Below are 144179 nucleotides of genomic sequence, written 5' to 3'. Positions count from 1 at the left end.
TTAGGATTAGTAAATGCCAATAAACAATTCATAAACAATTCACCCAGCCGACAAGAGAAGGGTGGAGGCTTCGCTTTGTTTTGTTTTTTCAGGAGCAGGAGGATAAGAGAGACTGGAGGAGGAGACTCTAGCTTCACATAAGTATGAACTGCAGACTTAACACTGTGGTTGCTGATTTTGAGTTACTGATGTTTGCATCAAGAAAACTGTGCTATATTAGCTGTGTTTTGATTAAGGTATCATGTTGTATTATTGGGAATTTTATAGAGGAAAATCGCCAAAATTGAACAATACCTATGAATGACTGGCCACATTCAGAATAGAGATATGCAATAATAAACATTGGTCCACATGATTTAGGTTCTCACTTGAAATAGTAAGTATTAAATGTAGAATATAATCACCAGGGACATTTGATAGGATGTGGTACTGCAAAAGAACAAGAGCAAAGTAAATAAAGAAAATATTGTGTTTAGTTTGGATAAATTCAAATTAAAATGTACCATTACACTCAGAGGATCAATATGGAATAAAACATATGCAAAATTTGTAGAAAGTACATGACTGATAACTGTTCTGTCCTGAGCGTTTGTTTCTAGAGCACCCACTTGACCACACCAACAGTTTCTCGCCACCGAGGAGGGGTACTTGCAAAAAAGAATAAAATAAAAATCTGAGTTTAACAAAACATTTTAAATGTAAATATCAAGCTTACCTTTCTTTTTCCATGAAATATGCTTGTGGGCACGCCAGCCATTTTGAAAAGGTGGGCAAAACAATTGGCAAGGCCACACCCCCACACATGTGATATAATTTTAAAGGTACTGTTGCCCTCTCTAAGAAACATCAGGACTTAGAGGAGTGGCAAGTAGAGTATGCGAGCTACAAGCAAAAACTAAAATGTGTACTACAATGTGCAAAAATGAAATACTGGGTCATCAGGGGGTCATGGGGGACATTTATAAAACTAAAAGTCCCACTAACCTTAAAGTGCACTTGAAAAGCTCACACAAGAAGGTTAACCTAGCTTACCTAGAAGACCTCATCAGGGGGAGCACACTCCCCCTCCTTGAAGAGCTCATCCACTCAACCCGCATCCCCAGAAAACAGCTAACCCCAGATAAGGCAGCGTGATGTATCCCGAGATAACAGGACTGGGACATCTAAATAAAGGTGTGAAACAATCGCCTTCAAAAGGTTATCAATTCACTTCAACCAAAATTAGGACCACACGGTGCGGCAAGAGTTAATAGTTATTAGTCTCAACACCCAAGGATAACCAGAAGAGCATGACTGATATGATGGAACTGGGATTTTGTTACACTTAATTTTTGCAAAACACAAATAAAACTAAATTGAAACTAAGGATTTTCAGAAAATAAAAACTACACTAAACTAGCAAAGAATTGGTAAAAACTAATTACAACTGGTAAAAATTGAAAATCTGGAGTCGAAACTAAATAAAAATAACAACTAATGGAAATGGCGAAAAGTTTAAAACCCTGGTGCAGAGATTGGCAAATCTGACCAGGAAACGTTATAAAATGGATTGTCAGGATAGTCAGCGTTAAAGCCACTTTTGACAGTCCATACTAGGATGGCATTGGACATCTTCGGGGCAGAAAAGGGTTGGTGTGACCAAGGTGTGGTTTGGCTTGTTGTATGTACATTTCAAAATGTTACAGCTCTGGATGGACCAGTTACCAGATATGATGTCACTAACCTTCTCTTTTAAGTGTCTAGCTCCAATGAATTGACACATGGGAGTGTGTCAAGAAGGGGGAGTTGAGTCCGAACATTAAACAATGGTTTTATGAACATCTTATGACGTTATTTCTGTGTTTAATAATTTAGGAATGGTAAAGCTTAAGCTAATAGCGGTCCGAGAAGACGGACCTTTTAGAGAATCAGTGAAAGAGCATAAACTATCACTTTCATGTTTAATCATTACCCATTGAAATGAACTGAATAGCGTTTAGAAGATTTGTTAATTTTTTGTCTTTTGTTAAAAAGAGGGGTTTCAATAATTTTCAGACACACCTTGCAAATGTGCTTATAACGAGTTGGCACTCGGCCTTTTGAAGGTCAGAAGCTTCGTTCGGCGTGACTGTCCGGACTGATAAAGTGTAAGAAATGCCTTGAGTGCGGAGGGCTAAATGCAAACATGCTTACACACACATAAGATATGATTAGAATAAGTCCCTGGGACATTCTGAATGTTTTGGACCAATTCTGAATCACTAGAAGGTCAGTAGATAATAACATTAGATTATTAGGGTTAGGAAGAGAGGTGTTTTGGTTTTCTGTCTCTTACAGAGAAAGGAACAGACACCAGACGGGGACCCGGAGATGTGAGGACCCTTCACAGCAGGGACAGATGTAGGGACTGCCGAGACAGCAACTGGGGTCAAGTGTCATGACGTTTGGGCTCCTGGAGAAGATGGATCCCACGGACACAGCAATAACCATGAAGGGGTTGGCGGAAATCCGGGAACACCAGACCAACGAGGTTCGAGAGGCTCTTGGCAAAAAGGGGGACACGCCGGTGAACCCAAAACACACAGATCCTTGTTTGAAATCGGGGCAGAATAATCCCCAGAACTGTGCAATGACTAAAGGGTGGTCTAACCCCGGAGGTCGAAGAAAGAAGCTGAGAATCACCCAACTGGAAGACACTGGTAGCTGCAGCAATAATAATAAAGGTTAAAAGCTCCTTAGACAGAGGTTCTAGTCTAAGTACATTTGAAAGGTATAAGGGGGCATTAAAATGGGAGTGGAAAACTGGAGCACCAAAATAAAGCTGTGGGAAAATGGGGAGTGATGGGAGTGTCATCTGTAACTGCTGTTATGGTTGTAAAATCTAACTTTGCTTGCATCTGAACTGCGTGAACACAGAGGTCATCCCCCATATGGTCCACCCGTTAAAGGGGGACAGAGGGCCTCAGGATCAAGACAACCTGGACCTTGCAACGCTGACGTGCTTGTTATTAGTGATCTCTTTAATGAGAGATCAAAAGAGGGTATTGTGATATTATTCTGTTATTATATGTTACCTTATATATGTAATCAAAGTAGTTGAATTAGAATACTGCTGTAGATCATATTATACCCTTTAAAATAGAGTGTGTGATCTGTATGTAGTTTAGTTCTCATTATACTTTTGAGTTAACAGAACATATTCACATATTAGTTCATTAGATAAATGTGCATCACTCTGTATCCTTGATCTGCTGGGAATGTGTTACACTGTTTTCTTGACATGCTTAATTGTTGAATCATGAAGAGAAGGTTGTAAGCAGGAGACTCTGTGTCTAAAGACAGGGGAGATAGATAGACCACATTCCACACCCCCACCTTACAGAAAGCAGAGAAACAACTGCCGAGGTCATAACTTAGGCGCTGTAACAGAGAAAAAATGTGATGTTTTGGCTTTTACGACTAGCTGGGGGCCACTAGAGACTATAAAAAGCTGAGCAACCCGTCACCATTTTGAGACATGCTGTCGAACCTCTGCAGGCATCTCTCCCGTCCGGACGTTGTAATGCTCTTATTGTTGAATTGTATGGAAATAAATGATTGTTGATTGAGCATTGATACACCGAGTATTGTCCTTCCTTCAGCCCAAAGATTCAAAGAACTGCGTGTTTTCAACAAGGTGCAGAGAAGTACACACCCCCATCACCATCAACGGCGCTGCTGTGGAGAGAGTGAGCAGCTTCCGGTTCCTTGGCATACATCTGGCTGAGGATCTTACGTGGTCAGTACACACAAACAAAACAGTGAAGAAGGCGCAGCAGCGCCTCTTCTTTCTCAGGAGACTGAAAAGATTCGGCATGAGCCCCCGCATCCTCAGGACCTTCTATCACTGTGCCATTGAGAGCATCCTCACTGGATGCATCACCACCTGGTATGGCAACAGCACCGCCTACAACTGCAAAGCTCTCCAGCGAGTAGTGCGGTGCTCTGAACGGATAATTGGAGGTGAGCTTCCCTCCCTCCAAGACATCTACAGGAAGCGGTGCCTGAGGAAAGCGGGGAGGATCATCAAGGACTCCAGTCACCCCAGCCATAAACTGTTCAGACTACTTCCATCAGGAAGGAGGTTCTGCAGCATCCGGTCCCGTACCAGCAGACTGAGAGACAGCTTCTTCCACTAGGCCATCAGACTGCTGAACACGTCATAGACACCTCAGCTTCACTACTGGAACTTCAACATTATGCACTACATACCGTACAGTAATGCCGCTGTTTTGCACATATTCAACTCTGTATATTTTTATATTTTTATATATCTTATTTTATTATTGTTTACTATTTAATTTTTAAAAATGTGTATACACACACACACACACACACACACACGTAGAAAAACATTTAGTATACATATCCAGAAATGCATACACTATTATATATTGTACATATATTTATTAGTTTCAGGTTGGCCATTCTTGTATTTTGCTCGTTTGTGTTGTTGTGTTTTGCACATCTCTGTTGCTTGTGGGGCTCGCACACAAGAATTTCACTCGCATGTGCTGTGCCAGTGTGCCTGCACATGTGATGTGACAATAAAAGTGATTTGATTTGATTTGAGTTGCAAGTTCCTCCTGGGTTTCCACAGTTGGTGATGAAACAACAGGCATTGGGAAATCTGCTGGTTCTGTAGATCCGGCTGGTGGGACTGCACTTCCCTGCTGCACTTCCACTGATTCCATTTCGTGTCTTATTGGCTGAAACTCAGGAGCTACAGCTCTCAGTTCACTGTGTGGTCTCGGCTGAGGCCTTTTGGGGTTAATTCTCCTCCACTGATACACAGGTATAGTTCTCAGGCTGTATGTGTACCCTTCCTCTTCATCCGAATGATCAGACTCATGTTCAACTGTTTCATTGGGGTTTGTCTCTCCCAGTCTTTGCGTTTGTCTTTTCTGACGTCCCTGCTGATCTTGCTCTACCGGCAAATCAGTCACAAGCAGCAGGAGGTTTCGATGCAGGACACTAAAGGTTTTGTCTCCTGTTTCTGATTGTACCCTATATACAGGTCCATCTCCAATCTTCTCAACAACTCTGTGAATTTTCTTTTCCCAGTAGGCACAGAGTTTGCCTGGACCACCTCGCTCGGAGAGGTTTCTGACAAGCACTCGATCTCCTGGTTGCAGTGTGATGCCTTTGATGTGCTGATCATAATGCTTATTCCCCTTTGCAGAGGAGTTTACACTGTTTTCTGAAGCAATTTTATAGGCTTCCTGCATGCGTGCAGCCCACTTTTGTGCATACTCCTGTCTGGACTGTGACTCTTTTTCAGGTTTTAAGTCAAAAAGCAGATCAACAGGCAAGCGTGGGGCTCTTCCATAAAGGAGGAGGAAAGGTGAATAGCCCGTTGCCTCATATCTTGTGCAGTTATATGCATGGACTATATGGGGCAAATGATCCTTCCATTCTGCCTTTTTCTCCTCATGAAGAGTCCGTAGCATTTGTAGAAGTGTTCTATTTAGACGCTCAACAGGATTTCCCTGTGGGTGGTAGGGGGTTGTTCAAGAGTGGCCTATTCCTGCCAGCTGTTTGAGTCTTTGGAAAAGGTTGTTCTCAAACTCCCGGCCTTGGTCATGATGCAGCTTTTCAGGGTACCCGAAGCGCGGGATGAAGTCAAGAAAGATTTTCTCAGCTGCTGTTTTGCCAGATTTATTCTTAGTCGGGTAAGCTTGGGCAAAACGGGTAAAGTGATCTACCAAGACTAAAATGTGCTCAAAGCCACCTTTACTTGGTTCTAGATGTAAATAGTCAACCGAAATGAGTTCAAAGGGGGCACTGGTTGTTATCGAGCCCATCGGTGCTCTCTCTGGGACACTTGGCCGTTTCTGTTTGATACTGACGGGCACTGACGAATGACATAGTCCTCAATTTCACGCTGCATAAAAGGCCAGTAAAACCTCTCCCTTGCTAACTGAATGACTTTGTCAGCACCAACATGTCCCATATCATCATGCAGGTGTTTCAGTACAGTTTGCTTCAGCTTACTGGGTAGAATCAGCTGTTTTCTTTGTCCAGTCTGTCTGTACAGTATTCCTTCCTCAAGTACAAGTCTGTTCCATTCATGTACTAGCCTACGTGTCTCTTGTCCTAGCTGTCTCTTATCTTTACTATTAGGACTCCATCTAGTCTTTTTCAAGTTTATCACCTCACAGATAGGGAGGTCCTCCCTCTGCGCAGCCCTGATGTTTTCTGGGGTGATGACAGGCACCTTCAGGGGGTGTGTCATCAACACAGTGCAGTGCAGCCACCCATGGTACATCACCGTCTCTCATGGATTTGTCTCCTTGCCAGATTACAGAAACCACTTCTGGGGGCAGTGTCTCAGTATACTCCATGAGGTGTTCCTGGAGTAGCAATGGATAGTGGGAGAGCATGTCAGTGTCTGTGTTGGACTTGCCTGGTCTATACTTTACAGTGAAATGGAAGTCAGCTAATTCGCCCGCCCACCCACCGATGTCCCACAGCGTTTAACTTTGCTGTGCTCAAGATGTATGTGAGGGAATTATTATCTGTGTACACTGTGAAAGTGGGTGCACTGTAGAGGTAATCCCTAAATTTATCACAAATTGCCCACTTCAGGGCAAGGAATTCAAGCTTGCCAGAATGGAGATGGTAATTTTTCTCAGCAGGCGTGAGTGTCCTGGAACCATAAGCAATGACACAGAGCTTTCCCCCCTGTTGCTGATAAAGCACAGCCCCCAGGCCTTCATTTGATGCATCTGTGTGTAGCACAAAGGGCAAACTGAAATCTGGGTAAGCCAGGACAGGTGGACTGGTTAACATATCCACCAGACGTGCCACCACAGTACGATGTTCTGCTGTCCATTGCACTGGTGTTTTGGAAGGAAGCTGACCACCATTGGTGCGCTTTAACTTGATTTTGGCTCTAGTTGAGCTACATTGCAGGCTAGGATCACTGGGACTCTCAATAAGCTTAAACAGTGGTCTCGCTATTCTAGAAAAGTCCTGAATGAACGTCCTGTAATAACCTAGAAACCCTAGGAGTCCTCTGACCTCTCCCACGTTCTTTGGCTCTCTGTCTCTCAAATGTTCCACTGCTTCGAGATCTTTTGGGTCTATCTGGACACCTTCACTGGTCACCAAGCATCCAACATACCTGACCTGATGCTTAAACAATTCACATTTTTTGGGACGTAGCTTCACACCATGCTCTCGCAGGCGGCAAAGCACACACCTCAGATCATCAACATGGTCATGAAAAGTCTTGGAAAAGCAAAGCACATCATCTAAATATGGTGAGCAGCACTCATCCCTCAGACCATCAAGGACCCCCTCCATGCATCTCTGAAATGCTGCTGGGGCGCTGGTAAGGCCAAATGGGAGGCGGATCCACTCGTACAACCCCCAAGACATGCTGAATGCTGTCAGGTGTCTTGAGCTTTCATCAACAAAGCCCTGGTGGTAAGCACTACCCTGGTCGAGTATTGAAAACCATGAATAGCCCCCCAAATTATCCAGCAGGTCTTGGATGCGTGGTAGTGGGTGGCGGTCAGCACTGGTTTTACGGTTGAGGCCCCGAAAGTCAATGCACAAGCGTAAGCTTTTGTCTTTCTTTCGGACACACACCACCGGAGATGAGAAGGGTGATGTGGACTTTCTGATCCGGCCGTTGTCCAGCAAATTCTGAACATATTCTTTTACCTCTTTATACAAAGGTTTGGGAACCGAATTGTAGGATGTCTGGACAGGCGTATCGTCTTTCAGATTAATTTTCAACTGCAAGCTTGGGATGCAACCAATGTCAGAGTCACTTTGGGCAAAAACATCTGACTGTTCATACAACATATCTCTAACTATCTTTTGTTCATCCTCTGTCAGGTAGGACAAATCAATAGGTGGATGCCATCTCTGACCTTCATTGACTTCTGTCTGGTGCTTTTCGTTACCTAGCTGAACTGAACACACTTTTACATTTGTATGGGCTGATGACCCTGCGTCAGCAGAGAGATATTTGACAGGTTTTACTTCAGTCAGCTCTTCCAATGTACCTAAGACTGTTCTTTTGGAGAGAAAAATGTCATGTTTGGTAGGATTCTGAATGGGAATCTTAACAATTTTTGTCAACCCACTGGGGACATCTACCAAAGCTGGGAACAACTCCAAACCCTCAGGGCAGCTGTTCTCTAGATTTGGTTGGAAGAGTCGTGGGCCACCTCTTGGCCATTCTCTGACTCTACACTTTACTTCACAAATCTGTCCTGCAGGAATTATTACACCTTTTTTTCCTGTTCTCACACTACACTCAGGGTCTATTTCATCAGGGGTGGGCATCTGAAGTACTGAAACTAGAGCATCTACTGCACTGCTGCTGACACTTAAAGCTTCTTTGAGGAGCGCAGAAAGGTCAGCCCCACCTCTCTGTTCTTTATTGGTTTTTAGGATTTCAGCTATTACGTTGCTGCCTAAAATAGGACAGTTAAGGTTGTGCTGACTGATAAGCACTCGCACTTGTATGGTGACATGCCCATAGTTCACACTCTGAATTTGAAGTTCCGTGTCTGCCCAACCATCAAATGAAACGTCTGTACCATTAGCTGCCGCTATTTCCAGAGGCTGGTCTGAAAGGAGGGACTCAAGTGGCTTGATCTTAATGTGGGGGATGTTTTTCTCTATCCATGCTATTGATACCATAGTCACTTGGGCCCCTGAATCAAGCAGCATCTTAAGTGGTACTCTATTGATGGCACATGAGACCATACATCTGTTCCCAATAAGCTGTGTAGCGGGTTTCACTGGTGGTGCAGGACTGGGTGCATTTGATCTCACCACACTTGAAGTCTTAGCAAAACTGGTGTGTGCTGGGGACTCCTCGGCTTGTTCGGTCACTGGCAGCCCCTCTCCAGTGACCTCACCCCGTTTCCCGACACCTTACGCCACAGGCCGCCAATAGCCCGGTGTCCTGGCTGGCCACACGCAAAGCAGTGGGGGCAGCTCACTTTGCCTTGCTGTACACAATCACCACATCTGCCCCGGTTCTCAGCTGGAGGTGTTGGAGGGTGGTTCAGGGGTGAGCAGGAGTCTCCAGATGTCACACTATCAGTCTGGCTCACCACTTTAGTTAGCTGTCTGGTCAATGAAGACACTTGGGCAGTCAGTTCTCTAATAGCTGCACGGTTAGCCTGTAGCTCAGTGTCAACCTTCGCTTGCTCAGTCAAGTCAGTGGGGGTCCTATGGACTAGAAAAGCGCTATACAAATGCAGGCCATTTACCATTACCATTCAGTGTTAGCAAGCTGAGCGGCACTTACAGTCACAGGTCTGATTTTAGATGCTGTACCCAGTTGCCTCAGTCTCTCAGCTTCCTCACTGGTGGACTTTGTAATCTGTTCAAGCAAAAAGTCGTCACTAACCTGCAAGTCATTAAGAAAAGGTTTGAGGTCTTGTCTCAAATAGTTGTTTTTTTCATTGAACCCTTGATACAGTGTGTGAAGAAATGTGCCCTGCACAAGCTTTTTGTCATAGCTAAAGTCTGCACCAGGCTGCCGTGACTCAAATAGTACACGCTGTTTTAACCCTATAATTCTGTACAAAAACTGCTGTGCACTCTCTTTGTCTTGCTGCTTAGCATTACTTAGCTCTTGAAAGAGTTCAGCGCTATTCTTGTCTCGAATATGAGAGCGGAGAACTTTCTTCAACCCATCAACTGTCAAATCATCTTTGTTGGTTAACATTTCCTTGAGAGTACCAGGCTTCATTATCTTTAGCACGGTTCTGATTATTTCACACTCAGTAAACCCTTCTTGTAACCCCTCATCAATTTGTTTGCACAGACTACTGTAGGACATATCCGAGCCAAGATCTGAAATTTGTCCACCATGCAACTTGAATTCTCTGTGTGGAAACAAAGCTGCCACATCACTGAGACTCAAAACTTGGTCATATCCTCTGGACGGACGACTCACCCTGCCAGGGGAAACCCCAGCGACACTAGGCGCCGGTGACACTGAAGCTGGGATGTTGAAGTTCTTGGTGGGCGTATCAGTGTCTCTTAGCATGGATGAGGGAAAGGTGGGGATGTCTCTGTCCTGCGGTAGAATGGGCTGTGTGTGAGAGTCTGTGTTAGGGTGTGATGGTGGAGTGGGGATGTGGTCAGCTGGCATAGCCAGGTGTCTGTCAGGATGTGTGGGGTCAGTGTGGGGTGAAGTAGGGCACTCCTGCTGCTGGTTAGGAATATCTTCCATCTCAAGCGGCACGGCCAGATGATCTCCAGCCCCTCTGACGTCCGTTGACAGCAGGTCACTCACGATGTCGTCGAGGAGCAAGAGCTGGGCCATACCTTCATCCTCCAACGCTCTCAACTTTTCACCTCTGATGTACTCAACGATCAGGTCATACAGTTCTGGTTCACTTAAGCCATCAAGATTGCGAGTCATGCTGCCATCCTCCACTGAAGAAACAACAGTGCGCAGCTGGCTCACACTCAAATCACAAAGTCTTTTCTGGATCTTTACTATCAACAACCGCCGTGGGGTAACAGTGGCCATCTTGACGTTTTGACTGTGACCTGGGCTCCCTGGATGACGCACTCAATGCAGCCTTCCCTGAGACTTTGGACACCAGTTCTGGTCATTTGGCACACACGTCACCACTAGACGATCCCGGACGAGCCCCCAGTTGTTACCGGCACCAGACCTAGGGGAATCTGGACCGGCAGCAAGCGGCACACAGGCTAGAGAGCACTGCGTAGCCAAATATGAGCAACTGTGGATTAATAGAGAGGACACCGAAGTTAGCGTCTTGCTCAGGCCGGAGATCATTTATTTCTACATATACACAATACAAATCACACTAGACCATGCATTCTTCCCATAAAATAACAGAGTTCATAAACATAAATAAAGTTACAAAAAGCATTCTCTCAAAAGCAAAATAAATACAAACTAATTCAAAATGACTTTACATACTTACAACTTAAACAAAACACTCACGGTTAAAGCATAACAACATACCAAAATAACCCATCTCACATTCATACAACCTTTCCCCACATTCGCACCATATACGCTATTACTTTTGAACATGGCGTCCCCTGAACGCAACACAACATGGCGGCAGACGACTGCAAACATTGTTTCACCAACAAAAAGCTTTCCCCTTAATACATGTACTCAGTACTGCTTGGCTAACACTAAAACAAACACTACAACACATTTTCTGAAGCCGCAGGTTGCGACTGTCATAGCATATACTTATAGTGCTACGTAGCATTATAGCATTATGTCGATGATACACTAATACTCGTTACAACAAAATGCCACAAAACAACATCATCACTATCATCTCAAAATATAGCCGAACAGTTGTTAATCAACTTACATGACATTTAGAACCAGTTTGGTAACATAAGAGTTTGTTTGTCAGTACCTGTGGATTAATAGAGAGGACACCGAAGTTAGCATCTTGCTCAGGCCGGAGCTCATTTATTTCTGAGCTGCGCAGGTGCAGAGCCTATTGCTAGAGTCTCTCTGGTAGTTCCACAGCAGTGCAAGAGCACCATCTACTGGCATGATGAAATATGACTATGGTCTGGCAACACATAACAATGTCAAAATAATAAACAAAAAATAAGGGGGTAATTGGTTTTCTTACAAAAATAAACATGTAGTTTTTTCAACCTGCTACAGTTGCATGCAAATATCATGTGATCTAAAAGTCAAATATCTGCTGATGGAGCAAAACAAGGCCAGATGTTGAGCAGCTGTATTGCTGCATGTCATCAGTGTCATGGAACGGCTGTGTGCAGGCAGGAGAAGGACCCAAAGTGCAGACTCCGGAGACAGAAAGTAACTCAAAACAGCTTTAATGCTGAACTCTAGTGATGGCCCGCTTGAAGCTGACGCTCCGATGCCTGTGTCAAAAAAAATCAACACACTGCTTCAGAAGCACTGTGTCGAAGCTTGATTCGCTTGGCCAGAGTCACGTGATCAGTGACGTCCGAAGCTTCATTTAGAGCCTAACTGCTTCGGTGTCTGATTCAATGGTTTATAAGTAAGTGAATCATTCGCGGGATTTGTGGTGTTTTGATCAGCGAACCACTGATCATTCCACTGAGAGACTTGAAGCCAGCGAGGAATAGAGGAGGTTCTGTTGTGTGGGAGTATTTTGAGTTGATTTTGATCAGTTGGGTGGGTTTTCCAGTTTTGTGTTCTGGCCGTTTGCTTTTGTTTTGTGCGTGTTTATTTTAACTTATAATGGGAAAAAACTTAAAATGTCAAAAAATCTGCTTCCATAATATAAATATCGTTAAATAACTTTAGAAAAACTTCCACTTGACTCTTTACATGTAATGTTATAAAAATATATATTTTATTGTTTAATTAATCTGAAAATGTTAGTCTGCCAAATGTGCAGCAATTTAATCTATTTATTCTCTTTAGCTGATAGTTGGTGGGGCCCAGGTAGACTGTATAACTGCATCTCTACCAGTTTCTCTGCACTCCAGCCTCTTCTGTTCCATGTGAAGGGATTTTCCTTAATGCAGAAGAAATTATCTCCACGAAAAGGAACAGGTTCATCCATCGCACAGAGGAACAAATTCTCTTCTTAAATAAAAATGAAAAAAGGGTTACCTTAAATGCATCATGTTTTTAATTGGCAAGTTCATAAGCATTTGCCTTTTCCATTTCACAATCAATTCCACCCCCAGGTCAAAAATATGTCTAGGAAAATTTCCCTAATATAATATTATTTATTATATTAGGACCTCACAGCAGAAGCATACTCCATAATGTGTTGTACATTATTATATGTATATTATATGTAACGTGGTATTTTTCAATTATTGTATTTACCAACATCAAGAAGTCACAAGCAAAGAAAGACCACACCATGGTGCATGTTTGAACAAGGAGAGTTTACTGATCAAGATTATTTATTAAACAAATAAACCACATTTTTTTAACCCCCCAAAAATACACGTTCAAAGCAACACAACGGAGGCCCAATATCAGACAGAATTCCACTCTGTGGAGTGGGCAATCATAATGAAGCGGTTGGTTTTATTTTGTGGATTCAAGCTGCTCTTCATATTTTTGGCCACCAGATGTCACCAGAGAGGACTTTGTTGAAAAGCTTCGAGTAATGAACCGTTTTTCAATACAAGCTTCAGTGCTTCAGAAAGCTTCATTTGGCCATCACTACTGAACTCAAAAGGGTAACAAAAACTAAGAAGACACAGACACAGACACAGACACAGACACAGACACAGACACAGACACAGACACAGACACAGACACAGACACAGACACAGACACAGACACAGACACAGACACAGACACAGACACAGAGCACGCTAAAGGTAGATCCAGACACAGACACAAAGAAACAGGGCTTAAATACACAGAGGGAGCAATCAGGGAATGGGTAACAGGAGGGAAACACAGCTGGGGCAAATCAGAACTGATGAGACAAGGAAGCGTAATCTGAACACACTGAGATAAAACAGAGACCTTCAAAGTAAAACAGGAAACACATAACACAGACTGAACAAAAGACACAGACTCACATGCAGGCACTGCAACAGAGGGAACAGAGACGTGGGACCAGGGCAGACACACACACTGACTGCACACGGGGATATAGTGGACATGGGAGACAGCAACTAAGGATTACACAGAGACAAACCATAAGACATGACTCTAACAAAAACCCAAAGACTAGAAATTATAAATAATAATAATAATAAACTCAAAAACCCTGGGTCAACGACCCAGGCATCCTAACAATCAGCCCACAGCAGCAGAGACCATGGAGCCAACAGCAAACAAAGCAACACGCTGAACATCTGAACCACAGCAGGAAGTGCGACTCTTTGTAGACATGTGGACAGGAAACACACAGCAGGTCCTGATCAGTAACAGGGTCCAAATACAAACATTTGTTTATCAGCATCTGTATATATGAGCACACAGAGAGCTCAGCTGGACACACACTTCAGTCCTCCATCAAACACAACACACCTACACACTGTTTCCACCAGCTGCAGCACAGTCCAGTCTTTACAGTCAGGGAGGGCTTTTAATTTGAAAGGCACCACACAGGAAGTTTCAGAGGAACAAAAGAAGAACCAAAGGATGGTCTGTGATGTTAAGGTTAGGGTGATCAGCATCAGCTGGAAATATGAAACATATCAAACATGTGAGGAAGAAGCAGCAGCAGCTCACACGTTTACCACAACCACACACAGTCCTCTGAGAGCAGCGTGGCCTCCATCTTTGAAACACACAAACTCAAACGCACAAACTCACTGATTGATTATTGATTGATTGATTTTAAGGGATAAATAATTAAAGTTTATTTATTAAGCTCTTTTCACAGCGGTCACAAAGCGCTTCACACAAAAGGATCAAATAAACATGAACATTAGGTGAAATAAAAGATTCAGTAAGACTGTCACGGTTCTGGGTCCGTTGGACCCAGTATTTTGAGTTTATTATATTTTGGTTTTATTCTGCTTCATGTATTGTTTGAGTTCCATGTATGTATTCCATGTTATTTTGTCTCTCGGTGTCGAGTCTGCGTTCTTGTTTAGTAATTCATGTTTCCTGTTTTATTGTGAAAGTCTTTGTCTTATGTTAGTGTGTGCAGCTTGGTTCCCCCGTCTCATTAGCCCTGATCTCTCCCAGCTGTGTCTCCCTTCTGTTGCCCATTCCCTCATTACTACCCTGTGTATTTAAGCCCTGTGTTTTCCCATGCTCGGTGTTGCGTCGTACCTTCAGATTATGCCTGTGTGTTTTTGTGTCAGTGTTTCACAGTCATTGCCATTGCTCAGTTTATGTTTGTTTTCTGCCAGCAAATAAAGCTGAGGTTTTTGAGTTACAGTTCAGTGTCTGAGTCCTGCGCTTGGATCCTCCTCTCCGCCTGCTCGCACACAGAGCCCTGACAGAACGACGCAACCAGTATTGGATCCAGCGGACTCACTGAGGAAGCGCAGCTCCCGTTTTGACGGGACCCGGCTAGCGCTTGGAGGGCCCCCATGCTGCCGTTCCTCGCTAGCAGCCTACCCTTAGGCCCACGTACCTGCTTATTCCCCCCGGATGCCCTGGTCTCACAGAAAACGCTCCAGCCGGTCCCGGGAGGATTACTATGAGACCGCAAGCAATCAGCTTACACCTGCACAAGCTTTTTACAGGATTTTAGGGATTATTATCGTGCCACCTGACTCACCCAGCGTTTCCACATCACAGCAGGAGCAGCCACAGCCGAGTCCTCCCTCGTCACATTCCGCCAGCGCTGCTCCCTCTTCAACAGGGAGGCAGCGAACACGCCGCCAGCACTCACAGCCCCAGCAGGAGCCTGGGATTCTTTTCAAACAACCGCCTAGGGTGAGTGACAGAGTCTCCCTTCAAGTGTAAAGTAAAGTGTGCGTGTTAGTCCCCATAGGGAAATGGTTCCTCTGCATTTAACCCATTCACCCAGTGAAGCAGTGGGCAGCCACCAATGCAGCGCCCAGGGCGCAGTGTGTAGGGACGGCACCTTGCTCAGGGGTACCTCAGGGTAGCCGTTCAGTGGAGTTGAACCCCCGACCTTCCGATCATGGGGCCACCACTCTACCTACTGAGCTATCCCTGCCCTTCATTCACCTTTTGTGCCTAGGGATAAACAGACTGTTTCCCCCAAGGCTGTGAATGCCAGCTTCGTGAACCCTAGAGCTCGTGTTGCTCCTGTTTGGGGAAAATAACAGTATTAGTTTTGAGAACGATTATTTTCCCCCTGGCTCAAGAGACTGTGCTCCTGCTGTTCCTTCGGACCCAGGAGTTAGGACTGTTTCGTCTGGAACTCTTTATTCTGGGGCTATGTTTATTCAGTTAGCTAATCAGCAGCCACCTTCAGCTCACTCAGCTGACCAGCAACCACCTTCAGTTCAGCTAGCTGCTCAGCAGCCACCTGTAGCTCGCAGAGCCCGTCCAGCCTCAAGTGTCGTCAGCTGGAGGGCCCGAGTCGCCCGTCCAGCCTCAAGTGTCGTCAGCTGGAGGGCCCGAGTCACCCGTCCAGCCTCAAGTGTTGTCAGCTGGGGGTTCGGGTGAACCCAGCCATTGTCCTGCCTCGTCTGCTGGAGGGTCCGAGGAGCCCGTCCAGCCTCATGCCACGTCTGCTGGAGGGTCCGAGGAGCCCGTCCAGCCTCATGCCACGTCTGCTGGCAGGTTCAAGGAGCCCACACAGCACCACGCCTTGTTAGCTGAGGGTCCTAGAGGACCGAGCCAGCACATCCTCACATCTGCTGATGGTCCGGACAGGTCTGTTCAGCCGTCACCTGCTGAATCATCCCCCGTGACTTCTACATAACCGCCTGCAGCATCACCGCCTGCAGCATCACCACCGTCAGGTTCCGCAGCCGTCCCGTCCCGCTGCCGCCTGGTCCAGCCTCTGTCGGGGACGGCCTCCGGAAAGAGTTCATTGCCGCCGTTGGCATCGGTCTTGTTTTGTGTATCTGGACTCTTGCTCCTTGTTTTTTGTTTGGTTTCTGTCCCTCTGTCCTGGACCCACTCTGCCCACCCTGGCCTGGTACTTTGTTTTGTTGTGCTTTTTTTGTTTAGGGCTGAGCCAGCCCTTAGAGGGGGGTACTGTCATGGTTCTGGGTCCGTTGGACCCAGTATTTTGAGTTTATTATATTTTGGTTTTATTCTGCTTCATGTATTGTTTGAGTTCCATGTATGTATTCCATGTTATTTTGTCTCTCAGTGTTGAGTCTGCGTTCTTTTTTAGTAATTCATGTTTTATTGTGAAAGTCTTTGTCTTATTTTAGTGTGTGCAGCTTGGTTCCCCCCGTCTCGTTAGCCCTGATCTCTCCCAGCTGTGTCTTCCTTCTGTTGCCCATTCCCTCATTACTACCCTGTGTATTTAAGCCCTGTGTTTTCCCGTGCTCGGTGTCGCGTCGTACCTTCAGATTATGCCTGTGTGTTTTTGTGTCAGCATTCATCCAATCACACACAACATACAGCATAACCCTGTTATCTCATCACATAATAAGTTTCTTCTCATGTAACTAAATGTGTGCCATGGTAAAACTTCACACACCAGAAACTCACAATCAGCTCACTCATTTAAGACCTCTCATCAGCATTCTGTTTTCTACTCTATGATGCAACCATCTGTCCTCCTATAATATTCAGTCCACTAGTCTATGTATCACTTTCATCTTACTTGGATGAAAGTTGGACAAGATGACAAACAGAATCTCATGCTTAAGATGCTGTCTGGTCTTCATGAGTATCATGTTTTGTGTATGCATATAGGGTTAGTATAGGTAATGCATTTTCTGTATGTTTTTGTGTTCCTCTCTCATCACATTTTCATTATTCTCATCACTGCTTAAAACAACACACATCTCTCTCTCTCTGTTTTTTTTTAAAACTGTCCTTTTCTCCAAAACAGAAAGTAGCATTACAGCTGTTTCAGACTGAGAAACACCAAACACTCTTCATGCTATCATTCACCAACACAATTATTTTATTTCTTTTTATCCACTGGGCAGGTGATCTGCATAATCACGTCTGCCCCAGCTGGATACCTTTTCACACACACCGTGACGTCAGACACACTCACACTCGCTTCTGCTTAGAGCACAATTTCACTTCATTCGTCAACAATCCACACACCACATGCTGCCCAATAAAAACTTTGCAGTGTATTTCATCCTCTTTCAAGACAGACTTACAGTTAATTCTCCATTACAAGACAACAATCATCCACACTCACGCAGACCACGTCTGGCCCGCACACGCACAACATAGGCCTATCACTTGCGTCTACACGCACAGCTCTCATGGACCTGCGTCCTAAACGCACAGTCTCAGTGACGCATAAGGCCTTTTCTACTCACTGTTCGTGTTGTTTCCATTCATGGGAATCACCATCCATCCCCAGGGGAGTTTAGGCGCAAATTGTCCGGCCTGGTAGCAAAGCAAAGTACTAGGGCTTTGGTCAATCGTCCCAGACGATGGCTGCTAGCAGACTGCGGTGGCGTCCTCTCCCTCTCCTCGGTGGATGCGATGTGTTAGGATCCCGCTCCGAAGGACCAAATAATGTTGGGTCTAAACTCAGACCCCGCTGTATCCAGGACTCATTCCCGTGAAAGAAAAACAAGACAACAGCGATCGATCGTTTCACTTGCAAGGGAGGTCTTGTCGGTATCTCAGCTCATCACAAATGACCCCGACGACGACCTCCGCTTGCGGCCTTTTATTGACAACGTTCACATAATAAACAATAGTTTACAACACGTACCTTCCCCACGTAACCCCCCTTGGTTACAAAGACAAGGCAGTGTGTGTGTGTGTGTGTGTGTGTGTGTGTGTGTGTGTGTGTTACCTCCTGCTGACCAAAGGGTCATAAACGCAGGAGCAACATCACAAAAAACAGATCTTCCAGATAGGATGTATCTGCAATAAAATACTACAGCCCCCCACCCAGAATCTCGAGAATCTGGGGGTAAGGACAGTGGAATTTCTTTCATCAGAGTTGGCAAGCATAGAAATGACAACATTTAACAATTCACTCTAACAATAAGCTTGAGGTTGGTGTCTACTTGAATTGATAAATGTGCCTTTGGATCGATATGATTTCTGCTTATATGTCAAGGTTAGTGCTGTGGCAAGCAAGATGAGGACCCAAATGCAGGACTCACAAGACACAGGGGGATAGGGAGGCAGCTGTATTAGTGTAGCAAGCCATTCAAATATAAAAGCCCCAATAACCAAAACTCAGGAAACTAGGAACTAGAAACGTGGAACTAAAGCTAGGAAATTGGAAAACTAAGACAGACAACTTGGAATTACGTGGCGCTCTGCAGAAACACACAGCAACGAAGGATAATGATGTGACAATGGACAGAGGAAAACACAGGGTTTTAACACACCAGAGAGTGATGAGGCAATGGGACACAGGCGGGAAACACAGGTGGGACCAATCTGACAAAATGAGGCAGGGCGGAAGAAAAATTGAAAACTGAACCCAGGACACAAGACTGTCAAAGTAAAACAGGAAACATAAGAGAGGCACGGGAGAATGTGAGGAATGAGGAAGCTGTGAAATTTCAGTCAGAAGATCTAGAGTGATTTAGAAGATTTTGAGTGATAAATGCTGGTGTGTTTTATTTTTTTCCATTTTGGTGTGTGAGGTTTTAATTTTTATAATAGTTTTTTCTTTTAGTTTAAGGCTGAATAAGCAGTTACTGGGTGTTGTCTACTTTCTCTTTCTGATTCTAAAAAGCATGTTTCATAAAATCCTCTTAGGGAAGCGTATTTTAAGTGATTCTAAGTGGGTGAATGTTGTGAGTACTGGACTTGAGTGATTCTGTGATTTGTACAAAATAATAAATAAGTAATAATAACACTACGTAGGTTCATAGTGCGGGAAAAAGAGGAAGTCTGAGAGAAGAGAGTGTGTGTGTCAAACAGCAAGTCTGAATATACAGCGGGGAAAATAAGTATTTGACACATCAGCATTTTTATCAGTAAGGGGATTTCCAAGTGGACTATTGACACAACATTTCCACCAGATGTTGCCATCAAGCCAAATATTGACATCATACAAACAAATCAGAACATATAAGTATACAAGTTAAACCACAATAAATAAAGTGAAATGACACAGGGAATAAGTATTGAATACATGGAGATAACAAGGGGCAAAATGACATAGAAAGCCAGGAGATCACCTGAAATCTGTCAGTATTGATAGAGAAATCCTGTCCCCTATCAGTACTAATTGATATCAGCTGCTTTAGTCCTAATTGATGGCCTATAAAGGCTCCTCATTACCCAGAAGGCACACAGGAAAGACTTCATGATGGGTAAAAGCAAAGAACTCTCTCAAGATCTTCGTAATCTTATCGTTGAAAAGCATTTTGATGGGAATGGTTATAGGTGCATTTCCAGAATGCTGAATGTTCCTGTGAGCACTGTGGGGGCCATTATCCGGAAATGGAAAGTGCATCAGTTCACCATAAACCTGCCACGATCAGGTGCTCCACGCAAGATCCCTGTCCGAGGAGTCCAAAGAATAATCAGGAGGGTTCTCCAAGAGCCAAGAACCACTCGGACAGAACTTCAGGAAGACCTTGCATCAGCAGGTACTGTTGTTTCAAAGAAAACTATAAGCAATGCACTGAACCGCCATGGCATCCATGCACGCTCACCACGCAAGACTCCATTGCTGAACAAAAAGCATGTCAAGGCTCGGTTAAACTTTGCGCAACAGCATTTGGAGAAGCCTGTGGATTATTGGACGACTATAGTATGGTCAGATGAAAGCAAAATTGAACTTTTTGGCAGTCATTCTACACACCATGTTTGGAGAAGAAATGGCACTGCTCACCACCCCAAGAACACCATACCAACAGTCAAGTTTGGGGGTGGAAGCATCATGGTTTGGGGCTGCTTTTCAGCAAGGGGTACTGGCAGACTTCATATTATTGAAGGCAGGATGAATGGAGAGATGTACCGGGACATTCTGGATAAAAATCTGCTGCCATCTACCAGGAAGCTAAAAATGAAAAGAGGGTGGACATTTCAGCAAGACAATGATCCCAAACACAAGGCCAAGGAAACAATGAAGTGGTTTCAAAGAAAGAAAATCAAGTTGCTTGAATGGCCCAGTCAATCACCTGACCTAAATCCCATAGAAAATCTATGGAGAGAACTGAAGATTAAAGTTCATAAAAGAGGCCCAAGGAACCTTCAAGATTTAAAGACCGTTTGTGTGGAAGAATGGGCCAGAATCACTCCTGAGCAATGCAGACGACTGGTCTATCCATACAAGAGGCGTCTAGAAGCTGTAATCACCAACAAAGGCTTTTCTACAAAGTATTGAATAAAGTGTGTTCAATACTTATTCCCTGTGTCATTTCACTTTATTTATTATGGTTTAACTTGTATACTTATATGTTCTGATTTGATTGTATGACTTCAATATTTGGCTTGATGGCAACATCTGGTGGAAATGTTGTGTCAATAGTCCACTTGGAAATCCCCTTACTGATAAAAATGCTGATGTGTCAAATACTTATTTTCCCCGCTGTAGCTTGTGAGCTGGTGAGAGATGTTGCAACATGAAAACAGAGGAATTAGAGACTGAATGTCTTAAGAAAAAGTAATAAAATGATATTAATTACATGTTTTAGTGTGTCAATTGTAGGAATGTTTAGCTGATTTAGAGTTTAGAAACGTGTAAACATAGAATGTCGAACTATTGTAGAGATACTGATACTGCCCTTAATATAATAAAGGGCTCATTGTGTTGTGAACTTAGGAATAGATTGTAGGAGACCCCTCCCCCACTTGAACTGTGAAAGTAAAACAGAGAGGAGTTAATGCTGAGTGGAATTTCCCCAGAGGATGTTTGGGTGGGGGTCTCAACATTTGTAACTGGATAACTGTGGTCTGGAAGGGAGATGGGTTTTTATGACCTCTAGGGAGTCACCTACCCCCACAGTGTTTTAACTGTCACACACACACACACATCCACACACACACTCACTCATGTGCACTCACACATACACACAGGTATACGTACACAGTCACACACGAGCACTCATATAGACACGCGGGAACGCGCACATGTAGTAAACATAGTACGTAGTTTTATGGCACCTTGTAGAGGGTTTAGAAGGGGGGTCACTGATACAAAACTGCATGTAACAGACAAAGAAGTTGAGATCTGCAGAGGAGTTCCGGGGTCCTGTACATCTCCCTTCTAGAAGGTGTAATCAATAGGTATAATCAATAAGTGTGATCAATGAGTGTGGATTAATAAAAGTGTTGTGAATTGACTACTGAGTCCCCGGTGTTCTTTCTGGAGGCCTGAGGAATCTACGAACCGGGCGAAACTGTGGAAAGGTAACACAATACAGGTGGAGTCTTCTCAACCTCAAAACATGAGTGCAGCGGCAAAAGGAGAGATTAACAGAATTGGGATGAGAAACAGGCCAGCCTTTGGCTTAAAATTTTACAGCTTGACCTCTCAATTTGTCCCAATCCTACGAAGAAGTTTAAAGGACAGTCGATCTCCTGATGAAGACAGACAGAACACCATGGACTTGAAGAGTTAACAGCAGGCAAAAGTCAGTGCAACTGACCTATAACACTGAAGGGTCAAGCAACAGCATGTATGAATACCACTGATGGAACATGAGCTTTGAATGACAAGCTGGAAACTTGACAAGTGACATGACTGTTTGAAGGCACTGAACGGGATATTTGCCAAGCTGGGAGTTGACCTACAAGAAAAGACTGAAAAGATCAACGGAGAAGAAACAGAGAAGAAGAAACAGCTGAGTTGGGCCTGTTATTACCTGTTATTACCTGCTGGAGATTTGAAGATTTGAAGGCCACACAGGACACTGTGAGAAGAGGGACAGGGACCAGTGAGAGGTAAAGCTCGGACGAGCTCGAGTGTAGTGATGTTCGAACGAATCGTTCAATACTCGAGAATCACTTTACTGACTCGTGAGTCATGATTCACAAGCCCAACTGACTCACTGACTCATCCCTGTTGCTGTTAGCAAACTAATTCCACTAGTAGAAATATATCTAGCTTATAATTAAAATTGTGGGGAGGGGGGGGGGGGAAATAACAGCCAGTTTCGTAACAAAAGCATTTGTGCTCTGAACTGGAAGAAAAACCCCTGAGTAGAAGCTCACATCAAGAAAATAGCTCCTCGGTTCACAGTAGCATCGCGCTGCTAACATGCTAACAGCACATTTGAGCTACTCACCCCCTCCCTTCCTGTGCTGAATCGTAAGCATAAGCGAATCACTCAGGACTCGCTCACCCCCTCCCTCCTGTGCTGAATCAAAGAGCGAACGAATCACTCAGGACTCACTAACCCCCTCCCTCCTGTGCTGAATCAAAGAGCGAACGAATCACTCAGGACTCACTCACCCCCTCCCTCCTGTGCTGAATCAAAGAGCGAGCGAACGAATCACTCAGGACTCACTAACCCCCTCCCTCCTGTGCTGAATCAAAGAGCGAACGAATCACTCAGGACTCACTCACCCCCTCCCTCCTGTGCTGAATCAAAGAGCGAGCGAACGAATCACTCAGGACTCACTAACCCCCTCCCTCCTGTGCTGAATCATAGAGCGAGCGAACGAATCACTCACTCACCCCCTCCCTCCTGGCTCACAGCTTCTTCTTCTTCTTCTTGGTTGGCAACCAATTTTAAGGCGCATTACCGCCCCCTGGCTCACAGCGCAGTGGACATTTAGATGAGAAAATATATATTTGACACACTTAAGGAAAATACTAATAAAATACAAATAAACAAAATAAATGTTTATTAAGCAATTTTGATAAGAAATTGCTTAATTTTAGAAATGTTTTTGGGTTTTTTTTATCATTCATCTTAGCAGTGGGATTTACATGAAAAGAGAAACAAATTAAGTTTGAGTGAAAATGTAAAATTTTTGCGCTCTCTGGTCAACTGACTCAGTGAATCAAATGACTCAAAACACCCGATTCACTTTGGTGAATGACTCAATAACACTCGATTCAGTAAAAAGAATCAAATTTACCATCACTACTCGAGTGCGAAAATACAGGATATAATTGGATTGAAAATGGAAGCTGAATCATGGAGGTTTAGGATTGTCCACAACATCAAAAAAAAAGAGGCAAAGAGGCATGAATTAAACCTGATTATAAAATACACATGCAATGAAGAAGCAGCTTCAATTAATATTACCACATAACATAAATGCAATGAAGAACACGCTTACACTTATAGACATGACATGAATTGGTATTTCTGACCGGAGAGAGAGAAGCGGGTCGGTTAAGCACTCATGATCTGGATCGATTTTCCACATGCAGCGGTCGGAAGAAAGTTATAGGTTAATATCATTAGAAATGTTCAGGCCAAGTTTTTGGTTGAATTGTTTACAGCGCCATGTGTTACTAAACCTCACCAGCAAGCTCTCACCCCTGGCTGAAGACAAGGAATGCAGTTCCAAAGAGCAATAACATGGATGAGAAAAAGAAAGCTAAGCTCAAAAGCTCTTTGCCCGAAAATCAAACTTGCAGCGTAACATCTCACAGTCCATGTCCACACTGGGGACTCAACCTGAGAAGGATTCATCTCTGAGTGGCAGCCGCTCATCTTGCCTCCTCAGTATCAACTCTCCTGATGTTAAGAAGAAATGCAAATTGGGACTGTTGAGGTTCAAATATTGAGGAAGGAGAGTACAAACAACCAGGTCCAGAAGATCTTGGTCAAACAATTGATTTTAATGAATACACGCGTGGGAAGACCAGTCCGTACGCAGACAGGGATTGATCTTCAACTTAATCAAAGCATACACAGATTTTTATAGCATCAGGGTTTGAATTAATGACGCCCCTTCATACGTCACAGACAGAATATATACATACGTCAAATCAAAACCACAATGACTTTTAACACAGTTTAAAAGAACATTGTCTTCTATCTCGTCTGGAACACGAGCCCCACATCCTGCCAGACGCTGTTCCTCTTTCTTGCAGAGACAACAAGAAACTGTTCCTCTTTCACAGTTGCGAGTAAACATAACTAACCTCTCACCTATAAATTATTCCCTCTAACTCAGTGTGTGTGTGTGTGTGTGTGTGTGTGTGTGTGTGTGTGTGTGTATGTGTCGTCCTCAAATGCTCTCTTATCACACCCGTTGCACTTCTGACCTTTCACCAGAACAGAGGCTCATCCTTATGTGTAACAACCTAACTGAAACTATATGTACTATATTGAATAAATGTTTTAATCAAGAACCTCTACTAAAAGCTTAATAAAAGAATATAAAAGTATACCAGACAATTTGAATAACCTAGTAATTCAAATAGCCTCGTCTAACCAGCTCCTCAGAATAACTTAGACTCTGCTCTCGGTTTCATTTCTACAAAGCCTGCAACTTCCTGTCAGCCTGCAACTTAATCTTTCTGAAAGACACACACTGTTTAAACATCTGAATGCAATATCAATGCTGCCGATTATATTATTAATGCAATAGTAATGTTGATGATTATTAACAATAGCAGTAAAATAATTTCCCTGCTCTCCACAGGACACAAACGAACCGGCAGCTCTGACAGCAAGGTGTCTTTGGGTCCTTTCTCACTGATGGGCCACTCTAAGCAGAGCAACAGCGACCTGAACAACCTGTGCATTAACGGCAGCCATGTGTACACAGAGGAGACCAAACCCAAGAGTGGATTCTGTCTCGGAAGGAGAACTGCCTGGTACTGGACAGTTGAAGTGAGAGAGGACAACAGAGTGAGAGGAGGAGGTGGAGAACACAGAGGAATGCTGTTATTTAATGTGGGAAATCAAAATTTGGGAAAGAGAAAACTGACTGCTCAAGTTGGAAAATTGTGAAGGAGTCTGACACACTGCAAAAAGAAACATATACAAACTCACACACAAACAGAAAATGCATTGCACTTAGAAATACAAGAGAGCTCATGAAGACTAGACAGCATGTTGAGCATGTGAGTCTGTTTATCATCTTGTCCAAATCGCTTAGTGTGGAGCAGTTTTTAGAATAGCGGATTAGAAGTGCTCTTGTACAGATGGATCAAAAAAAAAGTGATCACTGTAGAAAGAAATAAAATAATTGAATAAGGTGGTAATGTTTAAACATGTCTCGGGACAGGAAAAGAAGAAGAGGAACTTGGGTTTCCTGTCTGACTGAAGGAGTGAAGCTTGCACTGGAGGAGACACTGTGACTGTGTGGCGTTTAACAAGATTTTCTGTGTATTGAGCAGGTGAAATTATGTCAGTTGACCTGAGAGTGTCAGGACCCTGAAGAACTTGTGGCAAAACTTTTGTGTGTTTAAGATTTTTGAGGTTGTTGTTGTAGTGATGGGTTGATTCGGTTAGTTTGCTTTGGGTGTTCTTCTTATTTTAATAGAGGGAGTTTCATTGAACACGGACATGTCTAAGAGGGGCCCATTATTTTTGTAAAAGTGCACTTACAGAAAACCTGGCAGGTGATTTTGTTTTGTGCTTTGATGAGCAAATAATCAGCTCTCTCTTTTTTCTCATTTTTAGTAAGTAAGTAAGTAAAACTTTATTTATATAGCACCTTTCAAGATAAAAATCACAAAGTGCTTCACAGAAGCTAAAACCTAAAAATAAAAATCAACCAAAAGCAAGTTTAAAAAGATGGGTTTTTAGCTGTTTTTTAAAAGCGACCACGGAGTCCACAGATCTCAGGCTCAAAGGGAGAGAGTTCCATAATCTGGGGGCCACAGTTCCAAAAGCTTTGTCGCCTTTTGTTTTCAGCCTCGTGTGTTGGACAGCAAGCAAGCCCTGGTCACATGACCTCAGGGACCTGCTGGGAATGTATGGATGTAAAAGTTCACTTGGTTGGTGCTTGTCCATGCAGAGCCCTGAAAGTCAAGGTCAAAACCTTAAACTGGATTCTGAATTTAACGGGGAGCCAGTGCAGCTGAATCAGCAGGGGTGTGACATGGGAAAACTTGGAGGACTTGGTCAGAAGCTTTGCAGCAGCGTTCTGAACAACTTGCAGACGCTCCAAAGAGGCTTTACATAAACAAGTAAACAAAGAATTACAATAGTCCAGACGAGATAAAACAAATGCATGAATGACAATTTCTAATTCGGAGCGCGATACAATGGGACTCAGCTTAGCAATGTTTCTCAAGTGATAAAAACAGGAGCGAACCAAAGATTTTACATGGGCATCCAAAGTCAGAGCTGAGTCAATACTAACACCAAGGCTCCTGATAGACGGTTTTGCAAATGTAGCAAGTGGACCCAAGTTTTCCATAACACTAGGTACAACATTTTTAGGAGCACAAACAAGAACTTCAGTCTTCTCCTCATTTAGTTGAAGAAAGTTTCCAGCCATCCAACATCTAATGGAGTCTATGCACTTGTGCAAAATCTGTAGCTTGGAAACATCATGGGGCTTAAAGGAGATATATACCTGAATATCATCTGCATAGCAGTGATACGAAATGTCCTTAAAAGTGCTCAATAAGTGTTGAAGAGGAAGTAAATACAGTAAGAACAATAAAGGCCCCAAAACTGAACCTTGTGGCACACCATAGGCAGGAAAAGTAAGGAAGCCCGAGACCGAACGGAACCAACCAGAGAAAGGAGAAGAACGGAGCATAAAGACACCTAGTTGTTTACATTGCAAAGAAGATCAAAAGCTTGTTAGACACAGGTTATAATGGGAGCATAAAAGTAATGAGAGGGACTTTAGGAATAGTTGCAGGATTTATATGTTATGTAAATTGCCCAAACACAGTGTTCAGGCCGGATATGCGCTACCCGTTAAAGGGGGCGAAGAAACCAGGCTTAAGTTTTAAAGATGAAACGGTTTAACTAGAGGATGTTTCCAAAGGTTGACAAAATAATCTAGGACCCTTTACCAGGAAAAGCTAATTCTATCTTTTGGGAGTTTACAGTGAGCTCTGAGGGAAGTAAGGAGTGGTTTTAAACTAGTTGAAAAGGGGGTGAAGGAAGTAGATTTAGGGCAGCTCACAGCCTGGCATAGATGCAAGGTGCTGTCTCACAGCTTGATTTAATTGTTTGATTTATTTTTATGACAAAATAATAAGGAAACATTGAAAACATACAACCCATTGAGGGGTAAGATAGGGTTGGGCAATTGAAAGGTTTTGTTTGTTTAACATAATCTCTTTGGTTATATTTTAGCTTTTAACATGGAACACGCCTGTCTGGACCTTCTCTCCTGATGCTACCCCGTCAAAAAATCCTTATCCATAGAGATTGTTTCAGCTCCCAAACAGACAAAAACAAACTAAAAGCCAGCAATAAACAACTTAAACAATCACAAAGAAAGAACAACACAGAATCCACATCTGAACCAAAGATTAAAACAGTGAAATGTGGATTATTAAATATTAGGTCTCTCTCGTAAAAGTCTCTGTTATCTCACCCCAACCGGTCGCAGCAGATGGCCCCGCCCCTCCCTGAGCCTGGTTCTGCCAGAGGTTTCTTCCTGTTAAAAGGGAGTTTTTCCTTCCCACTGTCGCCAAAGTGCTTGTTCACAGGGGGTCATATGATTGTTGGGTTTTTCTCTATACCTATTAAGCGCCTTGAGGCGACTTTTGTTGTGATTTGGCGCTATATAAATAAAATTGAATTGGATTGTATTTAAGTAAACTTAATGTGCTAAATTAGGAATTAGTTCATTCCTCAAGTGAGAAATGAAAAAGGGGGACTGTTAGGGATAAGAGAAATATTTTTTAATGTGTATCTGCTCATTATATTGTTTTATGTACTTTAATAAAGGCTTGTAGAGCAAGGCCACTTTTAACTCACAAACTAAGTGCTCAGCCAGACTGAAAAACAGGAAGTTTTAATGCACAGCCATATTAATAGATAAGACACTGAAATGAGGAACTTGCCATATAAGCAATGTTTGAGACTGTGTGATGTGTAAAGTACCAAAATAACACCTATATGAAGCACAGTTTATGATTCTAATGTTAGAGAGCTCTTGCAACTGGCGTTTGAGCTGTGCAGAGGTCTCTCTCTTCCGGAAGATGATTGAATAAAAGAAATATCAATATTTTAACACACTATGAGTCGGTTTTCTCTGTTCTGTCATGGGGACAAATGAATCGGGGTTTAATAGCCTTTACCCTCAAACTGCAACATCAGGTTTCAGTATTTACAGTTGGATGTTGGAGCTGTAGCATAAAAAAAACTAACAGGTCATTTCATTTTGTTTATGTTTGCTTACACAGCTGAAGGACATCAGGGTGATGAGGACAGTCACTCCTGATTATTCACAGTGTGCAATGTTGTTGGTGTGCAAAAGTGTGTTGGAATGGTGATGTAACCGAGTGAAAAGTAACTGCCTTTATAAACCTGAAAAGAAAAAAAACACACAAAGTTAAACAACAAGTCAGTTTGATAACCACAAATCATGTCTCTTAGTTCTCCTAATGATTATGTTTAACACGTCCATCTCCACTGAAATCAAAGCTCAGTGTAAATGGAGCTTTGGAAAGGATGAAAGAAAAAAGGGAAAGGGACCTGAAGGAAGCCTCACTTTTCACATCAGAGTCTGTTTGTCAGGAACTTCAAGTATGTTGATAAATGAACTCGGCTGCTGCTCCTGCTGAGCCCCTCCCACCTGTCTTGTTTCAGGTGGAGTCCCGCTTCCTTCCAGGAAGCAGGTTACCCGTGTGTCCGTGTTTAGTGTCCAGGTGTGGAGTGGAGCTTGTTGTTGGTGTGTGTGTGAAGAAACTGTAAGTTTGCTTTGTTTCCTCCTTTAACAGTTTGACTGTTTGTTTCTTTTGATGTTTGGACCTGATGTTCAGCTCTTATTTCAGGACAAACTTTGATCACTCTTGTGTTTGAAGACAAATCTACATGATAATAGATTATTGATTGACTGAATCCACACTGGTTAGCAGTCAGTAACTCTGCATAAAAACACCGGTTACTGTGATGAACAGTTTAAATTGATCAGTATGAAACTTTAGACACATCAGACGCTGATCCGTGATCTGATGGAACATTGTTCTGCCCTTTAACTGGAAACAATTAGATAAAATCAGTTTGTTCTTAAGAAGTTGACATTCAGGTTTTACTTAAGTGCCATTGGAAAAACAGGAAACAAAGCAGCTCCAGTTCAGTTCAGGGTTACTACAAGGAATGTCAGAAGAAAATATAGATTCTCACAAGCACCGTGAACATTTACAGCATGTTTTAAATCCTGTACCTGCTGATAGTATCTGTATGTGGAGGCTGTTACTTGAGTCATGCATAATGTGCAGAAAAGTAGCTTGGTCTAAGAAGCTTGGAAAGAAAATGTCTGAGAAGTTTCTTCAGTTCTAAGGTCAAATGGTGAAGAGTCCCAGATTTAAACCCCGTGGGAGTATCCCCCCCAAAGAGGGACAAAGCACCCCCTGATGATCCTCTACCTAATCACATGAGCCAAGGTGTGAAAGCGGGTGTGGGTCACAATCAGCCAGGGTTTCGGGTGTGAAACCTGGCCCCCACCCTATCATGTGATTTCCTGAGGTCAGATGGCCCAGGATGTGAGTGGGCGTTAAGGCGTCTGGGAAGGATCTCAAAACTGGATTATAGATGGCAGACAGTTGGTGTCGTAAACCACCGCCTCTGTTCAAAGATGGTCACTCACAGTGGACATACATGGCTTCTTTCACTCCTCTTTCAAACCATCTGTCCTCTCTGTCCAAAATGTGAACATTGGCATCCTCGAAAGAGTGTCCTTTGACCTTTAGATGCAGATGGACTGCTGAGTCTTGTCCCGTGGAGGTGGCTCTTCTATGTTGTACCATGCGCTTGTGAAGTGGCTGTTTGGTCTCTCCAATGTAGAGGTCTGGGACTCTCCACCATTTGACCTTAAAACTAAAGAAGCTTCTCGGATGAGAGGTGAAACATCTTCAAGCAACTTAAAGAAGTCCAGACGTTTTTCTTTCCAAGCTCCTTAGACTAGCATGACCTGAATGACTGAGAACCTTCACAGATGTGCAGAAAAGTATTTTACCTTGGCAGTTTTTTCATGTCTTCGTGTTGCTGTCATGTTCACTTTGTAATTTGTGTTTTTAATCAGTAGATTTTAGTTTTGTTCTTAAGTGTTTGAAGCTTTTAATCATTAATAGTGTTTCTCCCTATTTTGAGGTCCCAAGTCTTTGGATTTTCTTTGTTTAACACTTTGAATTTTGTTCTTTTCGAAATGTTTTCAGTCTCAATTAAAGCTTGATCTTATTTCAGTCAGTTTTCCTGGATTGGGTTACAAACCTCTGCCAGCTAATGCCAATAATTTTATGTTAAAGACATTTATATAGTTCCTAATTGGTACATTTAGAAGAACTGATACTTGTTAAACTTCTAAACGTCTGAATGCTGGACACTCGGTGTCTATGAGTGGGAGACCAGAGATCACATTAACATATGTATCCCTGTATTAACAAACATGCCATATTGGCTCAGTTTATTTTTCTTATCATTGTTGTGAGGAGACCATAAATAGCATTTGTATTTTCTGTTGTATAGTTCATTTGCTGTTATTGAGTTCTTGTTATGGATAAAAAGTGTCTTTTTTTTGTTTCAAAACAGCTGATACCTATTCGCTGATAGCTGCCAACATCTGTGAACAAATATAATTCTATAAAGTGGTTCTATATAGTGTGTAACTGTTAATATAGAGCGTTATTAAATTTATTGCTAATGCAATATGTGCAATATGGCACACTGACTTCTGAGGAAATTTTAGATGGCACTCGTCATCAGAAGGGTTGCCGACCCCTGGTCTAGACTATTAATTCTGATGGTATTATAGTTAATCTTGGTCTTTCTGTCTGCTTAATATTTAGCTTCCTCCACTCACAATGGGGATGTTACTAAAGGTTGTGTTTTAATCCAAAACATGATGATGAAAGAGAAATTACAACCAAACACTCTCTCCTCCTTTCTGGTGTGTTCAAAGATGTTGGTCTATTAGAGATGGTCTATCTCTAATCTCTTCTATGCCATTAAAAAAAAAAGCAAAACAAAAACAAACAAAAAAAAACCAACTGGATTTAAAAAAAGAGAAAATCTGTTTTTTTTCTTGGATTCAAATATATTTTATTCACTCTCCACTGCAGTGGGTGGAGGAGATGGAGCCTTCAAGCAGAAGAGAATTGAAAAGGCTTTTAGACAGAGGATGAGATAGAATGAATCTTAGTTAGTTTAAAGAGGGCATAGAAATTATTTTTTTTTAAACTTTGAATCACAGAGTTACTCCAATCACTAAATTCTCAATAAATATTGACTGAAATATAAACCTCATGTAGCACTGGTGGTGTAATACTGGTAGTGGGCATGTAAGACCTGTTAGCGCTACTTCTAGCCTTCTTTACCTGTAGTACAGGCAGTATAGTTACCTTTAACCGCAGTACGAGGACAGAAGGGAAATATGGGCCAGATCAGACAGGTTCTAGATTCGGGGGAGCCAAGGGTGTATGACAACAGAGGAATTAGCAGGTTATGCACAATTAACAAAAGTAGAGCGGGCTTCTTGAAAATAAAATAAAATAAACCCACAAATAGTCGACCCAAGGATATATTGTCTTTTGTGTCCTTTTTTAAAGTCAGTTTCAGTCTGTCAATGTTCAACAGCCATTGTGTGTCTGTAACCAGTCGGGTTACAATCTACCAGCTCTTTGAGCTGGGCTCGCCATCCAGTACTGGAAAAGGGATTCTCGATTCTTCTTGAGTCCTCAAAACCAATCCAAATAAGCAAAGAAAAAAACCATGTGAAGCAACAAAAGCAACAAATGCTACACGGGACTTCACAGTGCTCATGCTGGCTCACGGCCTCTGGAATACGCTATCACTGTTATTATTTTCACCGGAAAAGCTTTTAAATCCAGTTGGCTTCTTCACAACCCGAGTAATTGATCTCTCTCTGCCTGTATCTCTGTTGTAGCTGACTAGTACACAAAGGCATACACAGGTGTTAGAGCAGCGCACACAGATTGGGGGAGGGTCAGACCAGCCAATGATTGGTTGCTCAGTGGATCTAACAAAAACACTCTAACGGACAAAGTACGTTGTATTTTATCAAAATTTATTCCCATTATCAAATCATATTTTAATTAAAAGAGTATTAATATTTATGCTTTTAATCCCGTTTTTAACACTGGGTTACACTCAGTTACAAAAGAAATATCAAACGATAAAAGAAGTAAATCAGAGTCTATTTACAGAACAAAAACAAATCTGTCCTGCTCAACTAAAGCTGAGAGCCAGTGAGAATAAGTAGTTTTCAATTACTGACAGATTAGGCAGTACTTATGTGAAAGGGCGGGTCTAAATCATATAAGCCACTAACTTAAAGACTCACCTCGGGTTTGAGTCCAGATTTCAAAAATATCTTAAACCACTTGGTGCATAGATCTTGGGGTCATGTTAAGACTGACAGGCTGGGAAATTTCACTTCACAAGTAGGGTTATACCAAACCAGACCGCCTTCGCTAAGAGCCAAACAAGAAACGAGTTTATATCAGAACTGGTGCAATAATGGCACCGGATATCGGTACCCATCCCTAGTAGTAGACAGTCTTGTCAATGTGGACTTAAACTGTGGTGAGAAGTTTAATTCCTCTTTAAATCTCATGAGACAAAGTTAAACAGCCAGAAACTCTGACCCCTCCCTCCTCCCACCTGTGCTGAGCTTCAGGTGGAGTCCTGCCTCCCTCCAGGAAGCAGCTGTCCAGGTGTGGAGTGGACCTTGTTGTTGGTGTGTGTGAAGAAACTGTAAGTTTTCTTTGTTTCCTCCTTTAACAGTTTGTCTTTATGAACTTTGGGAGCAAAACAGAAAGTGAGACATTTTTATTTACGTAACATAAAATAAATCATATAATGTATAATCAAACAAACTCCTGACATGTGTTAGTGTTTTTACAGCTCTGTTAAATAACATACTGTTACTGTTAATGCTTCACAAAGATCAGGTGTGCTGTAAACTGAAACTATGCTGCATGCAGTTACTAGTTTTTCTAGTTTAAACTTCCATGAAGAATGTTTCCTTGGATGAAAACACCAAAAGGCTTTCAGACAGAGTATGAACACAGTTAAAATAAAGAGAATAAAGGATTATTTTTTAACTTTTAATCACATAGCTAAATACCAGTAAAAATGAACTGGTTTTAAAGTGTTATTAAATTATTGAAAGTTTGGGCAGCTCTTATATGAAAGTGTAGTTTAAAGATTAGGATCCATCACAAAAAAGACTTTATCACCTCTAAATGTGTATAAACAGTTGGTTCATGGACCCCCCAGGACTCTGATGTCTATGAATGTAATATGACAGGTAGTGCAATAATACTAATATAATAATAATGATAACAACAACAATAATACTTACTCCTGTGATAAATAATGTACTGCATTATTTTAAGAAAGTAATGAGCAATGTGTAATACAGTAATAATTACTTTTCTCCAGTAATAACCTCAACAGTGCACGTCAGCAAGGAAACTTTACTCTGGCTCAGTCTGACTAGTCAGACGACATATTTTTGGAGTGAACACATGAGTTGTGGCACCAACACACACACAGTTAAATCCAGTTTGAAGTGAGGCACAAAGATCAGTTTGCACACAGACAGTAAAAAGCTGCATTTAGATAAAGGAAAACTTCTTAGTGGAATTCTTAATTTGTGTGATCTCAGGATTCAGTAAATGTGGGCTGCATGACTGTAAACTCAGGTCTGATGTGTTCATCAGTTGAATCCAGAATGATTTTCCTGCCTCCCTCAGTCTGTGGAGGAGGTGTAGAGGAGCCGCTGTCTGACCATTACCAGTTATTGTGTCAACAGCTGTTGGAGGTTGGGGGTCTTTATAATTACAGTGTAGGTGGATGCATAGATGTGGTAAAGAACTGAATTAGCTGAATTGGCTTCTGTGTGAATAAAAATACTGCGTCACAAACTGTTGGATCTGCTTCAATAAGAGGTAATTATGACCACCATTCTTTATATAATAATAACAAAAAGGTTTATGCGTTTATTTATTCAAACTGACTTCATTAGAACAACCAAAAATATTATATTACATTTGCATATGTCGTTTAATTACTGTTAACTTCCCAGAAAATTAACATATGAGTTCAAATTGGTATGTCAAAAAACTATGCCAACCTTGACACATCATGTGTCAGATTTTGAAAACATTTTTTTTTCAAAATATGTTTTAATAAGATCATATTGATGAGATGGACGATATAAAAATACAGTTGCTTGTACTATAAAATGGTGTAATTCTATATGATAATATCAAATGACAGTTATTGATTTCATTTTGTACAAAGACATGATTTAAGTCAAAGTGCAGATGCCAGTCTTTCTCTCGCTCTCTCTCCAAAGTGTTTGCAGTTAGCTGTCCATCTGATATACTCATTTCTAATTGTGTCCCTGTTGGTCTCTTTCAATGATAATCTTACACCTCAAACTTTTAGGAGTTACAGCTTACTTTTCCCCTTTCCCCTAGTTTAAATTAGAGCTACACATACAGAAAAAATGCAAACTTAAGTGAAAATTCAAACTCTTCTTATTGTGAAAATCTGCCTTCATTTTGTTTGCTGCTAACATTAATCCTGACCTTACAGACACGGTTTCTGAGCTGTCTAAAAATCAGCCAATCTGCTTCAGATTTAGTTTTTCTGGCCTTAGCCCAGGCAGCATCCCTTTTTTTGAGTAGACTGGAGAGCTGAGGAGAAAACCAAGGGTTGTTTCTGCATTTTACTCTAAATTTGCGCATGGGGACATGTTTATTTATAATTTTGATAAAAGTGTCATAAAAATAATTCCATGGAGCTCAAGATCAGTTATCAGGTAGATTCTACTCCAGTTATAGTGCCATAAATCATGAAAGAAAGCTTGCTCACAGAAATGTTTAAAATCTTGTTTAAAAGTTATTTGTGGCCTTGATTTTGGGAGCTTCAATTATCTGACTACAGCTACCACACAGTGGTCACTGATATCATTTGCGAAAACCCCAGTGTGAGAATATTTATACGGCACGTTAGTTAAAATTAAATCAATAAGTGATGACTTTTCTGGACAGTTAAGATTTGGACGAGTTGTGCTGTAAATTAGTTGTGTGAGATTATATGAATCACACATGGATTTTAAACTGACTGAAAGTCGATAGTTTTTTACTAAGTGAAACTAAAGCCTCACTACTAGCCGAGGGGGGTCTATAGCAGCCCAAAATGGTAATAAAATAACCCTTGGAAAGTTGGAGCTTGAGGGCAAGAAGTTCAAACTGTTTACAAACAGATACAGATGAATCGACAGTAACATGGAATTTGCATTTTACCTAAATTGCAACACCGCCACCCTTTCTGGGGCGATCGCAATGGAAAAGATTATAGCCTGTTATTGCAATGTCTTTGTCAGTAATCGATTTTGTTAGCCAGGTTCCTGATAATATAAGAATATCAGTATCTAACTCTTTCATCCAAATTTTCACAAAATCAAGTTTGGGAAGAAGACTTCTGACATTTAAATGAGTGATACCAAGACCTGTTCGAGTTTTGAAATCACAAGGAGTACTTAAGCATTTGCAGTCTGGACCGGGATTAGGTTGCACATTTCCAGATAAAAGAAGCAGAAGAACAATGAAACATTTTCTTTTCACAGATTTTTTTTGTAGGATTACAGACTGATTTCTCTTAGTGCCCAATCTCTTTGGGGGGTAAGAGAATTGGGAAATAAACCAGTGATGTGGAATAAATAAATCAGTTGGATCGAGATCTCTGCTGATGATCACGTTTGAGAAGCTTCTAAAAGATGTAAGATCCCACCTTGTTCCCTTTGAGAGGAGTAAGAAGTATGGTTTCTCTTGCTCCGCAGACTGTTCCTGCACCTCATGTAGACAAAAAGCTTTCAATAAAAGCAATAAAGGAAAAAAAGGCTACTAAGTATAACATGCTGACTGAAAGAGGAAAAAAAAATAAGGTAGACCTGGTAGACCTGTGGTAGAGTCTGGTTGTGGCCTGCTGGTTGGACCAGCTAGCTGATGGTGGAGCCTGGCTGGACCTGCTAGCTCAGTGGTTCTCAAACTTTTTCGCTGGGCCCCCCTTTGTTTTAAAAGAAAAATGTTGCCCCCCCCCCCCCCCCCCCCCCCACACACACACACACCCCGCGCGCGCACACACACACACGTACGCACTAACACATCCTCCAACCACACACACCCATATTTTGCTCCATTGCAGTTTATTTCACACCTCAAACATTTAGTAAACAATTAAGCAAATACAAGTAATCTGCAGGTAGTAAGAAAATAAACTACTAAATCTTTTATGCTACGTCCGCACCTACTCGGGTGCTGTGCGCCACGTTATTGTTTACATGAGATGAATTGCAGAATGGCAGATAGAGATAGATAGAGACAAAATACTGTTAATCTGACTATCTGCAGGTTTACACGCTTACATACACACAGTTACTGTCCCTCCATTTACAAAGGCAGAGGCGTCACAGCGTGATTATTTTACATGTTGTTGTTTTTTTCATGTGTAATAATATTCAACATTGCTATCAATACATTTTTCAAAAAAAATGCCTCTCTGTGCAAAATGGGTTTAAAAACATAAACAACTGTGGGATCCTGTTTGTCCGTGATTTGAACCGAGGGAACAAATCGTGGCAGGATCAGCCTGATGTTATTTGTATCCTGCTGTAACTTTACTGTATAAAGAGCAAACATCTCCAAAATGTCAGGAGTAGTTAGTCATTACAACAAGTGTTAGTGAACTAAATATCAAGAATGTGGGATACTGATTGTCCATGATTTGAAGAGCCCAGCGCTGCTCCTGACGAAGGGAAAACCTATTCTGCAGGGAGACCTACCTCGGCACTTGTGCAGGTGAAACCAAAGGGAAGATTTGCTTCACCATATTTTTAGTCTTTGGCTTAGAATGAAGTTGGTTTGGAAACATATTCAGCGATGCTTCATCTCCTGCTTTGCGTTTGTAGGCGCCCCATGCTAGCAGTGTCCAAGCATTTTTGTTGTTGTTGTTTTTTTTTCCCTTTTCATGCCGCGACCCCCTGCAATGGCTCTGTGCCCCCCCTAGGGGCGGGCCCCACACTTTGGGACGGTCTGTGCTAGCTGATGGTGGAGGCTGACTGTGGCCTGGTGGCTGGTGCTGCAGCCGGGCTGTGGCCTGCTGGCTGATGGTAGAGCCTGGTTGTGCCCTGAATGCATCGTATGTGGTTCATGGCTCCATCTAGTGGACTGATAGTAAAAGGAGAGCAGCTGATGGCAGCTTCCTCTGCCTCACACTGCTGTCTGACTGCATTCAGCTGACACTGAGAGGAAGCAGGAAAGAAGCAGCTGATATTTGGACAGCACACATGATGGAAAGGAGGATTTCAGTTAATGTGCACATGAATGATTTGTGTTTCCCCTGCAGGTGAAGGTAGAAAGTGTGTGTGAGCTGATGTGAATTCAGCAGCATGGATCAGTGTGAGGACAGAGAGGAGGGAGTCCCTCCCTCTAAAACCACTCTGTGTGGGGAACATGAGAGCCAGACCAAAGCGCACAGGTGAGATGACCATCTCTAACTGTCCATGACTCTTATCCATGTCACAGCTCAGCACTCACATCACTGCTCCATCATTATTCACAGGAACCCACCTGGACCTCCACCCAGCTCTCTGTCCTTACAGAGTGACCAGTCTAAAGTTTATGGTATTGACTTTAAATCAGACGTGTGTCGTCCTGCAGAGAGGTAATGTGTGTGTAAATGTTGTTGTGTGTTTGTGAATAAATCCTCCATCATGTTTAATGTCAGCTCTGTTTCACACACATGTTCATATGTGCAGTGGTGTGTGTTGGAGTGTTTCCACAAACACAGCAGATACTCAGATTATTTTTAGGAAGGGGAGATTATTCTCAAACTCTCTGTCCTAAAACTCTTCACTCAGTCTGATGCCCACTTCCTGCTCCTCAGCAGTGCTGACATTTTCATGAACTGAAGTGTTTAATGAAAATTTCTGTGACTGCAGAAAAATTCCTTCAATCAATTCATTAATTATTAATGAAAAACAGCAAGCAGCAGCTGAACAGGAAGTAGTTTTTTGATTCCAGCAGTGTGATGTTCAGAGTTCAGCTGTGAGTTTAACAAACTGTTGTTGACCTCCTGATATATTTTAACTTTTTATTAACTTTGGAAAAAAACAAAAATGATTGTAGAGTGAAAAACCCAACAAAGAAGTGTCAGTGGTCAGGATAACAGTGGAAGGACTCTGGAGTGTAATTTGTATTATTGATCATTTTGATCTCTGACAGCAAAACTACAAATACAGATGCAACAAGGGAAGCAGCAAAAGTGACTGAACACAGCTTTTAGAGGCTAAATTCAAATTTCAATAATTAAAGTGTGTGTGTGTGTGTGTGTGTCCATGGTTCCTCCACAGTGTGGACAAGCAGAGCTCAGAGGTTCCCAGTGGTCAGTCTGCCCATCAAACACAGCTGGACTCCATATTTATGGTCTGTACATGTACAACAACTACTTTTACATCTATTCTGTTCTCAGTCATCTCCATGCTGCTCTTTGTAGATCAGTGGATTGTCAGTGTGTCCAACATGGATCTGATGTTTGGCTCCATGACTTCACTCTGATCGGATCATTCATAAAGTATTCTGTTCCAGCTGCTGGAGGACAACATCATCACTTTTGTGAAGAACGAGCTGAAGAAGATCCAGAAGGTTCTGAGTCCAGATTACCCAGAATGCTTAGAGAGTCAGAGGGAGGATGAGGATGAGGAGCAGAGGAGGAGCAGCACAGGGGCATTTGTGAAGATCACAGTGGACTTCCTAAGGAGAATGAAGCAGGAGGAGCTGGCTGACCGTCTGCAGAGCAGTAAGAGGATTTCTATGAAGATTTAAACATTTGGATGAATGAAAATTTTCTAATATCTTAAGAGACAGACCAACAGGTTTTAAAGATTCATTCTTTTTGGAATTAAGTCTTTGTTTCCACTTTCACGTGATAGTCTACATATTTCTTCTAATTTAGAACTTCAAGCTGCCGCTTGTCATCATAACCTTAAATCTGCCCTGAAGAAGAAGTTCCAGTGTGTGTTTGAGGGGATCGCTAAAGCAGGAAACCCAACCGTTCTGAATCAGATCTACACAGAGCTCTACATCACAGAGGGAGGGACTGCAGAGGTCAATGATGAACATGAGGTCAGACAGATTGAAGCAGCATCCAGGAAACGAGACAGAACAGAAACAACAATCAGACAAGAAGACATCTTTAAAGCCTCACCTGGAAGAAATGAACCAATCAGAACAGTGCTGACAAAGGGAGTGGCTGGCATTGGGAAAACAGTCTTAACACAGAAATACAGCCTGGACTGGGCTGAAGACAAAGCCAACCAGGACATCCGGTTTATATTTCCATTAACTTTCAGAGAGCTGAATGTGCTGAAAGAGGAAAAGTTCAGCTTGCTGGAACTTGTTCATCACTTCTTTACTGAAACCAAAGAAGCAGGAATCTACAGCTTTGAAGACTTCCAGGTTGTGTTCATCTTTGATGGTCTGGATGAGTGTCGACTTCCTCTGGACTTCCACAAAACTACAATCTTGACTGACCCTAGAAAGTCCACCTCAGTGGATGTGCTGCTGATAAACCTCATCAGGGGGAAACTGCTTCCTTCTGCTCACCTCTGGATAACCACACGACCTGCAGCAGCCAATCAGATCCCTCCTGACTGTGTTCACAGGGTGACAGAGGTCAGAGGGTTCACTGACCCACAGAAGGACGAGTACTTCAGGAAGAGATTCAGAGATGAGGAGCAGGCCAGCAGGATCATCTCCCACATCAAGACTTCACGAAGCCTCCACATCATGTGTCACATCCCAGTCTTCTGCTGGATCACTGCTACAGTTCTGGAGGATGTGCTGGAAACCAGAGAGGGAGGACAGCTGCCCAAGACCCTGACTGAGATGTACATCCACTTCCTGGTGGTTCAGGCCAAAGTGAAGAAGGTCAAGTATGATGGAGGAGCTGAGACAGATCCACACTGGAGTCCAGAGAGCAGGAAGATGATTGAGTCACTGGGGAAACTGGCTTTTGATCAGCTGCAGAAAGGAAACCTGATCTTCTATGAATCAGACCTGACAGAGTGTGGCATCGATATCAGAGCAGCCTCGGTGTACTCAGGAGTGTTCACACAGATCTTTAAAGAGGAGAGAGGACTGTACCAGGACAAGGTGTTCTGCTTCATTCATCTGAGTGTTCAGGAGTTTCTGGCTGCTCTTCATGCCCATCTGACCTTCATCAACTCTGAAGTCAATCTGCTGCAAGAACAACAAACCACCTCCCAGAAGCCTGAAACAACAGAATCTTCAGCGATTCACTTCTACCAGAGTGCTGTGGACAAGGCCTTACAGAGTCCAAATGGACACCTGGACTTGTTCCTCCGTTTCCTCCTGGGTCTTTCACTGCAGACCAATCAGACTCTCCTACAAGGTCTGCTGACACAGACAGGAAGTAGCTCACAGACCAATCAGGAAACAGTCCAGTATATCAAGAAGAAGCTCAGTGAGAATCTGTCTGCAGAGAAAACCATCAATCTGTTCCACTCTCTGAATGAACTAAATGATTGTTCTTTAGTGGAGGAGATTCAGCGGTACTTGAGTTCAGGAAGTCTCTCACTTCTTTCTCCTGCTCAGTGGTCAGCTCTGCTGTTCATCTTAATGTCATCAAGAAAAGACCTACATTTTTTTGACCAGAAGAAATTCTCTGCAGAGGAGACTCCTCTGAGGCTGCCGCCAGTGATTAGTGCCTCTAATAACTCTTTGTAAGTAAAGATGCTCTCATCCTTTTATTTTGTTAATATTTATTCTAATAAGCAAAAAGCTGGTGTGTACAATTTAAAAAAAAAAAAAAAAAAAAAAACTGTCATGGGTGCTAGTGTCTGGAAAATGGATCCAATTTTAAGTGTTCGTCAATACTCATTTCAGTAGTGAATGTTCATGTAGCAGGATAAATTTTCAGAATTTCTAAAATATTCCTTGGTGTAATTATTATTAAAGAGACACCCAGATCCAGCCTGTAGTGAAAACAACTCTTCAAAATGCAATACATGGAACAAACCATTGTTCTGTTACTGCACTGTCTATATTCAGTTGTCCCGCATTTTCCAAATGTTTTGTGACAATGCTAAGTTAAAAGACATTTTAATTCTTATGTGCTGTAATTGGCGTTACTTGTATGATCACTCAATTTCTGCAGTTTGTGGTGAACAGAATAATTTTCTTAATGTTGTCAGTGGGTTCCCTTTGCAAGTTCGAAAAAAAAGTCACTCTTTGTTCAGCTTTCCCTAAATCAGTTAGTTACAGTGGCTTGCAATTGTATTGGGCCCCCTTGAACTTTTCCACATTTTGTCACATTACAGCCACAAACATGAATCAATTTTATTGGAATTCCACGTGAAAGACCAACACAAAGTGGTGCACACGTGAGAAGTGGAATGAAAATCAGACATGATTCCAAACATTTTTTACAAATAAATAACTGCAAAGTGGGGTGTGCATAATTATTCAGCCCCCTGAGTCAATACTTTGTAGAACCAGCTTTTGCTGCAATTACCGCTGCCAGTCTTTTAGGGTCTGTCTCTACCAGCTTTGCACATCTACAGACTGAAATCTTTGCCCATTCTTCTTTGCAAAACAGCTCCAGCTCACTCAGATTAGATGGACAGCGTTTGTGAACAGCAGTTTTCAGATCTTGCCACCGATTCTCGATTGGATTTAGATCTGGACTTTGACTGGGCCATTCTAACACATGGATATGTTTTGTTTTAAACCATTCCATTGTTGCCCTGGCTTTATGTTTAGGGTTGTTGTCCTGCTGGAAGGTGAACCTCCGCCCCAGTCTCAAGTCTTTTGCAGACTCCAAGAGGTTTTCTTCCAAGATTGCCCTGTATTTGGCTCCATCCATCTTCCCATCAACTCTGACCAGCTTCTCTGTCCCTGCTGAAGAGAAGCACCCCCAGAGCATGATGCTGCCACCACCATATTTGACAGTGGGGATGGTGTGTTCAGAGTGAGGTGCAGTGTTAGTTTTCCGCCACACATAGCGTTTTGCATTTTGGTCTCATCTGACCAGAGCACCTTCTTCACATGTTTGCTGTGTCCCCCACATGGCTTGTAGCAAACTGCAAACGGGACTTCTTATGGTTTTCTGTAACAATGGCTTTCTTCTTGCCACTCTTCCATAAAGGCCAACTTTGTGCAGTGTACGACTAATAGTTGTCCTATGGACAGATTCCCCCACCTGAGCTGTGGATCTCTGCAGCTCGTCCAGAGTCACCATGGGCCTCTTGGCTGCATTTCTGATCAGCGCTCTCCTTGTTCGGCCTGTGAGTTTAGGTGGACGGCCTTGTCTTGGTAGGTTTACAGTTGTGCCATACTCCTTCCATTTCTGAATGATGGCTTGAGCAGTGCTCCGTGGGATGTTCAAGGGAAATCTTTTTGTAGCCTAAGCCTGCTTTAAATTTCTCAATAACTTTATCCCTGACCTAGTAATGGCTCGCTTGAAGCTGAAGCTCCGGTGCGTGTGTCAAATAAATCAACACACTGCTTCAGAAGCACTGTGTCGAAGCTTGATTTGTATTGCCAGAGTCACGTGATCAGTGACGTCCGAAGCTTCATTTAGAACCTAACTGCTTCGGTATCTGATTCACTGGATTATAAGCAGGTGAATCATTCGCGGGATTTGTGGAGTGTTTTGATGGTGACAGATAGCAAACCACTGATCATTCCACTGAGAGATTTGGAGCCAGCGAGGAATATGGTAAATGGCCTGTATTTATATAGCGCTTTACTAGTCCCTAAGGACCCCAAAGCGCTTTACATATCCAGTCACCCACCCATTCACACACACATTCGCACACTGGTGATGGCAAGCTACATTGTAACCACAGCCACCCTGGGGCGCACTGACAGAGGAGGTTCTGTTGTGTGGGAGTATTTTGAGTTGATTTTGGTTTTCCATCTTTGTGTTCTGGCTGTTTGCTTTTGTTTTGTGCGTGTTTATTTTATCTGAAAACAGGAAAAACTTAAAATGTCAAAAATCTGCTTCCATAATATAAATATCATTAAATAACTTTAGAAAGACTTCCATTTGACTCGTAACATTTAATGTTATAAAAACATATATTTTATTTTTAAAATAATCTTAAAATGTTAGTCTACAAAATGTGCAGCAATTTAATGTATTTATTCTCTTTAGCTGATAGTTTGTGGGGCCCAGGTAGACTGTATAACTGCATCTCTACCAGTTTCTCTGCACTCCAGCCTCTTCTGTTCCATGTGAACAGATTTTCTTTAAGGCAGGAGAAATTATCTCCACGAAAAGGAACAGGTTCGGCCATCGCACAGAGGAACAAATTCTCTTCTTAAATAAAAATGAAAAGGGGTTACCGTCAATGCATCATGTTTTTAATTTGCAAGTTCATAAGCATTTTCCCTTTCCATTTCACAATCAATTCTACCCCCAGGTCAAAAATATGTATAGGAAAATTTCCCTAATATAATATTATTTATAAATTAACCCGTCTAGCAATTAATTGCAAAAGTACATGGAGGCAGGACCTCACAGCAGAAGCATACTCCATAATGTGCATTATTATATGTAACGTGGTATTTTTCAAATATTGCATTTACCAACATCAAGAAATCACAAGCAAAGAAAGACCACACCATGGTGCATGTTTAAACAAGGAAATTTTACAGGTCAAAATTATTTATTAAACAAATAAACCACATTTTTTTAACCACCAAAGAATACACGTTCAAAGCAACACAACGGCGGCCCAATATCAGACAGAATTACACTCTGTAGAGTGGGCAATCATAATGAAGCGGTTGGTTTTATTTTGTGGATTCAAGCTGCTCTTCATATTTTTGGCCACCAGATGTCACCAGAGAGGACTATGTTGAAAAGCCTCTAGTAATGAACCGTTTTTCAATACAAGCTTCAGTGCTTCAGAAAGCTTCATTTGGCCATCACTACCCTGACCTGTCTGGTGTGTTCTTTGGACTTCATGGTGTTGTTGCTCCCAATATTCTCTTAGACAACCTCTGAGGCCGTCACAGAGCAGCTGTATTTGTACTGACATTAGATTACACACAGGTGCACTATTTAGTCATTAGCACTCATCAGGCAATGTCTATGGGCAACTGACTGTACTCAGACCAAAGGGGGCTGAATAATTACGCACACCCCACTTTGCAGTTATTTATTTGTAAAAAAATGTTTGGAATCATGTATGATTTCCGTTCCACTTCTCACGTGTGCACCACTTTGTGTTGGTCTTTCACGTGGAATTCCAATAAAATTGATTCATGTTTGTGGCTGTAATGTGACCAAGTATTTTCACTTGTTTCACTGGCAGATTTTTTTCACTTAATACAAGATATTTTAGCTTTAAGATTCACTGTCCTGAAATAAGTTCCTTTAGCCTACTGAAATGTTGCGCTTTAGCTGATTGTGTTCTATTTTATGAGTAATGAGATAATTTTGACTCAAAAATAAGACAAATATACTTGGTAAGATTTTGAGTTTCTGCAGTGTTCAAGAGGCTGGTGAAGGTTGTGAGTCTTTGCAAGGCAGTTTCCTCTGATATGCACAGCTTGCTGTACTTCTTAGGCACTTTTATTGCACCTTTTTGCAGCTTCGGTACTTGGCTAACCTCCCTCCGTACCATCTTGATTTTGGCCTTGTCGATCCAGACAATGTCCGAGCCGGTAGCCACTCGAAATCATCAGCAGTTCGATCCACGTATGGACTGAAGTGTATTTGTGAAAATGTTGGACTGTTTCTTTATCAGTGTCTATAGTGGAGATATCAAAGAGAGGCACGGCTGTGGCACTGATTCAGTCTTTGAGCACTACGGTCACCCTGGTGTGTCGGCCAGAACACCACTTAAGGCCAAATTGTCCCAGAGTATGACAGAAGAAGGGAGCTTGAGGTACTGTTTGAGACACTTTATTGTCACCACTCAATTTCTGGGGCTGTAAACACAGCACATATATGTGTGGTTTTCTACAAAGGAAATAAACAATACAAATAAAAGATAAATAAAGAGAATAGAGAAGTAAAATACTCAAATATAGATATAATACAATATAGTTAATATAATCTCATATATATATATATATATATATATATATATATATATATATATATATATATATATATATATATATATATATATATATATATATATATATATATATATATATATATCTATATCAGAACAATTTAGTACACTTCAAACTGCTCACAGTATGCAACTAGACTGCATTAGTGCGAGGTTAAGTCACCGTGGGGACATAGGAACTACTTCCGGCAGTGGTACAATATAAAAGCGTTAAATTAAAAAACAATGAATAAAAGCCCATTATAATCACCCGACCCGTAATGCTCTTATTGTGAACGCTAAGCGGGAACGCGATCCTTCCGGTCAAACTACGATCGCTATTTTATTAATCCTCGTACCTAATTGTACATAGAAGGTCTGATAACACAGGAATGACATTATGGACATACGAGCATCAACAAAGCTAAACCGGGATAGGCTAACAACATAAATTAGCATATGAAATGACAGTGAACTCCCGCGTTGCATGCGTGGCCTACCGCTCCAACTATGGACTATATTAGCTCCTAAATGGTAACATACTACAGTACTGACACAAACAAAGGCAAAATACAACACAGGTCACTACTTACTTGCCATTCACACACACATAACATCCCCCTGGAATCAGTGCACCTAGGGTTGCCAACTCCCTGAAAAATAAATAATGGACACCTCGTGGCCAGGTCCGGGCAACCCAGTTGTCTTCACCCTTCCCAGTGTGGTAGCTCTTTTTTTTTGTGTGAAATTATATTTTTAACCATTTGACTTGAATTTGATTTAAGCAGATGCATATTCTTTGTGATATGACCATATGGGAAACAAATGACAATTTAGCCATTTATTTTTAGCTCAAAATGACAACATTAACACAGTAAAACAGGTCTCTTTCTTAAACAGAAGCCTGTCATGCTTAACTTTTGAGAATATAAGTAAATCTTTCTTTAAAAGAACTCTGTCCTGCTTAACTTAAAATTATATAAATTAATAGAAAACAATAGAACGAAAAACATTCTTGTAACAGTGCACATATAGTGTTTTTAGTACAATTGGCTTCAGTTCAGGCATTATTTCAGCTTTTCTAATGCTAATCAGCTGCTCCCATTTGTAAACCTGCTTGTTCCCATGATTACGCATAATAACTCATCAAATAAATTATATTATCACACTTCTGGCCACATAGCGCTGATATTCACTGAACATGCCCATATTAACCTTAACCAGAGGGTTTAAAAAAAACAAACCAATGTTTACATACCATATCTGCTTCTGCCGTGGCCTGGTGGATGGAAAATTGGTTAAGGGTTCCCCGAGCTTTCACGCCAATCATGTTCTTCATGTGCCCACCATTAGAAGCATGCCTATGGAAAAAGTGCGCCGGCACACAGTGCAGTGCGCTTTAAAGGTGTTATCATGCACTTTTCCAGCCAGGTGTTTTCCTTTTCCCATTCCTTCCTGTACTTTTGCCTTTTTTTTTCTTTCTCTGAGGGGAACAAACATTGCTGCTCTAATGCTGGGCTTACACTGTGCGATTTTTGGCCCATTTTGAGCCGATTTTTGAGTCGTGCGACCGATTTCGTGATCGGCCCGATTTTGGCCTTCATCGTGCATCGTGTAGTATACGTGAGGTAACGAGAAGCGATTAACACCTCGAGCAGCTCCCGATCATCAATCGCTCGTGAGGGTGTCACCACAGCCACTCACACTGCTCATGCGCAAACATGTAAACGTCAGTGAAAAAGATGGAGCAGCACTGCTGTGCAGCCTGTGATCTGGACACAAGCGATGGAGGCACAACTTGTAGAACTTTGGAAAGCTCATCCGAGCCTTTTTGATGCGGCCTCACAAAATTATTATCATGACCACAACAACCGTGAAAATAGTTCGATTTACACTGCTGCTCAATCCCAGCTGCCCGATCAATGCTTTTCATTAGCAATTTAGCAAAGTTGATGGTGGTGGTGTGTCTGTGTGAGTCAAAGTGTGAGTTGGCACGGTCTCTGCTCAGAAAAAATCTGCGTTGCGCACAGAAAACAAATTCTAACCTGAATTGAAAATAAAGAAGGCTATGACAGTGCTCTTATCTGCCGACACCGGTGTTCTAGCTAGCAAAGCGGCGTGGCTGATGTGGGGTGAAGCCACGTTAATGACAACGTGTACAACCATTGGAGATGTGAGCAGGACAGACGGAACAATTGACGGAAACAGTGTGGACTTTATACCAGTTTTTAAATTGTGTTGATCGGCCATGTAAAACCAGAGTTATGATAAAAATATCTGCAATGTTTGGTTTTCTTCCTGAATAATCAGAATACTTTATTCATCGTTGTTTATATTTACTGCGGGAAGAAACAGTAAAAACGGCGTTTTATAAGGAAAATGCTTGAAAGCACTCTCCACCTGTGAGCAAAGACGAAACCAAAACATCCCACTCTTTCCCATTGGTCAAAAAATGTACCATGTCGACCAATCAAAACATGGCATTTAGTTGTTAAGAAACGGGAGGAAGTTTTAGGAGTGACGGCGGTGTTTGGGGATGTGAGAAATTTGCAACGTTTAGCGCAAAGCCTGAAGAAGAAGTTCCAGTGTGTGTTTGAGGGGATCGCTAAAGCAGGAAACCCAACCCTCCTGAATCAGATCTACACAGAGCTCTACATCACAGAGGGAGGGACTGCAGAGGTCAATGATGAACATGAGGTCAGACAGATTGAAGCAGCATCCAGGAAACGAGACAGACCAGAAACAACAATCAGACAAGAAGACATCTTTAAAGCCTCACCTGGAAGAGATGAACCAATCAGAACAGTGCTGACAAAGGGAGTGGCTGGCATTGGGAAAACAGTCTTAACACAGAAATACAGCCTGGACTGGGCTGAAGACAAAGCCAACCAGGACATCCAGTTCATATTTCCATTCACTTTCAGAGAGCTGAATGTGCTGAAAGAGGAAAAGTTCAGCTTGCTGGAACTTGTTCATCACTTCTTTACTGAAACCAAAGAAGCAGGAATCTGCAGCTTTGAAGACTTCCAGGTTGTGTTCATCTTTGATGGTCTGGATGAGTGTCGACTTCCTCTGGACTTCCACAAAACTACAATCCTAACTGACCCTAGAAAGTCCACTTCTGTTGATGTGCTGCTGATAAACCTCATCAGGGGGAAACTGCTTCCCTCTGCTCGCCTCTGGATAACCACACGACCTGCAGCAGCCAATCAGATCCCTCCTGACTGTGTTCACAGGGTGACAGAGATCAGAGGGTTCACTGACCCACAGAAGGAGGAGTACTTCAGGAAGAGATTCAGAGATGAGGAGCGGGCCAGCAGAATCATCTCCCACATCAAGACATCACGAAGCCTCCACATCATGTGCCACATCCCAGTCTTCTGCTGGATCACTGCTACAGTTCTGGAGGATGTGCTGGAAACCAGAGAGGGAGGACAGCTGCCCAACACCCTGACTGAGATGTACATCCACTTCCTGGTGGTTCAGGCCAAAGTGAAGAAGGTCAAGTATGATGGAGGAGCTGAGACAGATCCACACTGGAGTCCAGAGAGCAGGAAGATGATTGAGTCTCTGGGAAAACTGGCTTTTGATCAGCTGCAGAAAGGAAACCTGATCTTCTATGAATCAGACCTGACAGAGTGTGGCATCGACATCAGAGCAGCCTCAGTGTACTCAGGAGTGTTCACACAGATCTTTAAAGAAGAGAGAGGACTGTACCAGGACAAGGTGTTCTGCTTCATCCATCTGAGTGTTCAGGAGTTTCTGGCTGCTCTTCATGTCCATCTGACCTTCATCAACTCTGGACTCAATCTGCTGCAAGAACAACAAACCACCTCCCAGAAGCCTGAAACAACAGAATCTTCAGCGATTCACTTCTACCAGAGTGCTGTGGACAAGGCCTTACAGAGTCCAAATGGACACCTGGACTTGTTCCTCCGCTTCCTCCTGGGTCTTTCACTGCAGACCAATCAGACTCTCCTACAAGGTCTGCTGACACAGACAGGAAATAGCTCACAGATCAATCAGGAAACAGTCCAGTGTAGTTAGTGTGTAGTGTAGTCAATAGTTTTGTTGTGTGTGTCAGAACAATGAGGCGACTGCTGAATGTTACAGGTGCTACAGCAGTGATACATCTCCTATTGTCAGGCCTGCAGGTATCAGGCTGTTCTCCTTTATCTCACAGTGGACACAAATTATTTTTTGGAGTGGCACAAATAATTTGTGTGGCATCAGATTTGATGCAGAACAGCTGATTCAATTCAATTCAATTCAATTTCAATTCAATTCAATTTTATTTATATAGCGCCAAATCACAACAAAAGTCGCCTCAAGGCGCTTCATTGTTCTGTAAATAGTTTGAAATGTTTATTTAAAAAACGCCTTGGCTGCATTTTTAGTTAAACAGCTACAAAAAACTTTGTTGTTCATACCAAAACTCAGTAACTTTTTTGAAGTAGTAACTATATAATTAATTGCCCAACATTGGTCATTATATATGGTATTTTGCAGACAGAGTTATAGGACTCTCTCCCAGACCACAGACTCAGACTCATAATAAGTCAGAGCTTTATTTAAAAAATAAATAAATAAAAGAAAGTTGTTTTTTCAAAATTGGAGTTCAAGTTATTTTTACTTCCAATAGTGTTAACATACTACACAGGTCAATGACTAGATTTTTATTTTTTTAATTTTCATTGTAAGTGGGGCTAAAGGAGTTAATTAAAAGTAGTCTAACATAAATGTAAATGCTGTAATTTGATTATTTTAATAAACAAGTAACTTGGATGGATTCGATGCTGGCGTGACCACAGTGCACACGTCTGCTGTTGCTCACAGTGGTCCAAGGGACGCTCAGGGAGTTTGTGTGTTCGCTCAGACACATGAAAAATTAGAGGGAACATTGGTTATAACCTTCGTTTTATGGAGGCACAGTGTGAGCACTCAGGTTGCATCACAGCATCAGGCCGTATAGTGTGAGACCCTGCATCGTGACCTATGAACTTCTAACCCCTGCGAGTCAATCGTGCAGTTTGAAAAAAACAGTGTAAGCCCAGCTTTAGGTGTACTGTCGTCCGAGACTTGCACCGCCGTGTCGGCGTTTGTTTCCCTGTTGGCCATGCTTCTTGTTGTGGTCATCTGTTGTCTTCCGGTATTTTCTCCGTAAGCGACCTTTCCTCGACCAATGAGATGAGCGGTAATCTGAATTGTCATACTCGAATTGTCATAAGTGTGCTGTCAGCTCATTGGTCACAAAGCAGGAGAGGGGCTGGGAATTATGTTTTCAAACAAAGCGTTAATTCCATTAACATTTATAGACTACTTTTGATTCTCACTGTATTACGGGACAAAGTGCGTCCCTTATTAGCTCAATACGGGACGTGCACTTTTGTTTCTAAATATGGGACGATTCCGTTTTTTAAGGGACGGTTGGCAACCCTAAGTGCACCCTCTCCGGACCAACACTGCTCATCTGACATTAAACTGCCCACCTTACTAACCGGATGATGTCACTAGACGGTGGGCTGACCCAAACCGACAGAAGACTGAATATTAAATGAACTGCAAATAAACTTGTAAACACCAATAAAACTATTCTATGAACTTTGGGGCCTTTTATACAGTGTCTAACAGTATGTGTATGACAGCAATGTAATGTCCATGTGTGCATGCTGACTGTGCTGGTCTGACCCCCCTCCTCCTTTCAGGGTGGAGCCTGCTGGAGTCCAATGGTTGAGACCAGGTCTGAGGAAGTGTAAGTGTGTTTTTAATGTGATTCATGAAAACAAAGCAGCACTCATTCAACCATCATCATCATTCTGATGTCAGGAGTCATCATCAAAGTGTCAATCAATGAACAGATGATGGATCAATAACTGCAGCTGGATTGTGTTTGTTCTCTCCATCAGATTCCTGTCAACTCAAAATCGACACAAACACAGTACACACACACCTCAAACTGTCTGACAACAACAGGAAGGTGACACGTGTGGAGGAGGTTCAGTCATATCCTGATCATCCAGACAGATTTGATGTTTGTGAACAGCTGCTGTGTAGTACTGGTCTGGCTGGTCGCTGTTACTGGGAGGTCGAGTGGAAAGAAACAGTTGAGATATCAGTGAGTTACAGAAGAATCAGAAGGAAAGGAGGCAGTAAGGACTGCGCATTTGGATGGAACGATCATTCCTGGAGCCTGATCTGCTCTGAGGATGGTCCTCTTTATATCTGTCACAATAACAGCCACACATCCATATCCTCCTCCTCTTCCTCCTCCTCCTCCTCCTCTGTCTCTAACAGAGTAGCAGTGTATGTGGACTGTCCTGCTGGCACTCTGTCCTTCTACAGAGTCTCCTCTGATACTCTGATCCACCTCCACACCTTCAACACCACATTCACTGAAACTCTTTATCCTGGATTTTGGCTCTGGTCTCCTGGTGCCTCAGTGTCCCTGTGCTGAGTGGAGTGTAAAGAGTGTCTCCTGTTAGAGAAACACTCTGACTGTTGAACAGATAGTTCAGTCTGTACATGTCTGTCTCTTTCACTCACAAACACGTTTTCAGATTCATGGATTCAATCAGTTGATGTTTGAAACTGTTCTGAATGATTCCTTGTAAACTTCTTCCTCTTCAGTCCTTTAAAGATGGAAGCTCCCATTATTCCCGGATCCACATGTTGTTTTCTGTCTTTTTCCACTCAAAGCTTCACAGTGAATCTCAGTATGTTGTGTTTCTCTGAAGCTCAGTTCACAACCAGCTCCTCTGCATTTTCAACAAGTCTGAGCTCATTAAAATGAATCTAAATGTTTGATTTCTCTTTCTTAATCGGATGTTTTCAAACTCTCCACATGCTCTTACTGTTTCACTCATTGTTGGAAGCTCATCATTTGAAAATGAAAGCAAGTTTGTATGTTTCATGCTTACTGACTGAGATCTTTAGTGGGGGGTTGACATCAGTCTTCCCTCTAATTTTTCATGTGTCTGAGCGAACACACAAACTATTATTGATATATGATATTAAAAGAAAAGTCAGTTTAAGGTAGATGGTGGGTATATTATTTTAATTTCTTACATGTTAAATATGTAATCAGAACTGACTTCCACCACCTTAAAATCTAATCTGTAATAGGAAATTATGTCATAAGCAAACAAGAAGGTAGTCAGTAAATTGAGGAGAAAGATTTTACTCAGCTAGTTAAATCCAGCTTTGTCCGGATACATCCATTGCCTTTGGTGGCTTTGTGGGTATGTATGTATATACAGAGTTGTTTTATTTATTATGCTCATGTATGGATCATTCTTGTTGAAGAAGGTAATTTTCTCTAAGTATAATGATAAAAAAACAATCTCCTACAATTTATACTAGCGATCGATCACTGAGTTAGTTAAAGGGCAATCGGAAAAACAAAATAGAGGTGCAAGCAATTAATTACAGCAAGAGTTGTTTAAAATCATAATTTAATATTTATATGTGTGTTAGAAATGGAAGAAATTCACATAAATATTGTAGGAATATATGTTGACTTGTATTAAAAAAGTGGTTATTTTATTTTCATCATTTTATCTGTACATATGCCTTGAACTGTATGTTGCAGTTTCAGCTTTCCCTTTGTCAATAAACCTTTGAACCAGGAACTGTGTCATTAGAGTCTTGATGTGGGGAAGGAGTTTAGCTGACTGACAAATCATAGCACAGGATGTACAGAATCCAAATGTTATATTTCTCTTTTTTCTTTTCTTTTTTTTTAAATTTTTTAAACCAACCTCTCCAAATGTGCTCACTTGCTTTTGAAACGGGAAAAGAAGAAAGCTCTCAAAATGAGTATATTTTCACATTAAGAGAACATTTTCATGGTTTTTGCTTTTATTTTCTGTCTAACCCTCTTAGAACTGTGTGGATGCTCCATGGCTGAAAAAGATACTAACATCTCCTTGAATTCGTCACTGATAGTGATTTGTGGCCCTCTGCTAGTGACAAGATATACTGCATGATGTCATTTTCATGAACACAGATGACATGAAGTGTTTTTAAATCTGCTTTTTCAAATTTTTCAGGGTCCTGCTCCAGGAAACAGCTTGAAAAAACTCTGAGTTTTCAATAAAATCTGTTGTTCTGCAGTGGAGAAAAGAGTCACTTGAATCAGTTTAACCACTCTATCATCATCATACTCAGAATCAAGTTTGATATCAAATATATTATTTTGATCTTGAAGGCAAGCTGTTTGTCTTGGTGCTTTTCTAATAGTGAGGACAGGATAGTGAGGATACTTTGTTTCATGTGTAAATGATTCATTCAATTCATTCATTCAAATTCATGTGTAAATCAGCAGCTAAGTATTCAAATGAAGTCAAAGTAGCGAGGTCCATCATTTTACACACAGGTTGGTTTGAGTGAAGAACTCCAATGCCTGCACTATTCTGATGGTGTCTCACAGCTTGGAAAGAACCTATGTTTGGGGGTCAGGTTTAATTTCTAACTGGGACACCATCCTCTGTGAGCCAGGTTTACACAAGAAACATTCAATCTGATTCATTTTCACTCATTAGATCATTAATAATAAACAAAAGGTCTTATTTTCGTGGGAGTTGACATTTAATAGTCAAATGTGAGTTTGGACACAGTTTCTGAGCAGGAATACATTTACAGAGCTGTAAATCAGACTAGACACACGTCTGGAGAGCTGCTGAGCTCCGGGTCTCTATATTTACAGGCACAGCAGGAGACAGACAGCGCACTTTGTTCTTTTTTATTGATGTATCTTAGATATAGAACCATACCAAGAAGTATTAGGACCACATTAAGAAAACAAATATTATTGATCATTTTGAGAATAAAGTTGTTGTTTCAGGACAAATTGCCACGGTTGCTGTTCCCTCTGAGTTGGAGAAATCCTACTTCAGAATTGGTTTTAGTTGCAAGGAAATTATTTGTCTTTCAGCTCATAAACACAGTGTGGTTATCAGTATAAGGACGTTGAAAAGATGATGTAGAAAAAAACAAAAAACAAACATGGAAAAGTTGGGCGGATTTGTAGAAAATGAAATGGCTGGTCATGGACAGCTGGAAGGTTATTGATGGTTCTGTCCTCGTGCAATAAAGAGGATGGATGTTGTATCACTAGACAGCTGATCAGTTTGTTTCCCTAACTCATCTACATAAGGCATTTTGTAAAGGGTAGAGCAGCTATGGCATTTTGACTGTAATCTGCACATTTCCACTTTCATCTCCAAATTTCCCCAAGATTTACGATTGAACTTTTCAGATGGGAGGTCAAAACACCGAAATCAGCATCTGGAGAAACAATAGAGCAATGTGGGCCAAATAAAATTGCTTCTGTTTTATGATCATTAAATCATAAAATGGATAATTAAAAAAGTTATTTGCCATCCACCGTTTAACGTCACTGTCAAGCAAGCAAAGATTGACAGGCACAGGTATCCAGGTGTTTAAAGGGTATGACTTTATCCATGGCAGTGCCATATTTGAAATTTCCACCCAGTGGTGTTAGCGGGAAATCAGAAGATCGTGATCAACTGTGTCAAATGCAGCTGTCATGTCCAATAAGACAAGCACAGCAGATTTACCACGATCAGTTACAACAAGAATGTCATTCATAACTTTGACAAGAGCTGTCTCCGTACTGTGAAAGGGCTTAAAACCAGATTTAAAAAGACCTCACACAGTTGTGACTCAATCAGGTATTTCATCAGCTGAGTATGTACAATCCCCTCCAGGATCTTACTTGGGAAGGGAAGCTTAGAGATAGTTCTAAAATGTGAGACGGAACTTGAAAAAAATATCATGCCTTGGTAATGTGGACCCGTATGAAATACGGCAGTGGAGTAGAAACCCTGAAGACCTATCGCCATTGTCCTACCCTGATACCTTCTCGTACCTTGTCTGTGGAGTCAGCACATACACGGCGAATCATTTTCGGAATTATAAATCCCTGGAGGCGCACATCTAATTCACAAACGGTTGGGTACAAGATTTGGCCATTTTTAAGCCTCCACGTTGGGAGTACGTTGACCATATGACCAAGATACAGCCAAAGGTTGCACATAACATTGACTTCTCCTCAGCAGCTGCCCCAAAATTTGCTCCAGAGGAAAACATAAACACACCGTCTGCAGTGAAAAGGAGCAAAAGGAGCCGTCCGCAAAAAAGGCAAATGCTACTCTGCAGGAGTTGTCACCAATAAGCTACTCCTTAAACAGAACATAGTTCTGCTGCATCACACATTAGGCTTTTTGTTCTGATTTTCTATGACCTCAGCACATTGAAAATAAAACTAAAAGCCTATAAAGAGAAATAGGAATTTCTTTAGGACTTACCGGAATGAAAATGTCGGGAGCACACCAACAAAAAATGATGGCAGAGAACTCGATATCAGCTCGTCTTACCGCTGCTATCCAAGCCTGACGTCTTCGTTTGGTAATATTGATGTGTCATTCGCGAATGAAACGGCTCTTAGAGCCGACTCTTTAAGTTAAAAGTTGATTTTTGTTTTATATGATTTATTTATTAAATTTTATGTGGAGTGAATAAATAAAAGTATATTTATGGTGGCCCCTAGAGACAAAACACATAGGAACTTCAAAACACGTACAAACTCCAAAACACGTAAAACCTCAGAAGCACGTACAAACTCCAAAACATGTGCAAAAGACAAGAGAAGTGCTCCAGGATGGTAGGGGCAGTGTTGAGCTTTTGTTACCTAGTGGCTACACAAGCCAGCAAGTACCAACGACCGGATTTGGTGTGTGATAGTAACAGGTAAATTAACATTTTTTTTAAATTATTTGAATATATGTGAGTGCTTGTGTATAAATACACGAACAATACACATGCTTTCAATTGTGTAATTTAAGTGATCTAGGTAGCTCTGTTTTGGAAGTTCAGTTAACACTAGAAATGTGTTTTGTCTCTAGGGGCCGCCGAATATATTTATATATAAACATATATAAATGAAAACTTTTTTTTCATTAGTATTTCTTTTTGTGCATAATTGTATATTATTGTTAATAATTAATTAATTAAAGCAACAAAACAACCTGAAGAGCCGGTTGGGAGCCGAAAGAGCTGGATCTTTTTGGTGAGCCGAGCCGAAAGAGCCGGTTCTCCAAAAAGAGCCGGAAATCCCATCACCAATGTTCCCTCTATTTTTTCATGTGTCTGAGCGAACACACAAATTCCCTGAGCGATCTCGTGGAACGGACCACTGTGAGTGACATCAGACGTGTGCACTGTGGTCACGCCAGCGTCGAATCCATCCAAATTACATGGTTTATTAAAATAATCAGATTACAGCATTTACATTTATGTTAGACTACTTTTAATTAACATTGGAAGTAAAAATAACTTGAACTCCAATTTTTAAAACACAACATTCTTTTCTTTTTTAAAAAGAAATGAAAGTCTGACTTGTATAATGAGTCTGTGGTCTGGGAGAGAGTCCTGTAACTCTCTGTCTGCAAAATACAGTATATAATGACCAATACTGGGTAATTAATTATATAGTTACTTCTTCAAAAACAAAGTTTTTTGCAGCTGTTTACCAAAAAAAGCAGCCAAGGCATTTTTTCAAACAAACATTTCAAACTATTTACAGAACAATCAGCTGTTCTGCATCAAATCTGATGCCACACAAATTATTTGTGCCACTCCAAAAAATAATTTCTGTCCACTGTGAGATAAAGGAGAACAACAGCCTGATACCTGCAGGCCTGACAACAGCAGATGTATCACTGCTGTAACACCTGTAACATTCAGCAGTCGCCTCATTGTTCTGACACACACAACAAAACTATTGACTACACTACACACTAACTACACAAGATTTGCACTAAACGTTGCAAATCTCTCACATCTCCAAACACCGCCGTCACTCCTAAAACTTCCTCCCATTTCTTAACAACTAAATGCCATGTTTTGATTGGTCGACATGGTACATTTTTCGACCAATGGGAAAGGGTGGGGGGTGTTTTGGTTTCGTCTTTGCTCACAGGTGGAGAGTGCTTTCAAGCGTTTTCCTTATAAAACTCAGTTTTTACCGTTTCTTCCCGCAGTAAATATAAACAACAATAGTATTCAGGAAGAAAACCAAACATTGCAGATATTTTTATCATAACTCTGGTTTTACGTGGCCGATCAACACAATTTAAAAACTGGTATAAAGTCCACACTGTTTCCGTCAATTGTTCCGTCTGTCCTGCTCACATCTCCAATGGTTGTTCACGTTGTCATTAACGTGGCTTCACCCCACATCAGCCACGCCGCTTTGCTAGCTAAAACACCGGTGTTGGCAGATAAGAGCACTGTCATAGCCTGTCAGCGAAGTTGATTAGCTGCGCATATACGTGAATGTGAATCGCGTGATTGGATGGACTATGGGATAAGGTGGCATCGTTCTAATCCCATACTGGAGCAGCCAGTCACTCACTGACTAACACTGCAAAACAGAATTGTTAAAGTTTTAATTTTAATTTCAATTCAGGTTAGATTTTTTTTTGTGCGCAATGCAGATTTTCTGTGCTCAGAGACCGTGCCAGCAGTGCGCAATTGCGCAGCTTAGAGGGAACATTGCCTGTAACATTATTATGACGGACACATTTTATGAGTTTACTTGACTTTAAGTGACTTACAGGATTCTTTGAAAAATACTTTCTTATATCCAGGTTCTTCCTTTGCGCTGCCATTTTCTCATCCTTGCAGGTCCTGGCAGCGCAGGCTTGCCGCTGCTAAAACTAAACAGAGCTCCCTGAAAAGCACAGCCAATCACATTGGCCATATTTGTCACATGAGGTAGGACTCCAGTAGAAAACGTAATTTAACTCCTTCTGCACCGCTGGGTGAATGAGACGTTGACAGATCGTTTTTTTCTTTCTATCGGGTTTGATTTTCTTTACTCGACGAAATCAAATTATTGGTGGGGACAATTCAATAATCGCTGGATATTGGTGGGGACATGTCCCTTCCGTCCATGTAGGACAGGGATAGCTCAGTAGGTAGAGTGGTGGCCCCATGAGCGGAAGGTCGGGGGTTCGACTCCACTGAACGGCTACCCTGAGGTACCCCTGAGCAAGGTACTGTCCCTACACACTGCTCCCCGGGCGCTGCATTGGTGGCTGCCCACTGCTTCACTGGGTGAATGGGTTAAATGCAGAGGAACTATTTCCCTATGGGGACTAACACATACACATTATTATTATGTCAAATCTAAGCCCTTGGACCCACGCCCACTTTCACACCTTGGCTCATGTGATTAGGTAGAGGATTATCAGGGGGTCCTTTGTCCCTCTTTGGGGGGAAACTGCCACTGCGTTTAAATCTGGGACTCTCCACCATTGACCCTTAGAACTGAAGAAGCTTCTCGGATGAGAGGTGAAACGTCTTCAAGCAACTCAAAGAAGTCCAGACACTTTTCTTTCCAAGATCCTTAGACTACAGTATGAGGTAATTGAAAATTTGTTCAGATTTATGTTCTTCGCAGAAAATAAGCCAAAGCCAATGAATTTCAGGTTGAAAAAATAATTAATTGTTTAATTTTTCTTTTGAAAAAAACTGAAAACGGGTCTCACAGACCCGAACACCATACAAGGGTTAAAAGAGAGTTTTTCCTCCCACTGTTGCAAAAGTGGTTGGTGAAAGAGGGAATGTTTCTCCACGAAACACATTGAGGTAAATGTTGTTGGGGCTCCTCCTGTGCTGATGTTGCTCTGTGTAATGTAGGAGGTCGGGGAGCAGACCTGTGGAGCTGTGGGGATGACGGCTGTCTGAGATGGAGCGTCTGCCTCTGCTGTGAGTCTCCTTCATGTTTCTCCACATGTGTTATCTGTGTTTCCACCACTGGAGGGCGCTGTGGATTATTGATGTGTGGGAACAGTAACCAATCACTGCAGTCTGAATGCTTCTCTTTGGTCATGTGACCATTTGATCTCTGATCAGTGTGTTCTTCAGTGGCTGTGTCCAAATTAAGAGACCGCAAGCTTGAAGTACGCATTTTGAGTGCGATTACGTCACCGCCACGCGACAACGGCTGTCCCAATTTTAAGTGTACTTCAAATGCGTACTCCAAATGCGCCGTCGATTTTCCCCAAATATCAAGCGTGGTCCGGTGCGCACTTCATGGTCCCATATATCCCACAATTCCCACAATATCCCCATCCCGCGGCGGTGGGTGTGGATAATTTTGCTGCAAAATATGGCAGACGGCAAAAGCAGAGCGGCCGAAAAGTGAACTGTCAAAAGTAAGTACTGAATATCATGTCACTTATTTATGTGTGAATGTTTAATAATGAAGAACATTAAAACATTACTGTTGGCCACATGTCGGCAAAGTTATGTGACATTAGTGATGTTTGTACTTTCAGCGTCAGCTTGGTTTTAAAGCCTTTAACCCTTTAAAGCCGGTCGGAGCGGGCACGCTCCATTTTGCATAACTATTTTTAAATCCCGGTAGCACTGCAACCATATGAGCTAGCGCAATAATTTTTTTTGCATATGAAACCGGAATTGTACTTACATCTTATGCCATCAGCTTGCCCTAGGTCACGGTTTCCTTCCACATATAGCTTTGCAAAAACTGCATAAAAAGCACTTGCAGCAACAAAAACATAATATTCCAGAAACACGCTTTGCCGATCCGATCAGCTGTTCATAACACTTCCTACGTCCATCAGCGTGAACTATCGCATGTCCGCCATAACCTGCCCGAAACAGGAAGTGACGTCATTTTGCGGAAATGTAGTTTTTTTTTACCATCGTGGCCTTATGAGCCTCTACTGGTGTTTTTAAAAGTTATGTTTGACTTTATGACTTTCTGTGTCGTTTCTGGGATGCTTAGGACTCATATTGCACTGCTGGAAATAGTTTATTTTGATGCACATGCTGTTTTTTTTGCAAATTTGCACTATAATATTTATTTTCGTTTTTCCTGCAGTGTATAAAAATTGGTGTATTTCAAAAATAAAACTATGAAGACACTTAAAATAAATTTCCTGTGGTGGGAAACTATTTTGTGCAACTTTTTTGTATTTACAATTTTGAGGAATAAGCCTCTTAAATTTCTCTAACTAGAAATATATGTTAAAAACACAAAAACGATTTTAAATTTTTTTGTAGTTTATTGCACTTTTTTGCAATGTATGTAATTACTATGCACTTAATGCATACATACTATTAAAATTTGGGCTGTAATGGTTGTATTGATGTATATCAACTTGAAATGCTCCCAAAAATGGAACTACAGCATGTAAAAATATAAAGTAAGCTCTGGCAGACTTGGTTCTATGGTAGGTATTAAAGGGTTAAACCTTTTTGGCCGTTTTATATACCAAAATGGTGTTTCTCACCCTCCGACGTCTCACTGGTGGTTCGGATCATCAGACTGAATCCCAGCGCCGCGGACCAGACTAAAAACACCGGCCCAGACCCGAATTCACGTCCTGCTGCTCTCTCCTCATCTAAGAGGGTTGTCGACAGACTTCGGTGCTGGCTTCCCACGGAGTCAGGAATCAGTGCTGGATCTTGGAACAGAGTCACAGATAACAGTTCTGATGTTTTCTGATCCGGCTCGAAGGACCAAATAATGTTAAGAGATATATTCTAAAACACTTCTTCAGCAGAGAATCAGAGAGGAGAAACACAGATTTTCTTGCTAGCAAGGGCAGCCACCTGAGCTCACACACCAAGAGTGAGGCTCCAAGATTCGCAAATGAGAGACTGCCCCGGTCTTTATTTATAAACTCCAGTGAGTGCTTGTTCCTTACATTGGAATGTGTGTGTGTGTGTGTGTGTGTGTGTGTGTGTGTGTGTGTGTGTGTGTGCTTGTGTGTCAGAGTGTGACCCCATAAACAACTTCCCTTAACCTGCTGGTCTGGAAAATCCAACAGTTCATCTATATGTAAAAAAGCACTTAGACTAAAACTAACAGCTACGTTAATCCTACCGTAAAACAATAAGACAAGGTACGACCTCTCCCATACTCCTAGGATGTGGGGGTGAACGCCAGAACACCCTCGAATGTTACAGACCTCCTAGGATGAGACATTCTTTCAATATGCCACCAACTATATATGTCACGGACCCGGCTCTGGGGACTCGGGGTCCGTGGGCAGTGGGGACTATGACTGTTGTTATTATTATCATTATTATTATTATTATTTGGTGTGTTGTCTGCACTGCCCCTGTGCACATCTGTATGTAGGCAGGTGTGTGTGTGTGTGTGTGTATTGCCTTTCTTCTGTGGCCAAGTTACAGGCACCTTCAGCCCTGGGGCCGTGGCCTAACTTGAGGGCTGGCCACACCCGAAGTCCTTGCCGCACACCTGCTCCTCATCTGGGCTCGTCGGGGGAGCTATTTAGATGAGCGATGGAGCTTCCACCGATGCTGGATTATTGCGTTTGACTACACGTCAGTCTTCAAGCACAGACAAGTGTGAGTGTATGCCTGCTGGGATAAGTGTGTAACGGCTGCCTCTATTGTTTTCCCCTCAGGAGGAGTGTGGGACGAGAAGGAGCAGTGAGCACGGGGAGTGCAGGGACACTGGGGCAGAGAGCACTACACGGGGACTTTTGGGAAGAAGACACTACACGGGAGTCTGGGAAACTGGGGATTTATTGTTGTTTACTTCACCACCTTGTAAATAAACACTGTTGCACTGAAGAGTCCGGCGTTTGGGTCCTATTTCCCCAACTCCCCACGGTCTGCTAGCCAGACCATGACAATATACTTCTAAACACAAATGATTACATGCAGTATTCTACCATATGCAAACTTATATCATTAAAAGATTATACTGACTACTAAGTACAATTTTCCATTGACACATCCTCACACAGAACATCGCATCCTGGTATGGGAACAGCTATGTTAAGGACCAAAAAGCTCTTCAGAGAGTGATCTGTACAGCAGAACGCTGCTACAAGGCTGCTCTCCCCTCCCAACAGGACATCTACACCAGTAGGTGCTGGACAATAGCCCAGCTATTGAAGGACCTGTCACATCCCAGCAAAAAACTCTTTCCAATTACTGCAGTCAGGTTCTGCACCGTGTGCACAAAAACAGAGAAACTGTTCTCTTCAGTCATCTTCTGCTTTGTTGTTTGTGTTTCCACCGAGGTTACATCTGTGCTAAATTATGCTGCGTGTTTCATCAGTACTTTTTAAACACTTAAGGAAGTAATTTTCTTCAGTTTGACCTCTGAATGCAGTATTGCCTTTTGCCCTGTAATTACAGCAGGTGTTGGGTTTGTTGCTGACCTTTAACCTGCAGCTGGATGTCTCTGAGTCTCCGTTCTTTCCCTCCAGCACTGATGGAGCAGGTGTAGTTGCCGCTGTCAGTCTTTGTGGGTTTACTCAGAGTGAGGCTGAAGTCTTTAATGATGAAAGCGTAACGATTCATTGATGTGCGTCTGCTGTAACGCTGGTTTTGTCCTCCAACATCGTCTCCTCCTTCTCGTCGTTGATGTACAGATTTGGGATCGAGGTCACTGCAAGTCCACATCACTGTGGTGTCCTCAGGTGTAATACCTGAGAACAGACAGGGCAGCAGGACAGACCTTTCCCCCTCATTCACCTCCACCACCACAACCAGAGCATGCTGGGAAACTGAGGACACACAAAGAGAAACTCAAATCAAATGTTTTGGGTTTGACCCAGAGTTTAAATGACGAATGAAAAGTAACATTTTATGCAGGATGTACTTTTATAATATATATATATATTTATATATAATATATAAATATATATATATTATAATTTTATGTGTTCTCAGACTGTTTCCTATCTGTGTGTGGATTGAAGCATGGGCTTGTGAGTCCTCAAACATAGCACACACATCGCTGCACACATTTGTACATCTTAGTTTACGCTTGGGATCATATCATCTACATCTGAACGCTTTTGAGGCAAATTTCTGAGCTGCCGAGTCACCACACAGCAGAGCAGGGAGGAGAAGATGCAAAAACATGTCTTCTTTCTAATGAAGAACAGCAACACACTGAACCTACAATTAAAGTATCGATCAGATAGCAATACCAGCAATCGCATCGATATTATTGATACCTGTATCAGTCCACCTACATGCACTTTCAACCAGCAAACAAACCCTCATAAATGTCTGTCTTTAAATGTTATTCTGAAGGTAACAATACGTCACCTGCATTTTCTTGGACTAAATGCCGCAACGAATTTTTGAAGTGATCAACAAGCCACAATGAGCTACTCATTAAATGGCATTTTTTTAATTCCTAGTTATTTATAGTACTAAATTGTTTTCATTCTAAACTCAACACATGGTCTGCTCTGCTAATATGGAGGGACTACACTGGGAGCAAACAAGAGTGGGGCAACAGAAAGAGCCACTCATACAGGATGTTTCCATACGGTGGAATTCAATGCTGGATAAGTCAAGAGGCTGTTTTTGCTGCTTTAGACAAACAAAAGCACAAGCTAGACATTTTAACTCCATCAGAGCTGGTAAAACTCCAAAAGCTGGCACTTTATTTGGAAATTTGTATTATTATTATTTAAAGACAATATTTTTAAGTACATTTTCAAAATGGTAAACTGCTATTTTAAGTACTTTACGTCTGCCCAATTTTGAAAAAAAAAAACTTATTGTTATTGTTACTGGCCTGCAAAGATTAAAGGATATTAGGTTTCATCATTAATACGCTGAAAAAAATTGAACTTTATTGCTTTTTCCCCTAAAAAGTTAGTAATATGTAATTTAACTGGTATTTGAAGGGTATAAGTTCTGAATTTGATTTAAATTTTGGTTTTTCATCACCAGGACTTGTGCTAATTTAAATAAAATCAACTTGAATGTGGAAAAATAGTTTATTATATATTGATTTTATAGCATTTTGAAAACAAAAACAAGAGGTGGCCATTGGCCACGAACAAGCTGAGGTGGAGTTTTATCTACTTTTCTTTGTCTGCACAAAAAAACAACAAAAACAAAAAGCATAATAATCGATGTTGTTGTTAATCGATTACATGTCCCAGACTCTACTACTAACAATACAAGATCCAGTAGCACTGCAAATATAGGAAATGGGTATTTTTGAGGTCGTCTTCCAACAAGTGCATTGTACAAACAAACTGGTGTTTTAAGGGTTAAAAATGTAAAATGTAATTACTATTTTATACTTGTGAAAAGAACTGATGTTAGTTAAAAACTTGCAGTAAAACTGGCAAAAAAAAAAAAAAAAAAAAAGCAAGCAAGCAGCTGAAAACAAAGTGCTGTACACTTGACATGCCAAAAACGATACATTGAATAAAAAGAAAGAAAATATAAAATGATTGGAATTAAATTTTAATAAAATCAGCACATTAGATTGAACTAAAACAATAAAACCAGGGTCATACAGTGTCATAAGCCAAGGAGTAAAAATGGGTTTTAAGACACATTTTAAAAGTGGACAACGAAGGGGCCTCTCTAATGTGCTGGGGCAGATTGTTCCAGAGATTATGAGCAGCATTAGAGAAGCCCTGTCCCCTCTGAGCTTCGTCTTGGACCTGCTTGGTACCTACAGGAGCAGCTGGTCAGCTGACCTGAGAAACCTGGGGGGTGAGTAGGGATGAAGAAGCTCAGAGAGGTAAGGCGGAGCAAGACCTTTAAACATTTAAAAACAAACATGAACTCTAAGATATACAGGCCGCCAATGGACTGAAGCGAGGATGGGAGTTATGTGCTCTCTTTTACGAGTTCTGGTTAAGAGTCGTGCAACAGCATTTTGGACCAGCTGCAGACGAAAGAGAAGAGACTGACTAACTCCACAATACAGAGCATTACAGTAATCTAAATGAGACGAAATAAAAGCATGGAGTAACATAGGTCTTACCTTTGCCAACAGCCTTAAATGATAAAAACTGGACTTGACAGTAGTTCTAATTTGAGTTAATTTAAAATCACTGACCATCTTAAAACCCAAGTTAGTAACAACAGCTTTAAAATACTCTGCCAGGGGTCCCAAATCAATAGTGGAGGGATCACAAGGTCCACTAGGACCAAACACAATCACAACTGTTTTGCTTGAATTACGTCTTAGAAAGTTGAGGGATATCCAAGATTTAATGTCTTCTATACATAGAAGTGGTTTAATGGAGAAGCTATTTTTCTGCTCAGAGGCAGATAAATCTGACAGTCATCCGCATGACAGTGGAAGGATGTTGCATGCTTTCTAAGGATGGTTCCCAAGGGCTGTAAATAGAGATGACACGATAACACAAATTTGGATATCTGGCGATACCGATAGTGTGTTTTTTAATCAATAAAACTGATTTTTAATATCTTGCTGCATTTTGTATAAGTTCATACTCAAGTTTAAAAAAAAAAAAAGGGAACCCCCCACCTCATGATGCTTAATCAACGTAATCCACTTTAATTTGATGCAGTGTGAAATTTTTTTTAATTATTCAAGAATTAAATAGATTCAACATCTTTCTTCAGCAGAATTGCAGACTGCACAGATGGTACCGTTCCAAAGGAAAAAGTACTATAGCTTACTAGGATATATTAGACTTAACAGTTACTATATACAGTAATGGACCTCTATACATTTTACATCAGATTAAAACTTTGGTTTTAAGATTCAGATAATTTTTTATTAAAAGCTTGATATTTTAAATGAGAATAAGAAAGAAATGTCTTTGTGCCCCCTTTTCCCTGTTCATGCCCTATCGGCCCCCCTGGCTAAACTTTGCTAGATCCGCCCCTGCACAGTTACCAGCCGTCAGCTACGTAGAAAAAGGTCCTGGTGTAGAAAGTAATATTAAATAAATTCTAACCACAGATTATCACGCTTAAACGTGCTGCTGTTGTTCAGCTGCTGGTTTCCTCTTTGTGGCGCGAAGTGGGCGATAAACAAACATGAGAGATGAACTCGCGACGGAAAAGCCGATCAGCTGATCATTGATCAGTTTCATGATTGAAATAGCAACAGGAGAGGGAGGGAGAGAGAAGAGGCAGTCGCTCCATATATCTAACGCCAGAATGCTTTACAAACATTCAGAGATGAACTTACACACTTGCTTTACTTCTCTCGGGGATAACTTTGTCGGAGATGAAATGCCGGGTTGGTAGTGAGGCTCCAAATACTGAACCAGACCACCGACAGGTCTCGCACGCCACAGCCGCTCTATCACGTGAGCACACTGCTCCGACGTGCTACGGTTATGAGCCGAGTTACAGCGTGTCACAAGTTTTGTGTGTGCTTTTTTGATATTTAATGGATCGGATTAATTTTTTTATTTCTCTCCAATACCCGATCCAGTAATTTACGTCAGTATCAGTACCAATCAGTACCAATAATTTAGGTCAGTATCGGACCGATAGGTAATATTGGATCGGTCCATCTCTAGTAAATATAATGAAAAAAGCAGTGGCCCTAATATTGAGTCCTGCAGGTCCTAAACTGAAGGGCGTCAGAAAAGGACTCATGCCCTAAAAAGTTAACACTAAAAGTTCTAAGACCTAAACCAATTCAAAGCAGTACCACGAATGCCTGCAAGATGTTGTAAACGAGACAGTAAAATGTTGTGGTCTACAATGTCAAAAGCAGCTGTTAGGTCAAGGAGGACAAGAACAACATGATTACCAGAATCACAGGAAAGGAGGATATCATGAAAAACCCTTAAGAGTGTTGACTCAGTGCTATAGAGGTTTTTCAAACCTGATTGGAAGACCTCCAAGATACTGTTCTCATTTAAAAAAAAAAAAAAAAAAATCCATCAATTGGAAATAGACAGAGGGGTCAGACTCAGGGGAAGAAATGAGAGAGTAGCTGTAACCTCAATGAAAAAACACATAACATCATTAGACAGTTAATCAGAGGCCTCCAAACAGTCACTTTAAAATGAAGTTAATGGAGTTAAATAACACACGTGATTATTACTGTTGGAGGAAATGATCTTAGATAAGTATTTTCATTTTAGCCTCTTTGACCATATCCTGATACGTCAGCAGTCCTTTAAGATTTGAAGAGACACCTGCAGTTTGTCCCTCTTCCATCTGCGTTCAGCTCTACAACACTACCTCCTCACAGCCCGAGTGGTGTCATTAACCTCCTAAGACCCGAACTCTTCCATGGCATGCATTTTTAATTTCTCTTTGCTATTCGGGCTGATTGGGACTTGATGAATGTAAAACAAAGAATTATCTTTTTACCTGATTTTGCTCTACAGGGGCCTGATATCCACATATGAGGACATTCGTTTTAAATTTCAATAGAACAGTGGCAGTAAAATGTCCTCGTGAGTGGATATCAGGCCCTTTAGAGCAAAATTTATTATTTTGGTCTAGACAACCCAAAGTGTGATGTCCACATGTCAGGTCCTAGGAGGTTAAACCAAGGCTCGGTTTTAGCCTTGGGCTGCCTGGTGTTGAGATTAGCTAATTTGCAGTGCCTCAATAATGCTATGCTTTTTATTAATAAGTGTTATAAAGTTATATAGTGTAGTATTAAGTGGATACAGCCCTGAAAAATAAAGGCATGAGACCATGTGTCCTTGGGGAGTAGAAAGCTGCAGACTCTCGCTCATGTTTGCCTGGGAAAAAGTAGATAAGAGGGACCATCTCTAGTGGAAAGTTACTGAGACACTGTTGTTTAGACTAGAGTGGGACGCCCTGTAATAAAACTGTCAGGGGCACACCACTATTTTGAGATCTGCAGCAACGTGTCATGCAGGACGCACCTCCCTTCAGGAAGTCATGTGAAAGAGAAATAAAGAGTTAAATGGTCTACTGAGCCGTGTTTTGTCTTCCATCAGATGCCTCTGAGGAATCAAAAGAACTCGGTGAAGTGTTGGTACTTAACACTGGTTTTTAATGGTGCCTCAGAGTCCAGGATAGCTAGGCAAGAAGATTCAAACCAGGAGCTGAGGTCCTCTGTGTCCAAGGTGTCGTGTTATTCAATTATACGCGGGTCCTCTGTACGATTCATAACCACACTTTATTTTCTTGTTCTTGCTCTGCCCCCACATAACATAACATTCTATACAGAAACACACCGGTCTCGCCCTCTAGCTGCCATCAGCCTAACTACACTGACCGGCTGCATTAACATCTACTGTACAATGCAATTACACCACATCTCCCCTTTCTAGAATCAATGGGTAGACTACCATTGACTCACCAGACCTTAGAGGGTTATTCTGCCTCTGTGGCTGGAAGGTCTGGTCCTGCGCTTACCTGTAAGGAATACTATATAATGAAAATCTTAACTCTAATTAACCCGTTAAGTAACACAAATTCTTACATGCTAACTTGTCACACCCCCTGCATTTCCCAACTTCTGAACATGCATATTTGAAAATGACAACCTTTTAGCTTTTACACTTTTACCCATATTGTGCAAACAATACTACGAAAGAGGGGTATTCTTGTATAAAACAGTCCTTTCCATCTTATCCGTTATAAGTCCAATCTGGTTGGTCTCACAACCACTCTTCCGGATCTGGTTCTGGGTGTAGATGGAAGCTCTGGAGAAACTGTCTCTGGCATGTCCGTGGAGCACTGCTCCCCGGCTTCTGCAGATTCTGGCTCCCCATTATTGCTCTCAGTTTGGTCTGGAGAGTGTTTCATGGGAACAAGATGCCGACGATTCCGCCTAATTGTCCCACGAGGTCCCTCCACGAGATATGATCGTGGTGTGGAGTGGCTGCCAATAACTGTGCCGCTGGCTCTCTGGTCTGTTATCCACACTTCTTGGCCTGGAGTGAGCCTGTCGAGGCTGCGTGCGCGATGACGAAGGTTATATGACTGTGCCTCTTTAGTCCTCCTCACCTTTTCCCTCCGGGTGACAACCACACTATCAGGAAGTGCGGGGTCTAGCAGAGATGGCAGTATTGGCACTGTGGTGCGAAGCCGTCTCCCCATCAAGAGTTGGGCTGGACTATAGCCATTCTGCAGTGGGGTGGCTCTGTAAGCGAGCAGAGCCAAGTGTGGATCAACAGCTTTCCGCAATAGATTCTTGACAGTCTTAACTGCTCGTTCGGCTTCGCCATTGCTTTGGGGATATTTCGGGCTGCTTGTAATGTGACAGAAGCCATACACTTTTGCAAATGTCTCAAAAGCTGCCCCTGAAAACTGTGGCCCATTATCTGTTACCAGCTGCTCGGGGATCCCATGTCGTGCAAAAATCCCTTTGAGATGATGGATCGCGTCCTCTGACCTTGAAGGTGTGAGAGGGGCAATCTCAACAAATCTTGAGGCATAATCCACGACAAGAAGGTAGGTTTTCCCTCTCAGCATAAACAGATTGGCTCCTAGCTTTTGCCACGGCCGCCCCGGATACTGTGATGGCATCAGCGGTTCTGTGTGGTTTTCTCTCACTTGGCAACATGTCCGACAGTTAAGGACAAGCTCATTTATCTGCTGGCTTAGCCCTGGCCACCATACCGACTGTCGTGCTCGCTGTCTGCACTTAACCACTCCCTGGTGACCTTCGTGCAGTCTGGTGAGCACATCAATTCTCATAGTTGCAGGTATAACCAACCTGTCCCCTTTGATTAGCAGACCATCTTGTACGGTGAGGAACGCCCGTTCTGCCCAGTACAGTCTTAGCGCTGGTTCACTGTTGAAATGTGTGGGCCATCCTTCCTCACACAGCTGCATCACGCGAGCACATACGCTGTCCCTCTCCAGCTCTTCTCTCAGCTGCTCCAAGAAATTGTTGCTAGCTGGCAGATTGTCCATCAACATGTCCACGTAAATATTTGTGCTCTCCAACAACTCCTTGTCTTGAAGTGTTTCTTTTGCTTTCACTGGAGATCGTGAGAGCGTGTCAGCTGTCCACAGGTGTTTGCCTGGTACATGCGAAATCGAGTAGGAATATCGCATGAGGCGCATCCTAAAGCGTTGAATTCTGGGAGGGAGCGCATCCAGAGTTTGTGCCCCCAGCAGACTTAGCAGCGGCTTATGGTCTGTCTCCATTTGAAAGTGTTTGCCAATAAGAAAGTTGCGGAACCGCTCACAAGCCCAGCTCAGACCTAAAGCCTCCTTTTCAACCTGAGCGTATCTCTGTTCTGTTGCAGTGAGGGAGCGTGACGCGTAGGCAACGGGTCTCCACTCCTCGTCCCATCTTTGAAGCAGCACACCCCCTAAGCCATACGATGATGCGTCCGCTGACACCTTGCAGTCACGGCTTGGGTCATACATGGCCAACACTGGCGGTGATGTGAGCGCATCTTTCAGGTTCTGAAATGCTCTAGCCTGGTCAATGTCCCATCTCCAGCAGTTTTTCTTAGACAATAAGTCTCTTAGAGGTTTGTCCTTCTCTGCGAGCTGTGGGATAAACTTTCCAAGCTGGTTAACCATTCCCAGAAAGCTCCTTAACTCACTCACACTTTGTGGCTCCTTCATCTCCCTCACAGCCTGGGTCTTGCTTGGGTCAGGGCTGATACCGCTGGCTGAGAGAACATGCCCTAAAAACGTCACCTGCTGTTTCGCGATGTCGCACTTGTTAATGTTCAGGGTGATGCCAGCTTTTTGGATCCTGCCCAGCACAGCGTGTAGGCGAGAGTCATGCTCTTCCTGCGTTCTGCCCCAGACCAGCACGTCGTCCATGTGGCAAACCACCCCTTCCATACCATCTGTGACCTCTGTGACCATCCTGTTCTGGAAATGCTCCGGTGCTGAAGCAATCCCGAAGGGCAGTCTCTTGAAGTAATAACGCCCAAACGGTGTGATGAAAGTGGTGTATTTGGCTGAGTTTTCCGTCAGAGGTATCTGCCAAAACCCCATGTTAGCGTCCAGCTTGCTGAATATGCTGGCACCAGCCAATCTGCCCAATGTTTCCTCCACCGATGGCAGTATGTACTTCTCTCGACACACCGACTCATTGAGGTGTGTAAGGTCGACACATATGCGTACATCTTCTGTCTTCTTCGGTACCACCACCATGCCTGAGCACCAATCAGTTGGCTCCTCAATCCTGCTGATCACCCTTAGTTCTTCCATACGGGCCAGCTCCTGCTTAACTTTGTCCATCAGAGGCAACGGGATTCTCCGTGGCATCTTCAAGGAAAAAGGTTGAGCTCCAGGTTTCAGTTTGATGTCGTACGGCTGACGTACTTCACCGAGACCACTGCACAGCTTTGGGTAGCACTTTTTAAGCGTCTCTATAGTTATGCTCTCCAGACGAGCCACAAGCTCCAGCTTGCTAATAGCAGGTCTCCCCAGCAAAGCAGTGTGCAGGTGTCTGATGACAAAGACATCCTCAAGTATTTCTTTGTCTCCCTTCCTCAGTGCAAGCTCACTGACACCAACGACATCCAAACGACTCCTCCCGGGACCCAGCAGAGCCTTGGTTGATTTGTGGAGACTGGGGGGGTGGTTGTGTCTGTAGAGCTCCTTAAACACCTTAAGGGGTAGGACTGTCACATCGGCACCTGTATCAATTTTAAATGACACGTTTTTGTTGTTTATGCTTAAGTCGACAGTCCACGGCTCACCCTCACACTTAACACTGCCCAGGAACAAACCGTGTTCATCCTCTTCAAGCTCATGCACTGTTTTTGGTGCCCTGCATACACGCCTGTAATGTCCTTTTTTCCCACATGCATGGCATTTCACTTCATTCGCTGGACAATCCTGCTTTGAATGGGATGGAGCGCCACCACATTTCTGACAGGTTGGCCCTTTTTTGCCGTCTTCTCGGAATCTACATGTTTTAGCTTGACGACTATTAGTCTGGAGTAGTTTGGTTCTAACAGGCTTACGACTGGTTTTATGCACTCTATCTACCGACTTAGCATCGCTAGCCTCACCTCTAGAGTCACCTCGCAAGGAGGATTGTTGTCGCTTTACCTCTTCACTTTGCCTCGCCATGTTGATAGCCCTCTGCAAAGTCAAATCTGGGTCAAGCTGCATGCGTTCTGACAGCCGTTTGTCCGTGAGACCGACAACGAGCCTATCCCGTATCAGCTCATCATGTAGCACTCCATAGTTGCAATGTTCTGCTAGTGCATACAGTGCTGTCACAAAAGCATCCACTGTCTCATTGTCTCCCTGTCGGCGCATATTGAATTTGGCGCGCTCATAGATCACATTTTTCTTCACAATGAAAAAAGCCTGGAAACCATCACGTACCCCCTCGTACGTTGTCCTTTGCTCCGCTGTTAAACTCAGACCGCGAAGCACATCGTCCGCCTCATCTCCCATGCAGTAAATCAACGTGTTGACTTGGTTTTCCTCCGAGCTGACGTTCAAATTACTGGCGAGACGGAATCTCTCGAACCTCCGTATCCATTTGGACCACTCCTGCGGTTTTGAAAAGTCGAAGGATTCCGGTGGCTGGATGCTGAATGTCGCGCTCGGCCCCGCCGGTGCTCTCTGTGCAGTCTCATCCGCCATATTCTCCCCTCGTTATCCCGCGAGCTCCGCCAGACACAGGTTCGTTCAGTCGAGGTTATATGGATCAGTACAGGACTTCTGACACCATGTCGTGTTATTCAATTATACGCGGGTCCTCTGTACGATTCATAACCACACTTTATTTTCTTGTTCTTGCTCTGCCCCCACATAACATAACATTCTATACAGAAACACACCAGTCTCGCCCTCTAGCTGCCATCAGCCTAACTACACTGACCGGCTGCATTAACATCTACTGTACAATGCAATTACACCACACAAGGGAGTGAGATCAGCAGGGTCAGACAGGCTAAAAGTAGAGGAAAACTGGGCGGCAGTGGAAGAGTTAATGATCTGACAGCGGCGAACAGTAGTTTGAACTGTTAAAACACAGCATCAAATAATACAATCATATGGTCAGGAAAGGCAGTGTCAGACATTTCCACGTTACACACAGGCAGACTGTGTGACAAGACCAGGTTTAGTGTGTGTCTGTATTCGTGTGTGGGACCAGATACGGACTGGACCAGATTAAAAGTCCATAAGGCTTAAAAACTCCTTCACCAGAGGTTTGTCAGGACAGCAGACATGGATTTTAAAATCTCCCACAATGAGAACGTGATCGTTCTTATCGGCCCCATCTTGGATCACAGGGGTCACAGACCTAATCTGTTCGTGGCCAAAAACAAGCCGAACAGATATTGATTTTGAACAAATCCAGAGGGTTAAACTGTGGGCGGTAATAATCTGAGAATGACCTGATGTCATTTTCTCCAAAAGTTGTTAATATTCTGATGTGACTTAACGCTTATCAGCCCTGCACTCTGGCACATTGAGCTACTTCAGCACATAGTTAGCCTCCCCCATGGTAGAAACTCTCAAGCTTTCACCTGAAACCCCGCAGTCTGTTAGTCCTGACCCTCTCAGACGTCGTTCACACTCTCACAGGTAAAGTCAACATCATGAGGTCGCTGTTTTCCGACCACAGCAGCCACAAAGTCCGGTAAGCCTGGATGAAGCAGAGCTCCCACACACGCCTCACTGTGGCTCCTGTTCCTTGTGTTTTGTATATGCGGGGAAACACCGTTGCTGCGTTCAAAACACCTCGGATTTACGGACTACATTCTAGAAAACGGGACAAACAGGATTTGTTTTGCTTCTCAGCACGTAGAACCATTCAAACACCACAGCATAATGTGGTGTCGCGATGAGGAATAACCGGGGACGGTAACTAAGATGTTGACAACGCCACCTGGGGGAGGGAGTTACACCCCAGGAAAGATTTCTCTAGCCAAAGTATCACACTGGCTACCAAAGCCCACAGACTCGTTATTAACGGCAGAGGTGAGACAGATGAATTTTACAAAGTTTATTAAGAACTACTACTAAAAACATAGAATTATAAAATCAAAAAGGCACCTAGGTAGCAGGGTTGAGACGGCAAAATAGATAATTAAAACACTTTATTAACAAAATGACCAGACTCCCTACCACGATGCTACCCTAAAAACAATCACAACATGTTAAAAGAATAACTAAACAAATTGGTGGAGACCGGCCACTTGAGGAGGCAACCTACAGGGAGGAGTGCCCAAGGGTGCCACCAATTACTCACCTGTGCAACTTCACTGCAGACCTCACTGTCACTCACACTAAACTCTAAATGGTGCAATCTACACTCGCATGCATCGGGAAGGGGATTCCACCTCACGTGCCTAGCCCCTCAGCAAGCGGCCACACCTCCACTAAAACAATAAAATAGAGCATAAAACGTTACACACATAAATAAAAGATTTACATAAAACAATTACACCCCAAAGTACTGTTCGTTATAAAAGCATCACATAACAAACAAAACAGCATGTGACAAGACAGCAGCAGTATAGTGCAAACCTGCAACAAGAGAGGGAAACAGTTGTCAAGGTCCACCCTACTATATGCCACGTTATGATGAACACAAGGGTCCCACTTACCACTCTCTAAAGGGCAATTGATTCAGTTTTACAGCTTAACTGCTCCTTACATTCACTGCTGCCGTCTTGGATTGTTAAGTAGGTGTTGGTGGGGCTGCTCTTACTTTCCTAATAGGAAATCCGAGTTTATGAGGAAGTTTCAGATTCAAATTCTTACTGGGGACTCTGAAAACACAAAAAATATTTTATTTTATGTGCTGAATGTGCAGAAAATAGGTTTAAATGTTAAACTAATTTATTCAAGTCAGAGAATGTTGCATATAATTATATTTTTGCTTGATGCATAAAGTTAAAAGATTAAAACTGATAAAACAAGTTTTAAAAAGAGACTTTTCCATTTGATTACATTTTGTATGATGGATTATGTAGAAAAAGTAGAACTGGGCTGAAAGATCTATCGCTTTATCACCTCTTCAGGTTGTAAATCGTGTTTTTAAAAAGTAACTAAGTAACTAAGTAATTAATTACTTTTGAAAATAAGTAATCAGTAAAGTAACGGGATTACTTTTTTGGGGGAGTAATTAGTTACTGATTACTTTTTTCAAGTAACTTGACCAACACTGGTAACCAGTGTGTTAAGTGGATGCGTTGTACAGGGAGATGGCCACAGGCAGGAAAGATTTCCTGTGTTGTTCAGTGGTGCTTATATACACATGTATATACTGTGATGGACGCCCAGATCTGCACTCCAAATACAAACAGACTAAAGGTGTTTCCTCCAGAAACAAAGACAATATTTACAAAGGTCTCACAGGTAAATTGTGAGCGATCACAGCAGCATCTCATCCTGACTAACAGCTTTTAGATGCAGGGAGAGCGTCGTGGTTCAGAGGTGGTTCAGCAGATGATGAAGGCCTTTCTGTTGCATTGTGTAGTGCTGTGGAGGCCATGATGGTCGACTGGGTCTGCTTCTACTGAACTCACAAACACTTCTGAGGTATTTACACCTGAAGCCTCATTGAATGTGAGTCAGAAACAAACGGCTCAGCTGTGATTAATGGATGTTTCCCTGCATTTCTATTTTCACACAGTTTATTTCTTACAGCAGGAAAACTGAACAGAATGTATGTAAGAGGTCAGAGTGAGGATGACGTCACTTAATACAGGAAATACATGTTTGTCTGTTTTGATGATGAAGGACTTCTTCAGCTCTGTAAACAGCTACACTTGAGAGGACAGAGGTGATTTCATGGATCAATAACAATGTGTTTATCAGCTTTCATCATCGCAGTGCAGACATGACGTCAGATCTATCAGAGTGAAGGCCGTCTCTCTGATGACGTCACAGAGCAGAGTCCTTCTGTCCAATAAAGGATCTCAGATCAGCTGCTGCCATCTTGTGGCCACAGTTGGTTACTGTCTCTGAAAGTTGTCTCATGTTTCCTGTTGTCCTGCTAACAAAGGCTGGAGCTCATCATGCTGAGAGGGCAGCAGCATTTTGTGGCTCTTCACACATGTTCATTATATTCTGATGATCCTGGATGGAGACAAACTACAGATAAGTGTGTTCAGCCCAACTAGTTTATCTCATTACAGCAGTTTGATGTTTCCCTTTGAATCCCCCTGAAGATCCTGACAGTGAAGCACGTACATAATACTCCAGCCTTTCAACTCTGAGCTTATTTAGTTCTATTAATACACTGAAATCTCATTTGTGTCATGAAGAAAGTCTTTAATCAAACAGAATTCAAAGATCAGAAACATTTCATATATGGAGTTAAACATGAATCATTGTTTCAACAACATATTTATTGTTGTCATAAACAGACAAGAAGACAACAACAAACTGCTCCTCCCATTCAACACATGTCAGTCCATATCCCAGCAAACTAAATCATCTCCATTTACACATCAAATAGAAACATGAATCACTTGTAATGATTAGAAACTTGATAGAATTTCAAATCTAGTTTGGGGAGTCATTCAGTGAGAAACAGTGAAATGATTTTCCATGTGAAAAGGTGGACAGCAGAAACAGAAAGAAAGAGTGAAACTAAAAGAGAAACAAAGAGCTTTGGAACAACGAGGCAGCAGGAGGACAGCTGCAGTTTAACAGCTTCAACTCACTGACAGGAAACAACATTAGAAACATCATCATCCTCAACTCATCTGCTGCACTGACACTGACACCTTCAACGGACACACCTTCACTTTATCATCAGTGTTAATGTATGGAAACATCCTGTGAGTGAAAGTGTGTGTGAAGGTGTGTATGTGTGTGTTAGTATCAGGATCAGAGAACGACAGCTTTCCTCTGTTCCAGTCCAGATTCACTCTGATCCTCTGGAGCTTCTTCTCTACTGAGAGAGCAGTGGATGGAGCTGATGGTGAAAATGCTAAGTATTTACCTTGATAGAACCATATTGACCATAATCCAGGCTCTATGTCTCCCCTCCTCTGCACAGACTCTGCTAACACGCCCAGGTCCCAAAATAAATTGTCTCGAACTTCAACATCCCAGCTGTGAGTCCCTGAGTTAAAGCTCTCAGAGCCCAGGACAGAGATGTAATTATCAAACCTCTCTGGATTATCAGGAAGCTGCTGCTTCTCTCCTCCTCGTCTCACACTGGTCAGATCTTCAGACAGGATGAGTTGTGGATGAGCAGTGTTTGGGTCCAGAATGAGAGGAGTGTAGGAGACCATGTCCTTCATGTTGTTCCAGATGTTGAAGGTCAGGTTGCCCAGGTGTTTGGCCTGGTCTATCAGAGCTCCTGAGGGCAGCTGTGGATCATCCAGCAGGGGGCAGCGCTGGACTCTTTCCACTGCAGCCTTGTAGTTGTGCAGGAATGAGACGTCTTCAGCTCTCAGCTCCTCCTCTGTGGCTCTGACTGTGTCTGAAAGAGCTGCTATCTCTCTGCTCAGAGCCTCCATCTTCTCCTTCATCATCCCACTCTTCTGCTCCTCTTCCTCCCTCAGTGCAGCCAGCCTGGCCTCCTCTTCCTCTGCTAGAAACTGCTGAAGCTTCTTAAACTGCTCCTTAATCTGCCTCTCTGTGTGTCGGGCCTGGACCTTAATGTGTTCTGCTGTTTGATCAAACTTCACTTGAACTCGTTTGCAAACCTTTAACTTCTTCTTTAAGGGCTCCAGAGTTTCCTGAAGTTCCTTCTTGTGTTGTTGTGCAGCTTCATCGATGGGTCTGAATCTGTGATTGGTGTGTTTTTCTGAGTCTCTGCAGACGACACACACTGGCTGCTGATGGTCCAGACAGAAGAGTTTGAGTTTCTCAGAGTGCAGACTGCAGAGATCCTCTGAAGCTCTCTGATCTCTCTCCTGTAAGAACGACTCACACAGGTTCTTTAAAGCTCGGTTTAAAGGTGGATCATAAACTGATCTTTTCTTACAAACTGGACACTGGTGTTTTGGTCTCTCTCTCCACCATCTCTTCAGACAGGCTTTACAGAAGCTGTGGCTACATGACAGAAGAACAGGATCTCTGAAGACCTGCTGACAGACCGGACAGCAGAGATCCTCCTCTGATCTGGAAGCCATTGAGTCTGTGAGTGAAGCTGAAAACAGCAGACAGGAAGTACAGTCAGTCCTGGCTCCCCTCCCTCCTCTACCACCTTCACTGAAACTTCCTTTGAGTCGTGTTTTTGCTCAAACTCACATTCAGTGTGTGGAGCGTCAGCAGCTTGAAGCAGCAGTGTTGGAGTTTTCCACGTTTCTCTCCTGTAGCTGGACTCACTCAGAGGAAGCTGCTAGTTTGGTCTGAGCTCAGTCTGATCGTCTGTGCGTCTCTCTTTACTGAGGACGAAGAACTTCCTGTTTCCTGATTTGTCGCATTTGAGTGACGTGAGGGGAGGAGACAAATGTTGCTGTTTGACTTTTAACTAAGGTGTGTTTCAATCCTGCCTGCAGCTCAAAAGCTGTAAAACAGGTTTTGTATCTTTTCACCTCCACAGGTCACAACATGAAACCTGTTGTGAAGTTTATAAAATAAAGTGTCACTCGGTGGTGCAGCTGTTTGTCAGCTTCTATTTTAGACTTTGTTCTGGTTCTTGTTCAGGTTCCCAGCAGTGGGAGTGTAATGCAGTCACACACACACAGGTGGTGTTAAGGTGGACTCACTTAGTTACAGACAGTGGTGTTATTTCCTGTAACTAAGGGTGTGTTTCACTCCAAAGTTCAGACATTAACCTGCCAGAAGTTGTAAAAGTTACTAATAAAGAGCTTTTATCTCATTTCACATGCAGGTCAGAGCATGAAAGCTGTGATGCAGCAGTTTGAGAAAAATTGCTGCTGATAAAAAAAATTTTGTTGTCCATCCATCCATTCGCTTCCGCTTATCCTTTTCAGGGTCGCGGGGGGCGCTGGAGCCTATCCCAGCTGTCATAGGGCGAGAGGCGGGGTACACCCTGGACAGGTCACCAGTCTGTCGCAGGGCCAACACACAGGGACAGACAACCATTGGCACTCACGTTCACACCTAGTGGCAATTTGGATTATCCAATTAACCTATCCCCACAAGCTGCATGTCTTTGGACGGTGGGAGGAAGCCGGAGTACCTGGAGGGAACCCACGCAAACACAGGAAGAACATGCAAACTCCACACAGAAAGACCCCGGCCTGATGGTAGAATTGAACTCAGGACCTTCTTGCTGTGCGGCAACAGTGCTAACCACCGTGCTGCCAATTTTTTGTTGTTCTTTTACAAAATATATAAAAGAGCAGAAAGAAAAGAAATGAGTGTAAAGAGTGCAGCAAAATGCATGTTTTAGTGTGAGTTGGTTCATCTGATCTGGTTGTGTAAAAGTCACTGCATGACACTGAGTGTTACTTTTGTGTTACTGACACTCATCTCTGACTCAGAGAAACGATTTCTCCCCTGTGATGTTCACACAGTGGTGAGTTACATGTGTGTGGAATTTTTACTGTTTTATAGAATTAAATTTCTCTTACTTTCTTTTTTCTGTTATTTACTAAAAAAAATTTCAAAGAAATAATGAATTCTCCACACGTGTTTGAAGGTTGCATGCAAATATCATGTGATCTAAAAGCCAAATATCTGCTGATGAAAACAAGGCCAGATGTTGAGCAGCTGTATTGCTGCATGACATCAGCCCACAGCAGCAGAGACCATGGAGCCAACATGTGAGACACAAAGCAACACGCTGAACATCTGAACCACAGCAGGAAGTGTGACTCTTTGTAGACCTGTGGACAGGAAACACACAGCAGGTCCTGATCAGTAACAGGGTCCAAATACAAACATGTGTTTATCAGCATCTGTATATATGAGCACACAGAGAGCTCAGCTGGACACACACTTCAGTTCTCCATCAAACACAATGCACTGTTTTCATCAGCTGCAGCCAGTGTTGGGAAGTAATAGAATACATGTACAGCTGTTACGTATTTAAAATACAAAATATGAGTAACTGTACTTCTTTACAGTTACCATTTAAAAAGGTGGTATTTAGAATACAGTTACTATTTTTGGTAATTACACACCGTTGGAAACCCAAACAAAACACATTAAGAGGCTCTAATGTCTGTGTCTCAATCTCTCGTCTCATAATGACGTGAAGAAATATTTTTTTAAATGATTTAATATGAAGGCAACAGGCAGAGTGTTACAGGCATCGCCCTAAAGAATGTAGCCTCATGGGCAGTGTAGTCCGTGCTGCAGGGAGAATGGACTGCCGTACCCGTTATGTGTCTGTGAGCGAGGGAGGGAGAAAAAGGAAAAGTACCAGTTGTCATCGAGCAGAAACGAGCTGGAAGCATGTAAATATAATAATAACCACTGCAGCCAAGAAGAGAGCCTGACGAGCCCAGCTGTAAGTAATTGTTAAGACTCGACTGTACGCTGTGTTCGTGTTTTCCTCTGAAACAATAAGTTCCGTTGGAGCAGCCTTTCAATGCCTCTCTCTGTCTCTCATTAGCAAAGTCGACCCAGACAACAAAGTAAAGCTAGTTTTCGGCTACGAGCCCGACACAAACCCGACGTATTAGCCAGAGGTCCTTTACTACGGTTCTGAGCCGCGGACCTGTTTTATATACGCACGGAATAGTTTTCTATACGAGATCGCTGCAAAAAGTGCAGCCTTACCTAATGTCCACCTACTGTTACTCAGTGATCCAAAGTATTCAGAATATGTTACTTTCATTGAGTAACGTAACGAAATGCGCTACAAAATACATTTTGGGGCATTTATTCAGTAATCTGTAGTGGAATACATTTTAAAAGTAACCTTCCCAACACTGTCCATCAGGAACACCACAAAAGGAGATCCATAGTAGATTAAAATATAAAAGAACCCACCCACCACTTTAATCACACTCTACACAGCAAATCCAGCATGTCCAAATTAACACTGTCGGATTTGATTTCAACACTATTAAAGTGTCTATATGGGTCCACACCAGAGAGTGTTAATTTAACTCTTTTTGGAGAGTTGGTACATTAACTCTGATTTAGTGTTAAACACCAAATCTTTCTGGAGTTGAAAATTTAACACTTGGTGTTAAGAGTTTATATATTAACTCTCAAAGAGTATTTTAGTTTAACTACGTAAGAGTTATCTTCTAATTCATTCTAAAAAGCAGGAATTTTACTGTTCTGAACTTCTAGAAATTTCTTTTGGAAATAAACATTTACTAAAAAGACGCAATGGTTTTTGAAAAACATTTATTCAGAACTGTGCACCACAATTTCAAAACATTTTCTGAAAGATGTAACAGTATACATGTTCTCACTTTCATTAGAATTGTGTTTATCAAAAGGTCTGACATAGGTGAGCTGGTAAATGCAAATAACAGCATTCTCAACACTTATTTCTTCAATACAATATGCATGTCCTTCATTCATCCCTTTGTGGAACTTCAACGCACTTCTGCTCTCCCCCATATTCCATCTTCACAAGCATATCCTGTGTGGAGATTGAATAAAAATTAGTTGACACTAATTAATGGCACAAATAATCCAGTAAACAATTGGAGCACAGTAAAAAAAAAAAAAAAAAGGAATCCTCTTTGAGCCATTACTTGTGTAAAGTATTTTCCCAAAAGACAAGGACACAGGCAACAGGTAATACTGAACTAAATGTAAAACCTCAACCTTTTCCATTTTTACCTAAACCGTGTGCACAAAACTCTGGAGGGATCTAAATGCTAACGTAGAACCCAGTCAGGACGTCTGCTACTGCTGTTTGCTCGTTTTTTTTTTATGGGCGATCGTTTTCAGGCTTCAAGTAGCACCATTATACCAACATTTCACATTCTAGACATTGTTTTAGGTGTATTTGACCAAAAGTTTGACTGAAAATTCACATGCAAGCTTTTTTCAAGGCTGTGGTATTTGCCCGCAAACAATACCTTTCAGCTAGCTAAAACAGAATGTTATGCTATCACCGAGCAACATGGCTAATGCCTTTCACACAGCTTTGTCTCAACTCCAAAGAGCCACAGAAGTAAAAGCTAATAATAATAACTGAAACAATCTTTGAAAAAATGACTTACCAAGCATGGCAAACAACTCAAATATGTAGAGCAAAATGTTCTGAAACGGCTTCACTTCAGCTTCGATTGGAGCCGTGCTGGGGGCGGAGTCTGTGAATTTACTCTGTTGGTGTCATAGCCCCTCTAGGAGTTCAGAGTTAAGAGGTCAAGAGTTAATGTTTCCATTGTAACACCTCCAGATTTGACATAGAAACACTCATTTTTAACACTCGATTTTAACTACTATCATTTTACACCTCAGAGTTACATTAAAAGAATGTGACTCTACTTAGAGTAAAATTAACTCTACTTTTGCAAGAAGACTATTAACACCAAAACATTTAACACTTTTGAATTTGCTGTGTAGATCTTGTTTTAACATATGGCAAAGAAACTGAACATTTAACAGTGTTTCCTGTCTGATCATTTCCTGATAACATTTACAATAATTGATTACACAGCAGTGGAGAGTAGATTTTATCACAGTAGATGTCTTTCTGAAAGCGCTGTAACTAAGTTTAAGAATATAATCCCCACTGTTATCATCTTCAATGCCCTGTATCATCATCATATACAAACACAAAATCTGATTTTAAGAAAAGAAGACATTGCATGTAAGCTTTAAATGTAAATGTTTTCAGTTCCCACTAAGCAGTCCTTACCTCTAAATATCACCTCTGCTTTTTCCATCTCTGAGTGACGTTCCCTCTCATTCTGGGAAATATAGCAGGTTTACCTTCAGCTTGCAAAATGTGACAGACTGCACACAAACAGTTTGTGTTCTTGCTGATATACCTGCCACTTAAAATTTTACTCCCCTCCCCCCCTACAACTTTAAACAAATTTCTGTACTTTCTAATCCCTACAATTTCAAAAATGTAATACGTTGTGTTCATGGTACTTCAGTGTACAGGAACGAAGTATTTGTACTTTGCTACCATCTCTGAAGGTCTGACATGTCAGCTGTGTATGGAAAGCCAAATGGATTGTAATTCATTGGTTTGGGGTTTGAAACTTAGAATGGAAGAGGCAAATTTTAAATCGCTCTCTTATGTTCGCTGTGTTGCTGGTCCATTGCTCTATAATGCTATAATTGGCTGTTTCAGACAACCTTTGATTTTACCTTTATATTTCACCTTTAAAAACTATTTGCCTTGCCTTGTTTGGTATCTTTCTTTTCCATACAACATCAAATCTCTAAATTTACAGTTATTTGTTCATTGACATGCTGCATTAACACAAACAATCTAAAAAAAATACAATCTTACTCTTACTTGAATATTGTATATTGTATATTGCATAGCTTTTTTTTGTTATACGTAAAATTGTATTGCATTTATTTAAATTTATTTAAATTTTTACTTTTTAATTATTTTATTTGCATTTTTCTAATCACTAGGGTTTGAGAGTAACGCAATTTCTATTCTGTGTATGTCCTGTACATGTGGCAGAATTGACAAATAAAGTTGACTTGACTTGACTTGACTTGATCTGAGTAGAAAAAGTGTATTTTTTTTACTGTAAAAACCACATACATGTTTAAAAAAAATCATTTTTATAACTTGAAATGCAAATATAAACTGTAATCTTGAAAAAAAATATGTTAAAAACTGCAAACAGCAAAGTTATATCAAACTATTTACCTAAAAATGCACCCAGTGCATCAGGTGTTAAAACTAGAGAAAGATCAGGTGTTACACCACCTCATCGGCTCATCTTCCTTTCATATTTCTCAAAATATGTCTTCCATTTTAAAAAATGAGAATATCTTAAAAATGTGTTTGTTTACAGCAGGGCATATAAGATACTGGACTGTAGCCTGCTGAACTGTACCCTGTACTCTGCTGGACTGCAGCCAGCAGTCTGCTGGACTGGTATCAGTTGGAGAAAACTCTGCAGTCTGCTGGACTGACACTGCTGCTGAAATTTCATTATAATCTTGAAATTTTAAAATTTAGAAGTTCTTTTTCTATTACCGTCATATTGTAACTGAATTTATACTCTCACAATAGAATAATGAACCACCATAAATGAGTTTGGAATGGAGCCCCCGCACCCCCCAACCACCCGCCTTCACCCCCAGTTATTGTTATTACAGTTTACTGATTACAATTTTTTGAAAACTGTGGTTTTTATCAGCAGCTTCTTTCTTTTGAAAACAGATGTTTACATATTACTCAGAAGTTTATATATTTTCTCTATATATACACACTCTGGTCAAAAGCCCCAATTCTTCCAGAGTCTTACTGAAATCCAAGCAGTTTAATGTCTCTTTGTATTTTGAAATGAAAGCACAGAACAAATAAACAACTAAGGTTAAAAAACAAAATCACAGAATCCATTTGTAATCAAAATTTATTGTAGACTTTTGACTCAAAATAGTAACCTATTTGACACCTATGACAGCTGAACACACTAGTGTCATTCTTTCTACAGTGGAAACAAAATATTCTTTGAAAGGTCTTGATGCATGGTCAGTCATCTGGGTAGGTAAATCCCAAAAGGTTGATTTCTTCATCTGGAAAAAGCATTTTCAGTGGCAGAAACATTTCATTGTTCATTCAGCTAGCTTCAGTCATTGTGCAAATGTACTGTTTATAAGATTGGTCAAACCTGTAGACAGCTGAGACTGAAGAAGTCATTTGGATAAGTGACGAAACGTTTATCCCACTTTGGGGATGTTCTTCAAAAGGTTCTTCCCAATTCTGCTGCAAACGTTTCCATAAATGGGTAGCGCTTTTTGGGTGCTTTTTAACCTTCTGTCCAGTTCATCCCAAAACAACTTGATGGGCCCAATCTATGATTGTACCTCCATGTCTTTGAGCTCATCTTCTTCTTTTTTTTTTTCTAAATTAGAACTATCATAGCTTGAACTTTTAGGTCATTATCTTTCTGTAGAAGGACCAACTGGACACAAACCAGTGGTCCTGCACGACACTGCAGAATGCTGTGGTAGCCATTTTAGTTCAGGGCGCCTCGCACTCTGTATAAGTCACCGACCCTGGATTCAGCAACAGTCCCATCACGTGTTCTACATGTCTGACATTTGAAGCCACATATTGAAAAACCACTGTGTGATGTACAAAATATTTCAGATTTCGATTTATCAGTTCATAACACCTTCTTCCAGTCTTTACCAGTTCATCGCTTGTGCCTTGTGCCTATCACACAAGTTGTTGACTTGTCTTCTGATTTAGCTGTGGCTTTGTGTTTGCCAGAGTTCTTCCTCTCAGTTTGCACCAGTTCCTGAGTGCCTTTTCATGGTGAAGGAAACTGTACTCAGTGACACATTGACTTTCTTTAAGAATTATTATGATATCTCTTCTATTGTTAACTGCATTTTTTGCATCGTTTTTACAACAACACACTATTTTTGCAGTACAGTACAGTTTAAATAATACTCATGAAGGTATGATACACTATATACCATCAGTAGTTTTACAACCCTGCTCGCTCCCTGCAGACAGAGGGGAGTAGTTCAATCATTTCTTTTTAAGTGAACAAGACAGCATAAGGAACAAGTTAATAGCTGTAATATTTTACCTTTTTTTGCTTCTCAAAAACACAAAAGCACTGAATGTTAAACAACGGATCTGTTCATCTGAGTCACAGAAAACTGTCAATTCAATATATCATCTCAGAGGTTTAGAACAAAACATTTGCTCCACAAGTCTGATTGATTTCATCTGCTCAGTTTCAATACCACAGATGTCAAAGGTTACTTCCCAACAGCCTTTCTAACATGTATAGACTACTTGCACAATACATTTTTAACTCTAAAGGTCTACACTAAAGTCTGGACTTCAGTGTCTCGTCAGCTGCAACACCATCTGTCAGTTTATTCCCTGCCGTGAAGGTTTTCACAGAGCACTAAATTCAACCTTTTCCTGAAAGTGTTTTGCATTCTTTCCCCCAGTGTGGTCTGTTTCCAGCCTGAACTAACATGTGGCACACCAGAGTACCTTTCTGAGTAAAAGTTTTCTAGGATGACTGAGGTCATCTAAGGGAACATAAAAGCATCAAAGCAGTTCTATATTCATGACACATGTCGAGTTTCTCTCCAGTCAGCTCTTTATTTGCATTTCTACTCTAAAGGTTTTTGGCACAGTTAAACGTTTCCCACATTGGTTAGAGCTGTATGGTTCTTCTCCACTGTGAATACACATATGTATCTTTAGGCTACCTGACTGAGTAAACACAGACCCACACTGGTCACAGCTGGAAGACCTTTCCACCATATGGATTTGCTGATGGCGACTCAAGGAGCCTGAAAGAGTAAAAGCATTCCCATATTTTCTGTATGTGAACAGATTCTCTCCAGTATGAATTTTGATGTGTTTCTTCAGGTTACCTGATTGAGTAGATAGTGATCCACATTCATCGCAGCTGTACAGTTTCTCTCTGGTGCAAATCCTTTGAAGGCTAGCTGGCCTCTCCCTTACAGATACGGTGAACAGTTTAGTCATTTTATATACTAACTATTATAATATATGTGTGGGTTATTATTGTTTTATTGGTACTGTAAAAGTCAGGAATAACATGTTTTTATTGGTGTACGTGGTGTCTAAACATATTTTCTGGTTATTAACATGTTATAATTAATGTGTGGCTTTAATTCTTTCTGTGAATTATTAAACTTCGGCATTTAAAAACACAGAAAACTAAGGCACTACAACAGAAGAAATCCACCTTAACAGTCAGATTAACGAAGACGATAGAAACAAACAGAAGCACAAAGTGTACATGTAGCTATAATGCTCATGGCCATATGTGAACATCGGGTAACAGTAGTTTGGATGGTTATTTAACCTGTAGCACTGCACACCCCCACAAGTTTACAGTGTCTGGCTGTTAGTAACAATGGTTTATTAACATGAGCCTGAACCTCAGAGAAGCCTGACTGCAGCTCTGTCTGCAGGACAGACGACAGCTTTCTGGAGCACGGTACTCTCGTGGGTACTCTCGTGGACGGGTTGCCCCGTCTTATTAGTTTGTTTTTCAGAGGCGCCAAAAGCCCAACCGTCTTTATTTTCTTTTTCCGAAACCGAACTAAAACCAGAATAAACCGGATGATAAACGGTCCGTTGTAGAGTAAAAAACATCCGGGACACTGACCTGGAGCTCGTTGGGAGCTTCGGAGGGCTGCCCTCCGTCGCTGGTCTCTAGGTTTATGGTCTGCTGGTCCTGGTTCTTCTCCGCCATGATTCACGTTAATCCGGCTCCTCTTGTCGCCGCCATCTCCACAGCTGCCACATTGCCCCCATTGCGGTGCTGAGTAGTTGCATTACAAATGGCTCTGTTAAAAAACAATGTAATTTAACTTTTTTATTCATCTCAAAAGGAAATAAAACCTCAACGACTAGATTCTGTTTTTAAATAAGGGACGACATATTTATTATAAAAAAGGTAAAGAAAACATTTCGGCAACCCTACTCGCTGACTCGCCCACTGGTGTCTGGCTGCAGGACAGCCCATAATCCCCGCCTCCTCCATGTTAGCGGGTGGGACGACAACCTCCCCCTCAGATAAAGGCTTCCCCAAGATTTGTCTTTGGGGGTCTACTTTTTACTACCATAAAACTGGCCATTGCCACATTTTGATAATGCTATTATGTGAAACAGTGACGCAACACAATACCAAACAAATCTACCTGTTATATCAGACTGTCGATCACTGTGATCGTCACGTTTTGGAAGTAAATAAAAATAACAAGGAAATAAAAATAACGAGACTGTTAAAGACAGAAAGCTGTGACAGCGCTGATCGATGTGCTTCAGTGAAATTCTCCCTCTGTTAACATTCGTGTTACTCACAATAACTCCGTTTATAAAGCCACACTGTATTGAACCGCTGGTCTGTACCATAAATCATCCTTGCGGGGGTTGTCGGAACTGTATGCGCAGTCGCACTAAGGACAGATGTGCTCAGAGGCATGGGCTTTTTCATGGGCTAATTCTCACCCATCTTAAGTACGTCTTTAAATCCTCCTCCGCTGAGTCAGCCGTGAAGTAAACAGTATCCTGTTAGTGATAATGAACCTTTCCAAGACTGTTACACACTGACAGCCTGAGGTGTTATTCAATAAACTGAAAATAACCGACAGACGGACCCGAAACCCCTCCGCACTGTTTCGCTAAGTTAACTGTGTTTTTAGCTGGTTAACTAACCAGCTAGCGGTCAGGGAAGGCAGGTGTTGGTCAGCTAGTCCGTGTGCATGAATGAATCTTCTCTGACTAAAGAAATCTGTGTGAGTCAGTAATAACGTCACCGTTACTGTGCTTTTATTATGCGTGTAGAGCAGCAGGCAGGACTTTGTCTCTCTTTATATAAACAGTAAAAGTAGGGCTGGTTATTGTCACTGATTTCTACAACTGATTCTATTCTGATTCACAAGGTCATGATTGGATTCAATTCAATTTTGACTCAGTCAGAAATATTATAAATACGATCATTTATTTTGGATATGGGCTGTTAAAAGAACCCTGTAAACCTTGTAAATTAAAGATATTTCGTTCCAAATTATTTGACTGTTTCTCTGCAATTAAAAACTCAGTGTAAACTATCTATCTAAACTAAGCAGACGCTTGTGAGGTGTGAGCATCACTGCAGATGCTTTTGTGTCAAAGTAACTGAGGATAAAACAGAAAAACATGAAGGAGCTTTTCCTGGCCTGGTTTTGTTTTTACAGCAGAAAACCTTAAAGATATTCTGCAGTAGATCAAAAACTGAAGAAAACCATGAATCAACATATGAACGTTACCTGATAGAGACACAGATAAGAGTTTTGCAATTTGGCAATCTGTCACTCCTTCAGCCAGCTCAAACGTTTTTTCGTGTGTTTGTTTTTTGTTTTACAGTTTTGGACACTTTACATTTGCAAAACATATGATATGTGTTCCTCCTGTAGGCTCACCAGGGCAGCTGGATGCTGGACGAGGACGGAATCCCTTTCAGAGCGAGGGAGGGTGTTGAGGGCTGGCGACAATGGCGGTCCTAGCCTGTTTGGCGCCCTGGGCGAACACTCCCTGTGGTGCCCCCCCCCCCCCCCCCCCCCCCACACACACACACACATAAAACATATTAAGAATTGTACATTAACGTAAAACTGTTGTCGGAACCATACTGAATTTCACCAGAGAAACATTTATGACCTTTTCGGTCAGCAGGAGGTCACTCACACACATTCTCACATAACACACACACACACACAGACATACATACAGTGCCTTGTCTTTGTAACCAAGGGGGGTTATGAGGGGAGGTACTATTGTTTTGTGTGAACTGTGTTCCCAATAAAAGGCAGCAATCGGAAGCTGGATTTGGGGTCATTTTGTTGTAGACACCGATGAGGCCTCCCTTGCAAGTAAATCGATCGATCGCTGACTCTCTTGTTTTCTTCATGATGAATAAGTCTCTAAACCAGCGGGGCTTGTGGAAACACAGACCAACACACACATATGGAGAGAGAGAGAGTATGCGTTGTATGCAAACAGCTACCAAACAGCCATCATAATGTGTCACACAATGAGATCAGGACAAATCAACAACTGACAATGACTAATTAATATTAAAATCTGTAACATAATGTATTGTTTGGAGTTTAGTCTGTTGCTGTTACTATTTTTACCATTTCTTCTTGGAGCAACTGTAACGCACATAATTTCCTTAGCGATTAATAAAGTATTCTGATTCTGATTGGTTCAGGATGATCTGCCATGATCCAATCACACATCTGCTTACCTGCATCTGTTGATCGTTTCGCCTCCTCTTCTTTTCTCTTTTTTCTAAACTGAGCACCTGATGGCTTTGAACTTTTCTTGTCCATCTTGGTTTTAATTTTGCACTCCAGTATGAACACCCATCCTCCAACCCGAGGATCACCACAACATGACCTAACAGACCTACACCTTAGTTCACAGATTCACTTTGTCTAGCGTTTATTTCTGGGATTTCACACAACCCAGGATTCAAATCATGAATACATGATGGGCTTGGATTTACAACAATATGAATGAAATGTGCTCTATTTGGAAGCAGCCGGCCCTCCTGCCCTTTCGACGGGTTGTGTGTGAGACTTTAAATCAATGGCGATTTTAGCCATTGATTTAAAGAGCAACCCTCCCCCCCTCCCCCAAAATGGTTTGTTCCAGCTCACCTCTCCCCTGCTCTGGCTCCAGCTCCTGCTGCCAGAGCGATGGTGGCTGAGACGCAGCTGAGCGGAGGTGTAAGTGTCTGCCTTAAAACAGGACATATTAGCTGCATTTAACCTTCAGTTACTCTTTATATAGTTAGGTAGGAGTCAGACCATGTTTCTTTTAGCTGAAATACATTACACCAGGTAACCTGCAGTGTTGAAAACTTTTCCGTCGATGTTTGCTACCCTACAATCCGTCCTGCTCTGTAGTAAAATCAGCAACATTTGACCGTCCTGTTGCTCCCATTGAAATTTATATAACCTATTTAAAATCTAAAACTTAGAATTGTCCGCAGCCTGCTGTTGTTACCACTGTCCTGTTAGAAATGGATACTAACTGACTGAATGCCCATTAACCTTATAACTCCTGTTGTGTGTGTGTCTGTGTGTGTGTGTGTGTGTGTGTGTGTGTGTGTGTGTGTGTGTGTGTACAGAGAGACAGCCAGGTTCATAATGGATATGAGGAAGTTTTTTCAAAAAAAGGAGCCACATTCAGGTAAAAGTGTAAAATCAAATGATCCGTCAATCAGGAATAATGTTGGATCAGTGTTTCAATGTTTATCTTTTATTAGATGTTCGTGTGGTTTGGTTATTTGCCTTTTGATTGAAAGTACACTGAGAGAGGACTTTTTGTTAGTGATCTTAATAGAATTTTTTTCATATTAATGTAATTTTTCATCTAATTGAATCTATTTGTGTATGATTGTCAGTCCAAAGAGGGAGAGAGGAAAGAGGGAACGTGAGGAGAAAGTACAAGGTCAGGAAGAACCAGGTAAGCAAACAGACAGGGAGCAGTGACGGGCACAACAGAAACTGTTAAACTGACAGAGAGAACAAACCTGATTTTACTTTTACTGTCCTCCCTATATTAAAGCTGCTGTACAGAATCTGCAAAACAAACTGGGTTGAAACATTTTTGACCCTCTTTAACAACATTCCAACATAACATTATCATTGATTGGGGAGATTAAAATTAATCAAAGGAGCTTGCAAAGAAAAGCGTCTGGACTTCTTTAAGTTTCTTGAAGACACCTCTCTCCCACCACGATGCCGCCTGGGCAACCGCCCGTATCAAAAACCGCTACTGGCTGGCGACATGGCATAGATGAATGGTCATTCCTTTGGCACCGTTCTATCTCTCCAGAAGTGGCAGTGGTGGTCCTCTGGTTCAAGCCCCAGTTGTTCCAGTATTACCTGGAGGACATCTGAAAAGTTGGCCCTTGCTGTTGCAGGAAGGGTCACCACTGCCACTTTCAACTCTCTGGACAGCAAATGCAGCAGCTGCAGTGACCACTCCAGTGCGGGCCACTGGTACGCCTTTGCTGTTGCTTGGAAGACCTCCATGAAGGCTGGGGGTCATATCCCTTGTCCATCCGGTGGAGTGTCACTGCGGGGGCCAGGGGAAGCAGTGTTGGCAAGAGACACCGAACCTCCAGTGGTTTTGTCCGGTGTTTGGCCTGGTCCTGGAGTCAGTTGAGCTGTCTGTGGTGCTCCACCGCCTGCTCCTGATCCAGCGGTTAGCTCTGCCACCATTCTTGCCAGTCATCCTATGACTGGGTTTTGGCATCACTCATGAAAAATAACCCGGTGCACACCTAGTGTTACAAGGTAAATTAATGTTTATTTACAGTTCATTTTTAAACAGTTTCTTCTTAGCAGCTTTCCAGCTGCACCCTTCAGTTCTGTCCTGCTCTCCAGCTCCCTTCGTAACCTGGCATCCTGCTCATATACAATAGAACAGACCTTTGTCATTTTACATGTAAAACGTGATTGTGGGAAAATATATAGAAGCATGATTAGCTGATGTAAAACAGCTGTGTGGATCAGCTGCACATGATGCCACACCCTGAAGCCACCCCTGCTCCACCCCTGCTTTTCACAGATGATGTTGTTCTGATGGCTTCTTCAGGTGCTGGCCTCCAGCTCACACTGGAGTGGTTCGCAGCCATCAGCACCGTCAGGCCATGGTCCTCAGATGGAAAATGGCAAAGAGCCCACTTCAGGTCAGGGACAAGTTACTGTCCCAAGTGTAGGAGTGTAAGTATTTCGGCCTCTTGAGGAGAGAGGGGAGCAGTTTTATGTATCAGGCTGTAAACATGTTTATTTCTGCTGTGAAGTTGGACTGCGAAGTCTTAACACTGGAGTTTATAGGGATTGACTCCCCTTAGGAATGGTAAGTTAACAAAGGTTAAACTTTGTTTTAAAAGCTTTTAGGATCTAATTTAAACATTAATACAGAAATACACAAAAGGGTGAAGAAAATCACAAATATATTTGGGCTTTCCCCTCTTTGGTTCACTTATCAAAATAAGGAATCAAACAACAGAGACGAGTAGCAAACAGTTGATTTAATCATCCGAGTCATACAACAATGATTTCATCTTAAAGGTTTAAAATGCAGAACAAGTCAATACAAACTCATGCAAAGCTTCACTGCAATGGCTGAAGAAGAAAAACTGAGAGCAAACAACTCGTAATGAAAGCTCATGCTCGGGCGCTTCAGTGTCCGCCTAACAAAAGCACATCGTTAAAAAACACAGCAGGACTTGGAGAGTACTTTGTCCTCAATGTTGCCCTGAAATAAAATGCTGCACAGATTAAAATATGGAAGAGAAAGGGGCTCCATCTGACCTCTGACCTCATCAGAGGAAGAATAACGTGGGATTTGATCAAATGGAAGCGGCTGTGCTTAAAAGTTCAAAGTACCATTTATAATAATAACTTACAAAGAAAACACATCTTACTACCTGCATCTGTGTTGCTATCTTACTTAAAGGTTTATCGCTCAACTGGGAGGAGAATCCTGGGGGGAACTAGACTGTTGAGCATCTGGAAGGACATCCAGATTACCTGCTGAGCCTCCTGCCACCACAGCCTGAATTCAGATAGATGGAAGATAAAGGATGGAGGGCCCTTTAAGTCTTATCCAGGTGCCTGATGAGTGAAGCACTCATTGCATTGTTTTAATTGACAGGTGTCGCGCAGTAGAAGACATCGAAACAGGAAGCAGAGAAATTGTGGAGTTTTTTCATAAAGTGATCTGAATCCCTCCACTCCCTTGGTGGCAGTACTTATTGCAAGTTCTACTTCCCCACATCGGACTCTGTGTTCCACAAATCTACTACTTTTTATTCCCTAAACCTGGAGCAGACTTCTGTCTGAGATTTGGATCCTTAAAAACTGCCAAATAAATCTAACATGAATACTGATTAACATATATATTAACATGTTCTCTGTTTAGCATCTAATAAACCTGAAAATAAAATTTGATTTTGTTTCTACAATCTGCTTTACATTTTATCAATGTCCATCTTCTGCAAGTGGATACACTAAGAGCCTTTATTGTGAAAGGCAGGAACAGGAAGAAGCCCTTTTTGCACATGTGAAGAATAAATGAAGCTTCTGGTTTAGATCAGGCAGCAACAACCAGATCTCTAAGGTACTTAAGGTAAACAATAAACAAGCTGTTTAATTCTCTGATTTCTGATCAGATCTTCTCACTAAAACAGAAAAATCAGCATCGGACTGAGGTCAGAGGTCAGGGTAGGGGAAAGCTTCCGTCGCCTGGGGGGTGGGATTATTAAGACTCGACCTCACAGTCTGTGCAGAACTCACACTCGCACATTCACTCACAGGAACAGTTCATGCTGTAATAAATAAAAACATCCAGAGCATCTATAAAGTCCAACGCTAGAATATATATATGTATATATGTTTCTATATGTGGCTGTGTTTAAATATATTTATAAGTAGCTTTGATAGAATCATGTACATTTCAAAAGAAGCAGAGCTCCATTCAAAAGTGCCGCAGCTGAAATCAAACATTCACACGTCCCTTCGATCCCTCATATAAAAAAAACCCCCAAAATGACAAACAGCAGTGAATTATGGGACAAAAAACAAAAGAACAACACTTGGATGTGGGCTCACTGTGCCCTGAGCTGTGCCTCCCAGGAGGCAGCTTTCTCAGTGTGCTTCCTTGTGAAACCAAAGCGCTCTTCCTTAACTTCACGTCTCTGACTCATCTGCTGCTGATTGTTATGGAAAGGAAAAACCAAACTGCAGACCTGTTGGAAGCAGCGCCCGATAGAGGATGAATTTCAATCTGGCAGTGTGAGGAAGGCTTTTATTCACCGCACTGAAAATAATCAATAAATAAATATAAAGGTAAACAAATGCAGTGCGGTCAATATTAACAGGGATCCTCAGAAATTAATCTGAGGATTGTTTTTTTTCTGTTTTTACTAAAAAAAAGCTTGATTTGTTTTATTACAAAAACAGTTCATTTTTTTCTGTCAGTGAACTCACTGATCAGATCAATTCCTGATATCATCTTCAGTTTGTAAATATAGACTGAAAGCTCTGATTGTCCTGTCAGATGAGGAGTAAGAAAAGACCGCCAGAATCTCACTACAAGACACTGCTCAGGGCAAAGAAGCGAGCCCACGGAGGCTGAGCTGCTTACGAACGGAGCGCTTCAAGCTGCAGACAGACAGCTACATTCAACAGGAGAGAAGACATAGATCGATAGATAGATAGATCAGTAGATAGATAGAGTTGGCGTGGGGTAAGGCATCTCTCCGTCACTGTCCTTCTCTCCATCTGTCGTTTCCTCGTTTGGTTTTTCTCTTTGTATACATCAAACTAAACCTGCTGAACTTTCTCGTTCCCGCCGTCATCCCTCTCCCCGCTGGAGGAGAGGAAAAAAGGTTGAAATGGTTTAGGTGGTCAGTCCTCTCCTCTCCAGCTCCCTCGTCTGTTTCAGCTCTTTGATCCTGTAAAAATATATTTAAAACTCAATTCGAGCTGGCAGAAAAAATATCATTATAATTTTAAAATTCCTCCTGTTACCTGTGTCTGCAGCGCCGCAGAAACCTCATGATCTTGCGGGCTGCCTGGTCCTGTTTCTTTGTCAGAAACGACCCCCTTAATGACAACGAGAAAAGAAAAAATCTGTCATCAGTGTGTGTCTCTAAACCTCACAACTTAAGAGATCTATCTAACTCAAACGAAACCCTTATCTTAAAGTTTAAATTGGGCCCTCTGTGGTCACTTTGATCAATTATTCTCTGCTCTCCGGCTCTTTACCCAGGCGCTCTGAACAGCAGATATTCAACCTCTGCTAAGAACTACAGACCACAGACAAGCTACAGACCCATTTCGAAACTTCCCATCATTACAGAAATATTAAAACAAAAACAAACAAAAAGTAAGTAAGGCACTTGAGACACATAATATTCTTGATAACTTTCAGTCAGGTTTCAGGAAGTTACACTCCACAGGAACAGCTCTCCTTAAAGTCACAAATGACCTTCTGATGGCAGCGGATACGGGTTACTGCAAGGCTTTCAACTCACACTCAAAGTCTCACATATCACTCCACTGTTAGTTGCAATGGCTTGCTGCAAGGCTTGTGGTTAGCTACAGATATCAGTTTAAAATCCTCACTCTTACTTTTATGGCCTTAAAAATGCATCACACAAAAACAACATAACTTAAGTTCCCTGTAAAGCACTTTGTAGCACATTCTCTTCTTAAAAAGTGCTACATTAATAAATGGGACTTACTTAAAAATGAGGAACTAAATCTGTGTTTCGATGCAGAGGCTTATTTAAAGAGAACTTTTACATTAAGCTTCATTGTTGACATGAAGGCAGCACAGCAACTGATCTTTTCGAGAAAAACTTGAGGGAACAAGTGATTATATTTAGAGAAGATTTTGAAAGTTATTTTCTTGTGTGAAACAAGTTAACAACATATGTCCAGATGTTCAACACGTCGGTGAATATCCCAAAGGAGCAAGTTATTATCATGATGGGACAAATGATCTTGTTGTGGGAAAACAAATTATTTTTCTGCAGACGACAGAAAGAAGACAGCAACTTGTTCCCTCAAGTTTTTATCCTGAGGGAACAAATTACCTTTTTGGAGGAAAAAGTTATCTTGACTGAACAAGTTATTAACCTGTTTTAAAGAATGATTTATTTAAGGGCTAAGTTGTATTTCTTGAAGGAACAAATTCATATTCAGAAGGAACAAGGAGAAACTCGTTTATTGTGTTGAGAGAACAAATTTTTATCTTGTGGGAAAAGATAAAAATTTCCTTGTTTTCTTGAGGGAACAATTTGTAATCAGAATGAAACTTTTTTTCCTTTTAGGAAACTATTATACTTAAGAGTATGGAAGAAGACACCGTCTTAACCTGTCATTGCTACATTATTTTTGTGGGCAGAAATGAATCTTGTTTCCATGCGATCAGACCAGGTTTATTAGCTTGTTTCAGGAGTGATAAGGTCTTACTTGATCTTGGAGTTGTGGGAGGCGGTGCCTCTTGGTGCCTGTTTGAGCCTCTCATACTCCTTGTAGCTGCGGTAGTACTGCTGGATGAGGACGGCGGCCCGCCGGCTCTGCTGGAAACGCTTCTGCTCGTAGTACGACCTGAACTTGGACTGGATCAAGATGGCTGCCTGGGTCATCTTCTTATAGAGAGCGTACTGAGGGGGCAAACGGAGTGTTAGAGTTCGTACAGAAGAAACAGTGTTTAGAGAAACTGACGGAGAAATGATCCATCATCCGTTTTCTGTTTGATGTCGTCACTCCGGTGAACCTCAAATACCGTACCTCAGTTCAGGACTCTTTATAAATCTGACTTTCTTTTTGTTTTACTCAGTGCTGTCAGCATCAGCTCGCTAACGGAGATTTGCCGCATTAATGCGGTTATGGCGTTAACATCATTTTAACGTGATTAACGCTGACAGCACTCGTTTGGTTTTCCATTTCGCCCATTTAACCTCTGAGCAGAGTTTAACAATGTTTTTTAAGATGTTCATGTTGGGCATAAACTTAATCTCAGTTTTACTTTCACAGTAATAGTAAAAGTTTATCCCGCTATGAACTCAATATCTCGATGAACATAACTTGCTGGGACTATCTTACATTGCTTTTGCCACTAAAAGAGAAGGGAACATATTTGCTGTTTTACGCTGTCAAAGGTGATTTTTTTTTTTCTTTGTCACTTGACAATAAAGTTGTTATCTTTGAGTATTTTATTGCTGCACAGTGAAGCCCTAGTTTAACAATTTTATGTAATTTTTCAGGTTTGGGCCTCTCTGTTCCAGCTCGAATGAAAACTGGATCTAAAATAAAGTGACATCATGAGCTCGAGGTAGTACGGATACATTACTGCGGTCGTTAAACAGTGAACCACACACCAACACACACACAGGGCGATGTACTGACTACACATCACTACGTCTACTGTCAGCCATATTACCTTCAGAGCTATCCATGTTAGCTAGCCAGAGAAAGAGAGAGAGAGAGATGGTAAAGAGACATGGCAGGTTAGTTTAGTGTTAGTGAAGCTCGAGACAAACTCAAACAGCTCAGCACACACACACCTGTTTGTACTTCCGGTAGCATCTCTGGATGACGGCCGCAGCCATGTCCTGCTGCTCCTTTAACCTCCGACCCTGAAAATAAAGAAAAAACACTAAGATTCCTGGGAATAAACTGCCAAACCAAACCTAGATGACAGCAGATGGATGGTATGAAAGAGTGACCTCTGAAGTTTAAGGATGTATTTCCTCTGGTATGCTTATCTGACTGCAGACATCCTGCACATATGAGGTGGATGTTTGAGATACGGAGGGCATTTCTTTCTTTGTTAGCAGACACAAATTTGATAAAGAGCAGTGGAGAATACAGAAAGACATTTTTGGTGCTGAATGGGTCCAAATGCTTTGTTAACAGTTCAGCCCTTGTTAAAAAACCTTTGGAGAATTAGACTAGGATGACCAAATTCAGCTGGGGGAGAAGGAAGTGAATGATCGGACTAGATTACGGGACTGAACTGTGTTCTTGGACACACAGACTAAACTTAGAGGTGGATTACGGCTCGCCCTGCACTAGAAGGAAACCTTTATCCCTAATATTGCTCGCTCCCTCACTTCCCATAACGCCATGTGCACCTTGTATCTCCTGAAGGCGTTCTGGATGATTCTAGCGGCCTCGTAAAGCTCCCTCTGCTCGCCGTCTGTCAGCGTCAGCAGGGCGAAATCTCGCTCCATCTTTCCATTGGCTGAGGCGTTGAGGAATTCTGCCCATGCTGCAGAAGAGGGAGGGCGGAGCCTCTGGAGGGCTAAAGCGCTGAGTGGTGAGGGGGGGCACACGCGCCTGCAAGCACATGTGCACACTTCTCATGACAACGTTTGGTTCTAATGGTTACACTTTTCTGGCATCTTTTGGGGCGGAGCTTACCTGGGCGGGGAGTGTGCGTGGGTGTCGACCGTTTCCAGGTATGTAGCCAGCCAGGTGTCCTGTATGGCCGGGTTGTCCCACCTTTCTCGGAGCGGTGACTCCGCCCCCCTGGGGAAATCCTCCTGTTTGATTCGCTCTGGGGTTGCCTCGATGATTTGCTCTGCTAGCGTTGCCATGTCAACCTGTTGTGTGGGGATGGTAACCATAGCAACAGTGAATTTTTTTTCATTAAATACATTTAAAAAAATGAGTGTGGTCTAAACTAAGGACTATATTTTGGTACCTGCAGCACCTCCTCCTCCAGATACGCCTCTTCCTCGCCTTCGTTCTCGGCATTCTCACTGTAGCTCAGCAGCTGCTCTTCCAGTGTGGCGTGCGACCGCCGCCTGCTCGCCGTGTGCATGTAAGACTGAGCGTGACTGGCAGAGACGTTCTCATAGTCCATGAGGTGAAGGGGGGAGTCTCTGGAACCACCAGGGTTCAAACCTGCAAGATCGAAATTGACGATCAGTGACCTCATCAGGTACATCAGCGAATTACAAATAAATGAACGCTAATGCTACCTGTGCTGAAAGTGGTGTTTGTCTCCTCCCCCCACATGGACTCCAGAGGGAGGGAGGAGGGGGAGGGAGGGGAGACAGATAGTGAGGAAGAGGAGGAAGGAGACGAAGGGGAAGAGGGCGATGTCTCCATGGGGGCGGGGCCACTGGAGTAAGCAGAGCTGGGGGAGGGTGAGGAGGGGTCACTGGGGGAGGGGAGACTGCTGGAGGAGCTCAGACCTGTTGGGAAGAGTGCATACTGTTACAGCCAATCACAGAGATGGATTCAGGCCACATGATGGGCAACAGGTGTAAGCAGTACCTGTATCTGGGCTGGTGGAGAGAGGGGACAGTGGTGGCTGTGGTGTGTGCGTGTCTGCTGGAGGCGTGTGCACGTCTCTGGACACCACGTTAGCGAGCGTGCGCTGCATGTGCAGCTCCTCCAGCGCCGTGGCGAGGCGAGTGTGTCCTCGGGAGCGAGCAACGGCAAGAGGCAAGCGTCCCAGAGAATCAGGGATGCCCAGAGCCAGACTGTTCCAGCTGTAGAGGAGCTCTGCCGCCCTCTGATGGCCCAGCGCACATGCCCACATCTGGAATACATGTGACACGTGAGGGAAGCAGCAACCAGATGTTGGCATGACAACTCTGACACTTCCATTTATGAGGATGGAAGATGGTCTCTATCCAAAAAGTGAATAGATTTGCTTTAATTCATGTATTGATTAAGGATTGCTCTTCAACATTTGTTGAAAACTAAAGTCACTCTTTTAGTGTTGAAGTTGTCTTTTACATTCCTCATATGGCGCTCACTGCGTTACTGCTGGACAATGAAAGTTGACCTTTAGTTGCAACTCAGTTAGCAATACGACAGCAAGTAATACAACAGGATGCAAGCTGCTCTTTAGGGTTCAAACTTGGTGTTTTAAGGCAGAAGTTCCTCTTCTTGGTACAAATTTGAAATATTGAACAATGAACTTTGACCCCGTTGGCCACTGATGTTTGTGTGTGTATATTTACCAGCGGCGTGCAGGAGAAGTGGTCGACATTCAGAGGATCGACTTCCTGTTCCAGGTCCAGACTGTCGCTGTTTACATTCCTGTGAACAGCAACAACAATGTCAACAAAGCAAAAACAACAGCAGTAACAGGAAAATGTGTGTGTGTGTGTTTACCTCCAGTGTATGAGTGTGTGGATCAGGTGTGTGTATCCCTGTGCAGCAGCCAGGTGGAGCAGCGTCATGCCACGGTGACGAACGGAGTGATGAAGCCTCTCTCCTCCTCCCCCTGACCACCGACCGCCCCTCATCATCCGCTCGCACACTCCCACAATCCTCCTTTCGAACCACTGAGAGGACTGACACACACACACACACACACACACACACACACACACACACACACACAGATCAGACAGCTTAATGTCAGCTTTGCCCTTTTTAACCTGCTCTGACCTCACCTGCTACCTGACTTCACAGGGTCATGTGACACTTTAGACCAATCACAGGGGAGCTCCTTTAGCTTGATAACTGATAGTTTATAAATCACCTCCTTCTCCTCCAGCTGGTAGGAAACATTACATTCATACCCTCCTCCCTCCCCTCCAGTTTTCCCTGCGACTCACCCAGGCATGCACACCTCCCCCTCCCCTCTCTGTGAGGACAAGCGCGGCTAAAAATGACTGAAGGCAGAAAGGGAGAGAGAGAGAGTCTCTGTGATCCACCCAGCTGTCAGTCATCCATCAGGCTCTCGGACAGCTGCAGCACCAACACCATGCTAACACCGCGCTAACCACACGCTAACCCGCGCAGTAAATAAACTCTGCGGTCTCCAGTTTACGCGCAACATTTTTATTTTAATTCAAAGTGACGTTTCCAGGCTGATTGATTACGTTCGCTCAGGTCAGCAATCAAAGACTCTAGGTCTGCAAAAGTGCCGCGATCGAGCTAAAACACTGGGTCTCTTTCTGACGCTCCTGGAGGATAAGTTACTCTGACTCATTCTATGAAAGGTTTAAGGAAAAATAAATGCCTTTAAGTTGCTAGAGTTGCTTTTAAAGTTGTTCTTTTGGTATGGAAGCTGCCCTTGAATTTCATCTTTAAGGCATCGCTCTTTAACTTTATGCAGATATTATTTGCGTAATATATTTTGTTTTTGAAGGATTCAAGTTGCCGCTGAAGTTGAGTGTTGTTCTTCACAAGCCACCCTTAGTTTCTGTAGTCCGAGAAAGTACTGACGGTGCTCTTTAAGCAATAAAGGATTAGTGTTAAAGGATGACTTTAATCCAGTTCCAGTTTAATCCACTTTAAGCCTGTTAACTTTAATTTGCTCTTTAAGGACTGAAGTTAGTTTCAAAGCAGCTGTTTGAGCTGAGTTGTTGTTAAAGGTTTAAAGCTGCTCTTTCATTTGTTCCTCATGGAATAAAGTTGCTTTTTAAACAAAAAAAGTGACTGTTAGGAATAAAAGCTGATCATTAAGCGATAAAGTTGCTGTTAAAGCTTAAAGGATTAAGGGTTTTGTTAATGTTTCAAAGTTACCCTTTGGATGAAAGTTGCTCTTCAAGTTACTCTTTAGGCATTAAAGCTCCTGTTAAAGGCTTAAAGCTGCGCTTTATGTTGCTCGTTAGGAGTTCAGGTTGCTGGTGAATCTCCTTTAGCACAGTTCAGTGTAGATTAGTTGCTGTGTCCAGCTGCTCAGACAATGTGATTTTTAATTTTCTCGATCAGTGGAAAAAGCCAGCAGAGTTCAATCCAAGTGGCACCATGCTGACGCCTGAGGGTTGACACACACAAACATCTGTGTGTGCACAGCTGACTGACAGATGTGCACAGCTGCGTAACAGCCCGGGCACGAGAGAGTTAACGGGGCCTCCCTGAGCAGCTCTTCTTTCTCAAGACAACAGCAGATTGTTTCAGTTAAGGTCAAGTGTCTCTCTGTCACAGCGAGGCTATTTTAACTCGACCGCGGCGTCTGCCAAATTCCCATGACATCAGAGGGAGGGCGAGGGGGCGGAGGGAGGTTCAGCAGAGGTCACACCGTTTGTTCTTCACAGGATCCAGCTGTACGCGCTCGCCGCGAGGCCTCTGCTGCAGTTTGATGAGTTTAGAGGAGGATCCATCCAAGTTTCAGTCTTAGTGAATTTCAAATTAAAAGTTCAGCTGAACTGTTACTGCTCTCAGAATCGAGCTTCATTTGTCATCTTTTACTCTGTGAAGTAACTTTTCAGTTACTTCGTGGTGGTTTTGATTGTTGTTGTTTAGCTCCAGGCTCCAGGTTGCTACTTTGAATGACCTGAGTGTGGGCACCAAATGAAAGATGTGAAAATAACGACTTTTAATTTTATTTTTTTTGACGAACAGACGGCATCACAAGACTGAATTGTTACCTACAGTTCAGTTTTACAGCTTTCTTACAAAGACATCATCCATACCTTACACTATAGGGGTGGCTGTTGTTGTGATTTGGTGCTAGATAAACAAAAATTGTCGCTGTTAGTTATCCATTAACATGCACTCCATTTCCTCTGCTGTTAATTTTAATCATGGCTTCCTCAGGGCTCTGTCCTTGGCCCACTTATATGATTTCTCCCAGCCAGACCACTCTTAGCTGTGATACCGCCCACTGCAGCTCTATGTCCCCCTGTCAGCCTCGACAGTTTGCTCACCTGCGTCAGTGATAGCAGACGCTGGGTGCTAAACACTTTCTAAGAGCTCAGCGATGATAAACACGGCGTCCGCTCTGACCTACAGTCAGCTCAGTTCATGGAACAAACATAAGAAGCTGTGTTAAAGTGTTCATCTTGGTTCTCTTTGTTTAAAATGTGCTCAGAATTGGATCATTGTCATCTGCTAATGCTTTGCACAACGTCACAAGTGCATTTAATTTTTCCCGCCATGATTATCGTGCTCCTCTCTACGCCACCATCAGAGCTCCCTTCACCGATATTATTAATAACTGTAAAGCACTGGATGGCTTTGTTCTGAAGTTCATTAAGAACCTCTTAACTCTCGGTGAATGTGAGTAAACAAAGATCAGCAGGCGTTTACATTCAGAGCTCAGTCCACCCACTGAGATCAAAACCTCTTTACTGACATTTTAATCTCTTCTTAAAAGAGTATTTGTTGACATGCTTTGAGAGGAGTGAACACACGGAGACAGAAATCCAACACAATCGTGACTTATTGTAGGTAAGCAGCGCTTTCAGGAAAGTTTGGTATGAAGTGACTTCAAATGGTGTTCAGATGGAGAACAGCAGTCTCACCTGTTCGTGGTCCTCTGGTGGAGGAGGAGGGGGCGTGGCCAGCTGGCTGCCGTGCTGCTGTTGATTTTGCCGTTGTTGCTGCTGTTGGTTGTTGTCGCGGGCCATCTCCACCATCCTGCGCTCCATCTGCTCCAGCCGCTCGAGAATGGACATCCTGAACTGATTATCTGCAGGAAGAGAACACGGAGGGTGAAACCCTGTCATCCATCGTCTATAGTTACTGACGCAGCGCTGCGGGGTGATTTTTTGTAGGGCGTTAGCATGGCGAAACAAAACTTTACAATATTTATAGGTTTATTTCTGAAAGGTCGTCTCCACTAACAGACGTCACTTATTCCTGAAGCGTAAACTGCACAGGGTTGCTACTAACAGGGCTGCTGAGTGAGAAAACTCCCTGGGTCCTACACTTCCCATGATGCACCGGTATCGAGGGTTATCTCTGGTAAACTGCTGCAGATTCAACAGCAGAAGGACAAACCGTCAATCATCGGAGTCCTGAAGCTCAGAAAACTGTGTGTGTGTTGACAGCTCTAACCATGAGGCTGCTCCTAAATAACTTTTTAAAGAGCACCTCTTTATCACTCACACACACGCGCACACACACACACACACACACACAGACACACACACACACACACACACACACACAATGTCTCACATGGAAACTATCTGACTGACTTCAATCGCTCAGCCGCCTGGCACACCGAGTGTGTGTGAAGGAAATAAAAGCAGAGTCCCTAATATAGCCTGTGACCTGGACCCCCCCCCAAACACACACACTCTTACACACAGGGGACTCCCTGCTTTCTAACAGCTGCTGTGATTATTTTACCCGTTTCTCTGGATCGACCTTCGTCTGCTAACGAACAAAAACACCTACAAAGAGACACAAACTCAAAGAAAACGACGTCTGATTCGGACTCCTTCAGCCGGGGCGGCGGCCACGGGGACCTGAACAGTGCCGAGTTTAAAATCCAAACAGAAATGATGAGATGATCAATGCTTAAGGAAGAAGCAATGATTCAGATTCTCTCCTCAGAGAATGACAGACAGCACATTAAAGTTAACATTTTCTAGGTTTAAGGTCAAAAATAATTACACGTTACGCGTCGCACAACGTGAGAGATGTGGCTTCAGTTTTAAAACTTTTAACAGTTACTTCCACCTGCAGCTCTCATGTTTGTTCCTGTTATTAAACACCTAATCAATACAAGTTTACAGAAAGAAAATTACCTCTCTGATGACTGTGGGTGGTTGCCGTGGTTATGTGGCAACCATGTAACCATGACAACCATCACATTTAAAAAAAAAAAAAAAAAACCCACACACACTCTCTTAGGTTGGTCCTACCGGCACCATCCTGCTGCCGAGTGTCCATCGTCTGTCTGTGGGCGTCTGATTTCAGGTGAGGAGCATGCTGGGTACGCTGTGATGTCACAGGACAAGTCTACACGGGATCCTTATGTGTGCAGCAACGCACAAAGACACGCATGCCATGAGGAGGCAGACTGAGCGGCGGTACGAGGATCAGAGAGAGAGAGAGAGCAGGCAGGACGTCCAAACACTGCAGAAAGGCATGCTGGGAAACCCACAAAGAGGGAAGGGGAGGGGCGGGGAGGGGAGGCTGATAGAGTGTCTCCACTGACTGTGTGACATTCCTGAATGTGAGACGGAAACCCTCGACAGACAGACAGCTGAGGCCAGACAGCTGCCCTCTCACTCTGACCACAACAACCAACCGAGCTGAAAACAAGATGCTGCAGTTCCACTAATGTCCACCAGAGGCCCCCCAAGTGTGTAAGTGTTAAAAAGTCCAACTTCACAGCAGAAATCAGCATGTCTCTGTGTCAGAAAAACAGGAGTACACATTTAACAGCCTTTAAATGTCTGACCTGAAGTATTTTAAACAAAAATCTGAGTTTTCCTGGATGCAGGAACCGACAGATCACAGAGAAAAACAAAACTCAGAATGGAGTTCCACAAGGCTCTATTACTGATCCTCTGCTTATTATTCAGATTATATCATCTTGTTTGTTTGCTTCTACAAATGTACAGAGGGTGTTTTTTTTTTAAATATGCCACGTGTTAAAGTTATGATAATTCATTATTAGGGGCGTGATCTCTGACAGGTTGCTGTAGCTGCTAGCTGTCTGCTAGGCCTCGCATCAGCTAATTGGAAACCTGTACTGGGCCTCTAGAACTTGTGCTGTGGGATCCTTTTTTTTTTTAAATCCAATAATCTGACAAATAATATGACTGCTGTGTGGTTAAATGTACTGCCCAAGAATTCTAAGCTCTAATTTCAATGAGTGCAATTCAAAGACTTTATTTAAATGTTACTCAGTGCTGATTTAGGATGGATCTGATTTTAAGGCAACTAGTATTAGCTGACATCCTGGTCACTTCTGGCTCAATATAAATTAGACTATTGCAGTCAGCTGCATCAACGTAACATGCAGTTATACCTTTAGGAGGTGGACGCCAGCGTACAGCGGTGAGTGCAGCGTTAATTAATACAAACAAAAACGACTGTGGCTCAGGGGGTTGGGAATTGCATCTGTAACCGGAAGGTCGCCGGTTCAATCCCTGGGCTCTCTGTCCTGGTCGTTGTGTCCTTGGGCAAGACACTTCACCTACCGCCTACTGGTGATGGCCAGAGGGGCCGATGGCGCGATAAGGCAGCCTCGCTTCTGTCAGTCTGCCCCAGGGCAGCTGTGGCTACAACTGTAGCTTGCCTCCACCAGTGTATGAATGTGAGAGTGAATGAATAGTGATGTTGTAAAGCGCTTTGGGTGCCTTGAAAAGCGCTATATAAATCCAATCCATTATTATCATTATAATAAGCAACTGTCACTGATGAAAGACTTCCTAATAGGAAGTATCCCTATACTGCCACAAGGTTTCAGCAGCAGACAGATGTGAGGACTGTAAATGAATTTAGGAATAAATATTAGAATATCTGGGAGGAGGCCCAGGGCAGACTCAGGACACGCTGGTGAGATTATATCTCTCGGCTGGCCTGGGAACGCCTTGGTGTTCCCCCGGATAAGCTAGAGGAGGTGGCTGGGGAGAGGGAGGTCTGGGCTTCTCTGCTTAGGCTGCTGCCTCTGCGACCCGGATAAAACAAAATCTTTGCCATACGCAAAGTTACAGAAAAAAAGACCAAGTTAAAATAAAAGTTCACTGTATGATGATAAATAATGACAATGACTAAAGTGAAGGTAGAGACTGGTCTGAATCAGCTGTTGGACTCTGCTGCCCTCTTGTGGACGAGCAGCTGAAGCCCACACTGACTCTAGCAGAGCAGCTCAGAGTATCACCTACTCGTCTGATCAATATCCCGATCACTGAACAGTAGTTGCTCCACTGTAAACCTTCTAACTACACTTCATATTCATACAGCACTTTGGCCTTTAAATGCTTTCAAACCATCAACATTCTGATTAACAGGCAATTTGTTCCTGACCGCATGAGTCAAACATGAACTCAGGAACACGTTAGACGAATGTGTAAACCACTACAGTACAGAGGCACTGAACCCAAAATGCTGATACAATTTATTTAAAACTTCTACTACTACTAGTTTTTTTCTACTACATCATTTTCCATCCAAGAACAAACTACATATTCAGACAGACGTCCGTACAGTCCTCCAAAGAACCAACTGGAGGGAGTGTAATGGTGATGACACCATGTGTGCAGGGAGGATGTGATTGCTTAACAAATTGGACGCTCTTTATATATTGGAACAGTTTCCATTGCGGTATAAGGACCACCAACAACAAAAATACTGTAGCCCACAGACTGGTTGGTCCTCACATCTTTAACACTTTGGCTGGTTTCGCCTCATAAGTAAGATTAAGGAGGTGAACCTCTGATGGGACACTTCGCCTGGTGGATAATCTTCCAGAATACTTCCAGATACTTGACTTCTGTTTGCTTTTTGTCCTTCTGTGTTGGTTTCTGTGGGTTTGTGGCTGTTCTTCACGATCATAAGAACAAACTGGGATTTTGGAACATCCTAAACTGAGTGAAAGTTTGGTTCTGAGGTTGGAGTGAGCTTTGAAGAAGTGTATCTGACCTCTGAACCGCTTGTGTGGTAGAGTTTACTTGACTGAACTGACTTTTCGATGTTTTGTAGGCTTGGTTTTGATTGGTTGATTTCACTGATACTGCCTTGTGTTGGGGTTGTCATGTAATGCCTGAGATTCAAACATATCAAGCATCATCTGTTTTTTGTTTTTTGGCAGTACAAAATCTGAAATATCAGGATCTCTAAATTCTCTTTCAGCCCACTTCCACGTTAATTATTTGCCATGTGTAGGTGGCGACATAGAGAGGGAAATCTGACCGTCTAGTGAGAGCCAGTCGAGCTGAGAGCTGGGCAGAGAGCTGGCGTTCCTCGCTCTGTACTCGAACAGGACCGAAGACGAAACCGAACCTCCAGACTCCAGGACCTGCAGACAGACCAGGCCGGCCTCATGGGCTGAAAGACAGGAGATGGGAGAGTCTGTCAGGTCACACGCGCCATTTCAATCAGCATAGTCAGGCTGGAAGAGGAAAATCTGTGTGTACCAGGACAGTAGCAGCGCAGCACCCCTGGCTGGATCAGCGAGGCGGGGACGGTGCTCTGATCGAACACGCATGAATACCGACCCGACGGCTCGCTCCACGGCCCTGTTATCAGCACCTTTACTCCGCCCTGCAGAGGACACAACGATGACTGATGAGTCATCACTTTAACACCTTTACATACATGTATTTAAATACAAAATATTTATTATGTATTTAATAACACACAGTTAGTTTATCCTTTTATACTGTGTGACGTGAGGATGACACATCTGTAATTCTGACAATAAGTTTTTCAACCTCTTTCCTGACATTTGACTCTGCGCAACACTTCGTCTCCAAAGACAGAACAATCGACGCGTTTACTGATCAAAGTACACAAGAAGAAGTTCGTTATTAAAGATGAGGATGTTAAAAGTTTGCTACCCCTGTTAGTAGAAGCACCCGTGGTACGATTTCAAAATCCTACATCACTTCGTTGTTGAATTATCGCGTTCACAAACTTGGGTGCCCACATCACCAACTCAGCAGGGCGACGACAATCTGTTTGATTACATCCTGCAAAAATTTCCATCTTTTTTGTCGCGTCGAATCTTGGATAAATTGAAAGTTGTGTTCCCTCCATCACATACAGGGTTTTTTGCAACCCATAGAGAGTTTGCATTTAGAAAAAAAAAACACACACACAACATCGATGAAAAAAATATTAAAAATTAATATTTTATTACAATTATCTACGCATAATTTTTCTGAGAGACCTTACCTTTCACTATGAGCAAAATACACCTGTCGGGACATAATCATCTGAGCTCCTCGCACCACCAAACCCACCGTACTGTCCCCCTTCAATTCATCACATTTCTCTTGAGTCTCCCTCTTAGAAATATTTAATTAAGCCTCTGGGTCCAGGGTATAACTGGCCGTTTTTGACTACTTTTGATTTTACCTCTATATTTCACCTTTAAAAACTATTTATCTTGCCTTGTCTGGTATCACTATTTTCAGCACAACCTCAAATATCTGAAATTGGAGTTATTTTTTCATTTTTACACACTATAGTATCACAATTGATCTAAATTCAGACAAAAAAATGTTAAATCCGAGTAGAAGCGTTTCCACTGGAATCTGCCTTTGGTGGCTTTTGTGGAGCAAATGTGACATTCAGCAGTATAACTGACACACAAAACACAACACACTAACTACAGCCTCCAAACACTAAACGTCACTAATGTCTCGAATATGAAAACTCACTCTCTCTCTTTCTTCCACTCGCCCGCTTTCCGTCGCCATTTTTTAATCGTAACTGGTTTTACGCGGCCTATCGACACAATTTAAAATCTATAGTTTGAAGTCCTCCCTTTCTACCCAATTTGAAATGGAGACTCTGGGTCACTGCATCTTGTAGCTGTGTCGTCTTAAATTGGTCATGTTGTGCCAGCTTTCCCTCAGTTAGAAAGAACGAAACAAAAAACATTTTTCAATTGAGAGACGAGTAAGAACACAAAGAAATCATCATGCCACGAGGGAGCCTTGAATTCCTGAGCTCGCTCTCTGGGGGCGGCTTATGATGTGCGATTTGTACTTCTGTGATAAATGTACGACGTGGCCTGTACAAATGTCCAACACCACAAGAAGCAGCAGGAGGGTCTGACCATAGTGAACAGGCCAATCCCAGTCGGCTGCATCGATGCATCATGTCGTTTTATGGACATCAGGTTCAATCTTCTAACTTTTACCCAGTTAAATCAATAAAACCTCACTGACGATAAATAATAACAATGACGACAGTGAAGGTAGAGACTGATCTGAATCAGCTGCTGGACTCTGCTGCCCTCTTGTGGACGAGCAGCTGAACTCCACCCTGCCTGTGAAAGAAGCTCAGAGCATCAATCACTGACTCGTCTGATCAATGTCCCGATCACTGGACTCCACTTCCTTCACTGTAAACTTTCTGACTGATTTTCTATTGACTGATTGCTCGACTGTGAAGCGGATTTATTGGCGACTGATTACCTCGGGGTACGACCACTCCGGGGAGAAGTCTGTGATGGAAGCGAGGCGTGTGGAGGAGGCGGGCAGCGGGTGAGGAAAAGGGAGAAAGGAGGAGGAAGGGGAGGGCTGGGGAGGAACGACGTAGCGGACTCCTGCCGGAAACACGGCAGGGCTTGGCACGGCGGAGACGGCAGCGCAATGAGCCGCAACAGGATTGGCCTCCTCTGTCATGAGGTCAGAGATGAGGTCAGGAAACTGACTGTCAAAGGAGATGTCAAGCTCCTCCCCTCCCCGCTCGCAGGGCTCCGCCTCCTCCTCCAGCTGAGTGTTCATGCAGGTGTCCTCAGAGTCGGAACCCCGCCTGCTCTCCTCTTTCACCTGGATAGCAGTATCCATGGCAACAGCAGCAGGTGTGGAGTCCATGTTAGCGTCACTGTTGGCAAATATTGAAGACTGCTGCTGCAGCAACAAGGGCTGACGGGATGTCTGAGCGGGGGTTGGGGCCTCAGGTATACACAGGTGATTGGAGTGTTGCCCGGGGTTTAACGGATGCTGATGCTCGCCAGCCTGTCGGTAAGTCTGATTGGCCGGCTGGCAGGCCTGGGTCGCTGCACTCTGACACACCAGGAGCAGGGAGGCAGAACTGCTAATGGTCTGTTGCCGTGGTGCCAAGCTGGAGGAGGCATGGTTTGTCTGGAAGGCAGAGAAATAAAAAGGGTGTTGATGTAGGAGGAGGGTCACAAGCTTCTGCTACAGGAAATAGTCCCCCACTAAAAGACACTTTTTAAAAAGAAATAGATCGAGCACATCCTCACCTGCAGGAGAGCGAGTTTAGAGGGAGGAGCACTTCCTTCATCATCATCATCTTCCCCCCTCCTGTCCTTCACCTCTTCTTCTGCATCCTCCCTCACTGCCTCAGACTCCCCCAGAGCTCCGAGCTCCAAGCAGAGCGGCAGCAGGGGCGGGGCCACAGTGGACGTGGGAGACAGTGATAGGGAGAGGGAGGGGGGCATTGTAGACTGAACTTGGGGAGAAGAGGAGGAGGAGGAGGAAGGAGAGGCAGAAAGAGGGAGGACTGAGTCTCTCCTGTCCACTTCACAGGAAGATGAGAGGGAGGACAGTGAGGAAGGAGGGGAAACAGAGGATGGAGGGGTGGAGGTGGGGGACAGGGAGAGAGCGAGGGAGGGGGGAGAGAAGGGGGAGGAGGTGGTGCACATGACAGAGGTGGGGGTGGACGAGGAGGAGGGAGGAGGAACAGGGCCGCCGTACGTCTGGCCTTGTTTGGGGGAGTTGAGGAACGAGTCAGGATCAAAGGCAGGGGGAAGGGATGGGGGAGGCGGCGGCGGGGGTGAGGGGGAGGAGGGGGGAGAGGGTGGGGAGACAGCGGCAGCAGGAGGTGGTGGGGAGCAGAGGGAGGTGGATGTGTTGGAGGAAGACGGGGTTAAGAGAAGGCCTCCAATAACCGGGGAGGGCAGAAGAGTGAGTGAGAGGGTGGTCACGCCTGGTGCCTGCACAGGAGGCGGGGGGAGGGAAGGGGGGGCAGGTGAGGAGGAGGAAGTTGGAGGGGAAGGGGAGGTGGGCTTGATGCCTGGGGGAGGGAGGGCCGGGGAAAGCAGCAACTGCCCAGAGCCGGTGAATGACAGGCTCCTCCGCAAACCCGCCTCCTCCGCTCTCGCCACGCCGCCCCCTCCTCCCTCTCCTGTTATGGCAGCAGTCGCCATGACAATGACTGCGTTCTGTGGCAGTGCCACCGTCGTCAGGTTGCCATGGCGGTCTCCGTAGAAACCGTTACCGTTGTTACTCATGGTGACAGCAGCTCGGTGGGATTGAGGCGGGGAGGAGGAGGAGCTGTGGGAAACAAACAGGACTAATCGATCAATCAGGAAACGAGCTCATGATCAATACCCTCTGACAACTTTCTGGCACAAATTGTTCATGAATTTCACAATCAGTGAGTCCATATGTGTTCTCTGCAGAGTCAGTGTGAATCTGAGGCAGAGCTGCTTTAAAATAAAACGCTTTTCTCTCGGGATCAAACAGTTCAAAAGGACAATAACGAGAATTACAGATCCTCCAACAAAGCCAATTTTTTAACTATTTTAATTGAAGTGCTTTATGGCTTTTTCTTTGCTCGTGAAATTCAGTTTAGTAGTTTTTGGGCTATCTCGCTTAAAACGAACCACCAAACCAAAAGGACTCGAGCAGGAACGTTCACAGTTCGACCGATAACTTCCCTTTTTCCTGTGCGGATGACTTACGTGGACGAGGGGCAGGGAGATGAGACCGGGCTGGTCTGAGCCTGAAGGTGAGGCAGTTTGGCTTCTCCTCCCGCTCCTCCTCTCCCCACCTCCCCCAGCTCAGAGGACACTGGCGAGGCGGATGGCCTACAGGAAGAGGGCGGGAGTTTCGGGGAGATGATGCGATGCTTGGTGCTGTTACATCGGTGGGGAATGTTCACTCCGGATGACACTGTGCTCAGAGATAAACAGGGCTGGGCGGTTAGTTTCACTCTGTGATGTCATAGCGATGTCACAGTGAAGGTGTTCAGGGCTCACCCTGGGCAGTGTTACACAGGCAGGTGTGTGTGCGCGGCTGTGGTTTGGTTCTTTGTCGGTCCAGGATTTGCTGAACCAACTCCTCAATACTGAAATCTCCCGCACCAACTGAACACTTCATACTGTGGACTGAAACGCAGTAAAACTACACATTAGTACTACAAAACATACACACTCTGCATCCACACAATGTGGCAAACACATGCAGTTAGGTGTTCGTGCATACACATGGGCCTCAGCTGGCTCAGCAGGTCGTCTCGGCTCCAGCGCACGCTGTCATGGCGGTCGGCCACCGCGCAAAGCAGTGGACTGCATTTCCCAGAATCCTCCAGGGATGGCACGTTCAGGTAGTGGACCAGCACGATGTCTGGGTTCTGTCGCACAGAAACACACTGATTAATACTATTTTAGGTCTATATTTTCTATTATTTTGTGTCTGCACTTGGGAACCAAAAGTTCAGTTTGGGAACTACAAACCATGGTCTTAAGGTAAGAACTAAATCACTGGGAACTAAATTTTACAACTAAATTTGGAACGAAACAAGTTTGGTAACAGGTTGGAACTAATACTAGATTAAACTTTGTAACTAAATTACAGATTGGGAACTAAACTCTGAGTAAGGAACTAAACCCCAGGAGAGACTAAAATTTGAAAACGATGGAAAAACATGGAACTAAACTCTGAGCTAAACTCAGTACCATAACTGGTGAACCAGTCTGAGACTAAATCCTAAACTTTACTTTTAAATTAAAAACAGTAAATAAATTTGGGAACTAAACTCAAAGAATAAACTGCATCTATCAATAAACTAGGGAACTCAACTTCATACTTCAGGAGTAAAGTCAAGCTCTGAACTTTGTCAGTGGAAACACCAACATTTAATCTCAGTGTTGCTTAATCTTAATGATGTTTAAGCCTGCAGTCGCTCACACACTGCAGTAAATAAAAGGAACCCGTAAACAAGCTGAGGACAACTTCTTTCTATATGGTTCCTTGTAAGCGCTGAATCAACACCACTTGGAAAACTGGCTGCAAACCAGTGGCAGCGTGGTGTGTGTTAATGTGTGTGTGACGGGGTGTTTATTCTGACCTGCAGCAGCCAGTAGCATCGTCTGTGGAATGTTGGCACGATGGAGGAATGGACGTAGCAACCATACAGGCACTGAAACCCAGAGACCAGCATAGTTTAGCAGGGGTCAGCCTCAACACTCGCTAATAGAACAGCACGATCCTTTCAAAATAAGAGCAGACGCTGTGTCGCTGCTGCAGCCTGGACTAACTGCCTGATCTAAAACAGGATGTGGACACGAGCTTCGTCTTTATTCATAGAGATAATGTTCAGGGCAGCAAATGCATCTTATTTCCTCCCACAATAATCTCACAAACAGTATTCCTTCTGCTGTGCTGTGACACTGTGCGTCCTGCAGGGGGAGCAGCTGTGCTCAGGTGTGTGTGTGCACGTGCTGCAGACCTCCATGCCCTGGACCTTCAGCTTCATGTGGTCTTCTCTCGTCGTCTTTCCATCCTTCCTTTTCTTCCAGCAGTATCCGTCCTTTCTGTACTTCACCTTCTTCCTGTTGTACAGGATGATGCTGCCGTTCTTCGGCCTGACACACAAACCGATCAATCAATCAATAAAATCCAACAGGACAGAGGCCCTCAGCTGTTTGTGTATGACAGGTGTGCTCTGGGTCTGTACCTGGTTTTGAGGGTGCAGGAGAGCCACTCGTCATGTCTGTCGAAGGATATCAGGTAGGAAGCGATTTCCTGCAGAAACAAAGACGATTTACATGATTTCAAATCACACGTAGAGCTCAGAGTGAACTGCTCGTAAAAACAGCGTTACAGTCGACATACAGGACGAAACGTTTTCTGCTGACGCTCAAGAAAACGTTTTCTGTCATATCGTTTAGTGACCCCGAAAACTTCAGGAGGCTTTCAATGTCCCAGTAAAACATCGGACTGAGCAGCAGTTAGTTGTTAGTTAGAATGACCAGAATATCCGAGTTATAATTATGTAAAATAAAACAATCAGCCACATCTGTGACGCTGACGCCAAATCTTCCTTTCAAACTCAGAAAACCCCACAGATGGTGACGGCGGGAACTGTCAACTGTAACGGGCTCATCAGGTTTAGACAGTGTGGCGTGTGCAGACTGAATAAATAACGGGACTTCTTGAGTTTCTGTTTCATATTTATCAGAGCAGAAACACTCAGAGCAGCGAGGCCTGTGCAGGTTTTAGTTCCTCAAACTGACGGTTTCTGCCTCACATTTAAAGAACGGCCCCTCTGCTATTGTTACCATTGTATTGACGTGCATGTCCGACCTGATGCAGTCACCTACGCTCACAGTGGGTGGAGGCCCAAGGGCTCTCTGACTGTCTTTCTGGGGCAGGGAGGGTTGCGGGGAAAGTCGCAAGTAAACACCAGTTTTAAAGGGATCGCACCTCTGAGCCTGCCCCGAAAGTCCTCACTTAAAAGTGATGATAACAGCAGTGATGGAGGACACGAACGTGGGTAATAGAACAGCTTACCTTTAACGTTTGAAACTCTGCTTTCATTCTTAACCTGCTTCTCTGATCCTACCTCGGTCTGTTGTTCTAAACAGTGATAATGATAATATCCTCCGTGTGATGTCACTTCCTGCCTCCACCGGTTGCGTCAAACAGGAAACGAGAATCACACGAGAACTCACCTCATTAGTGTTCCACCTGAGCCGCTCATTAGGCAGGCTGGACGAGCGAGGGAGACACTCGAGCAGCTTGTTGGGAAGAAACACCTTCCTCTGTCCTTTGTTCTCTGCACACACACACACACACACACACACACACACACACACACACACACACACACACACACACACACACACACACACACACACACACACACACAGTTAGTGGTTCTGCTGGTTCTGATGTGGACAAACACCTCAAATTCTCATCATCATCACCCTCAGTGAGAGAGGACACGATTAGAAATGAGTCCATCACAGGGACAGCTCAGTCAGAGAGGCTGAGAAGGTCTGAGCATGTGCAGAGGAGAGTGGAGGATGAAGGTGGAGCTGCCAGGCAGGAGGAACAGAGGAAGAGCTCAGAGGAGGTTCAAGGATGAAGGAGGACATGAAGAGCGTTGGTGTAACAGAGGAGCATGCTGGGATAGGAAGAGGTGGAGGTAGATGATGCGATGTGGAAGAAGCACCGATCAAAGGCCCGAATCCTGAACATTAATCTCTGAATATCTCAGGATCTCAGCAAAGACGGCGGAAAACAGTCACATTTTAGGTAAAAACAAACAAACACTTTTTTAGAGGTTTTTACAGGATATGACATGAAGGACAAAATGACCCAGGACTGATGAACAGAAAAACAAAGTGTCAGACAGTGGACACGTTCCACCAATCGCAGCTGGGCAGAGCCAGCGTTTCACTCACAACTGAGACTAAAAATAGACGCGTCTGAGTTGGCAACGTGTGCAACCTCAGTTTGACCACAGCGAGCAGCAAAAAGCCGCCGAACTCAGGTGTAGCTGGGCGCGGGGGTCCGTGTGGATGACTGCGTGCCAAAGTTCAACGAGTTAAAGGTATGAAAATGTCCTGTCAGGGGCTTCATGCACCATCACTGGCTTTACAATATAAACAAGTTCAATTAGAGACTTAACCGTTTTTCCAGCCTGCCTCCATCTTTCTTTCTTTTTCTTTTGTACTTTATTATTTTGCTAATCTTGACCCACAAACTCTCAGGTCTAACAGAGGAGCCGAGCTTGAAGATCTCACAAACCCCACCCCTCCTCCACCAGTAAAGATACACGGGGACCCACTATATCTCTGATGTACTGCAGGAAACTGGGACACTTGTTCCGATATATGTTACCGAAGCACCCAGGAGCTCATTCATTTCATCGAGAGGAAAAAGTCAGACTGTCACTGAGTCTAAAAGTAGGAAAGCATTCAGAAACACTGAAACAGAGTTTAGTGGATGAGGTCACTGAGTCAGAGCAGCACTGACTTCTTCTGTTTGGTTTACTGAGACACAGCTGACACAACAGAGCTCTACAGCAGCAAGCATCATCAGACCACAGTGAGTCTGCAGGGCGTTATCTGACTGAAGCATCTCCATGTCACTGGTAGCTGAAACAGATTACACACGATGAAATCCTACACGACGTACCGCTGTGAGCTGCAGTCAAACTTTGGTAAAGACTTAAAACAGGTAAAATTAAACAGCTGCAGACGCCTCGGCAACCAAAGCGTCTCTAATGTTCCCTCAGAGGAGCTTCCTAACATCTGCCCTCCAGCAGGTTCATCCTTTGATTTCATCAGATTAATATGTCTGCACTCTTGTTTTCATACCGTCCTGTAGTACAGGACCTGCGATCAGCCTTTCACTGAGTCATTTCATACGCGAACAGAGCAGAAAAACCACAGAACACCAACAAAACGGCTTCTTACTGTCCACCTCCCTTATTTACAGCTTTCCATCAGAGAGCAAAGGTCACAGGGGGCGCCATTACATCGTCATAGCAACACTAACACTGCTAGTGTTAGTGTTGCTAACACTAGCAACACTAACATTAATTAAACAAAAATAAATCTTTTAACCGACTAATGACGTTTTTTCTTTCAGCTAGTTGAAAAAACCCAAAACAAACATCTAGCCGTTGCTCTGAAGAGAACGGCTAGATGTTTGTTATTATTATTTAAAAAAACTACATATTAATATACATATAATAATAATTATTACAAATTGTATAATATCTAAACATTTTAAAATGAATTAAAACATGAATAAACGCTATGAAATGATTTTGTTTAATCATGATTTAATTTTTTTAACAATTTTTTTTACATAAAGTTAAAATGATCAAGTAAACTAAACAGTAAATATATAAAAACAAAATGAAAGTAATACAACACGAAAATGAAATTTAAACAATATCTAAAGAGCTAATGTGGACAACAAGCTTAAAAAAGTATCCAACTTATATTAATAATAATAAATAAAAAATGTTAAACTTGAAATATTTGTTTTTTATAATTATTTTTTCATTTTTTCACTTCAATAAAAATAAACCTTTTTAGAACAGATTTGAAGGAAAGGGGTAGAAGTAAAAGTAATATAGCATAATTTATAACTACTACTAACAATAATAGTAATAAAATATCAGTAATAAAATAAAATTCGTTTATTTGAAATAAAACTAGGTCCAGTAATATTAAAATATACAGTTCAGTAATAATATACCCGAGATAGAACCAAAAACCCTAATAATACAAAACCGGTTAAATAAATAAGAATAAACACACGTTATCTTAGATTTATTTAATAGTTTTATATTAAAAAAAAAGATAAATAACAACAAATATCAAAAGCGACACAATAACAAAGAAACAGCATAAATAATAAAAGAAGGACAGCGAAGTTTAAGAGGCGGTCCAGCTGGACAAACAGTCACAAACAAATACACGAGAAGACAGAAAGAGCTAAAACACTTCAACTGCAAGAAGAAGTGACATATTGATCCTCTGACTCACAATGAAAGACACAACCAGCTACACCGACAGTAAGACACACAGCACCAAACACAGCAGCTCGTGAGGCCTGGCAGGAAATCAGAAATCCGTTAAAGAAGAACTCATTGATCTGATGGACACACAAACGCGACACCATGCAGTCACTGTCTGTGTGCAGGTGGATGGGACTGACCTGTCTCCGGGGAAACCATCTCCTTGTTGCTCATGGTGACGAGTCCATGCAGGATGAGTCTCACACAAGGCAAGGCGGCCTGCACTGCCCCGCTACACACACACAGAACAGGTCATCAGTGTGATCAATGACAAACAAGAGCTGCAAACACACACATCTGATATCTCAACTGACCAGCTCCACACAAACACACAGACAGCCACGCACTTCTTCAATAGCTCCCTGTTGCCTAGCAACAGCTGAATTTGCACCCACTTTACATGGAGAGCGTGTAAAGTGGGTGTGTGTTGGGATAGGAGTGTGTTTGTGTGTGTTTAGTTACATAACAACAGCTTCACGGTGTGAGTGTGTGATGATTAACCCACAGAATGACTTCTTTGATTAATTCGTGAATAAAACCCAAACATCACCTGCTGTCACACACACACACACACACACACACACACACACACACACACACACAGAAAACATGCCAGCTGTCACTTGATCGATATCTGATTTAGCTCTAATCATCAAGACGCTCACTGAGGCAGGTTCACAGATAACAGATGACGCTGAGCCTCTTGTGTAGAGGATCCATCCTCCTCCCACACAGGCTCGGTCTCCACAGGCCGGGCTCAGACCCCGGATTCTCATGGGTGCTATGGCCGCCTCGCAGAGCACAGCACCCCGCCCGCGGGAGCTCAGCTGCAGCTGGCTGGTCAAAGCTAACGTTTCACGCCTTTGCGTTAACAATTAGCACAGTTACCCAGACAACAACAGGTTTTAACGCAGCGCTGCATTTATTCAAGCCCTCATGATCTACACTCGGAGGGGAACTCAGATGCGAGTGCGGATGTTTGGGTGTTAGCTGCTCTGCTAGCCGTCTAACTCCACCGGCGGAGCTCGGCTAGCTGCTGGTAACAGGCTCGCCTCCGCGGTGATTAAAGCAGTCCCGGAGCCCAGCTGCAGGGCTTCACCTGCCGGTCACAGCACGCTACACCGAGCCAGCCAGCGGTGGCTCCTTTCCAGATATACCGTATAAAACAGAGCGAGCTAGTCGAGAGCAGCACAGAGTTCGGAGGTAAAACAATCTGTTTAAAGCTCCTTTACCTTCCGCCTTCAGCACAGCCGCCATCTTCTCTGGCTATGACGTCACTGCGCAGAAACGTCTGGCGGGAGGGAGGACTAGTTTTTTTTTCTGTTTATTACTAGCACATTGTAAAAATACAATACTAAATTCTTTCTTGTGTTAATTTAATTGTACTTATGAAAAACGTAAAGGAATATGCAGTTGCATCCTCTGATTACACTTTAAAGGTTTTATCTGGAAGGAATATTCCAGAGTTTGTGTGTGTTATAATGTGTCATTTTGTTATCTGGCTCTTTTTCTCAATTTTTGTATTTTTTGTGCACAGGTCTCTTTTGACTAAGAGAACTTGATCTCATTGTTTAAATAAAGGAGCAAATAATAGAAGCAATAGTGTTATATAGTAGTGTAACAATATTATTGTTGTTGTTGTTGTAAGTGTGACAAAAAGTACTAAATCTGGATTAAAGAAATTTTCTTCAAGAAAAAAATATGGGGGAAACAATCCACAGTTGTATTGGTGCAGTTCTTGTTAAATCTTGTTTTTGGTGTAGTCTGTGCAAGTCTGATGATTTCTTCTTATGGACTTTTTTTCTCTCTCCTTGTGACTGTCACTGTCACTTTGTAAATAATATGAAAACATTTTAATCCAGAAACTCAATTTTCTTCCTCCTTTTATAGCATCCAACATCCACCCAGAATATTTGAGAGTATGTGCACTGATAAAACTTGTGACAGGTGGGTAAAGACCAACAGCACAGTCTTCTGCATGAGCTGTTATCGTGACCTGAAAGCCACTGACTTCATCTTAATGCACTTAGACCTACTACTCCTCAGTCACCGGATGTGAATCAAGCTAAAAGCCATTTGAGAACTTTGACCATAAAGTTCTTAATTCAAAAAGGTTGTTTTGTTTCCCTGCAGTGTGACAGAGGTGGGAGTGTGTCTTTAGACATCTTGAAAATAATAGATATTAGGTCTAGACCAGTATTTTTTCCTTCAGCAACATACAGCTGACTGATCGTTTCTCAGACGATGCTCCACACATCCCTGAGTCACCTGGACACTGGCAGAGGGAATTATGCTTGGATGCTGTCCATGGACTACAGTTCAGCATTTAACACAATAATTCCCTCAAAGCTTTTCACCAGGTTGAAGGTTTTAGGTCTCATTGACTCATTCACTGTGTCAGTGGATCCTCAACTTCCTCACAGATAGACTCTAGTCAGGGAGGGTGAAAAAAAAACATGTCTCCTTACATCTCACTCAGCACTGGAGTGCCTCAGGGCTGTGTTTAAAGCCCCCTGCTGCACTCACTGTACACTTATGACTGTGTAACCAATCAGATACCACCTCCATTGTCAAGTTTGCTGACGACACTGTTATTGTGGGCCTGATCTCTAACAACATCAGAAGAGATTAGAAACCTGGAGAAATGGTGCCAGAAAAACAACCTCCTCCTAAACATCAGACTAAGGAGGCTGATTATAGACTTCAGTACAAAGCAGGCATAGAATTATGAGACCCTGATCATCAGGGGCATATAAACTCCACCACCCTAAGTGGGTGAATCTTTCAAATCATCCTGTTCGTCTTGATTGTGATGGGAAATTAAAACTTACTATTACGAACGTGATGTCTGTCTGTCTGTTTGGGTGCAAAGCGCCCCCCCCCCCCCCCCCCCCAAAAAAAAGTCTTGATTTCAGGATTGATTTTTTGTGGAAAAGCAAAAATAAAAAGGCTTTACTTTTCTCTTTCAGGATAACTCTAGTATCCCTCACTCTGAACCTCTCACCATGGGCATTCTGGATAAAGACACAATCCAGACCAGACCCAGGAGATTGGTTCTGAAACCAATATGCTGGGTGATATTACAAGGGTCAATTGCTCTGCTTAGTCCAGCTCCCAGACAACAGGGGCATACAAACTCTACCACCTTAAGTGGTAGTAGACCATCAGCTTCCTGGACCATCAGCAGCCAGTGTGTGTCGTCTGCTGTGGCTCAGAAAAACACACCAATCACAGATTCAGACCCATCGATGAAGCTGCACAACAACACAAGAAGGAACTTCAGGAAACTCTGGAGCCCTTAAAGGAGAAGTTAAAGGTTTGTGAAGAAGTTCAAGTGAAGTTTGATCAAACAACTACAAGGCTGCAGTGGAAAGAGTCCAGCGCTGCCCCCTGCTGGATGATCCACAGCTGCCCTCAGGAGCTCTGATAGACCAGGCCAAACACCTGGGCAACCTGACCTTCAACATCTGGAACAACATGAAGGACGTGGTCTCCTACACTCCTCTCATTCTGGACCCAAACACTGCTCATCCAGAACTCATCCTGTCTGAAGATCTGATCAGTGTGAGAGGAGGAGAGAAGCAGCAGCTTCCTGATAATCCAGAGAGGATTGAGTGTTCCTGCTCTGTCCTGGGCTCTGAGGGCTTTAAGTTTTGGTAAATACTCAGCATGTTTATCATCAGCTCCAGACGCTCTCCTAATAAAGAAGAAGCTCCAGAGGATCAGAGTGAATCTGGACTGGAACAGAGGAAAGCTGTCGTTCTCTGATCCTGATACTAACACACACATACACACCTTCACACACACTTTCACTCACAGGATGTTTCCATACATTAACACTATGAATAAAGTGAAGATACTACTAGTGAAGGTGTCAGTATTGTCTTAGCAGTGCCATTTAGGATAATTATATTTATAATGCCTTCAGTCATTAAATGTGGTTCATGTTTATGTACATATATCAAATGTTTTATTTAATCTATGATATTCTGTATTTGCTAAATTTCTGTTCATTCTAATGAAGCTGAAATGATTGAATGATTCTGTCTCTTTCATTTACAACTATTTCCCAGACCGGTCGCAGCAGATGGCCCTGCCCCTCCCTGAGCCTGGTTCTGCTGGAGGTTTCTTCCTGTTAAAAGGGAGTTTTTCTGACCATGCTCCTGTTGTCTTAACCATTCAACCCATGAGACATATTGAGCGCTCTAGGTCTTGGAAGATGAGCACACTGTCTCTTTTGGATGAGAAATTTATACATTTCATAACAGAGCAAACAACAGTATTCCTAGAAATAAATGACAAAGAGGAGATAGACACGAGAACTTTATGGGATAGCTATAAGGCTTACATGAGAGGGATGATTATTTCATACACAAGTCATAAAAGGAAGCAACGATTAACAAGGCAGTTAGAGATCGAGAATAATATCAAAAAGCTGGAGAAACAATACTATGTAACAAAATCAGCTGAAACATTAAGTGAGCTTAATATTGCCAGGACATCTTTGCGTAATTTGATAATGCGAAAGGCTGAAAGAGATGTCCTTCTTGCCAGACAACGGCTTTTTGAATCAGCTAGTAAGCCTAACCGCTTTCTGGCTCGTCTTGCAAGGAATACTCCATCAAGTTCCTTTATCACAGCTATTGTGGATGTGAATGGTGAAAGACAAGTAGGAAACCGTCAGATTAATGAGTGCTTCAGAGAATTCTATACAAACCTATATCGATCTGAGATGGACATAACAAGGCTTAACTCAGGCTTCTTCCTAAACGACTTAGTATTCCCTCAGCTTTCTGAAGATCAGGTAAGCCTGCTGGAGTGTCCATGTGGCTGCTGGAGTCACCCATAACAATGATAGAGGTGGATAAAGCTATATCTGCACTCCAGTCAGGGAAATGTCCTGGGGCAGATGGTTTCCCAGTAGAATTTTTTAAGGTAATTGTTGGGGGAAAACTCTGTAATAGACCCAGGAGAAATAAAGACACAATGAGACAAAGTTACTTTTTTCATCAAACGTGTACACGGGTGAGCTGCTAAGAACAACTCACACCATGCACAGTGGCTTGGTAATTTTTATAGGAAAGACAGTGAGAACAGGATAAGAAAATACAAAACAAATAAAATAAACAACTCCATATGTGGCGCTAGTCTCGTCAGCAGAGAGCTGGGAGAAGGCTGTGAGAGATAAAACAATCTAAAACAATATGTCCCAAAACAGTATGTCTTTGCTGAGAAAGTCTAAAAAGATTATTCTAAACTAATCTAACCATAGGCAAAGGGCAGACAAAAGGCATCTTTGTACATTTAAAAGAAGGTAAAGAAACATAGAATCATTTTTCCTGTAACATTCCCTCCTGTTTAACTTATTTTAAATGTATACAACAATTGTCTATGAAAATTATTTATTAAGTATCTTAGGCAATTTTTAATTTCCAAAATCTTCAAAATGTCAGCATAGCAGAAAAGGCAGTCATTTGGTCTAAAGAATAAAACAAAAGAAAATAATAAAAAGAAAAACATAGTAAATGAAAATCATAGTAATTGAAATAACAAGTGGAATAAACAAGAAAAAATAATAAAACTAAAACTACAAAAAATAAAAGGATGAAAACTAAAATGAAAACTTTGTATTTAAAAATGATGAAAACCTAATATGTAAAATGAGAACTTCAAAAAATACAAGGATGAAAACCTTATATTTAAAATGATGCAAACCTTAAATTGAAAACTTTATATGAAAAATGATGAAAACTTCATATTTAAAATGAAAACTTCAAAAAATAAAAGGATGAAAACCTGCATAACCTACTAATGTTTTAATCAGTGCGTGATCACTTGACAAGTCATTTTTAAACACCACGTCATTTATTAGCAGTTATTACAAGTTCTCCTCTAACAGAATTGCAACGGGATGTTGTTCTTCTTCAGGCACGGCAACATAAGCAGTCATTGTAGTTGTTATCATCTTTGAAATCATTACTCTTAGGCATGGCAACACACACAACACTAATATGAGCAGTGCTATCATGATGAGACCTAGAAGGAAAAATGGCTTTGCTACAGCAGCCAGCCATGAACCGCTGAACAGCCAGTCCAGCCAGCTTTGTGCTGTAGCTGCTCCAGGTGTGTGTTCAGTGACATATTTTTGCAGAGCGGTCAAATTCTGCAAAGCTTCATAAATGTCTCCTCCAGTTTCGTATCCATCAGGGATAAAAGTGCAACATGTTTCCCCGATCAGCTTGCAAACTCCTCCTTGTGATGCTGTTAGCAGGTCTAGTGTCAGTCTGTTCTGCAGCACCATCGTTCTGATGGCCTGCTGTTCTCCTGCTAAGGCAGTTCCCAGGGTCTTAGTCAAGTTGATGTGTCGTAGCAGAGCATATCGGTTGATCTCCACGTGATCCCGCACCTCGGCAACTCCAATGCCGGGGATCAAGCTCTGTAAGAATTTCACTCCTCCTCCCCAGATGCGAAACTCTCCCGGCACTCCAGTGTCCACGGTAATGCCGAAAGAATTGGGGGAGGCGATGTCCACTTCACGTCTCTGCCGGCTGCTTGGGTGATGTGCAACACTTTGCATGAAGAAAACGTGATCTGATAATTCCACCAGGGCGCACAGACCTCCCCAACCTTCAGGGAGTGACAGATAAGCCTTGTTGCCACATAGGAAGTACCAGTCAGCCAAAACTCTGGTTCCTCTGCTGCTGGGTGCCGTCCGTGCACATCCTGTCTGGTACTGAGTCTTTGTTTGTAGTGGCATTCGGTAGCTGTAGTCGGGGCGACAGTTTAGGCCCATCAGCGTCGTGTTACTGGCACAGGTTTCGTTGAGTGAACAGTCCATACACTTCCTCTCGTTCCTCGGTGGGCAGAAAGTGTATATGTATTTGCATAGCAGTCAGTTTTATTATTCAAGTAAGCTGTAGTGTTCATAAACTGCCACCAGAAATTAGTGGCATAGCCATGGGGAAACTTGGTGTACTTTCCTTTGTCATACAGTGTCTGCCTTTTCTTCATATAACGTGACTTGTTGTCCCTCACGGAAGCAAAGGTGAGGAGCCCGGCCATGGTCAGGGCCGCTGCAGTTGTTAAGAGCCACCACCTCATGACGACGGGACACACCCTCCTGTCGCGAGTAGACCCCCCGGCCAGGAAAGCTGACCCCTCCACCGGGCGAGATCACAACAAGTGGGCAAGCCTGCCGTCAGCTGTGTTTAGATGGCTTCACTGACTCGCCTGCAGTGACTCTGATGGATCCAGGATGGTCGTTCCGCAATTTTGCAAGCGGTCGGTGTAGTGAGGAGGACTTGGTATGGCCCCTCCCACCTGGGTGTGCTCCAGTTTTTCCTTTGGAGCACCTTGATCAGAACCCAGTCACCGGGCTTTAGTCTGCAAGACACTTGATAGACATCATTACATTCTTCGTCATTTTCCTACAACTTAGACATACATTTTGCTACTGAAATTGTATCTGCCTTTTTCACTGGGTAGATTTCTGGCCACTTTGAGAATACATCTATAACCACTAGGGTGTATTTTTACCCTTGGCATTCATTTAGCTCACTAAAGTCCATATGGATTGTGTGGTCTCAGGTTTCCCTGAGCATTATATTTTTGACACGTCATGCACGTTCTGACAAATTGTTTTGCTGAGGTTTCAAAATTTACAGTGTAGAATTTACAGTGTAGAAATGAGAGTTGACAATACTGGTCAGTCCCCCCGTTGACAAATGCGTACAGCCATGAGTCACTAATGCCGCCATTTTGTGGAGGAATTTTGGCAACACTGGCTTGCCATAACACATCATTAAGTCGTTTGTCAGAACTGCACCGTGTTTTAACCATTTTGCCTGCTCTGCTGTGCTTGCTGCTTTTGTTCATTTTTCAACACATCCAGTGGAATCTGATGTGTGTTTACTGCCATCAATGTGATGTTTGCCTGTTGTGCCGCCTATTTTGCTGCTCTGTCAGCAAAATTGTTGCCTGTAGTAATGAAAGAGTCAGTAGGCGTTGTAAGAGGTTGGCATGCTGGTTTGCCAGTTGGTGTAATCATTCCTCTGTTATGCCAAATTTTTTGCAAAATGATGCACAGCAGAGAAAACATACTGGCTGTCTGTATGTATGTTTATTAGTTTGTCTTTGTGTATTTAGCTTTCGCGTATCACAGCTATCAGCTCAGCGCTCTGTGCAGGACATGAAGAAGAAAGTGGTTTTGCTTCTATTATTTTACTATCTGTGGTTACTGCGTAACCTACACAATTTCGGCCTGTGCTGTAAGGTCAAATGCTGTTCTCCTAGCTTCCACACTTGCTGATCATAAGGTGGATCTGGGCCTGGAGTTTGTTTAAATCTCAGAATGTTGTGATACTCGGTCGGTTTCTGGCACTCAGGTGTAATACCAGAAAAGAATGGCATGACTGCTATCTTAAGTTTTGTCAGAGCGTCTCTACCTAGCAAATTTACTGGACACGACGGGTCATATATGCATTTAATAAAGCACCTGCGGCCACTTGCTGTGTGTACTAGTTCTAAAAGGGCAGTTAATTGTTGTACAGTTGTGTGGCCTGAAGCTGACTTTACAACTAATTTGTCCTCTACTCCTACAATCTCGTGTGAAGTGACCTTCCTCTCCACGGTTCTAGCAGGCGTTGTCTCTATGTTATCTGCTGTTTCTGCGTGGCTGTCTGCAGCCTTGGTGTTTGTGACTTTGCTCGCCTCTCTGTTCCTGATAGCCACCTGCGAATTAGTGTTTTAGTCTGTTGTCAACAGTCAGCCTTATTTTTAAGTTACAGAATGCTTCTCCCTTTTTTTGTTTTTTGTTTTTTTGTTTGGGAGAATAGATGCAACTCTACATTTTCACTTAAGGCAGTTTTAGATAATTTCTAGTTCTTCAAACAATTCATGGATCTCACACATTTCAAACTTTCAAGTTACGGTTGTTTCCCATTTATACAAATATATATATTTAACTTTGCATTGCTCACAGCTCATAGCTCACAGCTCTAAACCTAGGCATTTTTCAATCATATGCCTAATCACTATGTGTCACTGTGATTCTCAAGTATGGTCACAAGTTCGTTTAAATTCATTTCCAAAACCAACAAAATAATCAAACAAAACCAAAAAACATAAACGTGTCAGGACACAAAAGAAAAAGAAAAATGCTGCCACCCGAACAAGGCAGAAGTCTGCATATGTTGGCTTGTAATAGCATGCAGCTTGTAACATGGTAGACTAATGTGCCTGTGTTAATTCAGCTCCATATTATTGTGTGAAGTTGCACTGGGTTGGGAGTGGTTTTGTGTGTGTCACATTTTTGGTGAGCCAATGGCTGGAATGGGGTTGGACTAATTAGAGGCAGGTGTACTTGATTGCACTGATACACTGGTCTTCTTATAGCCCACACTACAAACACTGCTGTGTTGTTTTGTCTCTCTGTGCAGGTATGTAATGTGATGAAATCAGATATGTTTGGGATGGACGGGTTTTGCCCTATGAATTTTATATTAGGTGTGTCGTTTTGTCTCTCTGTGCAGTCCAGGGCCTATTATATGCCACAGCCTAAAGGCAGCAGGGTTGCAGAGGCTTGAGTGACCACTGACTATATGCTTGCAGGGTGGTGGGTCTCCAAGGACGACTTCTAACCCTGTTAAAGGCAACATGTGGGGTGCAACTTGGCCGTGTGGCATAGCTGTCTCTGGCCTTGGGACTGTGTGTTTTTATACAATTCTTAAGTGGGACACTGGACTGTTTTATCTTTTATCTCTTGATATATTTTTTGTCAATAAATTATCTTTTAGAATTTTATTGACTGACATCTTTTTGCCCACGACTGAGACGGTTGGTCAGACCTAGAGTCTTTCTTTGGGTGTGTTACAGCAGCTTCTGCTCTAAAAGAAACAAATAAATAAAAAGAAAAGAAAATGTGGAACATGCTCATCAGCTTAGCAGTGTCTACATATTTAATTCAGCTTCTCAATCCTGTAGTTTTAGCTGTTGTCTACAGGGTTTTGCTTATTGGTTGTTATTATAGGTGTGCTCTATATCTCAGCAATGTGTCATTCTAGAATGATAAGTTTCAAGCTGGTCAAGTGCCTCTATGCACTTCATTAGTTTAGTTATTCTCCGTATTGTCTTCATCTCACATGTCATTACACTGAGTTTCAGCAAACCTTAAGCTTGATGCAGACTACTGCTTAACAATTATCCACCTCACATCATAACCGACTAAGGTGCCTCTTCATATTAATATTATGTCATTGTTAATATTATCCTCTTTGTCTTATATAACAGCAATAGCATATTATAATATTTTATCAGTGTGTACCACTATACTACTACTGAGCCAATTTGTTAGTTAGGATCATCTTATTCAGCAAACAGATAATTTAGAATTCATCCAATCTGCGGTCACATTTGTTCTCTCTGTTGCATGGCGGACCAGGCAGTTCTATTATAATATATTATTCATATTTTATTTTGTATCCATCAAGGGCTTCAGATGACCTGCAGAATCATCCTTTTCCCAAGGTGGAGACAGTTACCTTTTCACACACTGTCCTTGGCTGAACAGTGACACAGCCTTAATATACCTTATTTATTTTATTAAAATATTTTCGTGTGAATTATTTGCTTTATATTCATTTTATACATGCTGGGCATGGTCATCATGCCAACTGTGTTTCATTGTTAATATCACTTTACAGGTTGTTATCCTTGCTATTATTAATTTCAAATACTCTAAAGATAATTTCTACTGTAATTTTCCCTTTGTTCATCTTTATTTCGTACTTTTTATATTTATATCTACTCAGTGGGGTCTGTTTTCAACCCTTTTAAACTACTTCAAACTACTGTGATCTCTAGTTTTCACTTAATAAGGGATTATTAAGTTCTTCCTGATATGGGTGGTGCTGCAGATGCGGCTGCAGGAGTGAGTGATGGTTTACTAAAAGGATTGTGGGAACTGCACAGTGTCTCGTCTTCTGGTTTTACTAAACTGGCAGTTGAGTTCTGGTCTTCTGACTGTTTATATTTTGTTTTCTTAAATCTCTCAGTTTACAGACACTGTTTTTGTCCGGCGTCTGGACTTTTCTTTTCTCACCACTGCTCGTCAGCAGGAGTGAGTGTTAATTTCACTTGCTTGATTACCCATCTTATTTATGTATTTACTTATTTTTGTTTAAGTAATATATACACAATACAGCTGCTATCACCTTCGCTGGTATTAGAGACGAGAGTGGTTGCTCACACGCCCTTCTACTTTCGGACTATTTCCAAAAGCGGTGTGAACTTTACGAGACGGAACTCGACCGTTCTCTCAACTCACCAGCACGTCAGTGAATAGCAGTAAAAGAAAAACACAGTAGGAGCAGCTCAGTCTCTTATTGGACCGTGAAAATTCAGCTTGCTCCGTTAGTTACAACAATACACACATACATTCACATTCACACTTATTCGCGCGATCGGAACCCTTATAATAAAGGGGAGCTGCCAGTCTTTCTGTAGACGAGCTACTTATTCCCTTGACCCAGCTGGGGGAGCTACTCAGAGCTCCAAACCTAACCCACAAGAGTGGGGAGCTTCCAGTCGACGAGCTCCAAGCTACCAGCCGACGAGCTACTTTAAACCCACAGAAGTGGTGAGCTTCCAGTCTCGACGAGCTACTTTCGCTATTTTAAATTCCCTGAATTTAAAATACGATTTTACGCAAGATTGTGTCAGTGTGTCTGTATCTACCTGGTCAGTGTCGCCGGGTCTGGTCCACCTCGATCGGGCCCCACCACCGTGGGTCGCTTTCTAAGAACGTTGGCCAAGACTCGAATTTAACGCCCTTGGTCTTTGACCACACACCTAGTGTGTGGGCTGTCGACAGACGAGCAACGTGGACTGGTCACGGAGATGGGACACGATGGAGGCGCTCCGGCTCGAAGGACCAAGAAATGTTGGGGGAAAACTCTGTAAAAGACCCAGGAGAAATAAAGACACAATGAGACAAAGTTACTTTTTTCATCAAACGTGTACACGGGTGAGCTGCTAAGAACAACTCACACCATGCACAGTGGCTTGGTAATTTTTATAGGAAAGACAGTGAGAACAGGATAAGAAAATACAAAACAAATAAAATAAACAACTCCATATGTGGCGCTAGTCTCGTCAGCAGAGAGCTGGGAGAAGGCTGTGAGAGATAAAACAATCTAAAACAATATGTCCCAAAACAGTATGTCTTTGCTGAGAAAGTCTAAAAAGATTATTCTAAACTAATCTAACCATAGGCAAAGGGCAGACAAAAGGCATCTTTGTACATTTAAAAGAAGGTAAAGAAACATAGAATCATTTTTCCTGTAACAGTAATGAAAATGAAGTTAAATAGTTTATTATTAAGGGTTTTTAATAAAGCATTTGAAGAATCGAAACTCCCAGAATCTATGTACCAGGCTAATATAATATTGATAGCTAAAAAAGATAAAAATCCAGAGTCATGCTCATCTTACAGGCCTATTAGCCTTCTTGGTGTTGATAATAAGATACTTTCAAAGATACTGGCTCTTAGGCTAGAAAAAGTAATGTGCTCTATCGTGCATGCTGACCAGACAGGCTTTATTAAGGGGAGGAATTCTTATAATAATACTCGACGCCTATTTAATATTATTCATTTTTTAAATTTTAATCAGATCCCTGGGGTTGTTGTTTCTATGGATGCCGAAAAGGCATTCGATAGAATTGAATGGGAATATATGTTTGAAATAATGAGAAGATTTGGGTTTGGAAAAAACTTTCTGGGGTGGATCAAAATTATATACAAATCGCCAATAGCATCTGTGTTAACTAACGGCTTGTTATCTTCCCCATTTTCACTGAGCAGAGGTACAGCACAAGGTAGCCCATTGTCACCACTATTATTTGCTTTGGCCATCGAGCCCTTGGCCATGGCCATTAGACAAAATCCAAGTGTTCTTGGAGTTAAAATTGGGGATAGACAACATAAAATTCTGCTTTATGCAGACGATATTCTTCTGACACTGACTGACCCGGTTAACTCTTTACCCGTTCTTATTAGGTGCATCAAGGACTTTGGTCTTATATCTGGATACAAAGTAAATTTTGATAAATCTGTTATAATGACTTTGTGTAGTGGAGGGGATAATGAACCTTTATATGTTAAACCCTTTCATTGGGCACCATCAGGTTTTGTATATTTGGGAGTTAAAGTTACACCAAATGTTGGACACTTATATAGAGAAAATATCAATGGAATGGTTCAAGATCTTCGGGAGATGCTGACAAGATGGAGATCACTTCCGATATCATTTTTGGGAAGAATAAATCTCATTAAAATGGTAATCCTACCGAAAATATTATATCCCACAGGCATGTTGTTTGCAATCTTGAAATCAGAAGATATTAAAGTAATTAACAAGGCTATGGTGGATTTCATTTGGGCAGGAAGAAAACCCAAAATTAAATTGGAGACACTACAGTTACCGAAAGATCTGGGTGGGTGGGGAGTGCCAAACATAGAAAATTATGTCCTCTCAATACAAGCGAGGATTCTTTCTTCCTGGATACATGAACATTCTGATCTGCCATGGCTAAATATTGAGGAAGTATTATGTAAACCATCCTCACCTGTTAACTTCTTAGGGAAACGTCTAAATGACTTACCTCACGTAATAAAGCATAACCCACTGATATATAATGCTATGTGGACGTGGCGAAAACTGAGAAAAATTTTTAACAGTAGTCTTCCGTTTAATATCTTGTCAACGTTTATAAATAATCTAGACCTTCTGCCACAAAACATAGGGTCAAGCTTTGTGGGATGGCATAAAGTAGGTGTAAAGAGGTTTTATGACCTCTTTAAACATGGTGAGTTTAAATCATTTGAATCCTTGAAGTCCCAGTATTCTATGTCAAAGACTGAGTTTTATAAGTATTTGCAACTGAGAAATTATGTGTTAAAAAATGCTAAAACATTACGAATCTCAACTGCCTCTTTTCGGTTGGAGAAATTTTTTTTGGATAATAGGGAGCATAAACATTTTGTATCAAAGTTTTATTCCGAGATTTATGCCCTAATCGAGGATAAACTGGCATGGTTGAGAAAATCTTGGGGGACGCTGCTTAAATGTGAAATAGATATACAGGCATGGGACAAAATCTTGCTCCTTCCATCCAAAATCTCTGTTTGTAACCGATTTAAAGAACTGCAGTACAAAATTTTGCACAATGTGTATATTTCTCCATATATTTATAGTAAGTATAATATGGGAATATCTCCAAACTGTCTCAAGTGTAAGGTCAGAGTGGGCACTAGATTCCACTGCTTGTGGGAATGTGCTATTATTCAGTCATTTTGGAAAGAGGTCTGCGCCAATATTAGTACAGCCATTGGTCATCAGGTGACAGAAAACCCATTAATGTGTATATTGGGATATATTCCTGTCTCACTGGTACAACATGAGCATGTAATTCAGTCACTGTTAATGTTGGCCAGGAAAAGCATTATGTTGAGATGGGTGGGGGCTGAGCCTCCCTCCATTTCTCTATGGAAGTCGCTCATCATTGAAGTTATGACTCTGATCAGGCTGGGACATTATATTGATGGGAGCTCCCGAATTTTTGTTTACAAATGGAAGAGACCACTGGAAGCACTGGGAGTAACCTATAAACTGGATCCTAGAGGACAACAGTTATGGACATAATGTTGTAATATTCTAGTGCTGTGTAGTGTTATTATTTTGGATGTGAACCAGTCTTATATTTGTTGGGGAAAAAAAGTTAAATAAAAGTTAAAAAAAAAAAAAAAAAAAAAAAAAAAAAAAGGGAGTTTTTCCTTCCCACTGTCGCCAAAGTACTTGCTCACAGGGAATCCTATGATGGTTGGGTTTCTCTCTGTATTAGGATCTACTTTACAACATAAAGTGCCTTGGGGCAACTGTTGTTGTGATTTGGCACTATATGAATAAAATTGAATTGAAATCTTAACTGTTATGAAAAACCTAAAAAAAAAACCCAAACAAACCCAAACCACTAAAAACTGGAGAAAAAAAAAACTAAAGCATTTTCTGATGACATTGTTTATTGATCAGTATCATCAGTGTAGATAATAGAAGGATAAATTCAACAACCGCAGATACCACAATGGACCAGCTCCACAGTGAAACATGGCAGAGGAAACATTGAGGTCTACTCCACCAATGATGACGTTAGACTTTTTGTTAATCATAATATTTTATTACAGAGATTAGATCATGGAAGCAGACCCCACAGAGTGTAACAAAAAAACAGCTCAAAACAAGTTTACAATCGGGACAGACTATCAGCTAAAACATTTTCAGAACCATTTTTATGATGAATACTTAAATTGTATTCCTGCAATAACACAGCCCAGCGCACGAGATGCTGGTTGTGATTAAACATGCGAGCAAGGAATATGAGTGGGTTGTGATGAGTGTACAGAACAAGTGACATGCTGCACCCCAAGAACAAAGGCAGGGTCTCCTTTTTGTGGAGTAGTTTACCTGTTTTTTATTAAACTTGCAGGAATAATAACAAACGGGGCGGTCTAAACCCTGCAAGTCTTGCAACAGCACTGCCCCAACCCCGACAGCACCGGCATCAACTTCATGTTTGAAGGGTCGCGTCAACCTATCCACATGCCACCTGAAAGGTTCTTTTAACAAAAGCCTTATCATACTGGCATTTCATTTTTTCCTGGGAAACAGCAAGGTGCTGCTTAGCCAGAGCTTTGGCTTAACTCAAATGCTCAAGGAAGTTTTTCACATACCTCCTTACTTTTGTTTTGGAACTCCCCTCCTGAATCAAAAGTGTCTCATTCAGAACTTTGAGGGGTCGGCGTGGTCCCTCATCCCAACTTCTCTCAGCTTTTAGGCAGTACTCACGTACCACGGCGTGGCGTATGGCCAAATACTGTTTCAGAAGGACTAAACCCCAGTGATTCCTGAACAACATCACGGGCAGCAAATAACACAAATGGGACTCCCTTATCCCAACTTCTTTCAACTTTTAGGCAGTACTTACGTAGCATCTTTAAAGTCTGATGCCGCCGCTCTATTGGACCTTGCAATTCAGGATGATAAGCAGAGGACACAACATGTTTAACACCTAGGTTTCACTTCTGCAAAGGGCACACTCTGCAAACCTGCAATTTCCTGTCAGCCTGCAACTTAGTCTTTCTGAAAGACACACACTGTTTAAACATCTGAATGCAATATCAATGCTGTAGATTATATTATTAATCTGGACAATAGCAGCAAAATAATTTCCCTGATCTCCACAAGTGCTAGCAACTTGTTTAGATAACATAGACTGAAAGTTTGAACCCTGGTCAGTCTATATGACCTTGGGCAAGTGATTTTCTTATGTAATGGGACAGCCTCAGGGAAATGGGTAGCTGCACACATGATTGTGAGATGACATTGCTTTCCTGATTTTGTTCTTGATAGTGGACCCACACAGTCTACTATGACACGGTCAAATGGGTGATCCACTACAGGAATGGGACACAAGGCGGCATGGGGTATGATCTGGTTAGGCTTACCCGCAATCTGGCACACATGACGACTACGACAAAATTGTGAAACATCACACTTCATACTAAGATATCAACAAAGAATCAGAGAGGGTAATGTCAGCACCTTTATTTTCTTGTGCATGGGTAACCGCCAGTATTGGGCAAGTTACTTTGAAAAAGTAATTAATTATAGTTACTAGTTACTTCTTCAAAAAAAGTAACTGAGTTAGTAACTGAGTTACAATATTCTAAAAGTAATTAATTACTCGAAAAGCAACTATTGCGTTACTTTAAAAAACGTTTAACCCTCTGGGGTCCAGGGTATAATTGGCCATTTTAACTACTTTTGATTTTCCCTCCACATTTTACCTTTAAAAAATATTTATTTTGCCTTGTTCGGTGTCATCCTTTTCAGCACAACCTCACGTGTCTGAAGTTACAGTTATGTTTTCATTTTGACATACTGTATAAACACAATTGATCTAAAATCAGACAAAAAACATAAAATCAGAGCAGAAAAAGTTATATATATAAACAGGGGTCTGGCACCTTACCACCACAACCATGGACCTCATTACGGGCTTCAGCTTTTACAAAACCAACCCCTTTGGCTTGCTGAGAATCTGACATTTTCCAGCAATACATTCAAATGCTGCAAAGTATGTATCAACCTCAGCTTCTCTAAAAGCAGGTAATTAGTGATAGTGAAAGCAGAAGCAGACGATGAGGTGGAACCGGGATTTTCAGCAGAGGCAGATAAGGCTGCGACTCCAGCTCAAGCTTTGTCTGCCTCTATCTCCAGCCTTCTGGTTTCGAGGAGTACAAGTATATCATTTTATGTATTTAAGTTTTTCAAGGTCTTAACTGTTCATTAATAGCATGTATTTGTAATATAACGTTACTTTTTATTAACTATTTTATCAGTTACATATTTTATTATATTCTTGAAAAACTTTACTTGATGAGTTCTTTATTTTATTGTATTCACTTTTTACATTTTATTTATTTATTTTTCACATAACGACCAAAAAAACGCCTTTATTTGATTTCTTCTATCTCTTTGTGGTTCTGGAAACACCAGAGTTTTTACTGCCATCCCCTCTTAATTTAACTGTGATTATTATGTTATGAAGCTTAACTTTAATCTGGCCCAAACCAATTTACTCAGGAACACATAAAACACTAAAATAAACCAAACATTAACATTTGGAAGTGATCTAAGTGACTTATATATCGTGTTTAACCTGAGTAGCGAAAGATTGTGGGGGGGTTGAAAACAGTGTGCTGGGAGTTTGCGGTTCTCGCCGGCTCTAGTGAGCGTTGAAACCCTGGCTAGCTATCGAGCTGGTGGGTAACAGAGGCCTCCGAAAACGTGGGAGCATTTTTAGAAATATGTGATGTCTTGTTAAATTGAGCAGACATTTGAAGTTTACACAGCTACATTCTCGCCTGAAAAAAAGTAAACGTTTATTTTGTGACCCAGAAAGAGTCATTTTTTAGCTGCGCTTCTCCGCTTATTGCCGCGTTTGAGTTGTGGAAGAAAGGCATTCTGGGATATTTAGCTGTACCAAGTCCACACAAGTCACCACCGATGCATGCTCGATAAAACACGTCCAGGAATGTTTTGCGTTCTTGTCTTGATGCGTACTTTGAATTGAAACAGTAGTTGGTCTCCGACTGATGACGTATGAGGAGTACACGAGAACGCAACTACGCACAAGTACGCATATTTAGACTCGCTAGGTCACTGCAATACGCAAGCAATATGTTCACATGCTGCAAAGTATGTATCAACCTCAGCTTCACTAAAAGCAGGCACTAAAGAAATGCAATTATTGTTATCGAAAGCAGAAGCAGACGATGAGGTGGAACTGAGATTTTCAGCAGAGGCAGATGAGGCTTGTGGCTGAGACTCCAGCTCAAGCCTTCACAGCCTTACAGCTTTGTCTGCCTCTATCTCCAGCCTTCTGGTTTCGAGCTCTAGCTCAGCCGCCTGTTCTGGGCCTTCTCTTCAGCCTTCAAATGGAGACGTGCCAGCCGCACCTTTAACAGAGATCCATCCCTGCTTTCTGAACTCCCAGAGGAGAGCGGATCGTAGCGAGGAAGCGTGTGCGGCGTTTTCAGAATTTTGAGAAAAAAAGTCAGAATTCTGGAAAAGAAGAAAACAGTCGTGTCCACTTTTCTTTTCTTTTTTTTTACGGTGGCCCTAATCCCCTTCCGTATGGGAGGAAGGAGTACAAGTATATAATTTTATGTATTCAAGTTGAAGTTTTTCAAGGTCTTAACTGTTCATAAATAGCATGTATTCTTAATATTATTTTACTTTTTGTTAATTATTTTATTAGTTACAAAGTTTATTATATTCTTGAAAATCTTTACTTAACGAGTTCTTTATTTTATTATATTCACTTTTACATTTTATTTATTTATTTTTTACATAACGACCAATAAAACTTCTTTATTTGATTTCTTCTATCACTTTGTGGTTCTGGAAACATATATATACGTACAATGTATTATTGTTGTTAAATATCAACACTTCACCGAGTTCTTTTGATTCCTCAATCTGATAGAAGACAAAACACTGCTCAGTGGACCATTTCACACTTTATTCTCTTACACAATTACTTCTAGGAGGGAGATGCGTCCTGCATGACCCGTTGCAGTGCATCTCAAAATGGTGGTGGACCCCCAACAGTTTTATTACAGAAGCTCTCTCCAGTCTAAACAACAGTGTCTCAGTAACTTTCTACTCAAAGATGCTCCCCTGTTATCTACTTTTTCCCGGGCAAGCGTGGGCAAGAGCCTACAGCATTCTGCCCCCCAAGGACACGTAGTCTAATACCTTTATTTTTCAGGGCCGTGTCCATTTAATACTACACTATATGGTTATATGGCATTTTAGTTAATATAAAGCATAGAACTGAGGCACTTCAAATAATTTCCTCTCAACACTGTATAAATATCTATTATATATTCTTAAATGCTCAACAAACAAATTCTATTTAAAAATTTTGGTCCCTATAATTAGAAAGAGCTAAAAAAAAAAAAAAAAAGAAGGAAAAGAAAAACAGTATGAAGATGAATTTGATTTTATTATTTGATTTTATTATTTATCTGGTATTACTCTTCAACAGGTTGTTCTTACTTTGTGTCCATAATGTTATAATGTGTAATATTTTTGTGTAGCTTATGCATAAAATGACAAAAGCATAACATTATTATTAATATTAGTATTATTATTTTTTTTATTAACTGTTGCAAAAGTACCAAATCTGGTTCCTCTTTTTTCTGCTTTTATAGCTCTCAACATTCACCAAGTATGTATCAGTGTATGTACACCAACAAAACACATTACAGACTCACGCAGGGCATCATAGTCCTTGCTTTTAAGGCAATGCACCACTTATCAAAGAGGGTCCCCTTTTTCCAGCAATACGTTCACATGCTGCAAAGTATGTATCAACTTCAGCTTCACTAAAAGCAGGCACTAAAGAAATGCAATTATTGTTATCGAAAGCAGAAGCAGACGATGAGGTGGAACTGAGATTTTCAGCAGAGGCAGATGAGGCTTGTGGCTGAGACTCCAGCTCAAGCCTTCACAGCCTTACAGCTTTGTCTGCTTCTATCCCCAGCCTTCTGGTTTCGAACTCTAGCTCAGCCGCCTGTTCTAGGCCTTCTCTTCAGCCTTCAAATGGAGACGTGCCAGCCGCACCTTTAACAGAGATCCATCCCTGCTTTCTGAACTCCCAGAGGAGAGCGGATCGTAGCGAGGAAGCGTGTGCGGCGTTTTCAGAATTCTTAGATTAAAGTTGGAATTCTGAGAAAAACGAAAGAAAATTGTGACCTTAATCTAAGAATTCTTACTTTTATCTCTGAATTCTGTAAAAGAAGAGAAAAAGATGTGCCCACTTTTTTTCTCCCGGTGGCGCTAATCCTACAAGTACATGATTTTATGTATTCAAGTTACATATTTTATTTATTTATTTATTTTACATAACGACCAATCAAAAGCCTTTATTCGATTTCAACTATCTCTTTGTGATTCGGGAAATATAAATATACGTACAATGTATTACTGTATAAATATCTATTATGTATTCTTAAATGTTCAACAAAGAAATTCTATTTAAAAGTTTTAATTAGAAGGAGCTAAAAAAGAAAGAAAGAAAGGAAAAACACTATGAAGTTGAATTTGACTTTATTATTTATCTGGTATTACTCTTCAACAGGTTGCTCTTAATATTGTAATATTTTGTGTAGCTAATAGCAGAAAATGATAAAAGCATTACATTATTATTATTTTGTCTTGATGTTTGCTCAATCATCCAGGTAAGTAAATCTCCAAAAGTTGATTCTTCTGGACGTTACAGCTCACCTGGCAATCCTCCTGGCACTTAACAGCGTCATAATTATGATGAAGGAGCTGACCTCCCAGCCCATTGTTCATTCAGTGCTGCTAGTTTTAGTGCAAATATACTGTTTATAAGACTGGGGAAACCTGCAGTCAGCTGAGGCTGAAGAAGTCACGTGGATGAGCGACAAAACGTTTCTCCCACTGAAAATTTCCAGATGAACAGAATCAACTTTTAGAAATTATTATTATTATTATTATTATTATTATTAACTGTAGAAAAAGTACCAAATCTTGTTCCACTTTTTTTCTTCTTTTATAGCACTCAACATTCACCAAGCATCAGTGTATGTCCACCAATAAAACACATTACAGATGGGTAAAGGGCAACAGCACAGGTAATCTAGGTATTTGCTGTTATCATGACTTTGGAGCCATTAACTTCCTGTTACTCTCATTCTGTTTAAATTGTCAAACCGCACACTTGCAACATTAGTCCTAATTCAGTGGCCAGGTGTGAATGGACCTAAACAGCTTCTTGACAAAAAGACAGATTTTCTGCTTCCCTTGTTGTCAGTCAGTCTGGTAAATGGTATTTTTCTTCCTCTGACTCAGGATATGTTTTATTCCAAAGTTCAGACGATGAACTGCCAAAAGCTGTAAATGTTAATGATAAACAAATTCTATCTTATGTGTCCGGAGATCCGTGATGCAGTTCTTGGACAACTTTCGCCATACTATACCTTCTGAATTCATGCCAGCATGTTAATAGCTCGGCCTTTGTCATTTTCAGCCCCACAGTGCTGTGCATACACTTGTGTTCTGAGACAGCTTGCTTGAGAATGCAAAAAACTGAGCCAGTTCTAAGGTATACAACAGGGTTCATTTGTGTTGAATAAACAAAGTTTTGTCCCACCACTGGCACTAAAACTATTGAACTATAACCGAAGACTACTCTCAGAACATGCCTGAGAGTAGTTACACTTACAATTACTTAAACTTATATAAAAATCTTTTTAAAAGTAGCAAATATAAAGCGTCTTGAGGCAAATGTTGCTGTAAACTAACAATATCTAAATCATCACAACCCCAGGTATTTAAACTGATCCACCTTCTATCTCCCTCTCATTCAAATATATGTAATCTTTCTTGCTTCCACTGATTCTAATTCCTCTTCTCTTCAGTACTTCCATCTCTTTGGGCTTTTTTATCATTACTCCTCTCCTCGTCTGCGACGCTCGCACAGAGAACATATGCACTTTAAATACTCGCCCAGACGCTGAGGGCTAATCAGGGGAATGAGACACAACTAGGAAACAAGACCGGTGAAATGAATGAATACAATCACAGACAGGAACTAAACTAAATTAAAGAGACAAAAACTAATCAATTAAAAGAGGAAGTAATGAACAGAGAAACTTGACACAGGAGAACACAGGGGAAAGCTGGAAAAAAAACCCATGGTGGACTAATTGAATTCAGGGAACTCAGAAACTACAAAACTGTATTACAGGGGTCCTGGGTCCAAGACCCAGTACAATTACACATCTCTTTGTTGACATACTTTTGCTCATTAACTTTTACCTTTATTCTCACGGCTAAATTCACAGTTTTGGAAAAATTATTAACTTTCAGAAATACATCTACTATAATGAAATGTATTCCCAATTGCTGTGTAAGCCATTATTATAAATGTGAAATATTTATACATTTATTAAAAACAGACACATCTAGTTCATTTTATTAATTACCAACATTCTACTAATAGCAATTTAAAATACAGGAGCAAGTAGTACACTAACAAAATAATTTTTAGAGCACATTTTAAGATCTGGGTACAATGACCTATGTTTTAATCAGGATGTTGAATCAGGAAGGTCATCCGGGTCTTTATATGTTTAAGATATTCCAGCAGTTCAGGATCACAGACCATGGATAGATAACGTTGGGTATTATCTGTACAGCATTGAAAATATATGCTGTGCCTTCTATTGATACTCCCAAAGGGAAGCATGTGCAAACCTCATGTCATGGCTGTGTGAAGGTAGGCAGGAATGGTGGACCCAAGAGCTGGAAGCGCAGAGGCAAAGTGAACTCAAAACATACGGCTTTATTGTGGGATTGCAGACAGAACAGAAAACTAGCTAAACTGGGAAAGCAAAACTAACAGGCAGGCAAGTTGGCAAACAGAACACACAGTGAAGAATGAGGGATGACGCAATAACGAGCAGGGAAAGACGCTGACACTAAAAAGCAAAAGGACAATGAAAAGGTTAGAATATTTTCTCCAACAAACTTAATTTCATTTCCTAAACATAAATACATTTAAACATTGACGACAGCAACACACTCTAAAAATAAAAAAATGAGACAGAGGCAGATAAGCCTGTAAATGTAGCAACAAGTAACCAGAGGTAGTAAAAGTGCTGATTTTCTTTACTTAAGTAGAAGTACAGATAACTTTGTTTAAAAATACTCCAGTGAAAGTACTGAAGCAACTTTTTTACTCAAGTAAAATTAAAAAGGTACCTGCTCTGAAATATACTCAAAGTGAAAAAGTGAAAAAGTAGCTCTTTGAAGAATAATTCTACTAACAAGGAAACAGAACCTTGTGCTATATTAACAGGATAATAATGATAAAAATAATGTGATATTAGTAAATCCTTAACTTTAAATTCTAATTCCAATGAATGTCCTTACTTTGAATCTGTTATGTATGAATCTGCAGTTCAAGTACTATTTCCTGTTGCCTATCGGGTGTAGGCAACCTTTTTGATGACGAGTGCCATCTAAAATTTCCTCAGAAGTCAATGTGCCATATAATTGCATTAGCAATAAATTTAATAACGCTCTATATTACTGAAGCATTTGAAGTGTCAGAACGTGGAAATGTCAACATCGCTTGAAAAAACTGACAGCTAGCAACGTCCCTCTCACCAGTAGGTTAAGTGATTTTTAGCCAGTTACAAGTTGAATCTGGTAGTTGGGGTTGTTAGCTGAGAGACCGTCATTAAGAAGAGGCACAACTAATGTGTCTATGTGAGCTAATTTGCGATGTGCACCGCTGGCCATTTACTTTTTAATGCACCCTCTCAGATTAATTCACTGCGTGTCGTGCCCAGGGCTGAACTGGGACAAAAAAATTGGTCCGGGCTAGAGACGTGGCCCACCAGGTATTACAGGAAAATCCATAAAGCCTTTGAATGAAAAGAAACGCTGCTGTGACAGTGATGTACAGTCTTGTTGGTATATGTATGATTTCTATACATTTTACATCAGATAAAAACTTTGGTTGTAAGATTTGGAGAGTATTTATTAAAAGCTAGACATTTTAAATGAGAATAAGAAAGTATTTCTTTGTGCCCCCCTCTCCCTGTTAATGCCCTACCTGCCCCCCTGGCAAAACTTTGCTAGACCCGCCCCTGCACAGTTAGCAGCTGTCAGTGTAAAAAAGGATGCTGGTGTTATTTGTCTCTCAGAAACAGTTCATAACTTCACTTCAACTCATTCATGTCACCTAAAAGGTAAACCTGTTTCTCCATCACCTGTTCAGCTCTGATGATTCAGTAAGGACGTCTCCTGGTTTCATCTTCATGTTTCCCTCTCACCACATATCTAAACAGACATCATGACCAGCAGCTTTACAGCTGTGGCTCCAGCAAACATCAACTGATACTAGAAATTAATATTAAATAAATTCTAACAACAGCTGATCAAGCTTAAACGCGCAGCTGTTGTTTAGTGCGACATCTGCTGGTTTCTTCTTTCTGGCGCAAAGTGGGTGATAAACAAACGAGAGACAGGGCTTGCGCCAGAAATACCGATCAGCTGATCATTGATCAGTTTCATGATTGAATGAGAGAAGAAGAGGCAGCTGACAGCGTAAAGATGCAGAATAAATCCAGCTTTGTGTCTTTTTTCATCCTAGCTGAAGTTTGGGACAAACTGCGTTCCTTTTCAGCTCAATACCAAACGTGTAATATTTTCTCTGAATGAGGGACGATTCCGTTTTTTACGGGACGGTTGACAACTCTACTAACTAACCTTATGAATTAAATAAAGTTTAACATCAGTAACATCCTAGCACCCACCCAGCTGTATAGAAACTCCGTCATGCTAGCTAGCACGCAGTACGAGTTATTGTAACTTACTGTAAAAACTCAGCATAACGAAAATAAACTCCACCTAAACTTGGTTTATATCTGACCCAGAGAGACTGCAGGTCATAACTTCTTACCTGATGTTCAGTTCACCTGACACTCGGACCGGCGGCCGCCTTGGGTCTCTCCTCCTCCTGCCTCCCCTTTCCCTCATCCACCTGGCCTCTTGTGGCAGCTCCGCCAAAGCCACCACCAAACAACTGAGTTATTTTTACACATCTGCCACCATCTTTCATTGTTTATAGTTCACAGTGGAGAACAGCTGCTGACATAATGTGGATCCGAAGATCCATAATTGGCCTATCTGGGGTTGAAAGTCTCGATAAATGCATGGCGTTTTGGCGGGTATACCGGCTTCCGCGAGTGTGACGCTTATTTTGAGCGATGAAAAAATAATAGAATATAATTTTATTTTTATATTTCAATATCACAATAATCTTCCAATTTAGAACTACAAGTTAAAAAAACTAACATAAATAAAATACACTTCAGCTAAATACTTCTAATTTATTTTCCCAAACCACGCGGAGCCGCACTATAAGGACTAAAGAGCAACATGCGGCTCCGGACCCCTAAACAGTAAAATGAGAACATTCAGGGTTTAAAGTGAGATTCAGCAAGTGGGGGAACCCTAAGATCTGTGTAGAGTCTCAGCACAGGGAAATGAATCACAGCTCACAATAATTTATAATGTGAGCTTCAGTAGATTTTCTGTTTAGACTGTGATCAGCTGAC

The 144179-nt window shown here is 42.2% G+C and overlaps 4 protein-coding genes and 3 long non-coding RNA genes across 13 annotated transcripts in view; 3 read left to right on the top strand and 4 right to left on the bottom strand.

Moving 5' to 3' along the window:
* The window catches only part of LOC146712776 (uncharacterized), an 8691-nt gene extending 5097 nt beyond the window's left edge, over positions 1–3594 (top strand). Inside the window, exon 2 of the long non-coding RNA XR_014917263.1 lies at positions 1–3594. This exon is cut by the window's left edge and continues 1874 nt beyond it. This is a non-coding gene — a long non-coding RNA (uncharacterized LOC146712776).
* Positions 3595–29212: 25618 nt separating this feature from the next.
* Positions 29213–41360, top strand: LOC146712775 (protein NLRC3-like). Of its 2 annotated transcripts, XM_085443826.1 has the most exons (7): positions 29213–29270; positions 33218–33294; positions 37960–38091; positions 38176–38277; positions 38966–39038; positions 39201–39411; positions 39568–41360. In XM_085443826.1, exons 3-7 carry the CDS (start codon positions 38003–38005, stop codon positions 41358–41360), a joined length of 2268 nt encoding a protein of 755 aa, XP_085299952.1. In that variant the 5' UTR covers positions 29213–29270; positions 33218–33294; positions 37960–38002. The 2 variants fall into 2 exon arrangements, with proteins under 2 accessions (XP_085299952.1, XP_085299961.1); XM_085443835.1 differs by lacking the exon at positions 33218–33294 and having other exon boundaries at positions 29219–29270.
* A 35390-nt stretch (positions 41361–76750) lies between these two features.
* Positions 76751–78595, bottom strand: LOC146712774 (nuclear factor 7, ovary-like). The gene has a single exon (XM_085443703.1). It carries the CDS (start codon positions 78517–78519, stop codon positions 77131–77133), a length of 1389 nt encoding a protein of 462 aa, XP_085299829.1. The 5' UTR covers positions 78520–78595; the 3' UTR covers positions 76751–77130.
* Positions 78596–86523: 7928 nt separating this feature from the next.
* On the bottom strand, positions 86524–88713 carry LOC146712773 (uncharacterized). 4 transcript variants are annotated; one of them, XR_014917255.1, is made up of 4 exons: positions 88431–88713; positions 87586–87766; positions 86822–86907; positions 86524–86737 (listed from the first exon to the last, which is right to left on the bottom strand). It is a non-coding gene; the product is annotated as an uncharacterized LOC146712773 (long non-coding RNA). The 4 variants fall into 4 exon arrangements; XR_014917254.1 differs by lacking the exon at positions 88431–88713 and adding an exon at positions 88284–88374; XR_014917256.1 differs by lacking the exon at positions 88431–88713 and adding an exon at positions 88121–88268.
* Positions 88714–89516: 803 nt separating this feature from the next.
* On the top strand, positions 89517–92505 carry LOC146712772 (uncharacterized). The gene is made up of 3 exons (XR_014917260.1): positions 89517–90694; positions 91099–91160; positions 91375–92505. It is a non-coding gene; the product is annotated as an uncharacterized LOC146712772 (long non-coding RNA).
* A 486-nt stretch (positions 92506–92991) lies between these two features.
* camta2 (calmodulin binding transcription activator 2) lies at positions 92992–119696 on the bottom strand. Of its 3 annotated transcripts, none has more exons than XM_085443716.1 (26): positions 119632–119696; positions 118540–118631; positions 115533–115636; positions 114536–114603; positions 114308–114443; positions 113927–113998; positions 113062–113209; positions 112836–112964; positions 112539–112749; positions 111096–112128; positions 110302–110973; positions 108292–108418; positions 108068–108202; positions 103717–103883; positions 100631–100812; positions 100477–100555; positions 99782–100049; positions 99484–99699; positions 99204–99406; positions 98921–99102; positions 98632–98836; positions 98062–98133; positions 97938–97958; positions 96965–97158; positions 95516–95590; positions 92992–95439 (listed from the first exon to the last, which is right to left on the bottom strand). In XM_085443716.1, exons 2-26 carry the CDS (start codon positions 118571–118573, stop codon positions 95385–95387), a joined length of 4788 nt encoding a protein of 1595 aa, XP_085299842.1. In that variant the 5' UTR covers positions 118574–118631; positions 119632–119696; the 3' UTR covers positions 92992–95384. The 3 variants fall into 3 exon arrangements, with proteins under 3 accessions (XP_085299842.1, XP_085299849.1, XP_085299858.1); XM_085443723.1 differs by lacking the exon at positions 119632–119696 and adding an exon at positions 119065–119614; XM_085443732.1 differs by lacking the exon at positions 97938–97958.
* Positions 119697–123387: 3691 nt separating this feature from the next.
* LOC146712770 (syncytin-A-like) lies at positions 123388–130370 on the bottom strand. Its single transcript, XM_085444277.1, has 2 exons — positions 130133–130370; positions 123388–125792 (listed from the first exon to the last, which is right to left on the bottom strand). The coding sequence occupies exon 2, from the start codon at positions 125235–125237 to the stop codon at positions 124278–124280; it is 960 nt and encodes a 319-aa protein (XP_085300403.1). The 5' UTR covers positions 125238–125792; positions 130133–130370; the 3' UTR covers positions 123388–124277.
* Positions 130371–144179: the final 13809 nt, after the last annotated feature.

Source organism: Copadichromis virginalis, linkage group LG3 (assembly GCF_057382275.1).
Source record: "Copadichromis virginalis isolate Kocher_CV1m ecotype Utaka linkage group LG3, C_Virginalis_male_GT1.1, whole genome shotgun sequence".
Lineage (NCBI taxonomy): Eukaryota > Metazoa > Chordata > Actinopteri > Cichliformes > Cichlidae > Copadichromis > Copadichromis virginalis.
This window is presented reverse-complemented; position numbering and strand designations above follow the sequence as displayed.

Bases quoted from the DNA above. Each gene is read 5' to 3' on its own strand.
- camta2 (XM_085443716.1), bottom strand. From the start codon at position 118,573: ATGAGCAACAAGGAGATGGTTTCCCCGGAGACAG. The intron at 115,637-118,539 runs GTCAGTCCCATC...GTGTGTGTGCAG, and splicing joins GATGGTTTCCCCGGAGACAG to AGAACAAAGGACAGAGGAAG. The intron at 98,837-98,920 runs GTAAGCTCCGCC...ATGTGCTTGCAG, and splicing joins CACGCACACTCCCCGCCCAG to GCGCGTGTGCCCCCCCTCAC.
- LOC146712775 (XM_085443826.1), top strand. From the start codon at position 38,003: ATGGATCAGTGTGAGGACAGAGAGGAGGGAGTCCCTCCCTCTAAAACC. The intron at 38,092-38,175 runs GTGAGATGACCA...CATTATTCACAG, and splicing joins AGCCAGACCAAAGCGCACAG to GAACCCACCTGGACCTCCAC. The intron at 39,039-39,200 runs GTCTGTACATGT...ATTCTGTTCCAG, and splicing joins AGCTGGACTCCATATTTATG to CTGCTGGAGGACAACATCAT.
- LOC146712770 (XM_085444277.1), bottom strand. From the start codon at position 125,237: ATGGACTGTTCACTCAACGAAACCTGTGCCAGTAACACGACGCTGATG.
- LOC146712774 (XM_085443703.1), bottom strand. From the start codon at position 78,519: ATGGCTTCCAGATCAGAGGAGGATCTCTGCTGTCCGGTCTGTCAGCAG.